Consider the following 144179-nt stretch of genomic DNA (forward strand, 5'->3'; position numbering starts at 1 on the left):
TATGCAGTGTGAAGAAAATGGCAATATATAACGCGCTGAAGACGTTACATTTTACTTTAAAAGCTGTAACATTGCAGTTTTAGCCTCTATAGTGATTTAGTACAAAAGTGTATACTATAGTTTGTCAATTTAAAGTGGACTTTCATCCAAAGTGTAAGTGTAAAAACAACCATACATTAGTGAGTTAAAAGTAAAAGCATGGTAAAATGTTGTCAATTATATTGATTCACTTACAGAGATAGTGACATTTTACAAGCTCCAAATAGATATTTCTTATTGATTTGTTGTAAAAAAAAAAAAGCTAAATAAAAATGTTAACCAAAAGTAACTGGAATGAATCCTGTACAGGACCTATGTCTTACAGGATGGCGGTAGTAAGCACCTGGACAAAATGGAAAATTTGCTCCCAGACTTAAAGTGACTTTAAAAAAAATATATGGTCTATCTTAAAATAGCATAAATCCATATGTATATTCATGACAAATTTTATTCAGATCAGACTTCAATACTTAATTAATCCATGACTTCATATAGAAAATGTTACAAACCTGAGTCCATAATATCTGTTAAAATGTTCTTCATCCAGTAATTGCCTGCATTATCGTTAGTGTTGATCGAGCATCAAAGTGCTCGGGTGCTTGAGTAGAACACCTCGGTATGCTTGGGTAGCTCTACAGAGTACCCAAGCACAATGGAAGTCAGTGGGAAAATCCGAGCATTAAACCAGGCACCCTCTGCTCTGAAGAGGGGAGGGTGTCTGGTTCACATGAAAATGTCAGAAAATGATGGAAACACCACTGAAATGGTTCAAAAACAGCATGGGGAGGATGTCTGGAGGCATCTTGGACTCCCAGGTCACTGCTGGGAACAATGTTGTCCGAGTAGTACACCAATTTTAAAGACTGACAATAATACGCACAAAACCAAAGATAAAATTGATTTTAGAGGAAAAATTGTTAGGAAACATTCTTTCCTGTATATTTACTTAAGTGCTGTCAAAAATTACAAGGAAGAGAAACTTCGATACATCCTGTATATCACATAAAGGAGGGCCTCATTCACATTGTGGTAAAATTGTTCAGGTAGTGGGACTCCTACACTCATAAAGCTTAAGTACTAAGTGAAAGGGCTGCCAAAAATTACAAGGAACCAGAACTTTAATACACCCTTTATTACACATAAAGAAGGGCATCCTACACACCCTTGAAAAATTATGATTGATGGCCTGCTGGTAAAAACTCACACAAAAAAGTAGCCTAAACGGGTGGAAATGCTTCAAACCCAGACACTGTAGCGCGTCTATAACCGGGTGAGCAATTCCTCCACGTGCGGTCCGCAGACAACAGCAATCCCTAGCAAAAAGTGCGTACAATGGAGGATGCCGGTGCGGACCGCATGCACCACAAGGACATCTTACACAAAATGATACATTGTGCAGATAAAAAAAATATATATACACACAAATCGCTGCAGAAAATGCACCAAAATGATACGCAACTGACAATACTAGCTAATTCTTTAAGCCGATGTTAAAAGCTGAGAACTTTGCCAATGTCTTCCAGTCAGGAACATATCAGAGCCCCTCATGCACCACGCCACGGTGTCTCAGCACGCATGGGGTCCTACCACTAAAACGCCTGTGGTGTGTGAACAGGGTCTGAACAATGCTAGAAATTAACTCATAGCCAGGCTCTCACATGCCTCCATAGTGATATCACCGAAGCATTGTAAGGTAAAATAAAGCTGTGAGCCGCACCCACAACAGACCATGTGACACAGAAGCTACCAGGAACAAAAGAATGTTACCAACAAAATGAAGTGGCACATTCCATATACAGTACAGACCAAAAGTTTGGACACACCTTCTCATTCAAAGAGTTTTCTTTATTTTCATGACTATGAAAATTGTAGATTCACACTGAAGGCATCAAAACTATGAATTAACACGTGAAATTATATACATAACAAAAAAGTGTGAAACAACTGAAAATATGTCATATTCTAGGTTCTTCAAAGTAGCCACCTTTTGCTTTGATTACTGCTTTGCTCACTCTTGGCATTCTCTTGATGAGCTTCAAGAGGTAGTCACCTGAAATGGTTTTCACTTTACAGGTGTGCCATGTCAGGTTTAATAAGTGGGATTTCTTGCCTTATAAATGGGGTTGGGACCATCAGTTCCGTTGTGGAGAAGTCAGGTGGATACACAGCTGATAGTCCTGCTGAATAGACTGTTAGAATTTGTATTATGGCAAGAAAAGAAAAACGAGTGGCCATCATTACTTTAAGAAATGAAGGTCAGTCAGTCCGAAAAATTGGGAAAACTTTGAAAGTGTCCCCAAGTGCAGTCACAAAAACCATCAAGCGCTAAGAAGAAACTGGCTCACATGCGGACCGCCCCAGGAAAGGAAGACCAAGAGTCACCTCTGCTGCGGAGGATAAGTTCATCCGAGTCACCAGCCTCAGAAATTGCAGGTTAACAGCAGCTCAGATTAGAGACCAGGTCAATGCCACACAGAGTTCTAGCAGCAGACACATCTCTAGAACAACTGTTAAGAGGAGACTGTGTAAATCAGGCCTTCATGGTAGAATATCTGCTAGGAAACCACTGCTAAGGACAGGCAACAAGCAGAAGAGACTTGTTTGGGCTAAAGAACACAAGGAATGGACATTAGACCAGTGGAAATCTGTGCTTTGGTCTGATGAGTCCAAATTTGAGATCTTTGGTTCCAACCACCGTGTCTTTGTGCGACACAGAAAAGGTGAACGGATGGACTCTACATGCCTGGTTCCCACTGTGAAGCATGGAGGAGGAGGTGTGATGGTGTGGGGGTTCTTTGCTGGTGACACTGTTGGGGATTTATTCAAAATTGAAGGCATACTGAACCAGCATGGCTACCACAGCATCTTGCAGCGGCATGCTATTCCATCCGGTTTGCGTTTAGTTGGACCAGCATTTATTTTTCAACAGGACAATGACCCCAAACACACCTCCAGGCTTTGTAAGGGCTATTTGACCATGAAGGAGAGTGATGGGGTGCTGCGCCAGATGACCTGGTCTCCACAGTCACCGGACCTGAACCCAATCAAGATGGTTTGGGGTGATCTGGACCGCAGAGTGAAGGCAAAAGGGCCAACAAGTGCTAAGCATCTCTGGGAACTCCTTCAAGACTGTTGGAAGACCATTTCAGGTGACTACCTCTTGAAGCTCATCAAGAGAATGCCAAGAGTGTGCAAAGCAGTAATCAAAGCAAAAGGTGGCTACTTTGAAGAACCTAGAATATGACATATTTTCAGTTGTTTCACTTTTTTTTGTTATTTATATAATTCCACATGTGTTAATTCATAGTTTTGATGCCCTCAGTGTGAATCTACAATTTTTATAGTCATGAAAATAAAGAAAACTCTTTGAATGAGAAGGTGTGTCCAAACTTTTGGTCTGTACTGTACATAAAGACAAAAACTCACATGCCTGCTGGTAAACCTCAAAAACATTAGTAGCAAGGGCCTGCTGGTGACCCTCTAAAATAGGGATGCTCAACCTCCAACTGTTGTAAAACTACAACTCCCACCATGCCCTGCTGTAGGCTGATAGCTGTAGGCTGTTCAGGCATGCTGGGAGTTGTAGCTTTGCAACAGCTGGAGGGCCGCAGGTTAAGCATGCCTGCTCTAAAACATTAGGGGCGAGTTCCTGCTGCAGATCTGACCATCTAAAACATTATGGGTGAGGGTCTGCTGCTGAGCTGACTCTCTAAAACATTAGGGTTGAGTGCCTGCTGCTGAGCTGACCATAAAAAATGAAGGTTGAGGGCCTGCTGCTGAGCTGACCATCAAATAAATTTTGGTTGAGGGTCTGCTGGTTAGCTGACTCTAAAACATTAGTGGTGAAGGCCTGCTGCTGATCTGACCATGGAAAAAATTATGGGCGAGGGCCTGCTGCTGAGCTGACCGTCAAAAAAAATTTGGTTGAGGGTCTGCTGGTTAGCTGACTCTAAAACATTAGTGGTGAGTGCCTGCTGCTGATCTGACCATGGAAAAAATTATGGGCGAGGGCCTGCTGCTGAGCTGACCATCGAAAAAATTATGGTTGAGGGCCTGCTGCTGAACTGACCCTCTAAAACATTAAGAGTGAGGGCAGCCTAATAAACATTTTGATATGATGGAGGAGAAGGACGAGAAAAGGAAGATTGAACCATATACCCTATTTTGCGATGGAAGGGATGCATGGGACTACAGTGTATTCAATACACCATAAAAGCCACATTTAGAGTGCCTTTATGTTCAGCCGCTTTCCTCTGGTGGAGTAGAGAAGTCAGGGGCAATCCAGGCGTTGGTTGAGCATGCCTGCTCTAAAACATTAGGGGCGAGTGCCTGCTGCTGATCTGACCATCTAAAACATTATGGGCGACGGCCTGCTGCTGAGCTGACCATCCTAAAACATTAGGGGGTACGGGTCTGCTGCTGAGCTGACTCTCTAAAACATTAGGGTCGAGTGCCTGCTGCTGAGCTGACCATAAAAAAAATTATGGTTGAGGGCCTGCTGCTGAGCTGACCATCAAAAAAATTTTGGTTGAGGGTCTGCTGGTTAGCTGACTCTAAAATATTAGGGGTGAGTGCCTGCTGCTGATCTGACCATGGAAAAAATTATGGGCGAGGGCCTGCTGCTGAGCTGACCATCGAAAAAATTATGGTTGAGGGCCTGCTGCTGAACTGACCCTCTAAAACATTAAGAGTGAGGGCAGCCTAATAAACATTTTGATATGATGGAGGAGAAGGACGAGAAAAGGAAGATTGAACCATATACCCTATTTTGCGATGGAAGGGATGCATGGGACTACAGTGTATTCAATACACCATAAAAGCCACATTTAGAGTGCCTTTATGTTCAGCCGCTTTCCTCTGGTGGAGTAGAGAAGTCAGGGGCAATCCAGGCGTTGGTTGAGCATGCCTGCTCTAAAACATTAGGGGCGAGTGCCTGCTGCTGATCTGACCATCTAAAACATTATGGGCGACGGCCTGCTGCTGAGCTGACCATCCTAAAACATTAGGGGGTGCGGGTCTGCTGCTGAGCTGACTCTCTAAAACATTAGGGTCGAGTGCCTGCTGCTGAGCTGACCATAAAAAAAATTATGGTTGAGGGCCTGCTGCTGAGCTGACCATCAAAAAAATTTTGGTTGAGGGTCTGCTGGTTAGCTGACTCTAAAATATTAGGGGTGAGTGCCTGCTGCTGATCTGACCATGGAAAAAATTATGGGCGAGGGCCTGCTGCTGAGCTGACCATCGAAAAAATTATGGTTGAGGGCCTGCTGCTGAACTGACCCTCTTAAACATTAGGAGTGAGGGCAGCCTAATAAGCATCTTGATATGATGGAGGAGAAAGACGAGAAAAGGAAGATTGAACCATATACCCTATTTTGCAATAGAAGGGATGCATGGGAATACAGTGTATTCAATACACCATAAAAGCCACATTTAGAGTGCCTTTATGTTCAGCCGCTTGCCTCTGGTGGAGTAGAGAAGTCAGGGGCAATCCAGACCTTGTTCATTTTGATAAGAGTCAACCGGTCAGCATTTTCAGTTGACAGGCGGATGCACTTATAAGTTATTAATCCCCTAGCAGCACTAAATACAAGCTCTGACAAAACGCTGGTGGCGGGGCAGGCCAGAACCTCCAAGGTGGAGAATGCCAGTTCGAGCGACGTGTGCAGCTTGGATACCAAATAGTTGTAGCTCCCCTCATCTCCCCTCCTCAGTTGGCCAATGAACTATGTACTCTGCAGCCAGCGTTGTCAGATGGAAATTTTTGAAGCAATTTTTCCACAAGGACCTTCTGGTATTACACCATTTTGCTTGTCCTCTCCACTACAGGAATGAGAGATGAGAAGTTCTCTTTGTAGCGTGGGTCGAGAAGGGTGAACAACCAGTAATCGGTGTTGGTCAAAATGTGTACAACGCGAGGGTCACATAAAAGGAAGCCTCACATAAAGTCAGCCATGTGTGCCAGAGTCCCAACAGACAAGACTTCGCTGTCCTCATCAGGAGGATGACTCTCAATCTCCTCATCCTCTTCCTCCTCTTTGACCCATCCACACTGAACAGATTAAATAAAATTTCCATGGGTACTACCCTCTGTAGCGGAGGCAACCGTCTCCTGCTCCTTCTCCTCCTCATCATCATCCAATTTGTGCTGAGAAGAGGAACTGAGGGTGGTCTGGCTATCACCATGTGTACTGTCTTCTCCCATTTCCACCTCTTCCACATGCAAAGCATCCGCCTTAATTGTGAGCAGTGGGCATTGAGTAGACACAGAAGTGGGATGGTTAAGGTGATAATAGCGTTATCGCCGCTCCCCCTTTATGTTGCTTCCTCAAAGTTGCGTAAAACCTCACAGAAGTCAGATATCAATGCCCACATGTCGCTTGTGAAGAGCGGAAGCTGACTGGAAAGGCGATGACCAGGTTGCAGCTCGAATTCCACTACTGCCCTCTGCTGCTCACAAAGTCTGGCCAACATGTGTAACGTGGAGATCAAGCATGTGCTCACATCGCACAGTAGTCGGTGAGCTGGCAATAGCAAGCGCTGCTGCAGCGTTGCCATACCGGCAGAAGCTGTCGATGACTTGTGGAAATGGGCACACACGGCGCACCTTCACCATTAGCTGAGACAAATTGTGGTAGGTTTTGTGAGCTTGATGAGCTCCAAAGCCGCCACCAAGTTATAGCCATTATCAGACACAACCATGCCTGGTTGTAGGTTAAGATGTAAGAGGAGAACGGGGGGTTGCAGCCACTAACGTAGGTGGCGTTGGAAACCCTGATGGAAGTAGGGCCCGCAATCCTTGGCGTAGTAAGCACCTGTGCCATTCCAGGGTATGACGCTCCCCTGGCCTCCACAATGTTCACCCAGTGTGCCATCAGGGAAATGTAGCATCCCTCGCCAAAAGCACTTGTCCATGTGTCAGTCGTTAAGTGGACCTTCCCAATAAATGCGTTGGTCAGGGCACGGGTGATGTAACGGGACACATGCTGGTGTAAGGCTGAGACTGTACACTGTGAAAAATATTGGCGGCTGGGGACAGAGTACTGCAGGACAGCCGCCGCCATCAGGCTGTGGAAAGCCTCAGTGTCCACAAGCATAAATGGCAACATTTCCAGGGCCAGCGATTTGGAAATGTGCGCATTTAGTGCTATGGTCTGTGGGTGGGTTGCTGGGTATTTGTGCTTTCATTCAAAGGCCTGGGGTATAGACATCTGCACTCTGCGCTGGGACACAGAAGTGGATGTGCTAGCTGATGGTGCTTGCGAAGGTCCAGGTACATGGTGGGAGGCATACAGGCCTGAGGATTGGCCAGCAGGTAACACAGGGGAAGAGGAGGAAATGGTGTGACCCGCAGACACTGGTTATGGACCCAGGCGTTTAGCTCACATATTAGGGTGCTTTGATGCCATGTGGCAGATCATGCTGGTGGTGGTGAGGTTGCTAGTGTTCATTCCCCCTGCTCATTTTGGTACGGCACGGGTTGCAAATGACAATTATTTTATCGTCCGCACTTTCATCAAAAAAGCACCAGACTGCAGAACACCTACTCTTTGGCAAGGGAGATTGCCGCAAGGGGGTGCTCAGGGGAACAGTTTCAGGTATGTTTGGTGTGGCCCGCCTTCTCCCTTTTGCCACCCCACTGCCTCTTCCAGCCTGTTGCAGTGCTGCGGATCCCTCCCCCTCTGTATTGCTGTCCTTGCTCGGCTTGCCACCTTCCCAGGTTGGGTCAGTGACTTCATCATCCAGCACCTCCTCTTCCATGTCGTTACTCTGGTCATCCTCCTGACTTGTTTACCTAACAACAACCTCAGTTATTGACAACTGTGTCTCATTATCATCATGAACCTCTTGAGACACTAATTGCGGTGACTTATTGGCAACTCTGTCTCATCATCATCATCATTCACCTCATACAACACTAATCGCCATTCCCCACCGTCATTTTCTGAATGTGGATGCTCCAGAGTTTGGGAATCAGGGTACAAGATCTCCTCATGTCCCTCTTCAAGCGGGTTTGGCGAGATTCACAAATTAAGGAATGGTGATGAAAACAGCTCCTTGGAATATCCGAATGTGTGATCACTTGTTTTCCAAGATTCTCCATGGTGGGTGGAAGAAGTATCAGGGTGAGGATTCTGTTAACCAGACTCTTGGCTACCTAGACTGGACTTTATGAAAGACAGGGTGGTGCTTAACTGACTGGAAGCATTATCTGCTGCAATCCAACTGACCACCTGGTCGCACTGGTTTGACCTCGAGAGTGGTGTCCTGCACCACGCAGCAAACTGGGACATGAAGCCAGGTATCGTGATGAGTGTGTTTCTCGTGCTTTGGCTTTGTGTGTTGGACAAATCTAAAATCCTCTCAAGCAAATTGAGGGGAATAGAGAATGGAAGAGAAAGGGGCGCACAATAGGATAGTACGCATATACAGATAAAATGATATGGTGAGGATTATGAAGGCTCACCTTTTGAGGTTGTGCTAAAATAGGCACAACCCTATTGAAGGTTTGTATTGATGAGACTTATCTACCGGAAACACAGCCGCAGACTATACAGGTCCTTCTAAAAAAATTAGCATATTGTGATAAAGTTCATTATTTTCTGTAATGTACTGATAAACATTAGACTTTCATATATTTTTGATTCATTACACACCAACTGAAGTAGTTCAAGCCTTTTATTGTTTTAATATTGATGATTTTGGCATACAGCTCATGAAAACCCAAAATTCCTATCTCAAAAAATTAGCATATCATGAAAAGGTTCTCTAAACGAGCTATTAACCTAATCATCTGAATCAACTAATTAACTCTAAACACCTGCAAAAGATTACTGAGTTTTTTAAAAACTCCCAGCCTGGTTCATTACTCAAAACCGCAATCATGGGTAAGACTGCCGACCTGACTGCTGTCCAGAAGGCCATCATTGACACCCTCAAGCAAGAGGGTAAGACACAGAAAGAAATTTCTGAACAAATAGGCTGTTCCCAGAGGTTTGTATCAAGGCACCTCAGTGGGAAGTCTGTGGGAAGGAAAAAATGTGGCAGAAAACGCTGCACAACGAGAAGAGGTGACCGGATCCTGAGGAAGATTGTGGAGAAGGACCGATTCCAGACCTTGGGGGACCTGCGGAAGCAGTGGACTGAGTCTGGAGTAGAAACATCCAGAGCCACCGTGAACAGGCGTGTGCAGGAAATGGGCTACAGGTGCCGCATTTCCCAGGTCAAGCCACTTTTGAACCAGAAACAGCGGCAGAAGCGCCTGACCTGGGCTACAGAGAAGCAGCACTGGACTGTTGCATGTCATTCGGAAATCAAGGTGCCAGAATCTGGAGGAAGACTGGGGAGAGGCAAATGCCAAAATGCCTGAAGTCCAGTGTCAAGTACCCACAGTCAGTGATGGTCTGGGGTGCCATGTCAGCTGCTGGTGTTGGTCCACTGTGTTTTATCAAGGGCAGGGTCAATGCAGCTAGCTATCAGGAGATTTTGGAGCACTTCATGCTTCCATCTGCTGAAAAGCTTTATGGAGATGAAGATTTCATTTTTCAGCACGACCTGGCACCTGCTCACAGTGCCAAAACCACTGGTAAATGGTTTACTGACCATGGTATTACTGTGCTCAATTGGCCTGCCAACTCTCCTGACCTGAACCCCATAGAGAATCTGTGGGATATTGGGAAGAGAAAGTTGAGAGACGCAAGACCCAACACTCTGGATGAGCTTAAGGCCGCTATCGAAGCATCCTGGGCCTCCATAACACCTCAGCAGTGCCACAGGCTGATTGCCTCCATGCCACGCCGCATTGAAGCAGTCATTTCTGCAAAAGGATTCCCGACCAAGTATTGAGTGCATAACTGAATATAATTATTTGAAGGTTGACTTTTTTTGTATTAAAAACACTTTTCTTTTATTGGTCGGATGAAATATGCTAATTTTTTGAGATAGGAAATTTGGGTTTTCATGAGCTGTATGCCAAAATCATCAATTTTAAAACAATAAAAGGCTTGAACTACTTCAGTTGGTGTGTAATGAATCTAAAATATATGAAAGTCTAATGTTTATCAGTACATTACAGAAAATAATGAACTTTATCACAATATGCTAATTTTTTTAGAAGGACCTGTATATTCTCTTGGATGGGATGTCTAGTCCCCAAAAAGGAAAAGTTGCAATAAAAGAAAGTAGGTTCTGCTTCTGCTGCGTCTCAATGGAATTGATTCTTCCTCTTTAATGGAAACAACGCGTTTCGGGGATTAGAACTTCCCTTTCATCAGGTTTCATAATGTTACCTCGTGCTCTGGCAGCAGGCACAGTGTAACCGCACCTAGGGCCTTGGCCTCTGTGTGCACCATCAGCAGCACGGCCACTTCCCTGTCACTTACTGCTCACCTTGCGCATATTAAATGGTATAAATGCTTGCAAGTACGTCAAACATACAGTAGCGTAGGTTTTGTAACTGTATGTGCAAATAAAGTACACAGAATGTCACAGATATTTTTAGGATGCACACACGTTAAACAGGATGTACAGTCGTGGCCAAAAGTTTTGAGAATGACACAAATATTAGTTTTCACAAAGTTTGCTGCTAAACTGCTTTTAGATCTTTGTTCCAGTTGTTTCTGTGATGTAGTGAAATATAATTACACGCACTTCATACGTTTCAAAGGCTTTTATCGACAATTACATGCCATTTATGCAAAGAGTCAGTATTTGCAGTGTTGGCCCTTCTTTTTCAGGACCTCTGCAATTCGACTGGGCATGCTCTCAATCAACTTCTGGGCCAATTCCTGACTGATAGCAACCCATTATTTCATAATCACTTCTTGGAGTTTGTCAGAATTAGTGGGTTTTTGTTTGTCCACCCACCTCTTGAGGATTGACCACAAGTTCTCAATGGGATTAAGATCTGGGGAGTCATGGACCCAAAATGTCAACGTTTTGGTCCCCGAGCCACTTAGTTATCACTTTTGCCTTATGGCACAGTGCTCCACCGTGCTGGAAAATGCATTGTTCTTCACCAAACTGTTGTTTGATTGTTGGAAGAAGTTGCTGTTGGAGGGTGTTTTGGTACCATTCTTTATTCATGGCTGTGTTTTTGGGCAAAATTGTGAGTCAGCCCACTCCCTTGGATGAGAAGCAACCCCACACATGAATGGTCTCAGGATGCTTTACTGTTGGCATGACACAGGACTGATGGTAGCGCTCACCTTTTCTTCTCGGGACAAGCCTTTTTCCTGATGCCCCAAACAATTGGAAAGAGGCTTAATTGAAGAATATGACTTTGCCCCAGTCCTCAGCAGTCCATTCACCATATTTTCTGCAGAAGATCAATCTGTCCCTGATGTTTTTTTTGGAGAGAAGTGGCTTTTTTGCTGCCCTTCTTGACACCAGGCCATCTTCCAAAAGTCTTCGCCTCACTGTGCGTGCAGATGCGCTCACACCTGCCTGCTGCCATTCCTAAGCAAGCTCTGCACTGGTGGCACTCCGATCCCGCAGCTGAATCCTCTTTAGGAAACGATCCTGGCGCTTGCTGGTCTTTCTTGGACGCCCTGAAGCCTTCATAACAAGAATTGAACCTCTTACCTTGAAGTTCTTGATGATCCTATAAATTGTTGATTGAGGTGCAATCTTAGTAGCCACAATATCCTTGCCTGTGAAGCCATTTTTATGCAACACAATGATGGCTGCACGCGTTTCTTTGCAGGTCACCATGGTTAACAATGGAAGAACAATGATTTCAAGCATCACCCTCCTTTTAACAGGTCAAGTCTGCCATTTTAACCCAATCAGCCTGACATAATGATCTCCAGTCTTGTGTGATCTCAGCAGGTCCTTTAATGACAGCAATGAAATGCAGTGGAAAGTTTTTTGGGGGATTAAGTTAATTTTCATGGCAAAGAAGGACTATGCAATTCATTTGATCACTCTTCATAACATTCTGGAGTATATGCAAATTGCTATCATAAAAACTTAAGCAGCAACTTTTCCAATTTCCAATATTTATGTAATTCTCAAAACTTTTGGCCACGACTGTATAGCGCAAGTAATGTCGCTGTCACCACCGCCTAATAAAAAATTACACTGAATGAATGTCACTGATATATAGGATGTGCACACGTTAAACAGGAGGTATAGCGCAAGTAAGGTCGCTGTCACCACTGACTAATATAAAATTGCACTGAATAAATGTCACTGATATTTAGGATGCACAAACGTTATACAGGAGGTATAGTGCAAGTAATGTCGATTTCACCACCGCCTAATAAAAAATTACACTGAATGAATGTCACTGATATTTAGGATGCGCACACATTAATAAGGAGGTACCGTATGGTGCAAGTAATGTCGCTGTCACCACTGCCTAATAATAAATTACACTGAATTAATGTCACTGATATTTAGGATGCACAAACATTATACAGGAGGTATAGCGCAAGTAATGTCGCTGTCACCATCGCCTAATAAAACATCACACTGATTGAATGTCACTGATATTTAGGATGTGCACACGTTAAACAGGAGATGTAGCGCAGGTAATGTCGCTGCCACCAGCAGCAAAAAAATTTGACTGAATGTCACTGATATTTCGGATATGCAAACATTATACAGGAGATGTAGCGCAGGTAATGTAACTCTCCAAGCGGACACCGTCTACAGAAAAAGTACACTAGATGTCACAGATATTTTTAGGCTGCACACACATTACACAAGAGATGTAGAGATGTCACGAACATAAAATTTTCCGTTTCTCGAACGGCGAACGCGAATTTTCGCAAATGTTCGCGAACGGGCGAACCGGATGAACCGCCATTGACTTCAATGGGCAGGTGAATATTAAAACCCACAGGGACTCTTTCTGGCCACAATAGTGATGGAAAAGTTATTTCAAGAGGACTAACACCTGGACTGTGGCATGCCGGAGGGGGATCCATGGCAAAATTCACATGGAAAATTATGTAGTTGATGCAGAGTTGGGTTTTAATCCATAAAGGGCATAAATCACCTAACATTCCTAAATTGTTTGGAATAACGTGCTTTAAAACAACAGGTATGATGTTGTATCGATCAGGTAGTGTAACGGTTACGCCCGCTTCACAGTGACAGACCAAACTCCAGCACCGCAAACAACCGCAAACAGTCCATTTGCACAACCGCAAACTTCCCATTTGCACAAGGTTGGATACCAAGCTAGCCATGTCCCGTTCCTTGTCCTCACTGATGTCATTGAAGGTCTCTTCCTCCACCCAGCCACGTACAACACCAAGGGTCCCCGAAAGGTGACAACAAGCCCCCTGGGACACCTGCTGTGTTTGGTCTTCCACCTCCTCAAAGCTACCTTCCTCCTCTGACTCCTTTTCTTCAGACTCCTCTCTCTGCGTTGCCTCTCTCTGCGTTATTATATGGTGTGTTAAGTAGTACTATTCCTATCAGTTTAATCCCTGTTATGTCCCCTATCAGGGAACGTGTATGGAATCGATTTTAGGAACCGGGAGATGGAAAAAGATGCTTGGTCGGTCCTCCTACTTCCAATTTGGGGCACTGCGTGTGAAATCGAATGTGCCACCAGATATGAGTGGTGTGTTAAGTAGTACTATTTCTATCAGTTTAATCCCTGTTACGTCCCCTATCAGGGGACGTGTAGATGGAATCGATTTTAGGAACCGGGAGATGGAATAAGATGCTTTAATTAGTTTAATCCCTGTTATGTTCACTATTATTATTATTATTATTATTATTATTATAAGGTGTGTTAATTAGTACTATTCCTATCAGGTTAATCCCTGTTACGTTCCCTATCAGGGGACGTGTATGGAATAGATTTTAGACAACCGCAAAGAGTTGTCAATAGTTGACACACTCATGACATAAATTTTATTCCTCTATGCGTCAATCTTGGTGTAGTGATGACTGTGCTCGTGCGCACGTTTGGCAGATTGCAGGCGATGTTTTTTTTTCAAAGCCTATGGTTGTGCTGAGGTAGTTCAGTGACAGTTAAGTGACCCAGAAAACAATGATTCTGCAGTGTGGGCCCATTGTTGGCATAGTAGGCTTTAATGATCACCTTAGATGATCACAAAGAAAATTTGTGTTTTTTCTACGCAAAATTATCCAGCCTATCGCTTTTGGTCTGTTCACAATGAAGGAACGACCTTATCATCTGGGGTGTGCCAACATTGCCAACACACTCATAGAAGTGGTCGCTTCATTGTGATATGCAAGCCCCTTCACCACAACAAGGTAACGATCACGAAGGGGAATTGACACATGTATGTGCCTTTTTTTTGTTTGGTTTTTGAAGCCACAGCGCAGCCCCAGAGGCCAGAAATATTAGGCATGTACACATGCCTGAAAAACTAGGTATTGTTGCAGCCGCTGCTGTAGCAGCGGCCAGAAAAATGTATGTTTCCCAGGCAGAAAGTGCACTAAAACATAGCGGCTTGAACCCTAGTTGGTGGCGGATAAGTCACGCAAGTCATCCGACATTCAGAGATAACATACAGCAGCATGTAGACCATTTTTAGCCCAAGGCAGCTCATCTCAGTCATCAGGCCTATTTTAGTTGAATGTATCGCCCACTGTCAGTCCCTTCGGGATCCATCCCTCATTCATCTTAATAAAGGTGAGGTAATCTAGACTTTTTTGACCTAGGCGACTTCTCTTCTCAGTGACAATACCTCCTGCTGCACTGAAGGTCCTTTCTGACAGGACACTTGAAGGGGGGCAGGCCAGAAGTTCTATCGCAAATTGGGATAGCTCAGGACACAGGTCAAGCCTGCACACCCAGTAGTCAAGGGGTTCATCGCTCCTCAGAGTGTCGATATCTGCAGTTAAGGTGAGGTAGTCTTCTACCTGTCGGTCAAGTCTTTCTTTGAGGGTGGACCTCGAAGGGCTGTTGCGATGCGTAGGACTTAAAAAGCTCTCCATGTCCTCCATCAACAACACATCTGTAAAGCGTCCTGTCCTTGCCGCCGTGGTCGTGGTAGGAGGAGGATTACTTTCACCTCTTCCCCTGTTAGACTCCCATTGTGCTGTGTCATTACCCTTATACGCTGTTTAAAGCATAATTTAAAATTTATTTTGGTACTGCTGCATCCTTTCCGACTTCCGGTAATTCGGTAACATTTCAGGCGCTTTCTGCTTATACCGGGGGTCTAGTAGCATGGCCACCCAGTACAGGTTGTTCTCCTTCAGCCTTTTTATACGAGGGTCCCTCAACAGGCACGACAGCATGAAAGACCCCATTTGCACAAGGTTGGATGCCGAGCTCCTCATGTCCCGTTGCTCATACTCATTGATCTCACTGAAGGTATGTTTTTCCCCCCAGCCACGTACGACACCATGGGTACCAGATAGGTGACAACAACGAGCACCATGGGATGCCTGCTGTGGTTGGTCTTCCTCCTCCTCAAAGCCACATTCCTCCTCTGACTCCTCTTCCTCAGACTCCTCTTCCAGCATTGCCGCAGGTCCAGCAAGCGATGCTGATAAGGCTGTTTCTGGTGGTGATAATGGTGACCACAACTCTTCCTCTTCACGCCCATCTACGGCCTGTTTCAGCACTCTTCGCAGGGCACGCTCCAGGAAGAAAACAAATGGGATGATGTTGCTGATGGTGCGACTGACTAGGTTTGTCACTTCCTCAAAAGGATGCATGAGCCTACAGGCATTGCGCATGAGCGTCCAGTAACGTGGCAAAAAAAATGCCCAGCTCCGCAGAGGCTGGCCTAGCACCCCTGTCATACAAATACTCGATGATGGCTTTTTCTTGTTGGAGCAGGCGGTCGAACATTAGGAGTGTTGAATTCCAACGTGTCGGGCTGTGGCAAATCAAGCACCTCACTAGCATGTTGTTTCGGCGCTGAATGTCTGAAAAGTGTGCCATGGCCATGTAGGAACGGCTGAAATAGCCACACACCTTCCTGGCATGCTTGAGGACGTCCTATAAGCCTACTTATGCACAAAACGTTGTACGATCAGATTACACACATGTGCCATTCATGGCACATGTGTCAACTTGCCCAAATTCAATGCCGCCAACAAATTGCTTCCGTTGTCACGCACCCCTTTGCCGATCTCCAGTTGGTGCGGAGTCAGCCACTGATCCACCTGTGCGTTCAGGGCGGACAGGAGTGCTGGTCCGGTGTGACTCTCTGCTTTCAGGCAAGCCACCCCCAAGACGGCGTGACACTGTCGTATCCAGGATGTGGAATAGCCCCTGGGGAGCTGGGGGGGTGCCCTTGATGTGGAGCAAGATGCAGCAGCAAAAGAGGACTCAGCCGAGGAGGTTATGGAAGAGGATGAAGTAGGAGGAGTAGAGGAGGTGGCAGCAGGCCTGCCTGGAAGTCATGGCGGTGTCACCAACTCCTCTGCAGAGCCACGCATTCCATGCTTGGCAGCCGTGAGCAGGTTTACCCATTGTGCAGTGTAGGTGATATACCTGCCCTGACCGTGCTTTGCAGACCAGGTATCAGTGGTCAGATGGACCCTTGCCCCAACACTGTGTGCCAGACATGCCATGACTTCCTTTTGCACAATCGAGCACAGGTTGGAAATTGCCTTTTGTGCACATAAATTTCGTCCGGGTACCTTCCACTGCGGTGTCCCAAAAGCTACAAATTTTTTTAAGGCCTCAGACTCCACCAGCTTGTATAGTAAAAGCTGGCGGACTAAGAGTTCAGACAAGCCAGCTGTCAGACGCCGGGCAAGGGGGTTACTTTGTGATATTGGCTTCTTACGCTCAAACATGTCCTTGACAGACACCTGACTGTGGGCAGATGAGCAGGAACTGCTCAAGGTGAGAGGCGGAGTGGCGGGGGGTTGAGAGGGGGCAAGGAGGACAGCAGTGGTTGACGTGGCTGAAGATGATGGATCAGGAGGAGGATGGTGGCTTTGAGTTTGTGTGCTGCTTTTACTTATGTGTTGATCCCATAGGCGTTTGTGATGTGAGATCATGTGCCTTCGCAAAGCAGTTGTACCTAGGTGGGTGTTGGACTTCCCACGACTCAGTTTCTTTTGGCACAGGTTGCAAATGGCATCGATGTTATCAGAGGCAGACACACACAAAAAATGCCACACTGCTGAGCTTTGCAATGACGACACTCTGGTGGTTGCAACAGCATGCGTTGATTGGCGTGCTGACTGGCTGACCCCGGGTGCCGATACATGCTGTTTGACTGTGTCACTAGCTACTTGCGACGACCTCCCCCTGCTTCCAACTCGTTTCCTCCTCCTCTCTGTCTCCCCATCTGAACTTTCCCCCTGTTCTTTGTCTCTTCGAGCAGGCACCCACGCGACATCCACAGACACATCGTCATCAACCGCTTCACTTGTATCTGACAACTCAGCAAAGGAAGCAGCAGCGGGTACAACATCATCATCATCACACCGTACGTCCATGTGTGTAATGCTGCCTGACTGAGACATATCCCTGTTATCTACATCCGCTGGCAATAATGGTTGCGCATCACTCATTTCTTCCAACTGATGTGTAAATAACTCCTCTGACAGGTGAAGCGGCTGTGGTGGTAGTGTTGATGGCGGAGGCTGCTAGTGTTGGTGGTGGCGGCAGGCGGGCGAGTAGTAACTTGAGAGGTGACCGAAGCTAAGTTGGAAGAGGATGGTGCGTCAAGGTTCTGAGCAGAAGCTGTAGAAGATTGGGTGTCCTGTGTTAGCCAGTCAACTATGTCCTCAAAACTTTTCGAGTTCAGGGTACGTGGCCTCTGAACAATGGGCATTAGTCTGGGGCCAAAGGGAATCACAGCACCACGACCACGACGGCCCCTGCGGGGTGGCCTGCCTCTGCCTGTCATATTTTTTAGATTAGTTAAGTTGTACTATGCATGCAAGCTACTGTGACACAAGATATGAGTTGCGCTGAAGTGACACTATGCACTGCACTGGGCCTTAAACACACAAACACGTGTGCAACTGACTGCTATTTATTCAGTCAAAATAGTTTTTTTTCTTTAAATGGAATCGAATGTGACACCAGATATGAATGGCGCTGAAGTGACATTATGCACTGCACTGAGCCTTAAACACACAAACACGTGTGCAACTGACTGCTATTTATTCAGTCAAATATTATTATTTTTTCTTTAAATGGAATCGAATGTTACAAAAGATATGAATGGCGCTGAAGTGACACTATGCACTGCACTGGGCCTTAAACACACAAACACTGACTGCTATTTATTCAGTCAAAATTTTTTTTTTTCTTTAAATGGAATCGAATGTGACACCAGATATGAATGGTGCTGAAATGACACTATGCGCTGCATTGGGCCTTAAACACACAAACACGTGTGCAACTGACTGCTATTTATTCAGTCAAAATAGTTTTTTTTCTTTAAATGGAATCGAATGTGACACCAGATATGAATGGCGCTGAAGTGACACTATGCACTGCATTGGGCCTTAAACACACAACCACGTGTGCAACTGACAAGAGATGTAGCGCAGATAATGTCTCTGTCTGCAGCAGCCAAACAATTGCAAGCTATTTATCGCAGGTTGCGCTAAAAATATACATTGCTGCCAGATAAAACTATAGTCCTTAAAAGGACTTTTGGGTCTCTAACAAGTTTTAGCAATTTAGTGCAGGTTGCTTTTAAAATATATATTACTGCCACACACAATAGTCCTTAAAACACTTTTGTGTCTATAAAAAGTATAAAAACTTAAATATTCCTATTTCACTCCCTACACTATCTCTCCCTTCTGCTATCCAGCTCTCCCTGACTAAGACTGAGCAAAACACATGTCATCGGGTGCTATATAGCACCCAATGTCGCATTATGGCCAGCCAATCACTGTAATGCCAATAGCCAACATGGCTATGGCATTACAGTGAATGGCAGTACTTACCTGCACGTTTATTGGATGCATGCTCGCCCAACACTACTGGCAACTAGAGATGTCGCGAACATAAAATTTTCCATTCGCGAACGCCGAACGCAAATTTCTACAAATGTTCGCGAAAGGGCGAACCGGGCGAACCGCCATTGACTTCTATAGGCAGGCGAATTTTAAAACCCACAGGGACTCTTTCTGGCCACAATAGTGATGGAAAAGTTGTTTCAAGGGGACTAACACCTGGACTGTGGCATGCCGGAGGGGGATCCATGGCAAAACTCCCATGGAAAATTCCATAGTTGACGCAGAGTTGGATTTTAATCCATAAAGGGCATAAATCACCTAACAATCCAATTTTTTTTTGAACAACGTGGTTTAAAACATCCAGTGTGTATATACGATCAGGTATGATGTTGTATCGATCAGGTAGTGTAAGGGTTACGCCCGCTTTACAGACATTGACAGACCAAACTCCTCTTTTAATGCTCCGCAAACAACCGCAAACAGTCCATTTGCCCATCCGCAAACTTCCCATTTGCACAAGGTTGGATACCAAGCTAGCCATGTCCCGTTGATGTCATTATAGGTTTCTTCCTCCACCCAGCCACGTACAACACCAAGGGTCCCCGAAAGGTGAATTGAATTGATTTTTCGAATGGTGAAATGGTAAAAAAAAACGCTGGCTCCCTCCCCTTTGTTTGAATCCACGGTCACTGCGTCTGTGCCGTGCAATTTACTGTCCCACCCGATATCAGTGCTATTTTCTATAGTTCTCTCTTCTCATCAGTTTAATCCCTGTTATGTCCCCAATCTGGGGTCCATTTATTAAATGGATTTTTCGAACGGGGAGATGGTTAAAAAAACGCTGGCTCCCTCCCCTTTGTTTGAATCCACGCCACGGTCACTGCGTCTGTGCCGTGCAATTTACTGTCCCACCCGATATGAGTGGTATTTCCTGTAGTTCTCTCTTCTCATCAGTTTAATCCCTGTTACGTCCCCAATCTGGGGTCCATTTATTAAATGGATTTCTTCGAACGGGGAGATGGTTAAAAATTTGCTGGCTCCCTCCCCTTTGTTTGAATCCACGCCATGGTCACTGTGTCTGCGCCGTGCAATTTACTGTCACACCCGATATGAGTGGCTCTTTGTTTTAAACGGTTAGCCAGCAAGCGGCCTGCTTTGTTATCTTGAGAGTAAAAAGCAGCCTCTGTCCTTTTTTAAGCGTAATTCGTGCCTATAAAGGAGGCTGGCATATAACTGTGATCTAAGTGATTTTAGGTTCTCTGAATGGATTTCCCTTAGTAGCCTATCTATCTTCTCTCTACGTTCCCTCTGGAGTCTGCTACCTATTTTTATAAAGACGCCTCTAATATACGCCTTGTGGGCACACCACAGGGTGGAGGGATTGGAGACAGAGCCATCATTTATGCTGAAGAACTCCGTCAATGCAGATTTGAGTTCTTTGGAAAGTTCGGGATGATCAATTACATAAATGTTGTTTCGCCAGGGAGAATAGGGTTTAGTTAAATGAGATTCTTTGAGTGTCAGAGTGATCGGGGCGTGGTCTGACCATGTGATCGTGTGGATGGACGATGAGATCGTATTATATATATCACTGACCTACCAGTCATGAAACATGTCTATTCTAGAATATGATTGACCTGCCGCTGAGAAGAAAGAGTAATCTCTTTCAGACCCATGCTGGATTCTCCAAACATCATATAGGTCTTCTTGTAGAAATAGGGAATTAATAGCTCCAGGAGTATCTCTGGAGGGGGTCCTGGTATCAACATTTGGGTCTAAAATGGAGTTAAAATCCCCTCCCCAGATCACATGGCCAGACCGCAGCCGACGCACCCTCGATGCTAGGCGGCAGAGGAAGGATACCTGATGCCTGTTTGGGGCCTATACAAAAACTAGAGTGTAATCCACATTGTTAATAGAGCATATTAGGATAATAAATCTGCCGCTAGGGTCCAGAACCGAGGATTTTAAGGAGAAGGCATTACTTATGGCCACTAGGACTCCTCTCTGCTTTTTGACATAATGGGACTGGTAAATGTGCGGGAACTTAGGATGATAGATCCTGTGACCATCAGATTTAAGCAGGTGAGTTTCAGTGGCACAGAAAATGTCACATTTCAGTTCACTAATTTCCCTCCATAGCATAGATCTCTTGAAGGGGCTGTTCAGCCCTTTAACATTCAGAGTGGCAATCTTGAGAACCATGATGAAGGAGGGAAAGGTAGATCTTTAAAGTAAAACTTACAAATAGCGAGGAGGTGTGGAACCGGCCCCGAAACACATAATCTCGGCTCTGGACCCTGCGGTTCCCTGTCTATTGGTACTTGAGGAGGATAAAAAAGGAAATTATTAAGGTAACAGAAACATGGCATGGGGAGTAAGAACAAGAAAAGGGGTAAAACTATAATCATAAAAAGACGCCTGATATCCATCAGGCACTATGGTGTGGGCTTGTGAGGCGGTTTCTACCCGATTAACGGCACCGAGCACAAACAATGAGAGACAACCTTAAAAACAAGTTGGCAGGTCACCAGTCAGCCGTGTGGCTTACGCCTGGATTAGACTGTCTGCCAGTCCATTGCGACAGGTCCTGGGCCTTTTGATTGAAGGTCAGGGGGTTCTTTCATGGAGATGTTCCAATCCGCCAGGAGTTTACGTCCTAGATCCAGGGAATGCACCGCGTGCAGCGTGCCCTGATGCTGGATTAGAACCTTGGTGGGGAAACCCCAGCGATAGGGTATGTTATGATCCCGTAAAGCAGCAGTGAAGGGGGCCAAGGTTCTTCTTTGTTGAAGAGTAGGGGCAGATAAGTCGGCAAAAATTTTAACTCCTTCATATTGGGCTGACAGGGAGCAGTTCTTTAACGTGAAAGAAGTGGACCCGAGCTAAGACGTCTCTGGGGACGGAATCCGGAAGGTGTTTCGGCCGGGCCACTCTGTGGGCCCTGTCCAAAGTAAGATTTTTGTCGCCTACGTTTGGCAGGAGAGATCTCATTAGGTCCAGAATGTAGGCTTCCAGCTCCTTTGGTGGTATATCCTCTGGTAAACCTCTAAGTTTAATATTATTGCGGCGGGACCTGTCTTCTAGGTCCACCACCTTATTCTTAAGTCTTTCTACTTCAGAGGTCAGCTCCTCGTGCGCATCCACCAGGTGATTGTGTGATGTCGCGAAGTCCCCCATTTTAGATTCAACGTGTGTGAGCCGCTTGTCTGCCTCTGTTATGGAGGCCTGCAGGCAGCAAGGCCGCAAGTTCACTGTGCATGGAGCGGCTGAAGACCACCAGCATTTCTTTGATCATACTGCCGGTAGCTAAATCATCGGTGGTAGGGAAGTCTATTAGAGACGGGGCATCCCGTTCACTCACCCCTGCTGGTCTCAGCGTGTCTCCGTGGAGCCGCGGCTTTTGTTTTGGTGGGCTCTGGCAGGGGGAGTCGTCTTCCCGGTCCCGGGAGCTGGAAGGGTTGTGTAGGTTAGGTGAGCACGTCTCAGGTTGGATCAGAGGGGACTTGACTGGAGGAGATAAACGTGTCGGGGAGGACTGGGAGGCAAATGGGCTTCTTTGCTGGGGTGGAGTGATCGCTGGTGAAACTTGGTCCACAGAGCCCGAGGAGCACGTGGAAGCTGGCGAGCCTGCGCCATCTTGATCCCTTAGTCTCTCCACAAAGAAGTCCAGCTTCCCATGCTTCTTGACCGATCTCTTCCCTCTCGTCATCATGGGGGCAAGGAGGGAGGCTTGTGCTCCAGAAATCAGCGATCTGAGGCAGGTGCCAACTCGCTTTAGCTATGCAGTCGGTATGTAGGGCTCGGGAGCTCACAGCTCAGACAGCCATCTCTCTCGGCTGGCAAACCACGCCCCTCTCCTTCATCCTTTTTATACGAGGGTCCCTCAACAGACATGACAGCATGAAAGACCCCATTTGCACAAGGTTGGATGCCGAGCTACTCATTTCCTGTTCCTCCTCCTCACTGATGTCATTGACGGTCTGTTCTTCCCCCCAGCCACGTACAAGACCACGGGTCCCAGATAGGTGACAACAACGAGCAACCTGGGATGCCTGCTGTGGTTGGTCTTCCTCCTCCTCAAAGCCACATTCCTCCTCTGACTCCTCTTCCTCATACTCCTCTTGCTGCGTTGCCTCAGGTCCGGCAAGCGATGATGACAAGGCTGTTTCTGGTGGTGATGGTGACCACAACTCTTCCTCTTCACGCTCATCTACAGCCTGATCCAGCACTCTTCGCAGGGCACGCTCCAGGAAGAAAACAAATGGGATGAGGTCGCTGATGGTGCCTTTGGTGCGACTGACTAGGTTTGTCCCCTTCTCAAAAGGACGGATGAGCCTACAGGCATTGCGCATAAGCGTCCAGTAACGTGGCAAAAAAATGCCCAGCTCCGCAGAGGCTGTCCTAGCACCCCGGTCATACAAATACTCGTTGACGGCTTTTTCTTGTTGGAGCAGGCGGTCGAACATTTGGAGTGTTGAATTCCAACGTGTCGGGCTGTCGCAAATCAAGCGCCTCACTGGCATGTTGTTTCGGCGCTGAATGTCTGAAAAGTGCGCCATGGCCGTGTAGGAACGGCTGAAATGGCCACACACCTTCCTGGCCTGCTTGAGGACGTCCTGTAAGCCTGGGTACTTAGACACAAAGCATTGTACAATGAGATTCAACACATGTGCCATGCACGGCACATGTGAGAACTTGCCCAAATTCAATGCCGCCAACAAATTGCTTCCATTGTCACACACCACTTTGCCGATCTCCAGTTGGTGCGTGGTCAGCCACTGATCCATCTGTGAATTCAGGGCGGACAGGAGTGCTGGTCCGGTGTGGCTCTCTGCTTTCAGGCAAGTCAACCCCAAGACAGCGTGACACTGTTGTATCTGGGATGTGGAATAGCCCCTGGGAAGCTGGAGGGATTCAATTGATGTGCAGCCAGACGCCGCAGCAGAAGAGGACTCAGCCGAGGAGGTTATGGAAGAGGATGGAGTAGGAGAAGTAGAGTAGGTGGCAGTAGGCCTGCCTGCAAGTCGTGGCGGTGTCACCAACTCCGCTGCAGAGCCACGCATTCCATGCTTAGCAGCCTTCAGCAGGTTGACCCAATGCGCAGTGTAGGTGATATAACTGCCCTGACCGTGCTTTGCAGACCAGGTATCAGTGGTAAGATGGACCCTTGCCCCAACACTGTATGCCAGAGATGCCATGACCTCCTTTTTAATCATTGAGTAGAGGTTTGGGATTGCCTTATTAGAAAAAAAAAATTGTCCGGGTACCTTCCACTGTGGTGTCCCAATAGCGACAATTTTTTTTAAGGCCTCAGACTCCACCAGATGGTATGGTAAAAGCTGGCGGGCTAAGAGTTCCGTCAAGCCAGCTGTCAGACGCCGGGCAAGGGGGTGACTGTGACATTGGCTTCTTACGCTCAAACATTTCCTTTACAGACACCTGAATGTGGGCAGATGAGATGGAACTGCTGAAGGTGAGAGGCGGAGTGGCGGGTGGTTGAGAGGGGGCATGGAGGACTGCAGTGGTTGACGTGGCTGAAGATGCTGGACCAAGAGGAGGATGGTGGCTTTGAGCTTGTGTGCTGCTTCTACTAGTCATCATGTGTTGATCCCATAGGCGTTTGTGATGTGCAATCATGTGCCTTCGCAAAGCAGTTGTACCTAGGTGGGTGTTGGATTTCCCACAATTCAGTTTCTTTTGGCACAGGTTGCAAATGGCATCGCTGTTGTCAGAGGCAGACACACAAAAAAAATGCCATACTGCTGAGCTTTGCAATGACGGCATTTTGGTGGTGGCAACAGCATGCGTTGATTGGCGTGCTGTCTGGCTGACCCCGTGTGCCGATACATGCTGTCTGACTGTGCCACTTGCTCCTTGCGACGACCTCCCCCTGCTTCCAACTCGTCTCCTCTCTCTCTCTGTCTCCCCTTCTGAACTTTCCCCCTCTTCTTCTTCTCTTCGAACAGGCACCCACGTGGCATCCACGGACTCATCGTCATCATCAACCACTTCACTTGTATCTGACACCTGAGCAAAGGAAGCAGCAGCGGGTACAACATGTGTGTAATGCTGCCTGACTGAGACATATCCCTGTTACCTACATCCCCTGTCAATAATGGTTGCGCATCACTAATTTCATCCAATATGTAAATAACTCCTCTGAGGGATCAAGTGAGGCTACTTTCACACTAGCGTTCAGAGCGGATCCGTCTGAGACGCATCCGCTCATATAATGCAGACGGTGGCTCCGTTCAGAACGGATCCGTCTGCATTATATTGTAAAAAAAATTCTAAGTGTGAAAGTAGCCTGAACGGATCTGTCCAGACTTTTACATTGAAAGTCAATGGGGGACGGATCCGTTTGAAGATTGAGCCATAGTGTGTCATCTTCAAACGGATCCGTCCCCATTGACTTACATTGTAAGTCTGGACGGATCCGCACGCCTCCGCACGGCCAGGCGGACACCCGAACGCTGCAAGCAGCGTTAGGGTGTCCGCCTGCTGAGCGGAGCGGAGGCTGAACGCTGCCAGACTGATGCATTCTGAGCGGATCCGCGTCCACTCAGAATGCATTAGTGCTGGACGGATGCGTTCAAGGCCGCTTGTAAGACCCTTCAAACGGAGCTCACAAGCGGACACCCGAACACTAGTGTGAAAGCAGCCTGAAGCGGCTGTGGTGGCTGTGGTGGTAGTGGTGGTGGTGGGGGCGGGCGGGAGAGTGGTAACTTGAGAGCAGGTGACCAAAGCTGAGCAGGAGGAGGATGGTGCGTCAAGGTTCCTAGCGGAAGCTGTTGAATATTGGGTGTCCTGTGTAAGCCAGTCAACTATTTTCTCCACATTTTTTGGGTTTGGGATCAGGGTACGTGGCCTCTGAACACTGGGCATTATTCCAGGGCCAGTGGAAATCACAGCACCTCGAACATGATGGCCCCTGCGGCGTGGCCTGCCTCTGCCTGTCATTTTTTTTAGATAAGTTTTACTATGCGTGCAAGGTACTGTGCCACCCTATATAAGTGGTGGGCAGAGGGCACAGTATAGTCTGTGTGGGCCTGACCCTGTAATGGTATGAGTGCAGGCCTAGCCAGCCACTAGCCAGTGGCCACAATACAGTATGTGTGGGGGCCTGACACACACGGGCTTGCAAATGTGATTAGATCATAGTTACATTTTAAATATATTTTTTTTTTTCTGCAAGGTATTTGAGTGAATGACACTCTGTAACGGTATGAGTGCAGGCCAAGCCAGCCACTAGCCAGTGGCCACAATACAGTATGTGTGGGCGCCTGACACACACAGGGTTGCAAATGTGATTAGATCACAGTTAAATTTTAAAGATTTTTTTTTTTCTGCAAGGTATTTGAGTGAATGACACCCTGTAACGGTATGAGTGCAGGCCTAGCCAGCCACTAGCCAGGGGACACAATACAGTATATGTGGGGGCCTGACACAAACGGGCTTGCAAATGTGATTAGATCACAGTTACATTTTAAATAGAATTTTTCTTTCTGCAAGGTATTTGAGTGAATGACACCCTGTAACGGTATGAGTGCAGGCCTAGCCAGCCATATGAGTGCAGGCCTAGCCAGCCACTAGCCAGTGGCCACAATACAGTATGTGTGGGGGCCTGACACACACGGGCTTGCAAATGTGATTAGATCACAGTTAAATTTTAAATATAATTTTTTTTTTCTGCAAGGTATTTGAGTGAATGACACCCTGTAACGGTATGAGTGCAGGCCTAGCCAGCCACTAGTCAGTGGCCACAATACAGTATGTGTGGGCGCCTGACACACACGGGCTTGCAAATGTGATTAGATCCCCCAAAAAATGTAAATATTTTTTTTTTCTTCTGCTAGGTATTTGAGTGAATGACAGCCTGTAACGGTATGAGTGCAGGCCTAGCCAGCCACTAGCCAGTGGCCACAATACAGTATGAGTGGACGCCTGACACACACGGGCTTGCAAATGTGATTAGATCACAGTTAAATTTTAAATATAATTTTTTTTCTGCAAGGTATTTGAGTGAATGACACCCTGTAATGGTATGAGTGCAGGCCTAGCCAGCCACTAGCCAGTGGCCACAATACAGTATGTGTGGGCGCCTGACACACACGGGCTTGCAAATGTGATTAGATCACAGTTAAATTTTAAATAGAATTTTTTTTTCTGCAAGGTATTTGAGTGAATGACACCCTGTAACGGTATGAGTGCAGGCCTTGCCAGCCACTAGCCAGTGGCCACAATACAGTTTGTGTGGGCGCCTGACACACGGGCTTGCAAATGTGATTAGATCACAGAAAAATAATAAATAGAATTTTTTTTTATCTGCAAGGTATTTTCTGTCACACCTGTATGAATGGTGTACACTGTGCACACAGTGCTGTCTATGACTGAGCCTGCAGCCTCTCACACACGGGCAGCCAGGCAACTGCAATATATATATATATATGAAAAAGAAAAAAAAAAGCACACTGATGTACCAGCCCTGAAAAGGGCTTTTTGGGGTGCTGTCAGGATGCTGTCCTCATAGCAGATGAGTCTGTGGACACAGAACAATGTCCTAGCTAACGCTTTCCTTATTGATTCAGCAGCAGCAGTACTGTCCCTCCTCTCTCTGTGAATGCAGTTTCCGAATGAATCTAAAATAGATGCTGTCCAGGAGGTGGGAGGGTCTGGGAGGGAGGGTCTGCTGCTGATTGGCTGGAATGTGTCTGCTGACTGTGAGGTAGAGAGGGTCAAAGTTTACTCAATGATGATGTATAGGGGGCGGACCGAACATCGCATATGTTCGCCGGGAACTATTCACTGGCGAACTATTCAGGACATCACTACTGGCAACCCTACAAGTGAGAAGCGAACGATACTGGCAGCATTGACCACTGTTTAACCACATGCCTACACTAATGTTGTGCCTATGCTTGCACAACACAAAAAGGTAAGCATAACTTATTTTTTCTGTCAACCATTTACCCCAAAAACTATTACCCTGTGAGTGCCTTTCTCCTTTCTGCCACAATTCCTGTTTTAGATAAGGTCAATAATGCAACCAAAGGAGGCACACTAGAGTGTACAATACTAGTAGTTCACAAAAACTAATAGTGATAAAGACAAAGAGAAGATAGACTACATAACAATGTCAGAGATTGCACATCGTTTATCTAACCGAGCGAGTTTCAACACTGAGAAGCGTTGACAATTTGGAAAAGCATTTGCTCCTCACTGAGCAAGCACTCTATGCGGTAAATGAGGAGGAGGGTGGTAGCATGGAGGCTCAGGAAAGTGAGGTAGGTAGCTGGATAACCGTTAGAAAGTGGGGTAGGGGGAAGAGTGACAGGGAGGCTAACCCTGATCTGACATACCCCAACAAGTTTGCAAGGTTGGCAGATGAGGAGGATGTCAGTACAGGAAGAGCAGTGCTGCAGCCGGATACTTCCTCTGCCAGTCAGAGGAATGTCAGCTCCAGTAAGCAGGAGACCAGGAGAGCAGGGCAGGCCAGACATGTGCTGCTAGTGGGAGACTCAATTATTAGGGTTACAGATAGGGCAATCTTTCACAAAGACCAGGATCGTCGAACAGTGTGTTGTCTTCCTGGCGCTTGAGTTCAACACATCGTGGATCGGGTTGACAGAGTCCTGGGAGGGGCTGGAAAAGATCCAGCAGTCATGGTCCATATGGGAACCAATGACAAAGTTAGAGGTAGTTGGAGCGTACTTAAAAATGATTATAGGGATTTAGGTTACCAGCTTAGGGCAAGAACCTCAAAGGTGTACCCCGAGCCACACAAGAAAGGCAGCGGGAGATTAGGGAGGTTAACAAATGGCTCAAGAACTGATGCAGGAATGAGGAGTTTGGGTTCCTGGAGAACAGGGCTGACTTATCTGTCAGCTACAGGCTCTATTGTAGGGATGGGCTGCACTTCAATGGTGAAGGGGAAGCTGTTTTGGGGGAGAAGATGGCTAGAAGGTTGGAGGAGTGTTTAAACTAGAGACTGGGGGGGAGGGACATTACAATATAGTGTGGTAATGTGAACAGTTCTGGAAGTGTGTTGTCCCACTTCAGGTATCTCAGATATGTGAGACAGATAAAATCCAGAGAGTGGCAGTAGTCTCAGCAAAGCATAGTTTGCTGAGACATTTTTGTATACATTTTCTGGGCTGGATTTTACTTGGACTGGTGGCTAGGCTTGGTAAAGGGAGTTCCCAGTCCACACCCTTCCAGTATGGGTTTTCCTTTCTACCTGAGGTGATCGCAGATGAGGCCTGCTGTAATCAGGCTTGCATAAAGCGCCTCAGAGTAGGTCAGTCTGAGAAGGGAGAGCGAGACTGTTTTGTGAAGCAGAGGCTCTGTGTGTGGTCTCAGTCAGGAGGACTAAGGGGCCACAAGGCTTTGAATAGCCTGAGGTTTGGAGGACCTAGCGACACCTAGAGAACGAGGGTTGCATGCCCAGCGTCTGGAGGACTACTGGGCCACACTCTCTAAAAAGGTACTGGAGTTGCCACAGCCTTGAGGCTGCAGTATTGATGTTGGCTGAGGAAAGCCGAATATGTTGTCCATGTGTGAACTGAGCTCTATGAGAGAGGAAGGGACGTATTGTGTTTAGGTAGCGCCTAGACGGGCAGGAGTTTATTTGTGTTTTAAGTGTTGGCGGTGCGGGAACCTCACCCCACTCCGTGATGTATAACTGGACTATCCTTTATAAGAAGACTGTCAAAATAAATGCACAGTTTGGACATGAAAATCCGTTGTCTGGTGAGATATCTGTGAGTGTGACCCCCTGAAAAGAGACGATCCCTTACAATAGGAAAGGAATATAGTGCAGATAGAGAACTGAGGCAAGGTAATGGAACTGGGGGAAGAAGGGAAGGAGCGACTAGAACAGTTCAGAACGAAAGGTCTAGGGTGAAAAAATATACATAAACGTCTTAATTGTATGCACCTTAGTTAGTGATGGAAGAATATTGACCGGGACGTTTCGCCAACGCATTCGCAATCAAATGTTGGCGAACCACGCGTTCGTGGCAGGCCCCATTCAATTTAATAGAAGGCGATCCTGAAAAACTTTCAGGTCATATTTGCAGCCACCAAATACTTACTAGAAGTGTACAAATAGTCCCACAAACATGGACAGTGACATACCAGAGGGTGATCAATGGCAAAAATTCCCACAAAAAATATGTATTTTAAATAGGGGCCATTTTTCTGCATCTTAAAGGGAAACTGTCAATTATGTGGCCTGTTGGAGCCTAGAAAAAAAAATATTTTAGGCCATGGGAGTGTGGGCCCCAAACATTAGGCACTTACCTAACAGAAAAGAACAAGTGATTATGTGGCTGGAGGTATATTAAACGGTAAGTGCATAGCAATTTTACTGTAGGCCAGAGGAGTACAGGTCCCAAAAATTATGCATTCACCTGACAGAAAATAACAAGTGATTATGTGGCTGGAGGTATATTAGACGGTCAGTTTTACTGTGGAGTACAGGCCCCAAAAATTATGCATTCCCCAGACAGAAAAGAACAAGTGATTATGTGGCTGGAGGTATATTAGGCAGTCAGTGGATAACAATTTTATTGCAGGCCAGTGGAGTATAGTTCCCAAAAATTAGGCATTCACCGGACAGAAAAGATCGAGTGATAATGTGGCTGGAGATATATAAGACGGTCAGTGGATAACAATTTTACTGCAGGCCAGTGGAATTTAGGCCCCAAACATTAGGCATTCACCTGACAGAAAATAACAAGTGATTATGTGGCTGAAGGTACATTAGGCGTTCTGTGGATAACAATATTACTGTAGGCCAGTGGAGTACAGGCCCCAAACATTAGGCATTCACCTGACAAAAAATAACTAGTGATTATGTGGCTGGAGGTACATTAGGCGGTCAGTGAATACAATTTTACTAAAGGCCAGTGGAGTATAGGCTCCAAAAATTATGCATTCATCTGACAGAAAAGAACAAGTGATTATGTGGCTGGAGGTATATTAGACAGTTAGTGGATAACAATTTTACTGTAGGCCAGTGGAGTATAGGTCCCAAAAATTATGCATTCACCTGACAGAAAAGAACAAGTGATTATGTGGCTGAGGTATATTAGACGGTCAGTGGATAACAATTTTACTGTAGGCCAGTGGAGTACAGGCCAAAAAAATATGCATTCACCTGACAGAAAAGAACAAGTGATTAAGTGGCTGGAGGTACATTAGGCGGTCAGTGGATAACAATTTTACTGTAGGCCAGTGGAGTATAGGCCCCACAAATTGTGCATTCACCTGACAGAAAAGAACAAGTGATTATGTGGCTGGAGGTTTATTAGACTGTCAGTGGATAACAATTTTACTGTAGGCCAGTGGAGAACAGGCCCAAAACATTAGGCACTCACTGGACAGAAAAGAACAAGTGATTATGTGGCTGGAGGTATATTAGACGGTCAGAGGATAACAATTTTACTGTAGGCCAGTACAGGCCCCCAAAAATTTGACATTCACTTGACAGAAAAGAAACAAGTTATTATGTGGCTAGAGGTACATTAGGCGGTCACTGAATAACAATTTTACTGTAGGCCAGGGGAGTACAGGCCCCAAAAATTAGGCATTCACTGGACAGAAAAAGGCAAGTGATTATGTGGCTGAAGGTATATGGACGGTCAGTGGATAACAATTTTACTGTAGGCGAGGGGAATACAGGCCTGAAACATTAGGCATTAATTTGACAGAAAAGAACAAGTAACTATGTGGCTGAAGGTATATTAGACAGTCAGTGGATAACAATTTTACTGTAGGCCAGTACAGGCCCCCAAAAATTAGGCATTCACTTGACAGAAAAGTACAAGTTATTATGTGGCTGGAGGTACATTAGGCGGTCACTGAATAACAATTTTACTGTAGGCCAGTGGAATATGCGCTCCAAAAATTATGCATTCACTAGATAGAAAACTAAAAGTGTGTATGTGACTGGAGGTATATTAGGCGGTCAGTGGATAACAATTTTACTGCAGGCCAGTGGAGTATAGGACCCAAAAAATGTGCATTCACCTGACAGAAAAGAACAAGTGATATTGTACCTGGAAGTATATTAGGCGGTCAGTGTATAACAATTTTACTTCAAGCCAGTGGACTATAGGCCCCAAACATTAGGCATTCACCGGACAGAATAGAACAAGTGATTATGTGACTGGAGGTATATTAGGCAATCAGTGGATAACAATTTTAATGTAGACCAGTGGAGTACAGGGCCAAAAAAATATGCATTCACCTGACATAAAAGAACAAGTGATTATGTGGCTGGAGGTACATTAGCCAGTCACTGATAACAATTTTATTGTAGGCCAGTTGAGTTCAGGCCTCAAAAATTGTGCATTAACCTGACAGAAAAGAACAAGTGATTATGTGACAGGAGGTATATTAGACAGTCGGTGGATAACAATTTTACTGCAGGCCAGTGGAGTACAGGCCCAAAACATTAGGCATTCACTGGACAGAAAAGAACAAGTGATTATGTGGCTGGAGGTATATTAGACGGTCAGTGGATAGCAATTTTACTGTAGGCCAGTACAGTTCCCAAAAATTAGACATTCACCTGACAGAAAAGAATAAGTGATTATGAGGCTGGAGGTACATTAGCCAGTCACTGATAACAATTTTAATGTAGGCCAGTGGAGTATAGGCCTCAAAAATTGTGCATTCACCTGACAGAAAAGAACAAGTGATTATGTGGCTGAAGGTATATTAGACAGTCAGTGGATAACAATTTTACTGCAGGCCAGTGGAGTACAGGCCCAAAACATTAGGCATTCACTTGACAGAAAAGAACAAGTGATTATATGGCTGGAGGTATATTAGACGGTCAGTGGATAACAATATAAAATTAGGCATTCACCTGACAGAAAAGAACTAGTGAATATGTGTCTGTAGGTACATTAGGCGGTCACTGGATAACATTTTTTTTTTTACTGTAGGCCACTGGAGTAGAGGCCCCAAAAGTTAGGCATTCACCTGACAGAAAAGGCCTTTTATACCGCTGTATATTCATAAGACATGGACCATTCTTTGTTCTGGATGGTGGCGGATATGTGTGGGCTGGCATGAGGAAATTCAATTACATGTGGTCGTCACAGGTGTTTAATTCCTCCGAGATCCATGCTTCATTCATTTTTAGAAATATGAGGTAGTCCACACTGTCGTGAGCTAGGTGAGTGCGCTTATCGGTCACGATCCCCCCTGCTGTGCTTAGCATCCTTTTGGACAGGACACTAGACGAGGGGCAAGCCAAGAGTTCCATGGCAAATCGTGCCAGCTATGGCCACAGGTCAAGCCTGCGCACCCAGTAGTCCAGGAGTTACTCTCTTCCCGGAGCATCCACATCGGCCTTTAATCTGATGAAGTTTGACACCTGTTGGTCTTTGCGTTCCCTGAGGCTGGATCCGGTGGGTGGCTCCTGATGGGTTGGCTGCAAGAATGATCTCATATCTGAAGTGACCAACACATCTTCAAACTGCCCTCTTCTTACAGGCGCGGTAGGATTGGTACCCTAACTGTTTCACTGTGGGTCAAAATTTCTCTGTCAGAGCCTGCAACAGCATAATGCAGAATCTATTGCAGCAAGCCATGGAAATGCTGCATTCTGACAGGCCTCTGTCATGCTGGTAACATTTCCGCCATTTTGTTTTTGTATTGTGGATCTAAGTACGTTGCCACGCAGAACTGGTCCTTGCCGTTTATGCTTTTTATTCGAGGCTCCCTCATGAAACACTGGAGCACGAAGGCCCTTTATTTGCACTAAAACGGAAGCGGTGGCGATCCCTGGCTCTTGCTCATCGACCAGGAGAATATCGTCCTTGGTCTCCCCCCCTGCCATGGACAACACCAGGGATCCCCAAAAAGATTTAAGTCCCCCTCAAAGCCTGCCACCATCCTCCTCTGACTCCTCTTCAGACTCCTGCTGACTTGTCTCAGATGGAGTAGCCCCCCTGGGAATTCATTCAGCATTGCAACTACCTTATCTTCCAGCTCCTGCTCCTCGACAGCTTGATCAATGACACGGCACAATGCACGCTCCAGAAAGAAGGTGTAAGATACAATGTTGCTGATGGTGCCCTGGATGCGACTGACCAGTTTAGTGATCTCATCAAATGGCTGCAGAAGTCTGCATGTGTCGCGCATGAGCAGCCACTGGCGCGGTGAAAGGAAACCAAGCTCCCCAGAGCCTGCTGCAGAGTTCGTACAGGTAGTTGTTAATGGCACGTTGCTGCTGGACCAGCCTATCAAGCATATACAAGGTGGAGTTCCAGCGCCACGGACTGTCACAAATCAGATGTCCGCAGAGCTGAAATGAGTGCAGGACCTGGCATGTCGAATAGGTTCTGGGGAGCTGGGGGGGGGGGTGCAGCGGAAGAGGCGGTAGCAGTGGAAAAGGAGGAGTTAGCCAAGGAGGAGACAGAGGATGGAGTTGGAGGAGGAGAAGAAGAGGCAGGCCTGCATGCAATCTGTGGCGGTAACACCAAATCCACACGGGTGCCTCGGGTTGCATGCTTGAAAGCCGTCAGAAGGTTCACCCAGTGGGAAGTAAAAGTTATGTACCTTCCCTTGCCGTTTTTGCTAGACCACGTGTCTGTGGACACATGTATCTTGGAACCGACACTGTGTGCCAGAGATACATTCACTTGCCGCTGAACATGGCCATAGAGCTCTGGGATGCCCTTCTGGGAGAAATATTTCCTTCCAGGGACCTTCCATTGCGGTGTGCCAATAGCCAAAAATTTTCTAAAGGCCTCCGAGTCCACCAATTTATATGGCAGTAGTTGGCGGGCTAGCAGTTCCGATAAACGGCGGTCACCCGTTGGGCAAGAGGGTTATCCAGCGTCACCAACTTTTTACATTTGAACATTTGGGCAACTAAAGCATTTATTTTGCCAGAAGAACGCGATGACGGCACAGTGGAATGTGGAGTGGAGGACAAATGGGAGGAGAGAGGAGAAGGAGAAGAGGCAAGATGTGGAGCGCCGGGAGTGTGGCTTTGTGGGTTCTAATGGCATTGCTCCCACTGGGCTCAGGTGTGTTCTTAAGGTGGTCGTCCCTAGGTAAGTGTTCTTTACTACGACTTATGCGATGACAGCACAGGCTGCAGATGGCAATACTATTGTCAGCAGCTGACACTTAAAAAAAAACTCACATTGTGGAGCCATGTGCCGGCGTTCTGGGAGGGCCAGATGTGACCGTGCATGGTGGATGGCTCGTTCCAGATACATTTTCAATCTGCTTTTTGCCTTCTGTGCACTGCGAGTTCTGCCTGCTTCTCCTCCTTTTCTTCCCTATCTGCTGCTCTATCTCTCCCTGTGAACTTCCCTCCTATTTCTCTCTTGTGGGCACCCACATGATGTCAATCAACACGTCATCATCGTCACCTACACAATCTCGGATTAGGTAGCAACAGCGGGGACCACCCTCCGTGGGCTGATCTGGGTACTGTTGTCAGACCGCTGGGTGGCGGCCGTTGCTACCTCCTCTTCCTCATCCGATGCCTAGAATGGCTGCGCATTGGTAAGGTCAGGGAATGGATGGCAAAATAATTCCTCTAACTCGAGTGGAGGGGCTAAGGTGGTGGTGGTGTTGTCTTTGGGGGTGCACAAAGCAGAGAGTGAGGAGGGTGTTGATACAGAGGATGAGGAGGCTGCAGAAGCGGAAGGCTGAGTAAGCCACTCAACCAACTCTGGTGCGTCCTTTGAAGTAATCGGACGCACCTTCTCCAACTTTCTACTTAGGCTCCGGCCTGGTGCACCTGCCCGACCCCTACCACCCCTGTGGAATGGCCTGCCTCTTTCTCTGCCTGTGATCAAAATGACCCTGTGCCTAAGTCCCTATAGAAGAGCAGTACTTGTGGAAGCAAGTCTATAGAACCCCTAAATGAGTATTTGCTGGATACAGGTATATCAAACCCCTTAATCAGTTTTATTTGAGGGTAACTGGTATATAACAACAGTTGCAATTAATTGTTCCAATAGAGTTAGTCCCTATTTATAGCTACGGTATCTAAGCAGAAATGCACACAAATGCTGCACAATACAAATGTACTATATAGAAATTATATTATAGGTATATCACACCCCTGCCTCAATCAGTTTTTTTGGGGGGGCAACTGGTATATCAAACCAGTTGCAGTTAGTTGTTCCAATAGCATTTGTCCCTCTGCATAGCTACGTAATCTCAGCAGAAACACACATAAATGCTATACAATACAAATGCACTATATAGAAATTATATTATAGGTATTTCACACCCCTTCCTCAATCAGTTTTTTGAGGGTGCAACTGGTATATCACACCAGTTGCAATTAGTCGTTCCACTAGCGTTTGTCCCTCTTTATAACTGTGGTATCTCAGCAGAACCACACACAAATGTTGCACAATACAAATGCACTATATAGAAATTATATTATAGGTATATCACACCCCTGCCTCAATCATTTTTTGGGGGGGCAACTGGTATATCACACCAGCTGCATTTAGTTGTTCCAATAGCGTTTGTCCCTCTGTATAGCTGCGGTATCTCAGGAGAACCACACACAATTGCTGCACAATACAAATGCACTAAATATAAATTATATTATAGGTATATCACACCTCTGCCTCAATCTGTTTTTTGGGGGGCAACTGGTATATCACTTCAGTTGCAATTAGTTGTTCCAATGCCGTTTGTCCCTCTGTATAGCTGCAGTATGGAAGCAGAACCGCATACAACTGCTGCACAATACAAATGCACTATAATATACTTTCTATGTTAGAAAGTATATTATAAATATATCACACTCCTCAGTATGTCACACCTATTGATAGCACACCTATACCAGTCCTTAAAAGGACTTTTGTGGCCCTGTTATCTAACGTTTGGTGTCTCTAACAGTCTGTCCCTGCTCCACACAGCAAACTCTCCCTACACTGGCAAAAGACTAAGGCCACTTTCACACTAGCGGCAGGATGGATCCAACAGGCTGTTCACCCTTTCAGATCTGTCCTTCTGCTATTTTGACTATAATGGGGATGGGGCGAAGCTCCAGGCGCAGAACGGCAGTGGGCTGTGAGAGGCCGTCGGACTAAAAAGTCGGACATGCAGTACTTTTAGGCTGGAAACCTGCCTGTCCCGTGCCTGCTGCCTTTACCCTCCATCATGTCTTATAGAATGCCCTAAATTTTCTATCAGGTGCCTACAGATGAGCTCTTTCATCTTACAATAAGGTTTGGTGCGTGTGGTCTCACTTATGTGAGAACTCCACATATATTGCTTTTAATCCTTTCACTTGTGCATTACTAGGACTTAGTGTTTGAGACTCATCTGACGGCTATGCACTAGAGTGATGATCACAGTTATAACATTTGAACAGTCATAATTGTGTGCCATTTTTTCTGTGAATCACCCTACTGCATAATATTGACATACCTAACATGTGTTACATCTATTGGCGGGTAGCAGAGACACTGGCCAGTGGATTCTGATCCAGGGACTTGGTGCTCTATTTAAATCCCTTCCTGGCCATATACGAGTGTCTTGTTTGGGCTCACAAACTAGGTTCCTGGTTTTTGCATTCTTTTGGATTTGCTTGTGCTTTTGACCTTGGCTTGTCTTTTGACCACTCTCTGTCTCACATAATTTGTACCGTGCATCCCGTCTGGTATTTTATCTCAGCTTGTATTTTGACTACTGTCTGTCTTTTGTTTTTGTACTGTGTTTCCGGCTGGTTCTGACCTATTCACGTATGCCTATTCCTTTGTGTTGTTTTTTTCTGTTGCTTTTATCCGTCTCTGCACCTTGGTAGTGTAGGGACCTTAGACTAGTTGAGGTCTTGCTACCTAGGGCTCGAACTGCAATTAGGTAAGGAAAGTGGATTAGGTTCCACGTTGGGTTCCAAGAAAAAGACGGAGATTCCCCCATTAAAACAATGGATCACTAGATGTCACCAATTGTACCTCCTGGAGCAGATAGCTCACTGGGAGGCCCGAACACCACACAGATTTGAAGCGATATGGAAACCTTGGAAAGACTATAGAGGTTTTTCGATCTGACTTGTACAGCTTTAGGGATCTCGCAAACATCAACGGTAGCATAACAACAAGTATTTGGTAATAGTCCAACCTTATGGCAACATGGGGAATTTTCTCTCCCCCCCCATCCTTTCCTCCCCTCAGACCTTCCTATGTTATTGTCTCCCTCTTTTTGTTTGTTATTATGTGATTTGCACTTTATCATACGACTGTACTACTTCAGATGCATTCTTGTATTTGCGCCTATGAAGGCAAACAAAGATTGTACGTCCTGCTGTTGTAAAACCAATAAAAACAATTTTAAAACAAACACGTTGGGTTCCAAGATATGACAGAAACTAATCCAAATACTTTTTAGCCACTGTGTATTATTTTCAATTTATATTTTATGTTTGATTATTTATATAGTTTACTTTTATTCCTACTATAAAATCATAATAAAATACATTTTTAATATATCATCCATAGCAACATCTTCTAAACATGTGAATTAAGCAAATCTTCCACAATATTAATTTTCATTATTTCAGGTTGTTACTCTTTATGATTTAGATTTCAGATTTCATACAGAGTTTGATGCTCACTTTATTTTAATGGAGCTGTAATTTCTCAAAAAATATTTTCTCTCCTAATAACTTCAAATTTATAATATGCTGAGAGGTTCTGAAAGTAATTGTACATCCCATAAACTCTAACAACCTTATGAACAATCAATTATCAAAAGTATTTTAATCAGCACTCTTGAGACAAAACAAGCATTCAGCAAGTAAGATCCTGATTCTGGAACAAAGTATATGCAGAATTGTTCAAATAGCTTAAAATGTAAATCTTCCTCTCACTGTCTAAATGCATTACTGAGTGCAGGAGGACATGCATGAGGCCATTTATTTGCTGTTATCTAACAATCACATTATTAATGTTGTGTATTAAAAGGCTTGAGTATACTCATCCTATACTCACCAGTTGATACCCAACTGTTTCCAGTACGACTGCTCTATTCTTCACCTCAGTGTTTACAGTGAGTTTCAGTGGTCTCATATCATATACTGCTGAGCCAAGTGATTTGCTGCAGTGGTGTTGTGGGCTATATGGCTATATTCTCACTGCAGCCCTCTATAAAAATACAGATGTGGAAAAGACTGTGGCACACTTTATGGAATAGGGCAGGGTGGACATACCCCCTGTGCAGCAGCTTCGGCTGCACAGGGGCCCAGTGCTGGAGGGGGCCTGTGAAAGGTTTAGCGGCAGGGAGAGATGTGGAAGCACTCATCTCTATATTCATTTGTATTGCCGTCCTCAGGACTGCGATACAGATGGATGCTGCGGAGGGGCAGGGGAGAGGCGTTTCCCTTACCCGTTCCTCTGATAGGCGCGGTGTAGGCGCGCAATGACATCACCTGAGCCGTACAGCGCGGGACACAGGCCGGAAGAGGCCTGCATCATTTCACTGAGAGTGTCATGGAGATAAGTATGTGAGTTTATTTATTTTTATTAACACCATGCTTTTGCCCAGAATGGGGAAGGGGGAAAGGAACACTATGGATGCATCTAGTAGGAGGTTTTACACTGGCATACATAGTGGGAGAGGAGCACTATGGGGGCATCTACTAGGGGGCATTATACTGGCACACACGGGGGGAGAGGAGCACTATGGGGGAATATTCTAGGGGGCATTAAACTGTCTCACATGGGGTGAGGGGAGCACAATTGGGGCATATACTAGGGGGCATTATACTGGCACACATGGGGGAAGAGGAGCACTATGGAGGCATCTACTAGAGGGCATTATACGGCACACATGGGGAGAGCAGCACTATGGAGGCATCTACTAGGGGAAATTATTTAATGGCACACATGGGGGAGAGGAGCACTATGGGGGCATCTACTGGGAGCCCTATACATTCAGGTCCATAAATATTGGGACATCGACACAATTCTAAAATTTTTGTCTCTATACATCACCACAATAGATTTGAAATGAAACAAACAAGATGTGCTTTAACTGCAGACTGTCAGCTTTAATTTGAGGGTATTTACATCCAAATCAGGTGAACGGTGTAGGAATTACAACAGTTTGCATATGTGCCTCCCACTTGTTAAGGGGCCAAAAGTAATGGGACAATTGGCTTCTCAGCTGTTCCATGGCCAGGTGTGTCTTATTCCCTCATTATCCTAATTGCAATGAGCAGATAAAAGGTCCGGAGTTCATTTTAAGTTTGCTATTTGCATTTGGAATCTGTTGCTGTCAACTCTCAAGATGAGATCCGAAGAGCTGTCACTATCAGTAAAGCAAGCCATCATTAGGCTAAAAAAATAAAATAAAAATCATGAGATATAGCAGAAACATTAGGTGTTGCCAAAACAACTGTTTTGAACATTCTTAAAAAGAAGGAACACACTGGTGAGCTCAGCAAGACCAAAAGACCCAGAAGACCACGGAAAACAACTGTGGTGGATGACCAAATAATTATTTCCCTGGTGAAGAAAACACCCTTTGCAACAGTGTCAAAGTCAACAATCGAGGGAAGACTTCACCAGAGTGAATACAGAGGGTTCACCACAAGATGTAAACCATTGGTGAGCCTCAAAAACAGGAAGGCCAGATTAGAGTTTGCCAAACGACATCTAAAAAAGCCTTCACAGTTCTGGAACAACATCCTATGGACAGATGAGACCAAGATCAACTTGTATCAGAGTGATGAGAAGAGAAGAATATGGAGAAGGAAAGGAACTGCTCATGATCCTAAACATACCTACCTCATCAGTGAAGCATGGTGGTGGTATTGTCATGGCGTGGGCATATATGGCTGCCAATGGAACTGGTTCTCTTGTATTTATTGATCATGTGACTGCTGACAAAAGCAGCAGGATGAATTCTGAAGTGTCTCAGCCAATATTATCTGCTCATATTCAGCCAAATGCTTCAGAACTCATTGGACAGCGCTTCACAGTGCAGATGGACAATGACCCAGAGCATACTGCAAAAGCAACCAAAGAGTTTTTTAAGGGAAAGAAGTGGAATGTTATGCAATGGCCGAGTCAATCACCTGACCTGAATCCAAATGAGCATGCATTTCACTTGCTGAAGACAAAACTGAAGGGAAAATGCCCCAAGAACAAGCAGGAACTGAAGACAGTTGCAGTAGAGGCCTGGCACAGCATCATCAGGGATGAAACCCAGCATCTGGTGATGTCTATGTGTTCCAGACTTCAGGCTGTAATTGACTGCAAAGGATTTGCAACCAAGTATTAAAAAGTGAAAGTTTGATTTATGATTATTATTATGTCCCATTAGTTTTGGTCCCTTAACAAGTGGAAGGCACATATGCAAACTGTTGTAATTCCTACACCGTTCACCTGATTTGAATGTAAATACCCTCAAATTAAAGCTGACAGTCTGCAATGAAAGCACATCTTGTTCGTTTCATTTCAAATCCATTGTGGTGGTGTATAGAGCCAAAAATGTTAGAATTGTGTCGATGTCCCAATATTTATATAGAATTATACTGGCACTATGGGGGGAGAGAATTCTTATGAGGGCATCTACTGGGGGCCCTATATATTGGCATTATATACTGCCACACATGGGTGGCACTATGGAAAAGTAAGGGAAAGGAACACTATGGGGGCATTTGCTGGGGGCATTATATACAGTAGAGGCATTTTATATTGGCGCAAACTATATGTGCAATATGGGGGTGGGGATGAGTACTATAGTGGCATTTTATACTGGCATACATTATGGGGGCACTATCGGGAAGGGGGGAGAGGAGCATTATCAGGGCATCTACTTGCGGAACTCTATAGGGGCATTTTATACTGGCACATTATTTCAGGCACCATGGGATGGGGGAGGAGTACTATGGGGGCATCTACTGGGGGCACTATATAGGAGTATTTTATACTGGTGTAAATCATGGGATCCTATGGGGACCTTAGCTCAACTGGGGGCACTACGAGGGTTTTTTGGGGCACATAGTAGGGGGCATTGGCACACAGTATGAGGGGACTATAGGGACATTGGCTCTACTAGGGGCACTAAGATAAGGTATTTTTTACTGCCACACAACAGGGCATTTTTTTGTATCATTATTTTTGGGGGACATTATGTTTACACTATTAGTTTCGGGGACACTGTTTCCTGGGCGCAGTTATTTTTTAGGGCACTGTGTGCCAATAATTATTGCAGGGGCACTATCTGGTACTAGGGTTTATCTGTTTCTGCAGTATCATATTGGGGAGCACGGGCACGGTATTAAAGGTGGCAGGATGGCATGTTCAGAAGGTTGGAGGATGTTGGAAAAGTAGGAAACTACTTGAGATGTCTGTCTGTCTGTCAAGGAGGTGGGGTATGGCTAATGAGCAGCAGTACTTCTATACAATCTCCATTGCCACAACCCCACAGTCTGTCCTGTCCCTCTTCTCTGTGCTTCATGTCTCCTCATGGGCTCCATTTCTACAGAGATTCAACTGAAGATTTATCGGCTGTGTTCGGAATCGTGGTCCCTGGCCGGTGGAGCGGGGAGGAGGGTGGGGCAGCTCTTTGGCTCAGTGTTCTGAGGTGGCTTGTCCTGCTGGGTGATTTGGGCGGGTTTTGTGTGCGCAGGTGGGAGGGTGGCCATTTTGTTTTTTCTGGTGATTGCTCCCTGGACAAAGCGGGCCATAGTGACTGATGAAGGGTATTTGGGAATATAATTATGAGGGAGTGATATTTCAGTATTTTAATTTTCTTAGTTCTCTGAGAACCCCTTTAAGTTCTTACACTGCTGTGGTAAAATGAAAAAAATAAAATAAAATATGTCTGTCTGTCAAACTCTGCAAAGAGAAGAAATGACTGAAAGAATTCATAACGGTGCTCTGGTCTGAAAGGAGAAGATGAGGAAAGAGAAGGTCTACATATAAAAAGATGTCACTGGATGTACAAGGAATGTGCCGCTTTATTACGCTACTTTCACATCAGCGTTTGGGATTCCGGCAGGCTGTTCCAGCAGAGAACAGCCTGTCGGAATTCACTGGATCCGTCACTGTTGGATGCAGACAGAATGCCCGCCGGCCCATTAAGTATAATGGGGTATGGCAGAGACCAGGCAACAATCTGGTAAAAATGCAGAGAATCAGCGGGACACAAACTGCTGCATGCTGTGGTTTGTGTCCGGGTGGATCATAGTGCAGCAGGTGTGAAAGTAGCCTTACCATGTATGTTTTGTATTACTGTATGTAATATTTGGAGGGAATAGGTTAGGTTGAGAATTTGGCATGGGGGTTGGGGGGGCCCAGGCACATTCTTTGCACAGGGGCCCTCTGCTGTCTGTGTCCACCCCTAGCATAGAGGAACTGTTTAAATAATTGAACAACCTCATTATGGATTTGGCAGGTATACTCAATGGCAATTTTTACCATGTCATGTTCTGTAAAAAAAAGGAAATAATGATTTAATTGGCGAATGTCATACCATACTCATCTCTGACCGCTAGGTTGGGCTTCCTCACCTTCTTAGGCAGGGTGAGCTATTAAAACAGGTTCAATAAAATAACCAGTGCTAGGCTCTGTTCCTCATTGCATTTCCTGTTTAAGTTTGCAAGATTCCCCAAATACTGTATATATAGTCTATATATAAATCTATATCTATCTATCTCTCTGTATATCTACTGTATATCCTTTGTATTAAAAATATTTGATGTAGAATCTGAATTTGTAAATCATTGTTTACATAGTAATATAGAAATTTATAGGTCAGGTGTATATACAACAGTTTTGAAGAAGTCTTGTTTGAAGTAGTGTAGACTGCTGTCCATATACAATGCAGCTCGATAGAAGGATCCGTATGTGCCTCACCGCTAATTGCCGGGCTGCACCTATTATCAAATAGAATGAGCAGGGTTTTAATAAATTCACTTAGGTCCCGTTCACATGCTGGTTTTTGACAACAGACTTTGGCAGATGAAATGCCAAAAAGCCTCCTGCAGCTGCCTGTAATGCTGGTTTACGTTATTTATTCTTCATTGAACTACATGAGGACAGATTAAAAAGGGAAGGTTTCCGTTAGGTTTCCGGTATATCAATTCCATTAATTTCCATTGTAAGCATGTTATAACGGAAAGCTAGAACGGAATTGGAAACGTGTATGTGAACCCCCATTAGTCACACTTCAGTGAATCACCAATGTGTGCTGTCTGTGGAATGTTTTTTCACGCATCTTTGTTTTGCCCATGGGTCAGAGGAACAACAACGGAGACATGTATTAATTTGGTCCATTTTGCTGACCAAACATGTCCATCTATAGGTTTGTGAAAACCATGGACAGAGCATGGATGCAGACACAAACAATGTGTAAGCCATGAACATGGTGAAATATCACAGAGACACATCTTGGATTGAACCCTTGTGGATGCAAAATGTGCATGCAACAGAGTCTGAGTTCATCAGCAAAACAGATATACTGTAAGTGTGTCAATGAGACCTTAGGCCTTCCATCAATACTACTAGTAATTGGTGGCAGGTACATCACTATTCCTTCTGTCACAAATACTGGGACCCCAACAAAACTCTGAGAAACTCTTTAGAAGTCTGTCGGGTTGTAATAATTCAATTAAGAATTATTAATTATGGTCATAAAAATAATTAACCATAAAAAAATAAAATTTATAAAATTTGTCATAAATTCTTAAAATCATGACCTGGTGAATTGTAGACAACCTAATTGATACAATTCACATCTGAGTCCGACTATTTCCTCAGATAAATAAGTTCTTTTTGACGTGAGATGACGTTAATGATAAAACATGTAGTTCTACATTACACAATAATACAAAGGTATTATAAAAATATGCAGATTTATTGGATACAAGGTTATAAACATATATAAGTAAATAAACACAATGATACATGCAAATGGATATATATAGCGTTAATATAAAGCATTACAAGCTTAACAATACATGTGAGTGGAAATAACTTGTCACATTATAACAAAGCTATTATTAGGTTACCCGACAAGTCTATTGTAGCATCAGAAATGATTGGTATCCATTCGAAAATGGCCTTAGCAAAGGCTTCATTGTACTGTATATAGAAGTCATGAGCTGTTGGGAACAGAGCATAGGACTACTGTGGGCAGATGTGTTATGCCTAGTACAGTGCCTGGAGGAGGACGGTGCATGAAACTTACAATATAGAGAAAGCAGGAATGACAGAGCCACAACTGTGAAGTATACGTAAAGTGTATTTTACAGCTGGTTAGAATATTATAGGAAACACCTGTGAAATGCCTGGTTTTTGCTTAACTTATGCAGATGCCCTAAGTTTAGAAAATTAAATTATATTTTTTGGGGTTTTCTCTCATCCTGCAGCAATACTTGCCAGGTGCATATGGCAAATTCTTCTGCTATGTTTGCTGAAAGATAAGAAACATAGCTCAGTTACCTGAACGCATAATAGTGTTGGATTACTTCAGAAAATTATTCAGAATTTCATATTTACAATGTAAACACTACACTGAGTGCCGGAGCCTCGGAAGGGTAGAATTTGATTTCTCTTCATGCACAGCAAATATCCATTAATATATCTGTACTTACAATTCCCTTATTCATCACAAACACAATAAATTTACTCTGACCACATGCATAAAAACAGCTAATAAGCTTGAAACTCGTCCATGATCCTTTTTCGCCTAAAATGACTTTAGAAATGAATATTTCACGAACTTATTTTCCATTTGTCTGTGATAAAATGCTTTCATAAAAACAAAACATTGCCTGCAATAGATTAAACATGAACACTTAATAATCACTTAATAAAAATGTTCCTAAATCATTGATCAAACAGTGATATGTGCTATCTACCACAATGCATAATAATAATAGTAATGATAATAATACTGTATTTGTATGGATGCCTAATAACAATTTGGCACTAAGGTCTTTCTTTATATCAGTTGTTTTCAGTAATGTTCCAGGGCTATAATATCTGAATATTTAGATTGGTGTCACACAAAGTATATACTTGCTTATTATTATTATTTTTGGCTTTTTTTCCACAGCATTTTATTGTGCATTTTAATTTTTCCAAATACATTGTTGGCAGCAATTACTTTAAAAGGAATCTATCATCAGGTACAGTACCTCCCTATCAAATGATTTGCTTAGACAGAAAAGTGCTGAATAGTGTTTTTCTGTTCTGTGCTTTCATTCTGTAGACATCAGTCTTGTGCATGAACTTATCGACATATATCAGTTGTGTCGTGCTCCACAAAAAAGAAAATAGAATGGTGGGACACAATAGGTGTATGTGCACCCAGCCTAAGTCAGCTTATCACAAGATGACTGTAAGTACTTTTTTAGGCTACTTTCACACTTGCGTTTTGGGAGGATCCATCATTTGTATTATCTGTAACATAGCCAAGATGGATCCATCATGAACTCTATTAAAAGTCAAAGGGAGACGGATCCATTTTCTATTGTGCTAAAAATAAGTGGTTGCCGAGAACCAGCATTATAATCATTGCAGCCCAGGCCTTGAGAAGAGTCAAATCTACTTGAGAAGAATCATGGTTATTCCTAATCTCCTGCTCTCACCCATCTGCTGATGATTGGCAGTTCTCTCCTAGAGAGAAAGGAAGAAAACTAGGTAGAAGACATCAGTCATCAGCAGGTGGGCAGGGAGAGCAGGAATTTATGAATAACCATGACTCTTCTCAGGTGGCCATGACTCTTTTCCAGGCCCAGTCTGCAACGATTGTGATGTTGGTTCTTGGCAACCACTTACTTTTAACTTTTAAATCACAGACCGCTGAAATCAACTCACCTGTCTCTACCTTATTCTGCCGTTAGTATGGGCAGCATAAAGTTGATGACAGGTTCCCTTTAAACAACATTATATGGATAAGTCAGAGTTAATACATTGATTTAACCCTTTTAAGTTATCAGGAGATGGACCTGGGCCCGCCCCCAGTTACTCATCCATTATAGAGAGTGTGCTTAGCTGAGGAAGAGAGATAACCTACCTGTATTTACTCCTCAGAGATAGGCTTGAGCTCAGAAAACCTGCTACAGCTAAAGCTACTTCATGCACTGCATGGCCCTAGGGGTTACCGTGTTAAGATTTCCACTGTAATCCGCGTGCTCAATTATCTTTGCCAGGGCCACGTCTACTCTTATCCTCCGATCTGCTCTTTTGGAGATGCTGTCATCCACTCATTTAGCCATTACAATTAGAACCGATGGTTAAAGTCATTCAGTTCTTTAACCTATCCCAAGTTTACTGTTAATCAGACATCAACTTCAGGAACTGACTGTATACTTGTATAGTATAAACCTACCCTATGACATGTGCCACGAGACACTACAGGGGTCCACTGGATAACAGGAGTCCAATGGATATTAAGAAAGGAATGGGGTGGCAAACAAACATGAAACATGTCAAAGCATAAACTTTTTCATTATTTTGGAGTTTTAAAACGTATATTAAGAAGAAAATTACTTGTAGGGCAAGCGATAAACAATTATATGCAACCAGTTAGAAACAATGATTCAGTTGTCAAAGGTTGAGATCACAATCAATGGAAATGATTTAAACTACTGCAACTGAATTGCATCTGCAAAGGTGATGAACATTTCTCTACCAGAAGACTTTTAATCTGTTGCTGTATAGTGATTAGCTGGCCAATGTGGCGGTGAATGGCATTATTTACTTCACCCTATCACTGACAGGCATTCACTTGAGATACACATTCCACACAGTTGCACATACATTTATCCCATCTTCTTCACCTATTAATATGTGTTTGAAGTTACAAATTGATTACACTTAGCAACTACTTTTTTTAAAATAAACATTTAAAAATACAATGCTGGCCACTTATACAGCTGTGTAAGAAAAGTCAAGTGTGTTGTTTTACCCTTGTACATGGTTAAATGCATTTGAGATCTCATAATATGTGGGGCTGACCATTACTGATACATAAATGTATACTTGCTTTATAAATGTGGATTTACATATTAATTGTACAGTATCTCTTCTTATTCTTCTTTGGAGGTAAATGAAAATAGACTTTAATTATACATAAATAAAAAGATGATAAAATGTACAGATAAGGAAATGAAATCATAATAAATCATATGCTGTGGTGCCATATTTTATTTCTGTTGCCGTCACATTATACACTATAAATCAATAAGGTCATATGCATCTGAACGGTTTAAATATAAATTAATATAGAATTTCATTCCACTGCATCATTTTTCATAAATTATGTCATAGAAACGTGTTTTTTTTTTTTTTTAAAGGGGAATGGAAACATTGGGAGAAATTTACTATTGTAAATGAACCAGCATACAAGCTTAATTTGTGCCCATAATTTTTTTTACATGCTTTGCTTGCACTTCATTTGTGGTTCAACAGAAAGGGGTGTGGCATAAGATGCATCAACATGCCAAATTCTGGTGCAAATTTGTTGGAGCAAAGTAAGCTAGCTAATAAGTGGCATAAAACTAGACAAAAGCATATAAAGAATGGATGTACCAAATTTACTATTCAACATTACCTAATATGATGCATCTGGTCTAAGGTCATATTGTCTAACTACCAGTATTAGTAAATGTGACCCTTCAAACCCATATTTATTTGACAACCATATTACAAATTGCTTTACACATACTTAAAGGCTATGTACACCTTTGGAGGCATTTTTTTTATTATTGCATTGTACTTATTTTGAGATAAAATTCATTTTTTCAATTGGTCTTTATTAACAATATGGGATCCTTTTTTCTGTACATAGCTGAGATGCTGCAGTAGCAGCCTATGGATTTTTTTGTCTATTCCGTCATCTGGGGAGCTTATCTCTTCTTTCTGACATTATAAACACTCACCAAAGCTCAATATTTATCTTACTGATAAGAATGTGGCTATGGGTAAATAAGTGTTGGCCTCTTAGTAGTTTAGAGATAAGGGTTATTATATGACCACAAAAAGTGAAAGTACCAGTAACACAGTTAGAAAAACAGTTAACCCTTTGTTACAGAATGGTTCAATATTTTTAATAAAAGTTAATTGAAAATACAGTCAGGTCTTAATCATAAATATTGGGACACCGACACAATTCTAACATTTTTGGCTCTATAAACCACAACAATGTATTTAAAATGAAACAAACAAGATGTGCTTTAACTGAAGACTGTCTGCTTTAATTTGAGGGTATTTACATCCAAATCAGGTGAACGGTGTAGGAATTACAACAGTTTGCATATGTGCCTCCCACTTGTTAAGGAACCAAAAGTAATGGGACAGAATAATAATCATAAATTAAACTTTCACTTTTTAATACTTGGTTGCAAATCCTTTGCAGTCAATTACAGCCTGAAGTCTGGAACGCATAGACATCACCAGACGCTGGGTTTAATCCCTGGTGATGCTCTGCCAGGCCTCTACTGCAACTGTCTTCAGTTCCTGCTTGTTCTTGGGGTATTTTCCCTTCAGTTTTGTCTTCAGCAAGTGAAATGCATGCTCTATTAGATTTAGGTCAGGTTATTGACTTGGCCATTACATAACATTCCACTTCTTTCCCTTAAAAAACTCTTTGGTTGCTTTTGCAGTATGCTTTGGGTCATTGACCATGTGCACTGTGAAGCGCCATTCAATGAGTTCTTAAGAATTTGGCTGAATATGAGCAGATAATATTGCCCAAAACATTTCACAATTCATCCTGCTGCTTTTGTCAGCAGTCCCATCATCAATAAATACAAAAGAACCAGTTTTATTGGCGGCCATACATGCCCAGGCCATGACACTACCACCACCATGCTTCACTGATGAGGTGGTATGCTTAGGATCATGAGCAGTTCCTTTCCTTCTCTGTACTCTTCTCTTCCCATCACTCTGGTACAAGTTGATCTTGGTCTCATCTGTCCATAGGATGTTGTTCCAGAACTGTGAAGGCCTTTTTAGATGTCGTTTGGCAAACTCTAATTTGGCCTTCCTGTTTTTTGAGGCTCCCCAATGGTTTACATCTTGTGGCGAACCCTCTGTATTCACTCTGGTGAAGTATTCTGTTAATTGTTGACTTTGACACACATACACCTTCCTCCTGGAGAGTGTTATTGATCTGGCCAACTGTTGTGAAGGGTGCTTTCTTCACCAGGAAAATAATTCTTCGGTCATCCACCACAGTTGTTTTCCGTGGTCTTCCGGGTTTTTTGGTGTTGCTGAATTCACGGGTGCATTCCTTCTTTTTAACTTCTTAAGGACACAGCCATATATCACCTTAAGGACCAGGCCATTTTTTGCAAATCTGACCAGTATCACTTTATGTGGTGATAACTTTAAAACGCTTTGACTTATCCAAGCCATTCTGAGATAGCTTTTTTGTCACATATTGTACTTCATGACACTGTTAAAATTGAGTAATTTTGTCTGAGCGTGTATTTAGTGCTGCTGGTGGCATTATAACAGATAAGCGTATCTGCTTGTACACTAGCAATGCTGACAAGTTGACTCAGATAAAAATGAACAAGGCCTGGATTGCCCCTGACTTCTCAACTCCACCAGAGGAGAGCTGAGCTGATGATGAACATAAAGGCAATTTCAATCTATCATTTTTAATGTACTCAATCAACTGTAGTGTATTCCAATGCACCTTTTCCACCACAAAAAAAGAGTATATGGTTGAATATTGTTTTCTCGTCCTCCTCCTCCTCATCCAGATTGTCTATATTCCCTCCACTAATTTTTTTAATAGGGTCAGCTCAACTGCAGGCCGTTGCCCATAATGTTTTAGAGGGTCAGCTTAGCAGAGGCCATCACCAATAATGTTTTAGACGGTCAGCTCATCAGCAGGCTCTCACCCATAATGTTTTAGAGGGTCAGTTAAGCAGCATGCCCTCACCCATAAAGTTTTAGAGGGTCAGCTCAGCAGCAGGCCCTCGCCCCTAATATTTTAGAGGGTCAGCTCAGCAGCAGGCCCTCACCTCTATTGTTTTAGAGGGTCAGCTCAGCAGCAGGCCCTCGCCTATAATGTTTTAGAGGGTCATTTCAGCAGCAGGCCCTTGCCCATAAAGTTTTAGAGGGTCAGCTCAGCAGCAGGCCATCGCATGTAATGTTTTAGAGCGTCAGCTCAGCAGAAGGCCATCGCCCCTAATGTTTTAGAGGGTCAGCTCAGCAGCAGGCCCTCGCCCATAATGTTTTAGAAGGTTAGCTCAGCAGCAGGCCCTCGCCCATAATGTTTTAGAGGGTCAGTCCAGCAGCAGGCCATCGCATATAATGTTTTAGAGCGTCAGCTCAGCAGCAGGCCCTCGCCTCTAATGTTTTAGAGGGTCAGCTCAGCAGCAGGCCCTCGCCAATATTGTTTTAGAGGGTCAGCTCAGCAGCAGGCCATCACATATAATGTTTTAGAGCGTCAGCTCAGCAGCAGGCCCTCGCCCCTAATGTTTTAGCGGGTCAGCTCAGCAGCAGGCCCTCTCCAATAATGTTTTAGAGGGTTAGTTCAGCAGCAGTACCTCTCTCATAATGTTTTAGAGGTTCAGCTCAGCAGCAGGCCATCGCATATAATGTTTTAGAGGGTCAGCTCAGCAGGCCTTGCCAATATTGTTTTAGAGGGTCAGCTCAGCAGCAGGCCCTCGCCATTAATGTTTTAGAGGGTCAGTTCAGCAGCAGGCCCTTGCCCATAATCTTTTTGAGGGTCAGCTCAGCAGCAGGCCATCGCATATAATGTTTCACAGGGTCAGTTCAGCAGTAGGCCCTCGCCCCTAATGTTTTAGAGAGTCAGCTCAGCAGCAGGCCTGCACCTAAAATCTTTTACTTGGACAGCTCACCTGCAGGCCCGCAACTCAATGTAAATGAGGCCCTCCTTTATGTGATATACAGGTTGTATCAGAATGCCTCTTCTTTGTAATTTTTGGCAGGACGTGCGTGGCCCACAAACCTTAATTAGATTGTGGGCCTGGTGATCAATTTAAGGCCTATTAAGCAGCATCAGCAGGAGCAGCATGGTGATAAAAATTAGTGGCAAGGTGACATGGTGTAGAGATGGCAGCATGAGGAGGCCACATAGTGGCACAATGACTAAGTCTGGATAAAAGACTAAGGCCACAGATTTCTTAAAAAGATGCAGATGGAAACAATATGTAGAGCTGTATCACTGCCACTTGCAGATTAATGCAGCCATCAAATTCAAGTTGGGTTTGTCGGTTCCTCGGTACCTCAGCTCACCAGCAGGCCCGCACCTAAAATCTTTTACTGATTCAGCTCACATGCAGGCCTGTGACTTAAGTCTTTTATATGGTCAGCTCAAATGCAATTACCAGGATGCTCTACCAGACACTGGCCTCCTAATCTATGGACACCATCTATGGCCCCTCAACCCTGTCTTAGGGAACGCAAGTACCGCCTACTCTAACAGCATTATCTGACTGTTATCATGCAGCACTATATATTGATATCCTCTGTTTTATTATTTATATAGGTATTTCTTGCGGAACTGGCCAAATACTATTAATTTCTGTGCCATAGGTAATAGCCGTATCTTTATTATACCATTCTTCAGACCCTATAGACACAGTCATTCTTTGGAGTCCTGATAGTGAACCAACCTTTATTTGTCTATGCGGGATACACATGTGTATATATAAATTGTTGAACCATAATTCAGCCATATCTTGGATTATGAGACATAGGGGTCACTCCTGATTGGATTACATTTATTTGACCCTTATCTCTCAATCCATAACTGGCCTGATAGGAATCCCTTGGATCAAACAACCAGTTATTGAGCTGATAGGTATAACTATGTTCATCAGAACCAGTGGTTCTCTCTCATGATTTTATCAAGAATCAAAAATAATAAAAAATAAATGAACTTAATTGTATATAATATTACCTTAAGTACTCTGGTGTCGGGTATTCCATGATCAATTTTGTCCCCTGATGAGCCTGACAATAACCAGGCGAAACGCGTAGGGACGGTATTGAACATCTTTACTATTCTATATTTCAACTTATTTTCACTAGGATATTCACTGTCACTTACTTTTTGGGTACTTTATTGTTCTATTTATTATTTTTTGTACTTTAGTATAGGTCTTCAATCAGAGTAACCAATCTCTGTTCATCCTCCCTTGCTAGGGTCCTTTTCAGGGTCACTAGGAGGCACGAGAAACGGGATTGCACTTATCAGGGCGGCCATTCCGTATTTAGGTAGGAATTTCTACATCAGGGCCAGAATCAGGGCCATCCTTCCCTATAGGCCCAACTAACCTACTCTGTCCCTTACACAATAGCCTCAGAAGGGCTCTACAACCAGACCTAGATTTTCATCATTTTTTGTATTTATAAGGGTGTATTGACTTTTATATAATAATATTAAAGGTTATATTTTAGAATGGTGGTATTTTTGCGAATCAGCTCAAATGCAAGCCCACAACTCATGCTGACTTGCTTTGAAGTAGTAGTCATAGCAGTTTATCAGGCTCCCTCTCTGAAATCGAACTATGATTCCCAGTTATCGGTGATCACCATGCTAGGCGCATAAAAAAACATCAAAAGTTGATAGGGAAGATATCCAAATAGATCGTGGACATCACGGGGACGTGCGATCAGGCAAAACGTATCTAGAGTCAACAAAGCGGCAGTAGGGCCTCTCCTGTATAACGTTTCCTCATCCAAAATACAGCAGTGACATTCCCTGTAATTTTTTATTACTCATTCCAATAACAGGACATCTTAAGAGTCCTGTATTGTTATTTATCGCCACTATCTCCCCGAGTCAGGAGTAGCTAATTGCCACGTGCCTCCTGTGTTCCTTCAATTTTTCTGCTTTAATAACTTGACCCACCATCTCCACCCAATCAGATTTCAGCCATTGACCTCCCTTGGATGTGGTATCCCTTTCTCAAGCTCCCTATCCAGCATCAAGCCCTGATTCCCCATTACCCGTGATCACCATGGTAGGCGCAGAAAAGAACTCGAAAGTTGATAGGGCAGAGATCTGAATTGATTGTCGCCGTCATGGGGACCTGCAATCGCCCAGAGGTTTTCTAGATTCACCAATGCGGCAGCAGGCCCTCGCCCCTAAGATTTTAGATGGTCAGATCAGCAGGCCCTTGATCCAAATGTTTTTGAGGATCACCAGCAGGCCATCAAACATAATTTTTCAAGGGTGTATATCAGGGCTGGCCAACCTGAGGCTCTCCAGCTGTTGCAAAACTACAATTCCCAGCATGCCCACACTGCCTACAGCTATCAGCCTACAGCAGGGCATGGTGGGAGTTGTAGTTTTGCAACAGCTGGAGAGCCGCAGGTTGGCCAGCCCTGGTGTATATGATGCCCTCCTTTATGTGTAACAAAGGGTGTTTTGGAGTACCGGTTACTTGTAATTTTTTGGCAGCCCTTTCACTTACTGCATAGGCTTTATCAGTGTAGGAGTCCCACTACTTGAACAATTGTACACAAAGTGAATGAGGCCCTCCTTTATGTGATATACAGGCTGTTTCAGAGTGCTTCTTGCTTGTAATTTTATTGCAGCACTTGCACTTTATATACAATTGAATACAGGAAAGAATGTTTCCTAACAATTTTTTCGGTTTTGTGCGTATTTTTGTCAGTCTCTAAAAGTGGCATACAACTCGGACAACATGATTCCCAGCAGCGACCTGGGAGTCCAAGATGCTTCCAGGCATTGTCCCCATGATGTTCTCGATCCATTTCGGTGGTGTTTCTGTCACTTTCTGACCTTTTCCAATGGATCAGGCACCCTCCCCTCTTCAGAGCAAGGGGTGCCTGGTGGTCTCCCAATGACTTCCATTGTACTCGGGTGCTCGGCCGAGCACACGAATATAGCAATGTGTTCGGCCCAACACCTGAATACTTTGGTGCTCGATCATCACTAGTATTGTGGTATTGAGCATAAAGATCCATCTTGACTCCTTTAGTTTTAGGAGTCTGTCAAGATCACAGCCTTTGATGGATACTTTAATTGTTTCAATCATAGAAAAGCATGCTGATTAAGTGCTACCAGCTTGGCAGGATAACAAGTGTCTCGACAATGGTTTATCCTGCTTATTGCAGATGTCACCTATATGTTTCAAGATCCTTTTCTTGAATGCTCTACATGTCTTCCCCACATATTTAAGTATAAGTACAATATAAGTCACTTATATTGGGCTAAATACACAACCCAGCTGGTGTTACAATTGGCAAAGCTCCAAGTTGTATAGGTTTTATTTTCTGAGCTATTTGTGAAAGTATTGCCTGTGGAGATATATGAGCATGCTTTACATTTACCACACCTGAAAGTTCCCAATTTCCTATTACTTAACCAAGTCTTTTTCTAGGTGATCTCAAGGTGACTGTGCACCAAGGCATCTCCTATGGTACATCCCCATCTGAAAGTAATAGATGGATGTTCTAGTAGTAATTTACCCAGGCCAATAACGTCCCAAGATTTTACGGATCTGTTGTGATTCGGGGTCAAACGTGCCTATGACCCTAATCATTTGTTGGGAATAGATTTTCTTCTTAGGTTGATGTAAAGTTGATCGATCAACCGAGTTGGCAATACTCCATGCTTCATAGAGGCAAGAGTCAGGATAAACTCTTTGTTTGAAACCATGAAACAGCTGAGATACTTCATGTGCAAAGTCACTCTGGTCGGAACAGTTTCTCTGAACTCTGACAAACTGTCCTTTTGGTATGCCCTCTTAAGAGGTATAGGATGAAAACTATCCCATCTTAAGAGGCTGTTAGTCACAGTCCTTTTTCAATACAAAGTTGTATTATGGAGTTTTTTTTTTCACTTCTTATGATGTAGCTGTCTGAGAAAGCTACAGAGTTATGTTGGAGTTCAAAGGTAAAGTGCAGGCCTATATGATTAGAGTTTAGTTTACCCAAAAATTGTTTAAATTCAGTCTCCGTGTCTGACCACAAAAGATGAATGTCTTCAATAAAAGGTAACCACAACGTGATGTCTCTAGTAGTGTTGGGCGTGAATATTCGAATAGCGAATATAAATTCGCGAATATCGGCACTTCGAGAATTCGCGAATATTTAGAATATAGTGATATACAGTGGATATCAAAAGTCTACACAGCCATGTTAAAATGTCAGGTTTCAGGGATGTAAAAAATGAGACAAAAATAAATCATTGCAAAACTTTTTCCACCTTTAAAGGGAACCTGTCACCTGGATTTTGGGTATAGAGCTGAGGACATGGGCTGCTAGATCGCCGCTAGCACATCCGCAACATCCATTCCCCATAGGTCTCTGTGCTTTTATTGTGTAATTTTATTATTTATAGATATGTAAATTAACCTCAGATGAGTCCTGTCTCCTCCATGCTTGAGAGATGAGTCCAGAGTTCTCTGACTCTAATCCCAGCCATGCCCAGCTCCACCCCACATCCTCCCAATCTCCTCCTTGCTCCCTGATGTCATAAAGCTAGAGAGCCGTAATCTTGCAATGCATGAGCTAGCGCATGCACAGTTTGTGCCCTGAGGCTGGTGCCAGCACATGGAAGGAATCGCAAGATTACGGCGCTCTAGCTTTCTGACGTCGGGCAGCAAGGGGGAGATTCGGAGGATGCGGGGCAGTGCTGGGCTCCTTCACAGTGGGCGTGGCTGGGCTCCGGAAACATTAGTAGGCTCATATATAATCGTTTTTTTGACACAATAAAAGCAAAGAGAGCTATGGGGAATAGATATTGCGGACGTGCTAGCGGCGATCTAGCACCCCATGTCCTCAAGCTCTATAACCAAAATCCAGGTGACAGGTTTAATGTGACCTATAAACTATACAACTCAATTGAAAAACAAACTGAAATGTTTTAGGTAAAGGGAAGAAAAAATATAAAAATGCAAAATAATATGATTGCATAAGTGTGCACACCTTTAAACTAATACTTTGTTGAAGCACCTTTGATTTTATTACAGCACTCAGTCTTTTTTGGTATGAGTCTATCAGCATGGCACATTTTGACTTGGCAAGATTTGCCCACTTTTCTTTGCAAAAACACTCCAAATCTGTCAGATTGCGAGGGCATCTCCTGTGCACAGCCCTCTTTAGATCACCCCACATATTTTCAATCGGATTCAGGTCTGGGCTCTGGCTGGGCCATTCCAAAACTTTAATCGTCTTCTGGTGAAGCCATTCCTTTGTTGATTTAGATGTATTCTTTGGGTCGTTGTCATACTGAAAGATGAAGTTACTCTTCATGTTCAGCTTTCTACCCGAAGCCTAATGGTGTTGTGGTCAATATTGACTGGTACATTCCTGATCAGACCACTTGAAAAATGGCCAAAAAAAATCATATTTTGCATGGCTGGATCTTAACAAGGTTCCAAGTAGAGCTTCAAAATGCAACAAGAAGAAATGGGAGTGAGACCAAACATTTTTTGAGCATTCAATTTAATGAAAATAACGATTAAACTGAAACAGGCAGTTTTTCAGCTGATCAAAATTTTAGGACCACATGCCTTTAAAAGCATAATCAGGGTCTCTCACAGCACACCATTGCTGCTGAGGTGGGACACAGTAAGACAGTCATTTGGAATTTCTTAAATGATCCTGAGGGTTATGGAACAAAAAAGTCAAGTGGAACACCCAAAAAAAGTCCTCAGCACTGAGCCGGAGGATCCAATTGGCTGTCCGTCAAGACACTGGACGATCCTCGACCCAAATTAAGGCCCTTACTGGTGCTGACTGCAGCCCCATAACCATCAGATGGCATCTGAGACTGAAGGTTATCAAAAACAAAAAAGTCTTCAAAGACCTCGTCTTCTTGAACGCCACAGAACTGCTCGTTTGGACTTTGCAAGAGAGCACCAAACATGGGACATTCAAAGGTGGAAGAAAGTTTTATTCTCTGATGAGAAAAAATTTAACCTTGATGGTCCTGATGGTTTCCAACGTTACTGGCATGACAAGCAGATCCCACCTGAGATGTTTTCTACACGCCACAGTTGTCTGGGTTGCTTTTTCATTCAGTGGAACAATGGAGCTTCAGGAAGTGCAGGGGTGTCAAACGGCCGCTAGCTATGTCCAGATGTTGCAGAGAGCATTCCTCATGACTGAGGGCCCTCGTCTGTGTGGTAACGACTGGGTTTTTCAACCCAGTCGTTAAAACGCTACAGCACACAATGCCTGCAGGACAAGGGACTTCTTCCAGGAGAATAACATCACTCTTTTGGCCCATCCTGCGTGTTCCCCTGATCTAAATTTTATTGAGAACCTTTGGGGATGGATGGCAAGGGAAGTTTACAAAAATGGACAACAGTTCCAGACAGTAAATGGCCTTCGTGCGGCCATCTTCACCACTTGGAGAAATGTTCCCACTCACCTCATGGAAACGCTTGCATCAAGCATGCCGAAACAAATTTTGTAAGTGATAAACAATAACGGTGGAGCTACTCATTACTGAGTTCATGTTTGAAAGTTGGATTTCTGTTTTTGGGGGGTTTAGTTTTTTTGGGGGAGTTATGGTCCTAAACTTTTGATCAGCTGAAAAAACAGCCTGTTTCAGTTTATTTGTTGTTTTAATTAAATTGAATGCTCAAAAAATGTTTTGTCTCACTCCCATTTCTTCTTGTTGCATGTTGAAGCTCTACTTAGAACCTTGTTAGGATCCAGCCATGCAAAATTATTTTTTGGCATTTTTCAAGTGGTCTTAAACTTTTGATCAAGACTGTATTTGGAACTGTTCATAATTACCTCTAGCTTAACTAAGGCCCCAGTTCTAGCTGAAGAAAAACAGCCCCAAAGCATGATGCTGCCACCACCATGCTTCACTGTGGGTATGATGTTCTTTTGGTGATGTGCAGTGTCATTTGTGCGCCAAAGATATCTTTTGGAATCATGGCCAAAAAGTTCAACCTTGGTTTCATCAGACCATAACACCTTTTCCCGTATGCTTTTGGGAGGCTTCAGATGTGTTTTTGCAAAATGTAGCCTGGCTTGGATGTTTTTCTTCGTAAGAAAATGCTTTCTACCGCATAGCCCAGACATATCAAGAATACGGGAGATTGTTGTCACATGTACCACACAGCATGTACTTGCCAGATATTCCTGTAGCTCCTTTAATGTTGCTATAGGCCTCTTGGTAGCCTCCCAGACCAGTTTTTTTTTCTCGTCTTTTCATAAATTTTGGAGGGACGTCCAGTTCTTGATAATATCACTGTTGTGCCATATTTTCTCCACTTGATGACTTGATGATGACTGTCTTCACTGTGTTCCATGGTATATCTAATGCCTTGGAAATTCTTTTGTACCCTTCTCCTGACTGATACCTATTAACAATGAGATCCCTCTGATGCTTTGGAAGTTCTCTGTGGACCATAGCTTTTGCTGTGGGATGCGACTAAGAAAATTTCAAGAAAGACCAACTAGAAAAGCTGAACTTTATTTGGGGTTAATCAGAGGCACTTTAAATGATGACAGGTATATGCTGACTCCTTTTTAACATGATTTTGAATGTGATTGCTTAATTCTGAACACAGCAACATCCCCAGTTATAAGAGTGTGTGCACACTTATGCAACCACATTATTTTAGTTTGTTTTTGTTTTCTTCCCTTCGCCTAAAAGCTTTCAGTTTGTTTTTCAATTGAGTGGTACAGTTTATAGGTCACATTAAAGGTGGAGAAATTTCTGAAATGATTTATCTTTGTCTCATTTTTTTTTACAGCACAGAAACCTGACATTTTAACAGGGGTGTGTAGACTTTTTATATCCACTGTATATTTATAATTTTGAATATTCTAGATTTTTTTTTTTCTTCAGTAACCTCTCTTCTTGCTTGTGGCCAATGAGAAGTCTGTAATGTTTTTGTCTGAGCTTAGCAACATCCCTAGCAACCAATAGGAAAGTTGCCTACCCCTTTAGTATATAAGAACCTCCCCAGCAGCCCTTGTATGCAGTATTTTGCAGATACGAGAGAGACAGCAGTGTTATTGCTGTGCTCTCTGCTTTCCTGTGTCATTACATTAGAAAGTTAGTTAGCTTACATATATAACACAGATAGTTAGTGGAAAATAGTCAGTGTAGGTTAAATAGTGATATAGTGTAGCTGATAGGTTCTGCTGTCCATACATACATGCTACATACATAGTGCTGTATGTATGTATGTATGCTACATACATGCTGTGATGTCACAAGTTCACAACAATACTTAGTGCACCAATCACTATTAAGTAGTCAGACCTTTTAAAATGTGAAGTTGCACGTATTGCGCCAAAATATTCACATAATTAGTGCAGATTTCGCAATCGCAAATATATTGGAGCACTCTATCTGCATATAAGGCTATTGTAATGTTCTGCTATTCCAACCATTTTCTCCAGTCTCAGGAAACTTCTAGCAGCTTGAAAAATGTAGCCTGTATTTTGCGAGCATTACGTGAATATTACATTGGCGATTTTTCGTGATCAAAAAAATAGTCTTGAATTCGCGAATATATGATGAATATTCTACCAAATATTTGTGAAATATCGCAAATTCGAATATTGCCTCTGGCACTCATCACTAGTCGCTAGTCCATTCAGATAAAGATTCAGAGAAGACTGCCGTGTTTTCACACCAGACCAGGAGCAGGCTAGTTAAAGTTGGTGCACAAGGGCTACCCATCGCCGTGCCCATTGGCTGGTGGTAAAATCATTTTTCTAAGACAAAGTAGTTGTGGGTAAGTATGAAATTAAGTTAGTAGATCACAAAGTGATTATCTTTGGCCACATCACCTTCTTTTATCTCCACATTTATGGGCACGCAAGTAGACTTTTGAGACCTCTTAATATCATTAGAATGTATAAACATATGAGGGGGACACCATCTCCCATCTTGTCTACTGTGCTCATATCTATTTTATTTTTCACTTTCATATGTTGGTTAGCCATTACATTTCAGGGTTTCATAATTTTCCCTGTTTTGTTATCAATATAGTTGTGGCTTTGTAGCATTATCCGATTCTACTATTGGTGCGTCCTCTTTGTACCTATAGGAACGGTGATAGTTAAACATTTTTCATCAATTTATTTAGTCTTTTACCACTATAGATCTTACTATAAGCATATTAATGTTGTCAACGCCAGCTCTCTGAGAAGGTCTGGCAGACGTTCCTCTGTACCTCTTGCATGATTCTTTGTTTTGGTTTCACTTTGTCATCTCCTTTCCTTCTCCCAGCTGTCACCTATTTATACTAATTGCCTCCCTTTATATTCCCTCCCATACTGCCTCACTTTGCGGTTTATACTGCTTCCTGGATTGAAGTGATCACTGCTGGAGACTTCTGTTACTACTTGTTCAGATAAATCCTTTCATGTATTGTGTTTCCTTGCTGGCTTGATTCTAGATGACCCTGACTCCATCCGTATTAAGTGCAGGGAGCCGGTGGTCATGTCCCCTCACTATTATAGGGTTTCCAGGTGTCACACAGTCTAGGTACGAGGGCATGCAATCGTCTACCTCTGAGACCCTTGTATGTGCTTAGCAGTCAGGGTGAGCTCTTAGGGTTTTACAGGGGTCACCTTTATGCTCCTTAGTTTGGGATCAAGCCAGTCAGATGTTTAGCCATAACTTCCAACTATCTGCAACATCATCCGTGACAAATGTCCCCTGATGAGCTCTGACACTCTAAGGGGCGTTGGGACAGGGACACGTTTAGTATGGGATATATGACACCCCTATATATATTTATATATACCTAATTCTCTATATCAGGGTCTGTTTTATGTTCTCTTCTCAATACATTTTCATTTTCATATAGTTGTACGCTACCTTCTTAATAAAAAAAATTTTTTGGGCATATTTTTTATTTTATCTTTTTTCTTTTTTTCAGTGTTAATTACTGTGTAAAGTAATTAACACTGAAGAGGACAGTATACTATTACAGAGCGATCTGGATAGATTGGAGGCTTGGGCAGATAAGTGGCAGATGAGGTTTAACACTGACAAATGTAAAGTTATGTACATGGGAAGGAATAATGCAAGTCACCCGTACTTATTAAATGGTAAAACACTCGGTAACACTGACATGGAAAAAGATCTAGGAATTTTAATAAACAGCAAACTAAGCTGCAAAAAACTGTGTCAGGCAGCTGTTGCCAAGGCCAATAAGATAATGGGTTGCATCAAAAGGGGCATAGATGCCCGTGATGAGAACATAGTCCTACCACTTTACAAATCATTAGTCAGACCACACATGGAGTACGGTGTACAGTTCTGGGCTCCAGTGAACAAAGCAGACATAGCAGAGCAGGAGAGGGTCCAGAGGAGGGCAACTAAAGTAATAACTGGAATGGGGCAACTACAGTACCCTGAAAGATTATCAAAATTAGGGTTATTCACTTTAGAAAAAAGACGACTGAGAGGAGATCTAATTAATATGTATAAATATATCAGGGGTCAGTACAGAGATCTATCCCATCATCTATTCATTCCCAGGACGGTGACTGTGACGAGGGGACATCCTCTTCGTCTGGAGGAAAGAAGGTTTGTACACAAACATAGAAGAGGATTCTTTACGGTAAGAGCAGTGAGACTATGGAACTCTCTGCCTGAGGAGGTGGTGATGGTGAGTACAATAAAGGAATTCAAGAGGGGCCTGGATGTATTTCTGGAGCGTAATAATATTACAGGCTATAGCTACTAGAGCAGGGGTGTCAAACTCAAATTCATCGGGGGCCGCATCAGCAGTTTGGTCACCGTCAAAGGGCCGGTTGTATCGGACTTATGGGGGATCTGTGGTGACACTTATGGGGGATCTGTGGGTGACACTTATGGGGGATCTGTGGGTGACACTTATGGGGGATCTGTGGGTGACACTTATGGGGGATCTGTGGTGACACTTATGGGGGATCTGTGGTGACACTTATGGGGGATCTGTGGTGACACTTATGGGGGATCTGTGGTGACACTTATGGGGGATCTGTGGTGACACTTATGGGGGATCTGTGGGTACTTACAACTACAAGCGCTCGCCGCTCGGTAGGCAGGAGGGAGGAGGCAGGCCGGGAGGACAGGCGCTGGCAGCATGAGTCATATGCCATGCGCCCACGCCGCCTGCTTCATTCATAAAGTGGGCGGCGCAGGTGCGTGACGTATGACTCACACTGCCAGCGCCCAGCCTGCCTCCTCCCTCCTCTCAGTCTCGGCGAGCGCTTGTAGTTTTATTATTACTTCCTGCAGGGGCCGCCTGCAGGAAGTGATAATAAAAGGTGAAGGCTGGTGGCCGGCGGCGGGCCACATGACAAGGTCTGGCGGGCCGGATTCGGCCCGCGGGCCTTGTGTTTGACACCCGTGTACTAGAGAGAGATCGTTGATCCAGGGATTTATTCTGATTGCCTGATTGGAGTCAGGAAGGAATTTTTATTCCCCTAAAGTGAGGAAAATTGGCTACTACCTCACAGTTTTTTTTTGCCTTCCTCTGGATCAACTTGCAGGATGACAGGCCGAACTGGATGGACAAATGTCTTTTTTCGGCCTTATGTACTATGCTATGTTACTATGTTATATTTTTGTAACTGATATATAGCATTAACTTCCTATAGTTAGTATTTTCATCCCTTGATCAGTGCCATTCTAGGGGATACAGGAGGTGCCTGACACGGGATCACCCCTATCGGGCGGCTATTCTATTTTTAGGCAGGGCATTGAGTAATAGGGCGAGCTTTATGGTTAGAAATCCTCCCCATTTGCCGTCCATTTCACTGGCCTATTTGTGTGGGTAATTTTGTAACATTATTATTTTTTTTGCTTTCTTTCTGATCACATTTTGGTGATAATTAGATTTTTAATAGTAGCATTGGCTAAGGCTATGTTTTAAATGGTGGTAGTCTGTAATACACTGAAATATACAGATAGGAACGTCTGCATGGGAACTGAGCGCCATGAGCATGTGAGTGGATAGCTTTCTTTAGACACAAATGTAAAAGTTTCCTAAAGAGGTTATAACACTTTTAAGATTAAATCACAAAGCCGTATTATGGACAGCTTTTGGATCAGTATTAATGAGCCAAATAAATGGGAGTGTAACTGACCAGGCGAAAGCATGATGACAAGGTTTGTACTTCTCCTGTTTTTTAGCACCCACTTTGGTGTATCTTTATAAAACCTATAGGTTTCCATAGGCACACATCTGCAGCAAGCATTTGGGTATTCTGTTTCAACACCAACAAGGCCTGATGGATCATACTCAGTATAATGGGTTCCGCTGCGTTTCCGACTTGAATGCTGGCATTCTGCTGGGCCAGTAACTGGTGCATACAGTCAGGGACAGATTAAGTGCATGATAGGCCCCGGCTGACTACCCAACTTGGGCCCTCCCTCCGTTTAATGATTTTTTTTTCTGTATGAAGAGGCTGCAATGCTTCATGAACACCATAGTCTCTTCCTAGGCCATAGAACATCACATTCATCGTTCACATGGTCTAGGTGAAGCTCAGTCCCATTTGAGTCATTGGGTCTGATCTTCAATTCCAAGCAGAGTGCTCTCAAATGGACAGCGCTGTGCTTGGTAAGGAGCAAAGAGGCTGCAGCGCTCACTAGAACATCACAGTATCCCCAAACAGCTGATTGGCGGGGGTGCCAGGAGTCAGACCCTCACTGTCTCATAACACTCTGAGTACAGATGTCATAGATATTACCTGCAGTCCTATGTAACACCCCACATAACATAGTGAATTATTGTGCTATGTGGGTTGTTACATAGGATTGCAGGGAACATCTACTACATTATCTGCGCACAGAACGTTATCACTGTTATATAGGCTGCTACATAGGACTGCAGGTGACATCTACAAATTAAAACTTTAGTTGCCAAATTCAAAATACATATGATTATGATAAAAAAGATTTGGAGAAGATGATCAGACGCAGGTCACAGTAGTGAGCCAGCTCTACATATAGGAGAATACAGCACCATATACCTCTTACTTCCAGTGACATCTCCAGTAGATCTTCTTTCTTCTTCTCCTCCGTTTGACCCAGACCGCCATGACAAATTCTTTCAGCCGCATCTCGTCTCTACGTAGTTGGTTACACAGACACGTTGGTTTCTCATAATTGGGGTCATTTATCAAACTTATATAAAGTAAAACTGTCTCAGTTGCCCATAGCAACCAATCAGATTCCACCTTTCATTTTCCAGAGAGGCTGTCAAAAATGAAAGGTGGAATCTGATTGGTTGCTATGGGCTATTAAGCCAGTTCTACTTTACACCAGTTTGATAAATTATCCCAAAGGTCCCTATAGTGTCTACAGCAATTATAATTCCCCCTAGAGAGTCACCAGTAATAATAATAACACCCTATATTGTGCTGCAGGTAATAATGCTTGTATAGTGTCCCCAAAAATAATGTCCCCCTAATATGTCCCTGTAATAAAAATGCCCCTACAGTGCTTCTCCAAAAGCAATGCTCCCACAATGCCCCATATAGTAATTTCCCCCACACTGCCCCATATAGTAATTTCCCCACACTGCCCCATATAGTAATTTCCCCACACTGCCCCATATAGTAATTTCCCCACACTGCCCCCATGAAGTAATTTGCCCCACACTGCCCCCTTGAAGTAGTTTGACCCATGATTAATTTGCCCCCACACTGCCCCATGAAGTAATTTGCCCCCATACTGCCCCATGAAGTAATTTGCCCCCACACTGCCCCATGAAGTAATTTGCCCACAGTGCCCCCCATGAAGTAACTTGCCCACACTGCCCCCCTGAAGTGATTTGGCCCATGTAATAATCTGTCACCACACTGCCCCCTGAAGTTATTTGCCCCCACACCGCACCCATATCCTCTTCTGCCACCCAAAGTTGGCCCACACAGAAAATTAAAATAAAAAACAACTAAGAGCTAATACTTACCTGTGTCCGGGATGGTGAGACAGGCCGCAGGCGTGCATACTTCATTGTCCTGCATCCTGGAACAGGCACGAGATGATGTCATCACGCATACCTGCACCAGGATTATACTACCACATAGGCCTCAGGCCTACTAGGCCTGAAGCCTATGGCAATCGGTAGAAGGGCAGGGAACTATGTGCTCCCGTGCCCCGCCGCAGTATGTGGGCATTCGGGTTGGCATCAGGCCCCTCAGCGATGCCGGGCCCTGGGCTATCGACCTGAACGCCCCATGTTAATCCGTTATTGCAAACAGTGGCATATTGTCTGGCAGAATGCTGGATGATGACTGCCTATGTCGGATACATAGCAACATAGTAACATAGTATGTGAGGCCGAAAAAAATGACATTTGTCCATCCAGTTAGGCCTGTTATCCTGCAAGTTGATCTAGCAAATGCAAAAAAAAAAAAAAAAACTCTGTGAGGTAGAAGCCAATTTTCCCCACTAAAGGGGAAATATAAATTCCTTCCCGACTCCAATCAGGCAATCAGAATAACTCCCTGGATCAACGACCCCTCTCTAGTAGCTATAGCCTGTAATATTATTACACTCCAGAAATACATCCAGGCCCCTCTTGAACTCTTTTAGTGAACTCACCATCACCACCTCCTCAGGAAGAGAGTTCCATAGTCTCACTGCAGAAGATTTCCCCTTGTCACAGTCACAGTCCTGGGGATAAATAGATGATGGGAGAGATCTCTGTACTGACCCCCGATATATGTATACATAGTAATTAGATCTCCCCTCAGTCGTATTTTTTCTAACATGAATAATCCTAATGCTGATAATCTTTAAGGATACTGTAGTCCCCCCATTCCAGTTATTACTTTAGTTGCCCTCCTCTGGACCCTCTCCAGCTCTGCTATGTCAGCCTTGTTCACAGGAGCCCAGAACTGTACACAGTACTCCATGTGTGGTCAAATTAGTGATTTATAAAGTGGTAAGACTATGTTCTCATCACGGGCATCTATGCCCCTTTTGATGCAACCCATTATCTTATTGGCCTTGGCAGCAGCTGCCTGACACTGGTTTTTACAGCTTAGATTGCTGTTAATTAAAATTCCTAGGTTATTTTCCATGTCAGTGTTACCCAGTGTTTTACCATTTAGTATGTACTGGTGACTTGTATTCTTCCTTAATTTTACATTGGTCAGTGTTAAACCTCAACTGCCACTTATCTGCCCAAGCCTCTAATCTATCCAGATCCACTTGTAGCAGTATATTGTCCTCTTCCATGTTAATTACTTTACACAGTTTAGTGTCATCTGCAGAAAATTATATTTTACTGTGCAAGCCTTCTACAAGATCATTAATAAATATATTGAAGAGAATAGGGCCCAATACTGACCCCTGAGGTACTCCACTAGTGACAGTGACCCAATCTGAGTGTGTACCATTAATAACCATCCTCTGTTTTCTATCATTGAGCCAGTTACTTACCCACATACAGATATTTTCTCCCAGTCCGAGCATTCTCATTTTATATACTTACCTTTTATGTGGCATAATGTCAAATGCTTTGGAGAAGTCCAGATATACGACATCCATTAATTCACCCTTTGTCAAGTCTAGAACTTAACTGCTCGTAGAAACTGATTAAATTAGTTTGACATGACCGATCCCTCATGAAGCCATGCTGATATAGCGTTATTTGCTTATTTCCACTGAGGTACTCCAAGATAGCATCTCTTAGAAAACCTTCAAACTGTTTACTCACAACAGATGTTAAACTTACCAGCCTATAGTTTCCCGGCTCTGTTTTTTGCACCCTTTTTGAATATTGGCACCACATTGGCTATGCGCCAATCCTGTGGAACACTCCCTGTCAGTATAGAGTCTGCAAATATCAGAAATAAGGGTCTGGCTGTGACATTACTTAGGATACGGGGCGTATGTCATCTGGTCCTTGTCTATTTTAATCTTTTTAAGTCACTGTTGTACTTTTTCCTGGGTCAGACAGGGCACTTTTAATGGGGAATGTACTTTTACATTCTGCATTTCATCTGACAGTTTTTATTTTCCTCAGTGAATACATTGGAGAAATAAAAAATGAATAGCTTTGTTTTCTCCTCGTCGCTCTCTGCAGCTTCCCCCTCATTGCTCTGTAGAGGGCTAACACCTTCAGATTTATACTTTTTACCATTTATATAATTGAAGAACATTTTAGGGTTAGTTTTGCTCTCTTTGGCAATTCATCTCTTGGTCTCTAGTTTGGCTGCTTTTATTTGTTTTTAACATGTTCTATTTTTTTCCTTATAGTTTTTCAGTGCTTCCTCGCACCCCTCCTGTTTTAGTGATTTAAATGCTTTCTTTTTGTCATTTATTGCTTTCTTTAGAGTTCTATGTCTCCACATTGGTTTCTTCTTGTTCCTTAACCTTTTGTTCCCATAAGGTATGTACCTCTCACAATTAGATTTTAGCATGCTGCATATGTTGACCAAGCCTGATTTTGTGCAGACATTGTGCAGCAATTTGCCACATTAAAGGGGTTGTCCCACGAAAAATATTCTACAGTATTCAAGCTAGTACCTGGATCTGAATATTTTTGTAATTGCATGTAATTAAAATTGTAGCATAGCCACTGAGTTATTCAATAAAATGTTTAAGAATAGCGGCACCTGTACAGTAGTTTGTTCTTTTTCTTATTTATTTGTACTGCTCACTGAGGCCGCACACGCTCAATTTAATCTCTCAACTGTCTACTGAGCTGTGATAGGGATAGCCTGCCCCCCCCCCCCCCCCCGAGCTGTTCTTTCTAGAGTCCTGCACACATTGGGTATCGCTGTCAGTGACAACACAGTTGTCTATTGTGCGTTCTCTCTCTGAACTCACTACTACAAAATGGACTCCTGCATCCTGTTTATATAGACTCTTACAGGTTGCCTTGGAAACCAAAAAGTCTTACTGTAATTACTTTGAATTTAAATGGCTGTGTGTGTCAGCAAAACCTCACAGCGCTGTGCTATATTGTTTACTATATTAATACACCACAATCATCACAATACCTTTTGTAAAGCTCAGTTCTTTTTTTTTTATATAGCTACAAATGGCATAACAGTTTCTAGCAATTGTTTAGTTAAAGAAAGGAATAAAGTTCTGTATTTTGTAGAATATTGAAGGAAGCCCACTGTGCTGGCTCCTTTACAGTGTATGACACATTCAGACTACTGTTTGCAATAGGAGAAAAGAAAAAGGAAAGTAGCCCACTAATTAGTTATCGGGTCTCTTCATTCTTCTTAAAGGAAAATCATTGATTTTTGCCATCAAATTGTTATTTGCAGTGATATGTGCCAGCTTGAGTTTGGAAACCTGTAGCTGCTGACATTCTGATTCCTAAGAGGGAAAATCTATCTAATGTCTTTGAGTTATTTAGATTTAAAAAGGAAAATGAACAGTTACCTGCATTGTGATGTTTTTTTCTAATATGGGTGATATGGAGTTGTATTTTGCTGTGGATTCTGAAAATCCAGTGTAAAAACATTTGAAAGCTTGATAGCTTTGATAGCTATGTTGATACAATATTGCTTTTGTATGCACAGACACTTGATCACTGGCATTCTGAAATGGAGAAATATCCATAGGAAATACAAATTTGCCATCATTATTGAACAATGCTGAACTGGCATTTGAATGGATAGATGTTGTGAAAGTAAATTTTGTAGCTATTATGTATAAGTGGAAGAAAAATAGAATTATTGTATATACCCAGCAAAACTACCAGTGAGCTCCTTACATTCAATCAAATCCACACTGAGCTTTGGATTTAGTTAGGTTTTCTGTTATCTTGGATCCAAACTATTATTATTTTGCTCCTCTAATTTAGGACTTATTTTAGGACACATTTTTAAAATTATGTTTTAAAATTTCTTCCTCCTTGTGTTAGTTATCAATTAGTGGTATAGGCCTGCATTTCCTATTATTTGTGGCAGTTTGTCATGGTCTGTTGCTCCCCTCTTGGCCACCGTAATTAGGGATGAGCGAATGGACTTCGATTGAAACATCCAAAGTTAATTTTTATAAAACTTCATTCTAACACTGTATGAAGCAGGAGCAGGATCAATAACTTCATAAATTAATTTGTACTTGAAAAAAAACATTTCCCGAAATTGGGTTCCGGTCCAAGTGGTACCTTGGAACCAAACCCGAGTTCGGGAAAGGGTTTTTACAGTACAAATTAATTTATGAAGTAATTGCGCAAAGTCTTGCGAGACATCGCAAAGCAATTACTTTGCCTCAGCAGAGCCAATACATTCTATTACTGTATGGAGCTCCTGCTACGTACAGTATTAGAGGAAAGCTTTATGCGAATCGACTTCGGATGTTTCAACCAAAGTCGATTCGCTCATCCCTAACTGTAATCATTGGCAAGTTCTCCATTGTAGCCCACTGCATCTGAGCCTCCGTGCCCAGTGTCCTGCTCTGCAGTGCACCCTTCTTTCTCAGAGCTACCATGCTTGGCATTAAGGATGAGCAAATTATTATGGAAATTTTGTTCGTAGGCAAACCTCAAGCTTTTCAGGTTCACTTCAGCACAATTCTACTGTACATGTCAGGAATATGAAGGATGCTCACTTTTGATGCTCAAATGGGGGAAGGGCTTGCACTGGTTGTTTCACAGACCGACAGACAGCCTGGATGAGCCAATCAGTGCTATGGCAGGCAGGGAAGTCCCTATGCAGAATGACTAGAATGCCATTCTGTGTTGGGCTATGAATGAAGGTGGATGGGTAAAGCAGTGTCTGACAGAAAATGATTTTACAAATACACGCAGTCATTGTTTGGTCAATGATTTCCATCAATGACTTTGAGCCCAAACCAGAAACATAGAACAAGTTCAGATCTTTCCAGTATATCTTTTCTCTGTGTAGGCTCTAGTCCTGGTGTTGGCTCACAATAACTAATGGAAATCACTGACCAAACACTGACTTGTAAATAAGATATTAAGGAGAGTGTACAGTCATAATCGTGCTTCTATTCTAGTGTGATGGACAATTTGGAGAAAGGCTAGAAAGAAGAGTTGTGTAGAATATGGAAAGGCAGGAAAAGCTTTCAGCCAGGAAGTGAGAAGAGCTGAGGCTGATGCTGCTGCAGAACCTCAAAAACATCTACCTGCAAAAATATTTATTTTTTGCCATTTGAACAGAAATAAAGCTTTTTTTTTTTCTTAAGTGTTGGTGTGGGGGGAATATTCTCACTACAACTGTATAAAACACGTTTACTGCCCAGAAGATAGCATTTTAAATCTCAGTGAAGACATCTGAAATAATAGTCTTAAATCTGGGACAGAGCATCTCCAGACAGTTCAAGGAATTTTTGGTTTTATAAAAAATAGCAATACAAGTGTGCCTGGTGTGTTTTACAATACAGAGGGTAGCATGTTAAATCTCAATAAAAACATGTGAAACAATAGTCTGAAATCTCTGTCAGGATATGTCAAGACTAGGGATGAGCTAACCCGTGGAACCATGTGGTGAGCGTGGCGTCATTGCAGGTTCTTTTGCAGGACCTGAGTAAAGTAGAGGATACCGGCTGCGCGATCAAGTGGATGAGGTGTTTTTTTGTTTGTTTTTTAACCCTTAAATTGCCATTTTATTTAGCATTCTGTCTTAAGAATGCTATTATTTTCAGTTATAACCATGTTATAATGGAAAATAATAAAAGCACCCCAACACCGAACCCGAACTTCAGTGAAAATGTCTGGGTTTGGGTCCGGGTACCCGAACTCGCAAAGTTTGGTACGAACTTTGCAGTTCGGGTTCGCTCAACCCTTGTCAACACAGTTCAAGTTGTTGTTTTTTTTTCAAAATAGCAATACATATTTTACAACTTTACAATCCAGAGGGTAATGATTAAATCTCTGAGTGAAAACACATGAAATACTAATCCCAAATCTGTGCCATGGCATTTCCCAACACTAAAAGTTTTTTTTTGGTTTTGCGAAATATAGCAATATAAGTGTGCAATGTGTGTTTTACAATACAGAGGTAGAGTGAAAACACGTGACATACTGGTCTTAAATCTGTGAGTGTTTCCAGACAGTGTAACACTGGTTTTACAATTCTAAAATCCAGGAGATTGCTTTTTAAATCACAGTGAAAACAACATAAATAGTAGGCCAAACTATTTAAAGGGAAAGTGTCATCAGAAAATGATCTGCTGTTTAAATCACTTTTTTATGTTTAACATTTTTAAAATAATTTTTGATCATTTTTAAAATTTTCCATATCACTTTTTATACATAAACTGAAACCAAAAATCCTGCAGTTTTTGCACTGGCCACTATGTCTAATAATTGGCGCCACTTTTTGTTTTGTACAGATCACTTTACTGCAGTTAATTAATTGTAATCCTGCCTAGAATGATATCATCTATGTGGATAGATAAGACAGGATCCATTATTCACAATAGGTGATTGTCAAATTGTATCTATTCTTTCCTTGTACAATGACCTCTGCACAGGTCACAGAACATGTCTAGAAAACTCTCCCACAGAAGTCAATAGGGTCCCCTCCTGACCATTGTGTATATGGCCCATGGGGCTGCCATAAAGCTATTTTTTAATGCTGCATGAATGCTGTTAAGAACAACTCATGCAAGATGGCCGCCCCATAATCATGTTCAGTAAATTTAAAAAAAAATCTACAATCAGAAAATAAAGATTAGAAAAATGGGATACGTGTTACTATCTGGTTTTAACTGCATATACAATTTATGGTGACAAATTTCCTTTAACAGGGCATCTCCAGATTTATTTTTTAGTTTTTTGTGGGGGGATGACAATACAAGTCTTAAATGCATATTTACTATACAGAGGGTAGCATTTGAAATCTGAAAATTCTTGAAACACTACTCCAAATTCTGTGTCAGGGCATCTCCAGACAATTCAAGTGTTGGTGTGGTCCGGGAATAATTACCTAGGTTGAAAACTTGTATTTTACACTAGAAAAAGCTATTTGTCTGAATCAGCATATTTGAATATACATAAGAAATTAGACCCAAATATGATAGTATAGAAAATATTAGTTAAATATTAGATGTATGTGTGATCAATTTGCAGCAGGATCCTAAAAAGGAGTAGTCCCAGTCCTCCGTTTATAAACAATAAATCACTGATGGATCTGCGCAATATAATACCGATGGTTAGAAATGTTGTATGATGAGACTGATCTCCAATGTTTCTTTTCTTATAACTCACAAATCCGTGTGATGTTTGTAGCCCATGGGCCGTAACTTTTCCACTACTGAGTCTACATACTTCTGTGCTGTGTACACGTGTTTCAAGACAGAACTTAATTTGTTACTCCAGCTTGCAAAACCTCAATAAAACATATGCACATAGTGCTCACCGTTTCAAAGTATAACAGAAATACTTTATTGCTCATACAAGATAAAAGTCTTGATTATTTCACATAAAAATCCTTACCCGACCCGGGTTTCGCTTCCGCTTCTTTTAGGGCGTGCCATAATTTGCTTCACGATCGGGTGCTATTTAACCCTCCTTCAAAACGTCACATCTGCATATTTAAATCTTAATAGTACGATATCATTTAAATATAAATAATTAAATAAATACAAATACACATGCAAAATATAAATTATCCTCATTAATATCATCTTAATATTAAAACATATATTAAAATATATTCCTTGTCTAACGGTGATTGTATAATATGCACATTTCTACCTACAGCCTCTCTCCCTACCCTAAAGTCCCTAGTAGCTGAATATAAGTGTGATCCTTATCTACATATAGGAAACTCTTCTCTAATAATAATATAATATGTTAGCAACTTTCATAGGTGCCGCTGCGGTACCGTCACCATATGTGAATACTGTGGAGTGGGTTAATACATAGATACCGCCTTCACATCCCACTAAATATTCGCCATAGCAACCATAGCAGTGGCTATGGGGCCCTACGCCACTGGGGGCCCGCCCGTCCGGACCACATAATTATTATTTTTTTTAATACATTACAGCACTCACAGGCAGCCAGCAGCCAGGGCCGACCGCCCGCCCAGTGTAGTGGGCGGGGCGCGAGCGGTCCGTGGCTCGATCTGGAGAACATGAGGTAGGCCGGCGGATGCGGTGGAGGGGGCCGGAACGGGGGCGTAGCGGAGGAGGAGCCAGGCTGGTACCAGCGCCGCCCGCAGACCGCAGTGCAGGAAAGGAATGAATTTCCCCACCCCCTCCACCGCCTGAGTCCTCCTCCTGAGTCCTCCCACCCAGTCCCTCTAGTTAGTAGGAGGCGGACTCAGGTGGTGGAGGGGGCGGGGCCAGGCCGGGGGGGGGGGGTTGTTACCTGTCCTGCTGTGGTGAGGAGGGACTGGGAGTGGGTCTATGGAGGGAGACTGGTCCCGCCCAAAACCAGTCTGAACTAGTCTGAGGGCGGCGGGCTAGAGAGGAACCGGCTCATAATCAGTGACTCACTAGTCACTACTACTGCTGTCACTGGATGGCACAGAGGGGTGATTGCACCTACTTCTCCAGGCTGCCTGTGAGGACCAGACATCAGCTGTCTACAGGAAAGGTAAGTGTCTGTCTGTAGAAATAGTGTCTGTCTGTAGAAATAGGTGTATAACTACTTGTAAGTTCATGTGTATGTAATGTGTGTGTGTATATATATATATATATATATATATATATGTCCATATATGTGGTGAGTGCGTATGTGAGTCTGTCTATGTATGTGGTGAGTGCCTGTATGAGTGCGTCCATATATGTGGTGAGTGCCTGTATGAGTGCATCCATGTATGTAGTGAGTGCCTGTATGAGTTCGTCCATATATGTGATGAGTGCCTGTATGAGTGCGTCCATGTATGTAGTGAGTGCCTGTATGAGTGCGTCCATGTATGTAGTGAGTGCCTGTATTAGTGCGTCCATGTATGTAGTGAGTGCCTGTATTAGTGCGTCCATGTATGTGGTGAATGCGTGTATGAGTGCGTCCATGTATATGGTGAGTGCCTGTATGAGTGCGTCGATGTATATGGTGAGTACGTGTATGAGTGCGTCCATGTATGTAGTGAGTGCGTGTATGAGTGCGTCCATGTATATGGTGAGTGCCTGTATGAGTGCGTCCATGTATATGGTGAGTACGTGTATGAGTGCGTCCATGTATGTGGTGAATGCGTGTATGAGTGCGTCCATGTATGTGGTGAATGCGTGTATGAGTGCGTCCATGTATGTGGTGAATGCGTGTATGAGTGCGTCCATGTATGTAGTGAATGCGTGTATGAGTGCGTCCATGTATATGGTGAGTGCCTGTATGAGTGCGTCCATATATATGGTGAGTATGTGTATGAGTGCATCCATGTATGTGGTGAATGCGTGTATGAGTGCGTCCATGTATGTAGTGAGTGCGTGTATGAGTGCGTCCATGTATGTGGTGAGTGCGTCCATGTATGTTGTGAATGCGTGTATGAGTGCGTCCATGTATGTGGCGAGTGCGTGTATGAGTGCGTCCATGTATGTGGCGAGTGTGTGTATGAGTGCGTCCATTAAGTTTGGGAGGGGCCCAGTACAAAAATTTGCTATGGGGCCCAGTCAGTTCTAGCTACGCCCCTGGGTTGCAGAGTGCACATTCTGTATATCCACTCCACCTCCTTCTTATTAATATACTCCACCAAATCCCTCCTCCCCTACACCATCTATTACGTACAGGCTCAACACCCATAAACTTCAAGCCTGCTGGATTCCGCTGGCGATAATTTTTAAAATGAGCTGACACGCTATGGCTTTCTAATCCTTTTTTTATATCACGAATATGTTCCCCAGCTCTCACTTTTAATTTTCTCAAAGTCCTTCCCACATATTGTAATTAGCATGAACATTCTAAAACATATATAACCCCTGCACTTTCACAGGAAATAGGTCCTTTTATTTTAAATTCTTTCTCTCCAACAAAAGATTTAACTATTTATTTTCTCTGATATTTCTTTTCATCTTTGAGCAGAATTTTATATGCTATGCATGGGTGTGGAAGAGATAAATCGATGATTGCATCTTTCTGTGGAGGGGAAAAGAAGAAGATCTGGGGGACTTTATAAATTCTATTAACGGTAATGATTGGAATCTTAAATTTACTGTCAATACCAGTAGAACAACAGTTACATTTTTAGACTTAGAAATCAAGGTTGAGGACGGATCTTTGTATACAAAGACCAATTTTAAGCCCGCTGATAGAAACGGCTATATACAAACCGGATTCCAAAAAAGTTGGGACACTATACAAATCGTGAATAAAAACTGAATGCAATGATGTGGAGGTGCCAACTTCTAATATTTTATTCAGAATAGAACATAAATCACGGAACAAAAGTTTAAACTGAGAAAATGTACCATTTTAAGGGAAAAATATGTTGAATCAGAATTTCATGGTGTCAACAAATCCCCAAAAAGTTGGGACAAGGCCATTTTCACCACTGTGTGGCATCTCCTCTTCTTCTTACAACACTCAACAGACGTCTGGGGACCGAGGAGACCAGTTTCTCAAGTTTAGAAATAGGAATGCTCTCCCATTCTTGTCTAATACAGGCCTCTAACTGTTCAATCGTCTTGGGCCTTCTTTGTTGCACCTTCCTCTTTATGATGCGCCAAATGTTCTCTATAGGTGAAAGATCTGGACTGCAGACTGGCCATTTCAGTACCCGGATCCTTCTACACAGCCATGATGTTGTGATTGATGCAGAATGTGGTCTGGCATTATCTTGTTGAAAAATGCAGGGTCTTCCCTGAAAGAGATGACGTCTGGATGGGAGCATATGTTGTTCTAGAACCTGAATATATTTTTATGCATTGATGGTGCCTTTCCAGACATGCAAGCTGCCCATGCCACACGCACTCATGCAACCCCATACCATCAGAGATGCAGGCTTCTGAACTGAGCGTTGATAACAACTTGGGTTGTCCTTGTCCTCTTTGGTCCGGATGACATGGCGTCCCAGATTTCCAAAAAGAACTTTGAATCGTGACTCGTCTGACCACAGAACAGTCTCCCATTTTGCCACACTCCATTTTAAATGATCCCTGGCCCAGTGAAAACGCCTGAGCTTGTGGATCTTGCTTAGAAATGGCTTCTTCTTTGCACTGTAGAGTTTCAGCTGGCAATGGTGGATGGCACGGTGGATTGTGTTCACGGACAATGGTTTCTGGAAGTATTCCTGAGCCCATTCTGTGATTTCCTTTACAGTAGCATTCCTGTTTGTGGTGCAGTGTCGTTTAAGGGCCCGGAGATCACGGGCATCCAGTATGGTTTTACGGCCTTGACCCTTACGCACAGAGATTGTTTCAGATTCTCAGAATCTTCGGATGATGTTATGCACAGTTGATAATGATAGATGCAAAGTCTTTGCAATTTTTCGCCGGGTAACACCTTTCTGATATTGCTCCACTATCTTTCTGTGCAACATTGTGGGAATTGGTGATCCTCTACCCATCTTGGCTTCTGAGAGACACTGCCACTCTGAGAAGCTCTTTTTATACCCAATCATGTTGCCAATTGACCTAATTAGTGTTAATTGGACTTCAAGCTCTTTGTTATGCTCAAATTTACTTTTTCCAGCCTCTTATTGCTACTTGTCCCAACTTTTTGGGGATTTGTTGACACTTACTCAGATTAAACGTTTGATCTGTCATCTACGTTCTATTACAAATAAAATATTGACATTTGCCATCTCCACATCATTGCATTCAGTTTTTATTCACAATTTGTTTAGTGTCCCAACTTTTTGGGAATCCGGTTTGTAGATAAGAGTAGTTGTGATCATAGACCATGGGTGGATAATATATCCAAAGGTCAGTTTTGGAGTATCAAAAGGAACTGTACAAGACTGAAGGATTATAAAGAACAGAGTGGAAAGATTTAGTATTGTTTTAAGGAAAAGGCATATAAAGAAAGTATATTAAAGAAAGAAAGGGAAGAAGTAGCTTTTATATACACAGATATAGAACCACAAGTTAGGGAAGGGAATAGAGAATATGTTGCCAACAACAGGGAGAAAGATAGGTACAAAATGTCTTTCTCCACGTGATATTACACCCTCTGTCCATCAATAAAATGTATTATTCCAGAATATTGGAAAATACTGCCTAACAATCCAGTAATATGCAAAGTACTCCCAACAAACCCAGAATTTATTTTTAAAAAAGCTCCCACCATTAGGGACAAAATGGTGCAGTTGCCTGCGTAAAGAACCAGATCTACCATCTGGAGCATTCACATGGTACAGATTTTGTACCGCTTGTAAAAATCGGCTCAAGAAAATAAATATAATAGAAAAGAAATTGTTAAATCTAATGTTGGAGAGAAAGGATTTAAAATAAAAGTATCTATTAGCTCAGGGGTAATATATGTTTTAGAATGTCCATGCCACTTACAATATGTGGGCAGGACTTTAAGAAAATTAAAAGTAAGAGTTGGGGAGCATATTCGTAATATAAAAAAAGGATTAGAAACCCATCAGCTCATTTTAAAAATTATCACCAGCGGAAACCAGCAGGTTTGAAGTTTATGGGCATTGAGCTTGTACGTAATAGATGGTGGGGGGGGGGGAGGGGATCTGGTGGAGCATATTAATAAGAAGGAGGTGGAGTGGATATACAAAATGTGCAATCTGCAACCCACTGGTATGAATATTGAGTGGGATGTGAAGGCAGTGTCTATGTATTAACCCACTCCACAGTATTCACATATGGTGACGGTACCAGAGAGGCACCTGTGATAGCAAACATATCATATTATTATTATTATTAGAGAAGAGTTTCCTATATGTAGATAGGGATGCCACTTATATTCAGCTACCAGGGACTTTAGGGTAGGGAGAAATGTGCATATTATACAATCACTGTTAGACAAGGATTATATTTCAATATATTTTTTAATATTGAGATGATATTATGAGGATAATTTATCTTTTGGAAGTGTATTTGTATTTATTTATATTTAAATTATATTGTAGTATTAAGATTTAAATATGCTGATATGACGTTTTGAAGGAGGGTTAAATAGCACCCGATTGGGAAACAAATTATGGCATGCCTTAGAAGAAGCAGAAGCGAAACCCGGGTCGGGCAAGGATTTTTATGTAAAATAATCAAGACTTTTATCTTGTAAGTGCAATAAAGTATTTCTGTTATACTTTGATATGGTGAACACTATACGCATATGTTTTATATTAAGGTTTTGCAAGATGGAGTAACGAGTGAAGTTCTGTCTTGGAACATGTGTACACAGCACAGAAGTGTGTAGACTCAGTAGTGGAAAGGTTACAGCCCATGGGATAAAGACATCACACGGATTTGTGAGTTATATGAAAAGAGACATTGGAGATCAGTCTCATCATACAACATTTCCAACCAAATATGATAGTGACTCTGATACAGATATTTTCCAAAGTAAATTCTGAGAAGCAGTGTCTTCAATGTGTTTGTGATGCAAGGGTAGAAGCAGCTGGACTATTTGAGTCTCACTGGATGATAGCTTGCAGACTCAAAACACTACTGTCTGTATTTCAAATGGAAAAAGTGTTATTGAGTACCCAGGACCCTTTTATCAAGTCTGATTGAAGTTATTTGTGTCTTGGATTGCATGCCATTTGCTATTGCTGCTGGGCAGAGCTTGTACAGTGCACATGGTCATATATACAGTATGATAAAAGTGTCATGAAGGGTGAAGACTTTGATGATGATTGTGTGTTGGACAGGACCAGGGAGCCAGATCGGGTTGCTGAGGAGGAGGAAGTAATATCAGAGGAGGATGGCAGCCGAGGTAATAAAAAGCAGAGGCAATGTACCTCCCAAAGAACTCCTGCATAAGCTTAATACCAGTTCCATTGCCTGAACAATAGGTTCTTCTAGGTTCTGTTACTTTGCTGAGATGTTCTCATGACTTGATATCCTAATGTTGACCTGACTAGTCCCTTACAAGTCTACCATTTGCCACTAGTGATGAGCAGCAAGGGCAATATTTTAATTTGCCATATTTTGCAAATATTGGGTAGAATATTCATCATATATTCATGAATTCGGGATTCTTTTCTTGATCTCTAAAAATCAGCAATGTAATATCCACGTAATGTGCATGAAATACAGGCGTGGGTCCCTATAGCTACATTTTTGTCCTGAGACAGGAGAAAATGGTTGGCAAGGCAGAACATTACAATAGCTTTATATGCAGAAAGAGTGCTCCAATATATTCACGACTGTGAAATCGGCACTAATGATGCGAATATTTTGGCGCAATACGTGCAACTTCACATTTTAACGGGTCTGACTACTTATTAGTGATTGGTGCACTAAGTATTGTTGTGAACTTGTGACATCACAGCACTATGTATGTATGTAGCATACATACAGGGAAGAGTAAACAGATGGCTCACTCTGAGTGATCACGCTAGGTGCTCTGGACGAAAAGAGCCACCCCTTGCTCTGGTTGGGTAAATTGATAGGTGTTTTGGACCGGCACTCAAAACACCCAGAGGAATGTGGATCCAAACAAATTTATTGAGATACAATGAAATAAAATGAATCGAATATATATAACAGGAATGCAATATTATCGATGGATATCAATTATAAAAAATCAACTACAATGGATCGATCTAATAAAATCGAGAAGGTAAAATACATGCATAAAATTCAACTAAAAAGCAACTAAAAAACAATATCCTTAATCGATAATTACTCGATTTTTCTGGAGACCTAGATGTTTCTCACAATTAAAGTTCCAGTGTAATAAGCCCATATCATATGGGTGAGTCCCAGTGGAGATGATTAAAGCTGTGTCCCAGTAGGAGTGATCAGAATTGTATCCTCAAAGCTCTATATAGAGAACGGGGTTTTGCCTATTCAGGCTAGCATAGATAGTAAATGCAACCAGCTTTCACAATTCAACGTATAGAATTTTTGTTACTCACAACTTTTAGTGCTGATCAAGAGGTTCTTTGTATAGGTATTGTTTCAGGTGGCATCCCACCATTCACATCCAAGTCCAATAGTGCGGGTTTCCCTCTGCAGCAATTCTCAGGATTTCGTCCCAGAATATCACAGGACTTGCTCCGTCTGTAGGTTTTCGTGAGTAAGATAGAAACTTTTCCTTACGTGATTGATTTCAATACATGGCCATGTAAAATAGCAGTCGAGTTTACACACAGATACTCTGCCCAGACGCTTTTCGAGATAGCTTATCTCTTCCTCAGACCCACTTGGGTCTCACCCCATCCGTGCACTCTCAAAACTGTTGATGCAGGTGAGCTGGACTTTTACTATTATTTGTTGGATTGAGTTTTTCACCGTGTCTCCCTGCCTGGAACAAATGTGCTAGACTATCACAAACCAGCGGTGACAATAGATTCCTCTTATATCAAGCCCCAAACACAATTTGTTGCATATGGCGTTTGCTATAAGGCCAGACCACTTAACTAAAGCGGAGCAGGTATTTTCAAGAAACAACCAATTTGTCCAAAACCCATACAATATGGAAAGCATCTTTCTACAACTGGAAAACCTGCAAACTCAAGAATTAAGACTCTGGTGGGACCATACCACTCTGAACAAATATCTGGAAAAAGACATGATACCCAGAGGTCTAAGAATCAAAAAGATCCCAACTACTGTATATTCAAATGCTTTTGTACAAACATGGAATAACATACTCACGGACTGTTCGTTCAAACTTATGAAATTGATAGTGGAGTATGAAGCGGAAAAGCTGGTTTTGACACAACCTGAAAAAACCGCACAAAAACCGCAACTGTCAGTTTTGACTCATCAGACTATGAGGGCTTTGAGACCAGTATAGAGATACAGTATGGAGATACAATCAAGCGAAAAAGTGGACACAAAAAATAATACTACAAGAGCTCAGTCCTCATATTACAAGAAATCAAAAATGAAGTCCAAAAATCAATCAAAAAACGAGTCAGAAGAGGAGGAAGAAAGCACAACAAGAAAAGCACACAAAGAAAACAGTGACTCAAACACATGAAGTGATTAATTTATCAGATGCCATTTTAACTAGAGCACAATTAGAATTGTTGAGTTTGGGTTTGAATTTTGTCCCTGCCATTGACTTTGACCTGTTTTCAACCTTACTGGATATAAATAAATTCATTAGATTACTTACGGTTAAAAAACATTTCAGTGAGGTTGGGAACAGTTCAGACTCAGTGGCAGACACGAAGGTTGAAAAACATCAAAATCTTTATACAGGTTTTTCTTTCCGTGAACAGGTTACATTGTTGCAATTGCATAATTTGCAGGAATTTTCAGATGACATGTGTGAACAAAATAAAGTGAATTTTCAGGCGAAAAATCCCAATTTCTATCCCCTTAAGTCACGGAGCAGTGGAATGGATACATTCCAAGAAATAATAGAGAAAGAACTGATGCAAATCCATGCTGACACTGTCAGCAACAAAAATAATTATAAAAATAATAACCTTACTAAACTACAAAAAATAGCTATGGGGGAATTGAGAGATAGGGAAGATATTGTCATCAAAATAGCGGACAAAGGCGGCGCGGTGGTGGTTCTAGACAAAATAGTATACCAGCAACAAATGTTGGAAATTTTGGGGGATACAACTACATATTGCAAGTTGGACTCCAATCCTTTGGAGTGCTACCGCAAGGAGTTAACGGACATTCTACAGGAAGGTAGAGATTTGGGAATTTTTTCCAATGGTGATTTTCAATATTTAAATGTACAATGTCCGATTACTCCTATTATACACGCCTTACCCAAGGTTCATAAAGGTCTCTGCCCACCACCGCTCCGCCCTATAGTCTCGGGAATTGGTTCTCTGACAGAGAAATTAGGCCAATGGCTAGATACAATCTTACAGCCTTTAGTCAAAAGAACACCGGGATATATAAAGGACACAGGAGATATATTGAGAGGGTTCTATGATAAAAAATGGTCCCACAATTATACATGGTTGACAACAGATGTAGTCAGCCTCTATCCTTCCATCCCCCATCATATAGCGCTCCTAGCGTTAGAATACCACTTACATCGCTACAGTGTGCATGGTGACGTTTTCATTGACTATGTACTAAAGATAACAAATTTTTTACTCACACATAATTATTTTAGTTTTGACAACAAGTTTTATTTACAAATACAGGGTGTGAGTATGGGAGCAAAATTTTCCCCGTCACTTGCAAACGTCACCATGGCGTACTGGGAGGAGCGCTATATATATGACACCGATAATCCCTTTGGTGATTGTATACAGTGGTATGGCAGATACATCGATGACCTGTTATTCATTTGGTCTGCGGATGTGTCTGCCATACCCTCTTTCCTGCAATATCTCAATAGTAATCTTTATGGCTTGCGGTTTGTTGGAGCACATGATGGCTGCAAAATTAATTTTCTGGATGTAACTCTGACGGGTATTCCGGGACAGACAATATGCACCCGAACATACCGTAAACCCATAGCGGGAAACACAGTATTGCGAGCTGACAGCCATCATCCTCTCCACACAATAAAAGCCATTCCAGTAGGGGAGATGATCAGAGCCAGGCGCAATTGCAGCAGGGACTCTGACTTCTATGAGGCGATACAAATAATTACCAACAGACTACAGGATAGAGGATATCCATTGTGGATGACCGAAAGGGCATCTAATATAGCCAAAGGAAAAAAACGGCAAAATTTGTTGTTTGGAACTCCCTTAAATCACAAAAAATCTAACAGAAAGGAATGTAATAGAGAAAAAACTGCTGAAAATAGAAAGGAGAGAGAAAACGGAATCAAATCAGATCATGTGGATAAATCCACCAATATCCCAATACTTGTACTAACTTTCAGCAACCAATTCTCTATAATAGAAAAAGCGGTCTCAAAGTGCATTCCCATCTTGTATGAGGATCCACAATTATATAAAATACTAAGGGGAGGACACAGAGTAGTATCCAAGAGACCTGCGTCTTTGGCTGCCTCACTGTCTCCTTCTTGTTTCAGTTTAAAATCAGTGGGAAAATCACGGACATGCTGGTTGCGATATACAGGCTTTTCACGATGTGGCAGCTCCCCATGCAGAGCTTGCAATTATGTTACCCCAAAAAAACAATTCCAAGATTCTGAAGGTACCAATAAATATTATATTAAAACTTACATTAACTGTAATACATCAGGGATTATGTACATTATTGAATGTGAGGAATGCCGGCTAATATATGTGGGGTGTTCAACCAGAAAATTTAAAGTGAGGCTGTTGGAGCATATTAATTATATATTAAATCCTGCATATGTTAATATCTCAAGTGCGGCAAAACACTTTATCACGGCTCATAATAGAAGTCTATCTTCATTTACAGCCTATGCTATAGAAAGAGTGTTTTTGCCCACAAGAGGCGGAGATTTCAAAAAGCTTGTATATCAAAGAGAAGCTTTCTGGATTTTAAAATTAAATTCCAGAAGCCCTGCTGGACTAAACCAGAGAAAGGACCTTATGTATATTTACTAATAGCATTAACAACTACACCATGTTGCAACTTTGAAGGACATTATTGTATAGCCTAATTGAACTGGAATGGATTGCACCCAGCAGATGTAGAGGAGTGTTCAGATGGAGCGTTTTCAGATTTTTTCATATATTTATTCATTTTTTATATCTCGTGACTGCACTTTTATTTCTCTCCTCCCTACCTGCTGGTTGTAATAATATTATAGAATGTTTGTTCATAATGGCTCATTTTGGATTTTAATTTTTAATTTTGAATGTGTTTTTGTGCACTTAAATTTCTGTTAGCACTTTTAATTACAACACCTGAGATGACCAGCACCGCCCTGTTAGTTTAATGGGGGAGGGATTTCTGTGTTCCCCTCTCTATATATACACTGTGTTGGAAATTTACTGTGGAGGTCATGATTAAGAACCATTTGGTTCGAAACATGTAGACCGTACTGGGGCTTATTTTTGGAGGTTTCTATCACCGCTGTACATTTGGTTTGTGGAATAAACGCCAAGCAAGAAAAACAAAGTGCTGGATCTTTCTTCTTTTCCGTTCAAGTTTATATGCTTGGGTCTCACCCCATCCGTGCACTCTCAAAACTATTGATGCAGGTGAGCTGGACTTTTACTATTATTTGTTGGATTGAGCACAGCAATGACACTGCTGTCTCTCTCAGATCTAAAAAAAATACTGCATACAAGGGCTGCTGAGGAGGTTCTTATATATAAGCCTGCACTTTACCTTGGAACTCCAACATAACGCTGTAGCTTTCTTAGACACCTACATCATGAGAGGTGAAAATATAGGTGTTTGATATACCTGCATCCACAAAATACTGATTATGGGGTTGTTATACCTGCTTCCACAAAATACAGATTGAGGGGTACAATATACCTGCTTCCACCAAATATTGATTCAGGTGTTCTATATACCTGTTTCCACAAAATACTGATTGAGGGATGCAATATACCTGCTTCTACGAAATACTGATTAAGTGGTTCTATATACCTGCTTACACAAAATACTGATTGAGGGGTTTGATATACCTGCTTCTACGAAATACTGATTAAGTGGTTCTATATACCTGCTTCCAGAAAATACTGATTGACGGGTGCGATATACCTGTTTCCACCAAATATTGATTCAGGTGTTCTATATACACAATGTAGCAGGGGTAACACACACACTCTTAACTCGAATTTCTTAACTCATCACACCATCTTGAAACAAAAGCCATTGAAAAGCAATCGCTTAACGCATTTAGTTGCATTTAGTTTAGATTAAATGTCTCTTAAAGCATGTGTGTTAACCCTGCTACATCCATATTATGCAATCCACAGATAGCCATCCCATGTGATGTCACAACCCAATAAAAACCTCATCCCATGCGGTCGGTCTCTGCCATTTCACTCTGAGTTGAGCTTTTGGAGAGATGTGACAAGTACTCATGCACTAAGGATAGTGTTGCTGAAAATTATTTAAAATGGATATTGGAGAGAGAGTGCAGAGACAGTGCAGGGAGATCGTTGTGAGATTTTTTTGAAACTTTAGGGAGAGCAGGTTGAGCTGCAGGTTAAGTATAATCGCCATGTGCATCCTCTTCAACTGCTGCAACATTCATAGTCAATCTGTTATTTCATACATAGACTTACTGTGCGTCCATATTAAAGAGTGGTCTAATATATTGCCAAATACAAATGCAAATATTAATCTGCTTGAGGATGCTCACCAACTAGTCTGGAGCCCGGCCTACTGATCACCCCTCAGTTATCTGAATACTTTAAATAGGAATAAAAATAAATATGGCTGGCTCTCAGCAGTTCATTTTGCGTCTTTTATTAAAGCAATTCATATAAATACATATAAAAAAAGACTTGATTAATCACCATATATATGATGGCTATATATATGCAAATGGCCCTATTCTAGTACCCTAATGGTGCAATTCACATAATTATTAAAACCTCATGATTAAAACACATGTGTAAACAGTATATTTACTCGATGACCCAAGTCCCTAATGTGGAGCTCTCACATAAAAAAATAAAAAATAAAAGATAAAAATAAAAGTAAAAATATTGCGGCTATAGAGAATTTACGACATTTAACTGGACAGGTTGTAGACAATGAATTTTGTGTAAATGGTGAAGATTTATATATTTTGTTGCTTGGTTTTCAATTGCAGTAAATGTGTCAAGGGCTATATAATGAACGTAGCTGCATCTATAATCAATGCTTCATATATCAATACGGTTTGTGTCCAATGCACATCCCAGCTATGAAATGTCTGTGTTGTATATCACTAGTATTGCATGCAGCAGTTGACCACATTAGACCTGCAGTCGCTGGAGTGTATACACACTGTGTTGTTACCAGTGTGGGATTGCTCAGTGTTACTCACGGCTGTTCTGGGCTTATTGTAGTTGCAGCTTGTAAATATGGTTGCCGGCTGCGGTCTTTAAGCTGAACTCCTGCAGGTCTTAGCTCTGTATACTTTCACCTAATGCCTTCAAGTTCATGCGCTCAGGGTCTCTCCAGCACGCTAGATGTTAGTCCAAGATTTGCTCATATAATCTTCATATGTAAGTCAATGTCCGTAATGTCCACTTACTGGATGCTTATGTATCCCTTGGGCTATAATTATAGATGCAGCTATGTTCATCATATAGCCCTTGAGACATTTACTGCAATTGAAAACAAAGCAACAAAAGATAAAACTCTTCACCATTTACATAAAATTCATTGTCTACAATCTGTCTAGTTAAATGTTCTAAATTCTCTATAGCCGCAATAATTTTACTTTTATTTTTTATCTTTATGTGAGAGCTCCACATTAGGGACTTGGGTAATCTAGTAAATATATTGTTTGCACATGTGCTTTAATCATGAGGTTTTAATAACTATATGACTTGCACCATTATGGTACTAGAATAGGGCAATTTGCTATATACAGTTGCAGGAAAAATTATGTGAACCCGTTGGAATGATATGGATTTCTGCACAAATTGGTCATAAAATGTGATCTGATCTTCATCTAAGTCACAACAATAGACAATCACAGTCTGCTTAAACTAATAACACACAAAGAATTAAATGCTACCATGTTTTTATTGACCACGCCATGTAAACATTCACAGTGAAGGTGTAAAAAGTATGTGAACCCTTGGATTTAATAACTGGTTGAACCTCCTTTGGCAGCAATAACTTCAACCAAACATTTCCTGTAGTTGCAGATCAGACGTGCACAATGGTCAGGAGTAATTCTTGACCATTCCTCTGTACAGAACTGTTTCAGTTCAACAATATTCTTGGGATGTCTGGTGTAAATCATTTTCTTGAGGTCATGCCACAGCATCTCAATCGGGTTGAGGTCAGGACTCTGACTGAGCCTCTCCAGAAGGTGTATTTTCTTCTGTTAAAGCAATTCTATTGTTGATCTACTTCTAGGCTTTGGGTCATTGTCCTGTTGCAAAACCCATCTTCTGTTTAGCTTCAGCTGGTGGACATATGGCCTTAAGTTCTCCTGCAAAATGTCTTGACAGACTTGGGAATTCATTTTTTCTTTGATGATAGAAATCCATCCAGGCCCTGACGCAGCAAAGCAGCCCCAAACCATGATGCCGCCACCACCATACTTTACAGTTGGGATTAGGTTTTGATGTTAGTGTGTTGTGCCTCTTTTTCTCCACACATAGTGTTGTGGATTTCCTCCAAACAACTCAACTTTAGTTTCATCTTTCCACAGAATATTTTGCCAGTACTGCTGTGGAACATCCAGGTGCTCTTGTGCAGCAATGTTTTTTTTTTACAGCAGTGGCTTCCTCTGTGGTATCCTCCCATGAAATCCATTCTAGTGTTTTGCGTATAGTAGATTCGCTAACAGGGATGTTAGCATATGCCAGAGACTTTTGTAAGTCTTTAGATGACACTCTAGGATTCTTATTCACCTTATTGAGCAGTCTGCGCTGTGCTCTTGCAGTCATCTCTACAGGATGGCCACTCCTAGGGAGAGTAGCAGCAGTGCTGAACTTTCTCCATTTATAGACAATTTGTCTTACCGTGGACTGATGAACAGGAAGGCTTTTGGAGATACATTTATAACCCTTTCCAGCTTTATGCAAGTCAACAATTCTTAATTGTAGGTCTTCTGAGAGCTTTTTTGTGCGAGGCATCATTCACATCAGGCAGTGCTTCTTGTGAAAAGCAAACCCAGAACTGGTGTGTGTTTTATACGGCAGGACAGCTGTAACCAACACCTCCAATCTCATCTCATTGATTGGACTCCAGTTGCCTGACACCTCACTCCAATTAGCTTTTGGAGATGTCATTAGTCCAGGGGTTCACATACTTTTTCCACCTGCACTGTGAATGTTTACATGGTGTGTTCAATAAAAACATGGTAGCATTTAATTCTTTGTTTGTTATTATTTTAAGCAGACTCTGATTGTCTATTGTTGTGACTTAGATGAAGATCAGATCACATTTTATGACCAATTTGTGCAGAAATCCATATCATTCCAACGGGTTCACATACTTTGTCTTGCAACTGTAGATCTACTGCAGGCAGGCCTGGGACTTTCATTAGGCTCTAGACTGCCATGCGAATAAATCAACACCCCATGACAGAGGGAGCTCCTTCCCTCTAAACCAATTACATGCCACGGTCCCTATTGACCATGAGATCTAATGTGTTTAATGGTCCAAAATTACCCTCCTGATGCTATTAGAGCAGGAGCTTGATTAGAGCAGGAGCTATTAAAGCAGGAGCTGAACCCCCACTCTCCACTGCAGATAGCACTTAGACTAGGTTGCTGTACCTAACTCAAGGCTCCTTGCTACAACCTAACTCAAGGCTCCTTAGTGTCATAAAAGGGTGTATTGGTGGTGGTCACTAAGGGGTTAATGGTCATAACTTTTCTATTTGTTGGACTACCAAAGCTTTTTATTAATACATTTTTTGTTTTTATTTTTGGAAAATTGTGCACATTTTTTAAGTTATTTTGTTTTCAAATTATAACTTTATTTTTTGCTAAATATGCATACTGACACCAAAATAAATTATGAAAATTGGTTCTCTTGTTTGGACTGGCTGTTTTGAAATACAATGTATATTGATTCACATGAAAGGAGCAACGGTTTTGAATAGCATGTTTTTTTTTTTTATATATATTTTATACATATATTTTTAATTATTTTTTTTAATTTGTTTTTGGCACATAAAAGGCTTCTATGGGACACTTACACTTTTTGTATAAGAACTTTTTCACTGTAACTGAGGCATCCAAAGGAGCCCCAGTTACAGGATAAACAGCACGCTGTGGGGTATTGTACCGAGGCAGAGCAGATAAGGGTATGTTAAGACCCCGCAGCTCTGCTATACAAATGATGACAGGGTTTAATTGAGGAAGCATCATAGCAGCAGTCACTGGATAGCACTCATTAAGCATTATGCACTGAGAAAATAAGAAAGCAGAATCCAGGGGTCCCCTGCTATAACTGACAGTAGCAAACCTGACCTGCTTCTGCTAGATTGTACTGCTACATGTATGTATCTGTATTGCACTTGATAAATGTGGAGCTCCAGTTATGAAATAATATAAGTAAAAATCCATAAAAGGCTTTTTAACTAGATGAGAAATGACAGCCTGTTCTGAATATATAAAGTCTTGGACTTTCTTCATTTAAACTGAACACTTGCTATGACAGAGGTCTGAGCAAGAAAATTATTTTGTTTTGGTGAGATAGAAACAATCTTTTAACCCTTTTATGACCTATGACATGCTGTGTACCTCATTATCTGGTGTTAGTTACTGCATCATGACGTACATAGGATGTTATGAAATCAAAGTATGCAAACGTGAGTCACGGACAGCTGAGCTTGACAGGGCACCAACCACAGTGGTCCCTGGTCTGCGATCACTGCAATTGGTCATTCAGATTTTACTGATCAATCGCAGCATGAGCCTGCTTGGCGACAGGTTCAAATCCTACAGCGCAGGTTCGATCTCCTCAACCTGTCACTGAAAGTTGACGAGATCAGGTCTGCACTGTTAGGTACTCCCTGTAGTCCCTGATCCCCCGTATTCAGAAGTCCATGTAACCACGATCACCAGACCCACTGGTTCTTCAAGATCTTTTTCCCATGTTCACACATTTCTAATTGGTTAAAAAAAAAATAATACACTAAACATGTTATGGTATCACGACGTCCGTAACAACCTGATCTATAAAAGGATCATGTTAATTTACCGCACGGTGAATGCAATAAAAATAAAAATTGAGAAATTATGATGGAATTGCAATTTTGCCCTACTCACTTCCCAAAAAATGTATAAAAGTGATCAACAAATTCATATGTACCATAAATAAGTACCAATCAAGTCACCTCATCCCGCAAAAAATGAGCCCCTACATGAGACAATCAAAAAAATATATACAACAATTAAAAAAGTATGGCTTTCAAAAAATGGAGACACAAAAACATGATTTCTTTAATATGTAAACTGGAGCATAAAAAAATAGACATCCAGTACAGACCAAAAGTTTGGACACACCTTCTCATTCAAAGAGTTTTCTTTATTTTCATGACTATGAAAATTGTAGATTCACACTGAAGGCATCAAAACTATGAATTAACACATGTGGAATTATATACATAACATAAAAGTGTGAAGCAACTGAAAATATGTCATATTCTAAGTTCTTCTATTTCTTGCCTTATAAATTGGGTTAGGACCATCAGTTGCGTTGTGGAAAAGTCATGTGGATACACAGCTGATAGTCTTACCGAATAGACTGTTAGAATTTGTATTATGGCAAGAAAAAAGCAGCTAAGTAAAGAAAAACGAGTGGCCATCATTACTTTAAGAAATGAAGGTCAGTCAGTCTGAAAAATTGGGAAAACTTTGAAAGTGTTCCCAAGTGCAGTCACAAAAACCATCAAGCGCCACAAAGAAACTGGCTCACATGCGGACCACCCCAGGAAAGGAAGACCAAGAGTCACCTCTGCTGTGGAGGATAAGTTCATCTGAGTCACCAGCCTCAGAAATCGCAGGTTAACAGCAGCTCAGATTAGAGACCAGGTCAATGCCACACAGAGTTCTAGCAGCAGACACATCTCTAGAACAACTGTTAAGAGGAGACTGTGTGAATCAGGCCTTCATGGTAGAATATCTGCTAGGAAACCACTGCTATGGACAGGCAACAAGCAGAAGAGACTTGTTTGGGCTAAAGAACACAAGGAATGGACATTAGACCAGTGGAAATCTGTGCTTTGGTCTGATGAGTCCAAATTTGAGATTTTTGGTTCCAACCACCGTGTCTTTGTGTGACGCAGAAAAGGTGAACGGATGGACTCTACATGCCTGGTTCCCACCGTGAAGCATGGAGGAGGAGGTGTGATGGTGTGGGGGTGCTTTGCTGGTGACACTGTTGGAGATTTATTCAAAATTGAAGGCATACTGAACCAGCATGGCTACCACGGCATCTTGCAGCGGCATGTTATTCCATCCGGTTTGCGTTTAGTTGGACCATCATTTATTTTACAACAGGACAATGACCCTAAACACACCTCCAGGCTGTGTAAGGGCTATTTTACCATGAAGGAGAGTGATGGGGTGATGCGCCAGATGACCTGGCCTCCTCAGTCACTGGACCTGAACCCAATCAAAATGGTTTGGGGTGAGCTGGACCGCAAAGTGAAGGCAAAAGGGCCAACAAGTGCTAAGCATCTCTGGGAACTCCTTCAAGACTGTTGGAAGACCATTTCAGGTGACTACCTCTTAAAGCTCATCAAGAGAATGCCAAGAGTGTTCAAAGTAGTAATAAAAGCAAAAGGTGGCTACTTTGAAGAACCTAGTATATGACATATTTTCAGTTGTTTCACACTCTTTTGCTATGTATATAATTTCACATGTGTTAATTCATAGTTTTGATGTCTTCAGTGTGAATCTACAATTTTCATAGTCATGAAAATAAAGAAAACTCTTTGAATGAGAAGGTGTGTCCAAACTTTTGGTCTGTTCTGTATTTGGTATTGACATGTCCATAACAACCTGCTCTAAAAAAAATAACACCTGATCCACTTATTGTAGGTTAACATCATAAAAAACATATCATCACTAAAATAGTACCAATAGAACTGTCATTTTATCCCGTGGTTTCCAAATTGGGGTCGCTTTTTGGGAGTTTCTACTGTAGGGGTGCATCAGAGGGGCTACAAGTGGGAAATGGTGCCTAAAATCCAGTCCAGCAAAATCTGTCCTTCAAAACCTGCATGGTGCTTCTTTCTTTCTGACCCCTGCTTTGTGCCCATACAGAAGTTTAAGAACACATATGGGGTGTTTCTGTAAACTCTAGAATTGGGGTAATAAATATTGAATATAGTTTTGTAAACCCAGTTTTGAATAACTTGAGAGGCGTAATTTCTAAAATGAGGTAATTTATGGGTGGTTTCTACTATGTAAGCTCTACAAAGTCACTTTATAACTGAACTAGTCCTTAAAAAAGTGGGTTTTGGAAATTTTCAAAAATAAATAAAAATAATTACTTCTAAAATTCTAAGCCTTCTAATGTCTTTACAAAATAAAATGACATTAACAAAATGATGCCAGTATGATAAAGTAACATATGGATAATATAAAGTAATAACTATTTTGTCAGGTATCACTATATACCTTAAAAGCAGAGAGATTAAAATTTGGAATATTTCTAATTCTTTCCAAGTTTTCTATAAATGTAGGGTGTTTTTATAAATAAAGGTGCTGTATATCAACTTAGGTTAATCACTAACATGAAGTACAACGTGTCATAAGAAAACAATGTCAGAATGGCTTGGATAAGTAAAAGCATTCAACAGTTATTACCACATAAAGTGACCTATGTCAGATTTGCAAAAATCAGCCAGGTCACGAAGTAGCAAAATGGTTATTAACGGGTTAAGTAATCCTTCATAGTAAAACTTTTTTCCCCTCATACTGGTATCATTATCTACACTGTCCATAAAATAAAGATTTAATCCATATTAAAGTTTATTTACTCTTTTTGGGGGGAATGGAAAAAGACAGCAATTTTCCAATGGTTTCTTTATTCTTTAAATTTTGCATACGCATCATGTTTATTTATTTTGCTTATCAGCATGTTTATGGTGATTTTTAAATGTTTTTTTCTGCATTGTAAAATCACTTAAAAAAAATATTAGTATTTTTGTGGCACAAATCCTCAATACCATAACTTTTATATTTTTGTTGTGGATGAAGCTCTAAAATGGCTTTTCTTTTAGGACCTGAACATTTTATAATATGGATTGTTATGAATATGAATGAAATGTCTGCTGGGTATGGAGAAGAGGCCTTTAATGGGAGGCTTCACCGCTATAGGACTTCAAAAAGTATTTCCTTATTCACATGTCAATATTTGGTCAGTGATTTCCTTCAGTAAGTGTGAACAAAAACCAGATGTACGTCAAAAACACAGAAGAGGAGCAACTTTTCCCAATATATATATATTTATATATAAATATATATATATATATATATATATATATATTTATTGGGGATTCTCTCTGGTAGGCAGATTAGCAGACGCAGTACAGAGGCAAAAACGTTGTCGTCTTGGCATTCATTCACGCTATGGCAAGTACACAGAACAAAAAGCATTCACCTTGTCTGTGGTTTAGGCAGTAGCAGTCTCCAACAGGTTTTAGGGCCTGCCAGCAATGCGGCTCTTAGCCCTTTAGTATGGCACACATCATGCAGATCTCAAACCACAGAAACTCCACAGATCCCCTGTAAAATGGAAGATAATCCACACCCAGCCGAGACTGCTGGCTGGGTTTTATATCCCTAACCAAAACTGGGCCTGGAACGTGGGGAACAGCCACCCACCCTACACTTTGGCTGGTCCCAATAAGAGCCGGCCCGGATCGGCTTTACAGCCACACTAAATAACCGATAGTTTCAGTCAGCACTTACTGGCTCTTACCTCCCCGAGGCCAGGAACCTCGGTGACACATATCTTCCGTCAATGACGGCCCCTTGCGCTTTCCTACAATATATATACTAGCAGAAGGACCCAGCTTCGCACGGGTATATTTAATCTATTTCATTTAATATTTCTGTATGTCGTTAAAAGATAACAAAAGTATCCCCCATAACAGTGACCTATACAGCACCCGGCCCCACTGTCTGCTGAGCTATGTATCTAATCCTATCCTGTGTGATAATATCCGCTGAGCTATATATCTAATCATATCCTATGTGATACTATCTGCTAAGCTTTGTATCTAATCCTCTCTTGTGTGATACTGTCTGCTATGTATCTAATCTTATGTTGTGTGATACTGTCTGCTGAGCTGTGTATCTAATCCTATCCTATGTGATACTGTATGCTAAGCTATGTATCTAATTCTGTGATGTGTTATACTGTCTGCTGAGCTATGTATCTAATCCTTGCTGAGCTATGTATCTAATCATATTCTGTGTGATACTGTCTGCTAAGCTATGTATCTAATCATATCCTGTGTGATACTGTCTGCTAAGCTATGTATCTAATCGTATCCTTTGTGATACTGTCCTCTGAGCTATGGAACTAATATCCTATCATGTGTAATACTGCCTGCTGAGCTATGTATCTAATCCTGTCATGTGTTATACTGGCTGCTGAGCTATGTATCTAATCCTATCCTGTGTGATAATGTCTGCTCAGCTGTGTATCTAATCCTATCCTGTGTAATACTGTCTTCTGAGCTGTGTATCTAATCATATCCTGTGTGATACTGTCTGATGAGCTATGTTCTAATCCTATCCTGTGTGATACTGTCTGCTGAGCTGTGTATCTAATCCTATCCTGTGTGATACTGTCTGCTGAGCTGTGTATCTAATCCTGTCCTGTGTGATACTGTCTGCTGAGCTATGTATTTAATCCTATCCAGTGTGATACTATCTGCTGAACTATGTATCTAATCCTATCCTATGTAAAACTGTCTGCTGAACTATATATCTAATCCTACACTGTGTGATACTGTCTTCTGAGATATGTATCTAATCCTTGCTAAGATATGCATCTAATCATATCCTATGTGATATTATCTGCTGAGCTATGTATCTAATCCTATCCTCTGTGATACTGTCTGCTAAGCTATGTATATAATCTTATGTTGTGTAATAGTCTGCTGAGCTGTGTATCTAATATACTATCCTGTGTGATACTGTTGCTAAGCTGTGTATCTAATCATGTCATGTGTGATACTGTTTGCTGAGCTACAGTCATGTGAAAAAATTAGGACACCCTTTGAAAGCATGTGGTTTTTTGTAACATTTTTAATAAAAGGTTATTTCATCTCCGTTTCAACAATACAGAGAGATTAAAGTAATCCAACTAAACAAAGAAAACTGAAGAAAAGTCTTTTCAAGATCTTCTGTAAATGTCATTCTACAAAAATGCCTATTCTAACTGAGGAAAAAGATAGGACACCCTTGCCCCTAATAGCGAGTGTTACCTCCTTTGGCTGAAATAACTGCAGTGAGACGGTTCTTGTAGCCATCTACCAGTCTTCGACATCGGTCTGAGGAAATTTTACCCCACTCCTCAATGCAGAACTTTTTCAGCTGTGAGATGTTTGAGGGGTTTCTTGCACGTACAGCCCTTTTCAAGTCACCCCACAGCATCTCAATGGGATTCAAATCTGGACTTTGACTTGGCCATTCCAGGACTCTCCATTTCTTCTTTTTCAGCCAATCTTTGGTTGATTTACTAGTATGTTTTGGGTCATTGTCATGTTGCATGGTCCAGTTCCGCTTCAGCTTTAATTTTCTAACTGATGGTCTCACATGTTCTTCAAGCACCTTCTGATACACAGTAGAATTCATCGTGGATTCTATGATGGTGAGCTGACCAGGTCCTGCTGCAGCAAAGCAGCCCCAAACCATGACACTTCCACCTCCATGCTTCACAGTTGGTATGAGGTTCTTTTCTTGGAATGCTGTGTTTGGTTTACGCCAAACATGTCCTCTGCTGTTGTGTCCAAATAATTCAATTTTGGACTCATCTGTCCAAAGAACATTATTCCAGAAGTCCTGGTCTTTGTCAACTTTATCTCTGGCAAATGTCAGTCTGGCCTCGATGTTTCTCTTGGAAAGCAAAGGTTTCCTCCTTGCACACCTCCCATGCAAGTTAAACTTGTACAGTCTCTTTCTGATTGTAGAGGCATGTACTTCTACATCAACAGTAGCCAGAGCCTGCTGTAGTTCTCGAGATGACACTTTAGGGTTTTTGGAGACCTCTTTTAGCATCTTGCGGTCTGCTCTTGGGGTGAACTTGCTGGGGCGACCAGTCCTGGGCATGTTGGCAGTTGTTTTAAAAGACCTCCACTTGTAGACTATCTTCCGGACAGTGGAATGGCTGATTTCAAAATCTTTTGAGATCTTTTTAAATCCATTCCCAGACTCATAGGCTGCTACAATCTTTTTTCTGAAGTCCTCTGACAGCTCTTTTGCTCTCACCATGGTGCTCACTCTCACTTCAACAGTCAGGAGCACACCAAACTAAATGTCTGAGGTTTAAATAGGGCAAGCCTCATTCAACATGCAGAGTAACGATCTACTAATTATGTGCACCTGGTGTGATATACCTGTGTGAGATCTGAGCCAATTTAAGAGGGAATACATGTGAGGGTGTCCTATCTTTTTCCTCAGTTAGAATAGGCATTTTTGTAGAATGACATTTACAGAAGATCTTGAAAAGACTTTTCTTCAGTTTTCTTTGTTTAGTTGGATTACTTTAATCTCTCTGTATTGTTGAAACGGAGATGAAATAACCTTTTATTAAAAAAGTTACAAAAAACCACATGCTTTCAAAGGGTGTCCTAATTTTTTCACATGACTGTATGTATCTAATCCTATTATGTGTGATACTGTCTGCTGAGCTATATATATATATATATATATATATATATATATATATATATATATATATAATCTTATCCTATGTCATACTGTCTGCTGAGCTATATATCTAATTCTATCCTATGTGATACAGTCTGCTTAGCTATGTATCTAATTCTATCCTATGTGATACAGTCTGCTGAGATATGTATCTAATCCTATCCTGTGTGATACTGTTTGCTGAGCTATGTATCTAATCATTGCTGAGCTGTGTATCTAATAATATCCTGTGTGATACTGTCTGCTGAGCTGTGTATCTAATCCTATCCTGTGTGATACTGCCTGCTAAGCTATGTATCTGCTAAAACCTGCTAAAACCTGTGATCAGTTGCTATGGAAACCTGGAGTAGGACCTACAAACTTCTATTGGCTGATAAGGGACATGTGACCATGTGTATGGCAGTTGGTATATGAAGAGAAACACTTGCTGGCTTGTATTGGCTAATGTAGGAATATGGGGGAATATCTCAGGAATGGTACATCCTAGAGAGCTGAGACCCGGTATAAAACCTTCCTGGACGGGGGCGTGGCCGAGACGCCGAGGAGTATGGCCGCTTGATTCCAGAGCTCCTGCTCCAGACTAGCTTTTTAGCCCAGCAGAACCTTATTTTCACTTTCTATTCTTTCCTTTTGGTGCCGATCGGCATCGGAACCCTCACTGATGATGACCAGGGGGAAAAAAGTATGAAAAACCAGGGGAAATTGGAGTTCTTCTTCAGCCTCGAGCAAGGCAAAGATGGCGCCGGCGCACGAGTCAGACAGACAGGGCCCAGCTCCAGCCCGATATGCATGAATAGTGGAGGATCTCCCCGCGCCTCAGAAGATGGCTGCTCGCAACAACAGAGCCCTCGTGGATTCCCGCAACACCCCCGGTCAGTTAAGAGCCAACATAACAATAAAGGGGACATAACGGAGTGCAGCACGGCATCTCAGGGGACCGCGGCATCACAGCAATCTCCCGGTACAAGTCCGGCTAGTCAAAGACCCAGGTTGCAAGACTCGGGGATGGATGCCCATGAAGCAAGCGGCAGCCATGGCCTGTCAGACGCTGACACCTTGTCAGATGCTCTTTGTAACTTCCCCACGGACGATAAACCGGCGTCCAGCTTGTTGTTGAGGGACATGCTTTTGGCATTCAACCACTTGGTTACCAGCCACATATCACATTTAATTGCGCCTATTCAGGTGTCAATCGCCGACCTTGATATTAGAGTCTAACATGTGGAACAAAAAATGGGCGAATTTGCGGAATCGCATAATAATCTGATATATTCACATGACACTCAATCAGAGGAAATCGCATACCTCCAGGCGAAGGTGGCGGACCTTGAAGATCGGTCCCGTAGAAACAACTTAAAATTGCGTGGGGTGCCGAAATCAGTCTTGGCGGCAGACCTGCAAACCTATATTAAAAATCTGATCAAGCTTCTTCTGCCTGACTGCACTGAGCAAGACCTCATCATTGATCAGGCACACAGGATTGCCAAGCCAAAGCATCTGCCTGATGATACGCTTCGAGATGTGTTAGCCCGTCCTGCATTTCTTCCAGGCCAAGGATGATACCCTTGCAGCGGCAAGAAAGCTAGGCACAGTACTGGACCCATGCCAGTCGGTTAAGCTTTTTGCGGATCTCTTTATAGCTACCCTGCAACTCCGACGCACGCTAGCCCCAATTACCTTAGCCTTGAGATCACACTCCGTTCCATATCGTTGGGGTTACCCCATGAAGTTGCTTGTACAGAGAGATGGAGCTATGACAGTTATTCGTATGGTAGAGGTGGGCAAAGCCGTTCTGGCAACCTGGGGTATCACGGTGTCGGTGGACCCTAATGAGAAGCAACACCAGCATCCTGCGGAAGATGGAGAGTGGCATCAGGTGGAGAGACGGTGCCAGAAAAAACATCGCTGATAGGTTCTTCCAGCTGTACTGCATATAAAAGGAGCAGGAATGTGCTCTTACTTTGAATCCTCATAGTGGTAGGCTAGACTGTCTTCCCCCAACAAAGATCACAAGGGAATATGCGATCTAACCCTTGTGCTATTCCTTTACCGTCCCTTTTCCAGGGCGGTCAGTTTTGGTTTACATTGTTACGGTTCATACTTTTTTGCCTTTATTATTTCTTTGTGCCGTGTCTATACCTTACCATTCATATGACCATAGTGCAATATGCCGACGAGTGTCTCCTCTTGCACAGTTCGAGTGATTTCCCATTTGCAGCCTCTTATATGACAAGATGGTGCTGACGATTAGTTCTTTAAATGTACGAGGCTTGAATAGTCCATTCAAGAGGCAGATGATGTGGAAGGAGGCACTCTCGAATAAATGTGATATATTCTGCGCACAAGAGACACACATAGTGGAGGCTGATGTAGGGAGGCTGAAACACCCTTCCTTTCTGACCTTGATACACTCCCATAGTATAGGTAAAAAGAGCGGGGTTCTCTTAGCAATACAGAGTTCAGTGGCACACACTGAGAAGAAAACGGTTATTGATTCAGGGGGACGTTATGTTATTCATGTGTGCTCTATAAATAATATAGTTTATACCCTAGTGGGAGTGTATGCCCCGAATATACGTCCTGTGTGTTTTCTCAATAAGCTTTTCAATAAAATACAGTCCCTGAAGGAAGGCAGAGTAATTATCTGCGGTAACTTCAATATAGCACCTGACCCATCCCAAGACTCCTCCTCTAGTTCTAGATCTAATGCAACTTCCCTCATTCCATCTTTGCTAGCCAATTCCCTATTTGACGTATGGCGTATTCACCATGCTTCAGAGAGGGATTTCACGTATTTCTCTCCTGCACACAGAACGTACTCCCGCATAGACTTGTCGATAGAACGTCACTGAGTGTTTCTGAAAAATCTTCGATAGGGAAGATTACCTGGTCGGATCATGCCCTGGTGACCTTAGAAATAAGGGAAGAGTTTATGACCCCACCAAACCCGTTATGGAGGGCTAATGATTTCATATTAGCTAACACCAAATATCAATCTGAAATATCTGCAGCATTACAGGAATATTTCAAATTCAACACAGCCTCTGTATCAGATCCTACTATAGTATGGACAGCTCACAAAGCGTTTATCAGGGGAATCCTATTGAAACTAAGCCATAGACACAAAAAAATAAGGGAAAAACATAAAAATGACCTTATACTGCAAATACAGACTATAGAAGCACAAAATAAGACCTCCCCTTCTTTGGAACTTTCGAAAAAGCTGAAAGTTCTTAGGTCCCAACTCAGAGAAAGTTTTCTGCACACATATGAGTTATCACTCAAGAAGACTAAAGCTACATATTATTCACAAGCTAATAGAGCAGGGAGGTTGTTGGCAAGTCGGGTAAAATCAAGAGCTGTGAAATCGAAAATAGCGTTTCTTTGGGATTCTTCCAAGACTCACAAGTTATTTGATCCAAAAGCTATAGCTAATCGGTTTAGATCTTATTACTCCCAACTATACAATTTACAGGAAGAATCTGGCTTTGTCCCTGTTTCCCCTGGGGTCATAGAGGACTTCCTGGGATCCCTAATGATACCCTCTATAGATAAATGCCAAAGTAAATCCCTTAGTGCTCTTTCACTCAAGCCGAAATCTCTAAGGTAATAAAAGGTTTGCCATATCATAAAAGTCCTGGTCCAGACAGGCTTCCAAATTCTTATTACAAGACTTTCTCTGATCATTTGTTACAACACCTCCACGCATCTCTGTATCGTGCCATGGAAACGGGTAATATGCCTAATGAAATGTTGGAAGCGGTCATCGTGACTTTGCCCAAGCCTGGTAAGGATCCTTCTACTCCTCAAAATTTCCGCCCCATTTCCTTACTTAATACAGATCTTAAAATTTATGCGAAAATTTTAGCATCCCATCTAGCGAACATCATTCCATCTCTAGTGGCCCCTGATCGGGTGGGCTTTGTTCAAGGGCACCAAATCACAGACAACTCAAGGAGGGTACTGAACCTGGTCGACTTTGTAAATCGTGACCGTATCCTGACGGTTATGGTTACCCTGGATGCAGAGAAGGCTTTCGACCGAGTTAACTGGTCGTTTGTCTTCTCTGTACTCCGTAGGATGTCTACTATACAAGCCATACGGGTCCTACATTCTAATCCTTCAGCCCGTGTCTTAACAAATGGAGTACTGTCTGACCTGTTTACACTATCTAATGGCACGAGACAGGGATGTCCTCTATCTCCCTTAATATTTATCTTATCATTAGAACCATTGGCACAGGCGATCCGTCAGGCGTCCGACGTGACAGAAGTACAAATTGGAAATAGGCAACATTGCATATTGATGTATGCAGACGACATTATTTTGTCCCTAACGAACCCCAGGAAATCCTTGAGGGCGGTGATGGATATAATTTGTTCTTATGGGGCCGTATCATATTATAAGATTAATGAAAGCAAATCTCAGGCTCTATCGTTGGGGATCCCAGGGACAATCTTGTCTCGGTTGAAAGCAGAATTCTCCTTAGATTGGCAGAAATCTATGGTCCAGTACCTAGGTTTTAAAGTGACAGTTACCCCCCCCCCAGGAACTATATAAAGCTAATTCCACCCCCCCCCCCCTGCTTTCACTTCAACCGAAATTGGATAGTATGGTCAAATCAGAGCTATCTTGGTTAGGACGTATTGCTGCATTCCAATAATATATATTGCCAAAATTATTATATTTATTCCGCACTATCCGTATTCCAGTTCCAATATCCTTTTTTAACCTAGCTAACAGAATGCTAAGCGCCTTCATTTGGAATAAAGCTAAACCAAGAATAACGAGAAGCATCATGTGCAGACATAAAAAATGTGGGGGCCTAGGTATGCCTAACTTGTACGATTATTATCTAGCCTCTAGGATAAACCAACTTAAAGATTGGTGGAAAGGAGAAGTAGGGAAACACTGGGTGCACATCAAACAATCACAAATCCCAGGTTGAAATCTACGAGCTCTTCTCATGGATGCATTGCATGATGACTATTCGGGCCTCCACCCCACTTTTTATGTCTCTACATCATTGGCTTTGTGGAAAAAATACCATGATTTGAGTCGAGCAGCCCCAGCATCAGTGGCACACTTGACCCCTATAGATTCTCTCCAATATCTGGTTCCGGATTTAAACGTTAAAGTGTGGAAAAATAGTGGACTTTCCACCGTGGCAGACCTGTTGTCAGGCTCGGTTTTAAAAACCTTGAACGATATTGAGCAATCTTACAATATCCCTCAACAGGAGGTGTTTTCGTATATCAAAATAAGAAATACATTGTCGGGTAACCCCTCTTTTATCCTCAAGAATCATACTCAATTGCTGGTCTAATGGTCCATACAAGGCTCAGCTCAAAAGGGGATTAAGCCTTTATATATGTTTTTAGGGGATAAGGATCGGTTTCTAAAAACTACCCCATTCCTAGCATGGGAGAATGAGCTTAAAACATCCTTCTCCACAGCTCAATGGTCAGCAGGAAATAAGCTTGCTATCTCCACTCTTAAATGCTCTGCACATCTAGAAGCTTTTCTCAAAACGACGTTGAGATGGTACTACACTCCAGTTAGGTTACATACGTTTTTTTCAAATACTAGCATAAACTGCTGGAGGGGTTGTGGACATAAAGGTACACTATTGCACATACTTTGGTACTGTCCTGGAATTTGCTCTCTCTGGTCTCAAGTGTTTACTAAGATATCTGGGGTTGATGGATGTCGGATCCCCCCGGATCCAGCTCTAGCCCTGCTACTGATAGACCTGGATAAAATCCCATGCAAGTCTAGGACTGTAGTATTACACACAAATTACGGCACAAATTACTGTATGATTATTGTTTGACTATAAGTTTATTTGTTATGCTTTGCATGACATAATCTTGCTATGAAAATTTATACTTCTTTGTACATCTTCATTTTGTACTTAAACAAAAATTAGGAGTACTGTGCTCAGTAACTCATATTACTGCCAGTATTTTATATGATGCTTCATTTTTGGCATGAGTCAATACTCTGACAATAAAAAACTATTGAAAGTAAAACCTTCCTGGACACCTGATGTACCTGTGTGCCAAATTTGGTGAAGATCTGTACAGTCTTTTGGTCACGCATGAAGACCCGACAGACAGACATACGTCCAAACAACCCAGCCATTTTTCTTCACTGCTGTAGGTCAGCTTTAGGCTAGGGCTACAGGACAACAATAAGTCGCATGACACAAAGGTTTTTTGCAACTGTCGTGTCACAGTCACTGCATGTCGCAGTGCGACACAATAGCCTATCATTATAAAAATTGTTGATACAAAATGTTGTGCTACACATGTCGTCGTTTAGCATTAGCATTAAAGGGGCAGGGTGCTGTGGAGATCACTGTTAAATGGGAGGGCACTGTGGAGGTCACTGTTAAAGGAACGGGCACTGTGGAGGTCACTGCTAAAGAGGTGGGCGCTGTGGGGGTCACTGTTAAAGCGGCAGTGCACTGTGGATGTCACTTTTAAAGGGGCTGTCACTGTGGAGGTCACTGTTAAAGGGGCAGGAAACTGTGGAGGTCACTATTAAAGAGGCAGGCACTGTGGAGGTCACTGCTAAAGGTGTGTACACTGTTTAGGTCACTGTTAAAGGGGCAGGCACTGTGGAGGTCACTGTTAAAGGGGTGGTCACTGTTAAGATCACTTTTAAAGTGGCGGGCACTGTGGAGGTCACTGTTAGAGAGGTAGGTACTGTGTGGGTCACTGTTTCGTGGCAGGGGCCCCTACTAAAGAGTCAACTGCTGTGGAGGTCATTGTTAAGGCAGCAGGGTACTTTGAGGTCACTGTTAAGGCAGCGGGGTACTGTGGAGGTCACTGTTTAGGGGGCGGACCCCTAAAGAGGTCACTGTCAAGGGAGTATGGTGCTATGAAACTTGCTGTTAAAGGGGCCGGCTGCTGTGAAGGTCAAAGTTAAGGGGATGGGCTGCTCTGAAGGTCCCATTTTAAAGTAGCGGGGCACTGTGGGGGGTCAGTGTTAAGGGGTGGGGAACTGTGGAGTTCACTGTTTAAAGGGGTGGGGTGCTGTAGGGGTCACTGTTATGGAGGATATTGTTGATATCTTTTAACGACACATGCGAACATTAAATAAAATAGATGAAATATACCCGTGCGAAGCTGGGTCCTCCAGCTTTTATATATATGAATTTCTTTCTGCCTGTTCTTTATGCACGGCCAAATTACTAAACCAATCTGCACCAGATTTGGTACATAGGTACATTAGATGTATGGGGAGTTTTTAGACTGAGATATTCCCAAAAAGATATATTAGCCAATAGGAGCTCACAGCTTTGCTCACATCCTAACTGAAATTAGGGTGATATGATCCTTATTATCCAGTAGAAACTCGAAGATTTGTTAGTCTAGACATACATAGTTATACCAGGTTTTCAGGGGGTTAAGGGGAAGGGTGCTGTGGAATTCTTATATTAAGGGGACATGGTGATGTGGAGGTCTTATATTAAGTGGACGTGGTGCAGTGGGGGGCACTGTTAAAGGGAAGGGGTCCTGTGCAGGTTAATGTTAAGGGGGCGAGCCACTGTGCAGAGCATTGTAGGGGTCACTGTTAATGGGGCAGACCACAGTGGTGGTCACTGTTAAGATGGCAGGGCCCTGTGGAGGTCACTGTTGAGGGTTTGATCGCTGTGAGGGTGACTCTAAAGTGTGCAGGCCACTGTGGAGGTCACTTTTAAGGGAGTGGGGGTACTGTGGAGGTCAATGTTAAGGGGCAAGGTGCTGTAGAGGTCAATGTTAAGGGTATGGGCTCTGTAAAAGTCAGTGTTAAAGGGGTGGGCCACTGTGTAGGTCATTTGTTAAGGGGGTATCCCACTGTACAGGCCACTGTTAAGGGGGCAGGGTGGTGGAGAGGCTACTTTTAAGGGGGCTGGGCATCATGAGGCGTCTGTTAAGAGGGTGGGACAGTATTGAAGTCACTTTTAATAGGCGGGCCATTGTGCAGGTCAGTGTAAAGGGGGCAGGGAATTGTGGAGGTCACAGTTATTGGGGTGGGGTTCTGAGGAGAACACTGTTAAGGGGGCGGACTGCTGTAGATGTCATTGTTAAGGGGGAACACTGTTAAGGGGTGGGCTGCTATGGAGGTCAAAGTTAATGGGCAGGGTGCTATGGAGGGTTAGTGTTAAGGGGAGGAGTGACTGTTTGAGAACACTGGTATGGGGGCGGAGGGCTGTGAAGGTCTCAGTTAACAGGGTGGAGCAAGGCAGAGATCACAGTTAGAGGGGTGGGCCGCTGTGGAGGTCACTATTAAGGGGGGTGGGTGCAGTAAAGGTCACTGTTATGGGGAACACTGTGGATAACCTTTATCCTCACACACAAACACTTAATGAAATATTGGAAATATACCCGTGCAAAGCTGGGTCATCCTGCTGTAATATATATATATATATATGTGTGTGTATATATATATATATATATATATATATCTATATATATAAACAAAAAATCCAATAAAGTATTTTTTGCATTTTTACCTTCTGGAGTGCTGGCCATTTTTTATTTTTTCTATATATATATATATATATATATATATATACAGTACAGTCCAAAAGTTTGGACACACCTTCTCTTTGAAAGAGTTTTCATTATTTTCATGACTATGAAAATTGTAGATTCACACTGAAGGCATCAAAACTATGAATTAACACATGTGGAATTATATACATAACAAAAAAGTGTGAAACAACTGAAAACATGTCATATTCTAAGTTCTTCAAAGTAGCCACCTTTTGCTTTGATTACTGCTTTGCACACTCTTGGCATTCTCTTGGTGAGCTTCAAGAGGTAGTCACCTGAAATGGTTTTCACTTCACAGGTGTGCCCTGTCAGGTTTAATAAGTGGGATTTCTTGCCTTATAAATGGGGTTGGGACCATCAGTTGCATTGTGGAGAAGTCAGGTGGATACACAGCTGATAGTCATACTGAATAGACTGTTAGAATTGTATTATGGCAAGAAAAAAGCAGCTAAGTAAAGAAAAACGAGTGGCCATCATTACTTTAAGAAATGAAGGTCAGTCATTTTGAAAAATTGGGAAAACTCAAGCACTACAAAGAAACTGGCTCACATGCGAACCGCCCCAGGAAAGGAAGACCAAGAGTCACCTCTGCTGCGGAGGATAAGTTCATCCGAGTCACCAGCCTCAGAAATCGCAGGTTAATAGCAGCTCAGATTAGAGACCAGGTCAATGCCACACAGAGTTCTAGCAGCAGACACATCTCTAGAACAACTATTAAAAGGAGACTGTGTGAATCAGGCCTTCATGGTAGAAAATCTGCTAGGAAACCACTGCTAAGGACAGGCAACAAGCAGAAGAGACTTGTTTGGGCTAAAGAACATAAGGAATAGACATTAGACCAGTGGAAATCTGTGCTTTGGTCTGATGAGTCCAAATTTGAGATCTTTGGTTCCAACCACCGTGTCTTTGTGTGACACAGAAAAGGTGAACGGATGGACTCTACATGCCTGGTTCCCACCGTGAAGCATGGAGGAGGAGCTGTGATGGTGCTTTTCTGGTGACACTGTTGGGGATTTATTCAAAATTGAAGGCATACTGGCTTCAAGGCTACCACAGCATCTTCCAGCGGCATGCTATTCCATCGGGTTTGCGTTTAGTTGGACCGTAATTTATTTTTCAACAGGACAATGACCCCAAACACACCTCCAGGCTGTGTAAGGGCTATTTGACCATGAAGGAGAGTGATGGGGTGCTGCGCCAGGTGACCTGGCCTCCACAGTCACCGGACCTGAACCCAATCGAGATGGCTTGGGGTGAGCTGGACCGCAGAGTGAAGGCAAAAGGGCCAACAAGTGCTAAGCATCTCTGGGAACTCCTTCAAGACTGTTGGAAGACCATTTCAGGTGACTACCTTTTAAAGCTCATCAAGAGAATGCCAAGAGTGTGCAAAGCAGTAATCAAAGCAAAAGGTGGCTACTTTGAAGAACCTAGAATATGACATATTTTCAGTTGTTTCACACTTTTTTTGTTATGTATATAATTCCACATGTGTTAATTCATAGTTTTGATGCCTTCAGTGTGAATCTACAATTTTCATAAAGAAAACTCTTTGAATGAGAAGGTGTGTCCAAACTTTTGGTCTGTACTGTATGTATATATATATATATATATATATATATATATATCTATAGCTATATCTATATATATATATATATATATATATAATAGATATATATATATATATATATATATATATATATATATATATATATATATATATAGTTAGCAGATGGGTAAACTCCTATTTTTTGTTGTTTAATTTGGTTTTACACTTCAAAGTATGTTAACCCCTTAAGGACCCTATTTCACCTTAAGGACTTTGCAATTATTTGCAAATCTGACCAGTGTCACTTTAAGTGCTCATAACTTTAAAACACTTTGACTTATCCAGGCCATTCTGAGACAGTTTTTTCGTCACATATTTTACTTCACGACACTGGTAAAATGAAGTCAAAAAAATTCATTTTTTTGCATAAAAAAATACCTAATTTACCAAAAATTTGGAAAAATTAGCAAATTTCAAAGTTTCAGTTTCTCTACTTCTGTAATACATAGTAATACCCCCCAAAATTGTGATGACTTTACATTCCCCATATGTTTACTTCATGTTTGAATTATTTTGGGAATTATATTTTATTTTTTGGGGATGTTACAAGGCTTAGAAGTTTAGAAACAAATCTTGAAATTTTTCAGAAATTTACAAAAACCCAATTTTTAGGGACCACTACAGGTCTGAAGTCACTTAGCGAGGCTTACATAATAGAAACTGCCCAAAAATGACCCCATTCTATAAACTACACCCCTCAAGGTATTCAAAACTGATTTTACAAACTTTGTTAACCCTTCCACTAACAAAGCAAGGGTTAACAGCCAAACAAGACTGTATCTTTATTCTCCTTACTCTGCCGTTTACAGAAACACCCCATATGTGTCCGTAAACTACTGTACGGCCACACAGCGGGGAGTAGAGTGAAAGGTGGGCCGTATGGTTTTTGGAAGCCAGATTCTGCTGGACTGGTTTTTTTGACACCATGTCCCATTTGAAGCCCCCTGATGCACCCCTAGAGTAGAAACTCCATAAAAGTGACCCCATCTAAGAAACTATACCCCTCAAGGTATTCAAAACTGATTTTACAAACTTTGTTAACCCTTTAGGTGTTGCACAAGATTTAATGGAAAATAGAGATATAATTTCAAAATTTCACTTTTTGGGCAGATTTTCCATTTTTATATTTTTTTTCCAGTTACAAAGCAAGGGTTAACAGCGAAACAAAACTCATTATTTATGGCCCTAATTCTGTAGTTTACAGAAACACCCCATATGTGGTCGTAAACTGCTGTACGGGCACACGGCAGGGTGCAGAAGGAAAGGAATGCCATACGGTTTTTGGAAGGCAGATTTTGCTGGACTGTTTTTTTTTACACCATGCCCCATTTGAAGCCCCCCTGATGCACCCCTAGAGTAGAAACTCCAAAAAAGTGACCCCATTTTATAAACTATGGGATAGGGTGGCAGTTTTTTTGGTACTAGTTTAGGGTACATATGATTTTCGGTTGCTCTATATTACACTTTTAGTGCGGCAAGGTAACAAGAAATAGCTTTTTTGGCACTTTTTTTTGTTGTTATTTGCAACATTCATCTGACAGTTTAGATCATGTGGCAATTTTATAGAGCAGGTGGTCACAGACGCGGTGATACCTAATATGTATACAATTTTTTTTATTTATGTAAGTTTTATACAATGACTTCATTTTTAAAACCCCAAAAATGTTTTAGTGTCTCCATAGTCTAAGAGCCATAGTTTTTTTCAGTTTTGGGTGATTTTCTTAAGTAGGGTCTCATTTATATGCGGGATGAGATGACGGTTTTAATGGCACTATTTTGGGGTGCATATGACTTTTTGATCACTTGCTATTACACTTTTTGTGACGTAAGATGACAAAAATGGCTTTTCTTACACCGTTTTTATTTTTGTTTTTTTACGGTGGTCACCTGAGAGGTTAGCTCATGTGATATTTTTATAGAGCCGGTCGATACAGACGCGGTGATACCTAATATGCATGCTTTATTTTTATTTATGTAAGTTTTACACAATGATTTCATTTTTGAAACAAAAAAAAACATGTTTTAGTGTTTCCATAGACTAAGAGCCATAGTTTTTTCAGTTTTTCGGCGATTATCTTAGGGTAGGGTATGATTTTTGCGGGATGAGATGACGGTTTGATTGGTACTATTTTGGCGTACATGCAACTTTTTTATCACTTTTATTACCTTTTTTGGGAAGTAAGGTGGGCAAAATTTCAATTTATGGCGTTCACCGTGCGGGGAAAGTAACATAACCGTTTTATAGATCAGGTCGTTACAGACGCAGCGATACCTAATATGTGTAGTGTATTTAATTTTTTTAATTTTTATTCAGTGATAAATGTTTTTTTTTTTTCTTAACTTTTTTCCCTTTTTTTAAACTTTTTTTTGACCCAGACCCACTTGGTTCTTGAAGATACAGTGGGTCTGATGTCTGTATAATACATTACAGAACACTATATAGGGTTCTGTACTGTATTTTACTTACACTGAACAGATCTATGCCTTTAGCATAGATCTGTTCAGCACCATGGACAGCAGGACGTCCTGTTGCCATGGGAACCTTCCCCGTCTGCCACAACTTCGCAGATGGGGAAGGGTGAGCATGGGGCTACGGGTGGTTGTCGGGGGGTTCTCTCCCTCTCCATCGGAGGGCTGCAAAGGCACAGCAGCGCCCCGATGGGAGAGGGAGGGAGCTCCCTGACCGATGACAGTTAACCTTTTCCATACCGCGGTCCATACGGACCGCGTTTTGGAAAGGGTTAAACGGCTGACATCTGCACATGGCTGACATCTGCAATGTGCTGACACCCTGGTATAACCACTAGAAGCCTGCCAAGGGAGGCGGGCGGGGGGTCGCGATTCTATTCAAGGGTGGCAGATACGCTGAGTTCTTGATGTAGCCCCACATAAAAAAGTCTGATGATCACGGAGGCCAGAACAATATTGATAAATTGTTTATTCTGACATGACTGATTCAACGTTCCGGTAGAATGTCATTCTGGTATCTGAGAACATCTAACCGGGAATAAGGAGGAGCACAAGCCTGCTGATAGACTATGTTTGGCAGATCTTCCTCTGTAGCATAAGCCACTCTCTTAACATTTTCAGATAGGAGTGGCCAATGACAGTTTCCTTGGCAAAAAGGATGGGACCATAGACTTGAAAAGAGCATGTTTATTTTGTTTGAGTCCCTCATATGCTTGATAAGGGTACGTGGGTTTTCTGAGCCTCAGATTCTAACGTTGTGGCCATTGACCTTCCCAATTAGATCAAACATCTCTGAACACTAGCCTGTCATCTAATTCATCCTCTTATCAGCTCTGTAAGTCAGTGCAAAAGTCATGACATTTCGGTTTATTATTCGATCTCAGCTCCTGAAGAATTTGTAATCTGTATAGCTCACAACACAGATGTCTTGTAAGATACCCCTTACCATGGTTTGTGGCACTTGTTCACTGTCTCTTCCGAAGTTTTTGGGCGACCCAGACTTTTTCCATTCATATAAACAGCCAGTGGTTTGAATTGTTCCACCCAATGCAAAATGCAGTTTCTATGCATAGCACATTTACCAAATTTCTTCAGAAAATGTTGCCATCTTAAACCTACCCCTTTGTATACAGGTTTAAACTAAGGACAAGTTCACACCAGTTATTTAGTCAGTTATTAACATCAGTCAACATCAGTTACACAGAACTGGTGCGAATCTTTCCATTATGCCTGATCTCTGAGTAGGCTTCACTGATGGTTTTTACTCACAATAACTGATGGAAATAACTGACCAAATATATCAAGTGTGAACTCAGTCTTACCTATACATAAAGGGGCACATTTTTGAAAGCTGCTTAAAAAAATGACAACACAGCTTTCATTTTTCAAGAGCAGATTTTCTTTAATACAGGCCTTTACTGTTGCACTTAATTGAAACAATTCTATAGCAAGATCATAAAGTTTATTTCTGCTCTATATTAGGAACTTTAGAAACCAAAGCCTGGCAAAGAATTAATCAAAGCTCTGTTTTTCATCCAAATTAACATAAATATAGAGAATTTTTATTATATTGTAATGATTTGATGCAGAATCATAAAAACTTGCATGATATGCCAAAAAGGTATATCTGCCTAAAGGAGTTGTCCAAAATAAGAAAAATTGCTTCTTTCTTCCAAAAACAGTTCTACAGCAGTTCACAGGTTTAGTCTGACATTGCAACTTAGCCTCATTTATGTCAATGAAGCTAAGCTGCAATACCACACACAACCTGTGGACAGGTGTAGCACTGTTCTTTTTTTTTGTATGAAAGCAGCCATGTTTTTCTAATCCTTTACTATCCCTTTAAGTTTTATGTCTTTAACTGCCTTCCATAATTTAAGGGTAATCTGTAAGATCAAAACAACCCTAAAACATGAGAAAGCAGTGTATAGTGTAAGTGACACCAAGTTCAGTTATGTCATTTTTATCGTCATACTCACTTGCATTCCGATGCCTTGTTCTGACGAACCATCAGTAAAATGCACTAGGAGGAGTCATCTCCATTATGTGCATGAGCAAGAGACTCCTCTCAATGCATTAACTGCTGGTTCCTCAGAGCACAGCATCGAAATGCAAGAGAGTAGGAGTGAGATAAAAAGTGAGATAAAGATTACATAAGCAAGCTTTGTGTCACACTGTACACTACTTACTCTAGTTTGAGCTGTGTTTTGGACCTGACAGGTGCCTTTTGAACACTAGCTGCTACAGGAGTCTACATCCAATATAGTTGTTTATTAGGGATCTTTTTGCTATGTAACAATTACAGTAGATAAATCCCATGGGCAATTGTGAGACCTGGTCTAATTTAAGGCCATCAACTAATTCAGCAAAAACTCCTCCACTCTTATTGTGTCTCCTGTCTTTATCTGGATACTACTAGCATGGGCATTTAATAAATTATAAGAAACTAACAGATGGGACCCGTCTTCACACGGGCATATTTCATTAAATGTTTGTGTAGAGATGGCCTTGCAGTTCGAACTTTGTGCGATCACGATTCACCGAACATGAGAACATATGGCGATATTCAAAGCGCCATATTTTTTTTTGCATAGCGCCAAACTTTGACCCATGACACGTCCATCAGGTGGGACAGGACAGCCAATTGAGATGTTTTAGCACATGGGCACACCCCAAACCCTATAACAGAACCCGATCTGGCAGCCATTTTACATTATGTGTTTTGCTAGTGTAGGAAGAGGTTGCATTTTGGAGCAGGGACAGTTAGGGACACTAAACGCTATCTATTAGGGCCACAAAAGTTCTTTTAAGGACTGGTATAGCTGTGCTATCGATAGGTGTGATATAAAGGGGTGTGATAAACTTATAATATACTTTCTAACATAGAAATTATATTATAGTGTATTTGTATTCTGCAGCAGTTGTGTGCGGTTCTGCTGCAATACCGCAGCTAGATAGAGGGACCACCGCTATTGGAGTAACTAATTGCAATGGGTGTGATATACAAAAAAATTGCTTGAGGACTACGATATAACTTTTACCACAAAATCCTGATTGAGGGGTGCTATATGCCTGTTTCCACCAAATACTGATTAAGGGGTGCTATATACCAGTTTCTGCCAAATACTGATTGTGGGGTGCTATATACCTGTTTCCGACAAATACTGATTGAGGGGTCCCATATACCTTCTTCTGCAAAATACTGATAGAGGGCTGCAATATAACTGCTTCCACAAAATACTGATTGAGGGGTTCCATATACCTGCTTCCGCATAATACTAATTTGGGGGTGCTATATACCTGTTTCCGCCACATACTGATTGAGGGGTGCCATATACCTTCTTCCACAAAATACAGATTGAGGGGTGCTATTGCTATATAACTTCTTCCACCAAATACTGATTGAGGGCTGCGATACACCTGCTTCCACAAAATACTGATTCAGGGGTCCCATATAACTGTTTCCGCCAGATATTGATCGAGGGGTGCTATATACCAGTTTATGCCAAATACTGATTATGAGGTGCTATATACCTGTTTCTGCCAAATCCTGATTGAGGGCTGCAATACAACTGCTTCCACAAAATACTGATTGAGGGGTGCCATATACCTGTTTCCGCCAAATACTAATTTGGGGGTGCTATATATCTGTTTCTGCCATATACTGATTGAGGGGTGCCATATACCTTCTTCCACAAAATACTGATTGAGGGTTGCTATTGCTATATACCTTCTTCCACCAAATACTGATTGAGGGCTGCGATACACCTGCTTCCACAAAATACTGATTCAGGGGTTCCATATAATTGTTTCCGCCAAATACTGATTTAGGGGTGCTATATACCAGTTTCCGCCAAATACTGATTGTGGGGTGCCTATATACCTGTTTCCGCCAAATACTGATTGAGGGGTGCCATATACCTTCTTCCACTAAATACTGATTGAGTGGTGCTATTGATATATACCTACTTCCACCAAATACTGATTGAGGACTGCGATACACCTGCTTCCACAAATTACTTATTGAGGGGTGCCATATACCTGTTTCTGACAAATACTGATTGAGAGGTGCTATATATCTGTTTTCACCAAATACTGATTGAGGGGTTCTACTTACCTGTTTACGCCAAATACTGATTGATGTGTGCCATATAACTTCTTTCACTAAATACTGATTGAGGGGTGCAGTTGCTATATACCTTCATCCACCAAATACTGATTAAGGTCTGTGATACACCTGCTTCCACAAAATACTGATTGAGGGGTGCCATATAGCTGTTTCCACCAAATACTGATTGTGTGGTGCTATATACCTGTTTCCGCCAAATACTGATTGAGGGGTGCCATATACCTTCTTCCATAAAATACTGATTGAGGGGTGCTGTTGCTATATACCTTCTTCCACAATATACTGATTAAGGGCTGTGATACACCTGCTTCCACAAAATACTGATTGAGGGGAGCCATATACCTGTTTCCGCCAAATACTGATTGTGGGGTGCTATATACCTGTTTCCGACAAATACTGATTGAGGGGTGCTGTTGCTATATACCTTCTTCCACCAAATACTGATTAAGGGCTGCGATACACCTGCTTCTACAAAATACTGATTGAGGGGTGCCATATACCTGTTTCTGCCAAATACTGATTGAGAGGTGACATATACCTTTTTCCACAAAATACTGATTGAGGGGTGCTATTGCTATATACATTCTTCCACCAAATACTGATTGAGGGCTGCAATACACCTGCTTCCACAAAATACTGATTGAGGAGTGCCATATACCTGTTTCTGTCAAATACTGATTGTGGGGTGCTATATACCTGTTTCCGCCAAACACTGATTGAGTGGTGCCATATACCTTCTTCCACAAAATACTGATTGAGGGGTGCTATTGTTATATACCTTCTTCCACCAAATACTGATTGAGGGCTGCGATATACCTGCTTTCACAAAATACTGATTGAGGGGTGCCATATACCTGTTTCCGCCAAATACTTATTTGGAGGTGTTATATACCTGTTTCCGCCATATACTGATTGAGGGGTGCCATATACCTTTGTCCACTAAATGCTGATTGAGTGGTGCTATTGCTATAAACCTTCTTCCACCAAATAATCATTGAGGGCTGCGTTACACCTGCTTCCACAAAATACTGATTGAGCGGTGTGATATACCTGTTTCCGACAAATACTGATTGAGGGGTTCTATATACCCGTTTCCGCCATATACTGATTGAGGGGTGCCATATACCTTCCACAAAGTAACGATTGAGGGGTGCTATTGCTATATACCTTCTTCCACCAAATACTGATTAAGAGCTACGATACACCTGCTTCCACAAAATACTGTTTGAGGGGTGCTATATACCTGTTTCTGCCAAATACTGATTGTGGGGTACTATATACCTGTTTCCACCAAATACTGATTGAGGGGTGCCATATACCTTCTTCCACAAAAAAACGATTGAGGAGTGCTGTTGCTATATACCTTCTTCCAGCAAATACTGATTGAGGGCTGTGATACACCTGCTTCCACAAAATACTGATTGAGGTGTGCTATATACCTGTTTCTGCCAAATACTGATTGAGGGGTGCCATATACCTTCTTCCACAAAATACTGATTGAGGGGTGCTATTGCTATATACCTTCTTCCACAAAATACTGATTGAGGGGTGCTATATACCTGTTTTCGCCAAATACTGATTGAGAGGTTCTATATACCTGTTTCCGCCATATACTGATTGAGGGGTGGCACATGCCTTCTTCTACAAAGTAATGATTGCAGGGGTGCTATTCCTATATACCTTCTTCCACCAAATACTGATTAAGGGCTGCGATACACCTGCTTCCACAAAATACTGTTTGAGGGGTGCTATATACCTGTTTTCACCAAATACTGATTGTGGGGTGCTATATATCTGTTTCCGCCAAATACTGATTGAGGGGTGCCATATACCTTCTTCCACAAAAAATGCTGACTCCTATTTAACATGATTTTGAATGTGATTGTTTAATTCTGAACCCAGCTACATCCACATCCGGCAGTGTGTTTGGTGACGTCAACGGCTCTGATGGGTGGGCTTTAGCACTGCCCTAGCTGTTTTACTGGCTAGGGCAGCGCTAAATACCGCCCATCAGTGCCGATGACGTCACCGGGCTTCCTGGCAGCCCCATGGAGAACCCCGGTACATCACCGGATCTCCAAAAAATCCCTTTGCTCTGCACGATTTAGCGCAGGGCAAACGAGAGCATCAGAGCATGAACTGCTCTGATGCTCAAATCAGGGGGGCTGGCAGGGTGAAAATGGAGATATGTCCGGGTTCAGCTCTGAACCTGGACAACCCTTTTAAGTAATCATTTTTAAAGGGATAAAATACGGATGTGGTAGAGTTAACACACAGTGCTTTAGGTGATGTGTTATGTAAACTAAATGCAATAAATGTGTTAAGCAATTTTTTTTTGAATGGCTTTTGTTTCAAGATACTGCAATGAGTTAAGAAGTTTGAGTTAAGAGGTTTTGTGTTAACCCTACTACATCTGTACGGATTAATAGCCTACAATTAGACCTAATGGGATCACACCTCCATCATGAAAGAAAACTTTAAAAAATTGGTGTGCATACCCAACAAATTAGCACATGAGTCCAACAACGTAGCAAAATGTAATTTATTAGATATCACTTAAAAAAATATATAGCAAGGGGAGTAAACATGAACCAGTGTAGTAGCAAGAATATGAGGAGGGCAGATGGGAAGGGGATAGTAATAATCATATGCAAGTGCAGAGAGTCATATGTGGTAATACTGAATGGAGGCTGGAACGTGCCTGGTCCACTGAACACCACCGGTATGAGGAAAATGTGCAGTGATCAAGCAATGTGCTAATTTGTTGGGTATGCACACCAATATTTTTAGGTTTTGTTATCTGTACGGATTAGCAGCATAACTGAATATATACATTACAGAGTGTAGTAGAGAGAGAGAGAGATACAAAAGCCATGTAAGCAGTGTACCTTGGCATAATCTTTCACTCATCTCTTTGACCCGAATATAGTGGAATCTCTTCAGAAAGCACAATTTTTTCTGGATGGTGTCCTTTTTGTGCCAGATCCCAAATTTTTGGGACAATTTCAAGCGGAGAGCCCTGATGATGGCCTGCTTCACCTCTCTTTTATTTGTCCGGTCAAAGCCCCGCACCAACATTTGCTGCAAGAAAAAGCAAACATATAATCCCAATTTTTTTTAAATCCACCTTTTCAAAATAATATCCTCAACAAAACAGCAAAAAATAGTTACGTCTTTGAAGGGGAAATATTAGATTCAATGTTTATAAAAACAGATTGTATTGCGATTGTATGTGTGTGGAGTCTGAGCAATCAGATATTGGCCAGCTAAGCAGAGATGTACCTGTCTAGTTAAGTGATGGTACGGTATGGGGTGTACTGCTGGTTCGCCTCCCCGTGGTGCACCCTGGGTAACGCTAAATGAACCAGCAAATACGGTTAGACAAAGAAAGCTCATGGACATCAAATATAATATATATATATTGTGTGTGTGTATGGTATATAGTGTGTGGTATATATTGAGTGGCAGGAAAATGAATATGCTATGTGCATGTGAGAGATATTTATCTGTTGTCTGTTTTATCCATATAGCTAATATTCGTATGTATGAATATTTTGTAAGACTCGATCTACATATAACAATTGCTCTGCCATGCATGCAATATGTAAAAAAATAAATAAATAAAAAGTGCTGTAATATAATATTACTTACAGTTAACAAGATTTCTTTCTCTGCTTTCTAAAAGTAGTTTCGAACCAATTTTTCTAATCGGATAGGACAGACTTTAAACAGTATCGCAGGATGTAAATTAAGTCATGCGCTCGCGCACGCCCTCGGATTTTTGAGTAAAAATCAGGATGTCGAATATAAAGAATAATCAAATTCACGAATATAACACAAATATTCTAAAAAATATTTGTGATATATTGCAAATTTGAATATAGCCCCTTTGGCTCATCACTAGTGCCCACAGGAGAGGAAGAGAAGGGGAGTTAAGAAGGAGAGACGGAGCAACAGATAGAAACAGAAAGGAGAAGGAGGAGGAGGCAGAACTCGCAGTGCGCAGGAAGGCAAACAGCAGACTGCAAATGTATCTGGAGCGAGCCATCCACCATGCACGGTCATATCTTGCGCTCCCAGGATGCCGGCACATGGCAGCTGCTGATAATAGTGTTGCCAGCTGCAGCCTGTGCTGTCAACACATTGCGTTAAAAAAATTATGACGCTGGATAATCCTTTTGCCCAACAGCTGACCGCTGGCTTGTTGGAACTGCTAGCCCGCCAACTGCTGCCATATAAATTGGTGGACTCGGAGGCCTTTAGAAAATTTGTGGCCATTGACACACCGCAATGGAAGGTCCCTGGAAGGAAATATATCTCCCAGAAGGACATCCCTGAACTATATGGCCACGTTCAGCGGTAAGTTACTATATCTCTGGCACACAATGTCAGTGCCAAGATACATCTGATCACAGATATGTGGTCTAGCAAACACGGGCAGGAAAGGTACATAACTTTTACTGCCCACTGGGTGAACCTTCTGACCGCCATCAAGCATGTAACCTGTGGCACCCGTGTGGATTTGGTGTTACTGCCACGGATTGCATGCAGGGCTGCCTCGTCTTCTCCTCCTCCTATTCCATCCTCCATCTTTTCCTCGGCTGACTCCTCCTTTTCCACTGCTACTGCCTCTTCCGCTGCACCCTTCAAGCTCCCCAAGGACGTTCAGCGCAGCAGGGGGGATCGTGACCAATAAGAGCACTCACCTAGCTCATGACAGTGTGGACTAACTCACATTTTTAAAAATGAATGAGGCATGGATCTCAGAGGAATTCAACATCTGTGATGACCACGTGTAATTGAATTTCCTCATGCCAGCCCACACATATCCGCCACCACCCAGAATAAAGAATCGTCCTTGCCTGATGTATATACAGTGGCATAAAAGGCCTTTTATGTCAGGTGAATGCCTCATTTTTGTGGCCCGTACTGGCCGACAGTTACATATTTATATTGTGACAGTCTAATGTACCTCCAGCCACAGAATCCAAAGTTCTGTGCTGTCAGGTGAATGTCTATTGGCTAATTTTTGGGACCTGTACTGGCCGACAGTTATATAGTTATCCTGTGACCGCCTAAAGTACCTCCAGCCACAAAATCCAAAGTTCTTTGCTGTCAGGTAAATGATTATTGGCTAATTTTTGGGGCCTGTACTGGCCGACAGTTACATATTTATGGCGTGACCGCCTAATGTACGTCCAGCCACAGAATCTAAAGTTCTTTGCTGTCAGGTGAATGCTTTTTGCCTAATTTTTGGGGCCTGTACTGGCTGACAGTTACATTTTTATCCTGTGACCGCCTAATGTACCTCCAGCCAAAGATTCCAAAGTTCTTTGCTGTCAGGTTGTAATGGTGCAGAACCCCAAACAACCAGACAGAGTTTAAACAATGGTGGATTTATTAAATGATGGCAGTACAGTCCAGACCAGAAATCATATGCAGGTAATCACACCTGCTAGCCATTCACAGAGTGCTATGTGTCTATTCCTCATAGGCCATATGATTATCCTAATCCCTGACACTTGTGCGGCCTTGGCTGGTCATTGATCACTTAACCCATGCCTAACCTCTAATCTTCCTGAGTTTATGTACAGGTACATTCCTTGTCAGCGGCCGGCATAGCGAATAAGATGTGCGTACGTTCAGCCGAGTATCCCTTTGCGAACCTACTCTAAAGCATGCACGCGGACGCTCAAGCGGCCCATCATGGATACGCGATTACGTTGGCATGGACGCCGGAACCGTGTCCACCCGCATAGGAATCGGAACCGAAGTTTCCGCTGGCACATGCGTGTCCTGTCCCGCTACTCCAATGAGGTCCCCCACAGGCCGAGCCCCACGAGAATTCCTGGGGACCCCAGTGGACTGTGAAACAGGAGAGTGTCTTACATTACCGCTCCTCGAGGAGGCAGCTCAGAAGATTCCAAACGGGCCTTCCTCGGATTCTCATGGTGGAAAGCTGCCACTAATTCATCGGCATGAACCTGGCAGGCAGGTACCCAACATCTGTACTCTGGACAAAATCCTTTCAAGTCCACTAAATACTGAAGGGACCACAGGACAAAACGGGAGCCTAAAATCTTATTAACCTCAAATTCAGGCTCCCCTTGAACCTCCACCAGAGATGGAGTTTGAATGAAGGGAGCTGACTCGGCTGCCGATTTGAGCAGTGAAACATGAAAGGTGTTCACGCCTTGAATTGATGGAGGAAGAGCAACCTTGTAAGTCACCCGATTGATCTTCTGTGTCACTGGATATGGACCAATGAATCTAGGCCCCAGTTTGACAGACAGTTTGCACAATGGAATGTTCCAGGTGGGGACCCACACTGGATCTCCTACTTTAAACTCTTGCTCCACAGTACGATGACGATCAGCAAATCATTTCTGTATCGCAATCGCGCTACGAAGATTCTGCCGCACCAGCAACCAAATGGTTTGCCTATCCTGAAACCATTGGTCCGCTATCAGTGGAGGCCCCTACCAGAGAGGAGAGTTTTGGATACCTGCCCTGCACGCACCTGAACTAAGGCATCTTGGTAGAGGCATGTTCATAGTTGTTATAAGCCACCTCCGCAAAGGAGAGGTGATCTGCCCATTCCTCCTGGCAGTCTGACACAAAACACCGGAGATATTGTTCCAGAGTCTGGTTCGTTCTCTTCGTCTGCCCTTTGGTCTTTGGGTGAAAACCAAATGAAAATGACAGCCTAATCCCCAACCAAGAGCAGAAAGAATGCCAAAAATGGGAGATAAACTGGACTCCTCTATCTGAAACAATATCCTCTGGCGCCCCATGTAATTGGAAGACATGTTTGACAAACAGATCTGCCAGCTCTCCAGCCGAGGGCAATCCATGGAGTGGTATAAAATGGGCCATCTTACTAAAATCGTCCACCACTACCCAAATTACCGAACAACTGGAAGACCTAGGCAGAGACGTGGGTACATGGGCCGAAGGAAAAGGCAGCGGAAGCAAAGTATCAGAGGGAGCAGACCGAGCCGGTTTACATGAAGCACAAATACTACATGCCTGAATGTAGGCTTTGATGTAAAAAAACATCTTAGGCCACCAGCCATGACGTTTACAAAGGGACATGGTCTCTTTTATCCCCAGATGCCTGGCCGACATAGAATCATGTAACTGTTGTATGACTCTGATCTTGAAGTTTACAGGCACAAACAGCTGACCTCTTTTAAGAGGAGGCAGCAGAGCACCTAGTGGGTTGTCCTTGATTCCCACTAGGCTTTGTCATCTCCCGACAGGAGTAATGGGTATCTCTTTAGCTGGTGACAAACTTCTCCACAATATAGGCAAAAACCCTCATTTTGGTGACGAGCCCTCTCAGTAGGGGTAAGACGAGAGGACCCCAGTTCCATGGGTTGCTCAGCTGATTTACTAGGTTTTGGAGATGGACTGGATGAGGCTGGGTGAGAAGCTCGCTCCAGATAACGTTCCCGAATTTGACGAACAGCGTCGATTGCCTGCTGGAATGCCACATCTAGTGATGGTGGGGATGGTAGAGATAATAACAAGCCTCTGACAGGGTCAGATAGTCCCAACCGGAACCAATGCCGGAGAGCGTTATCTCCCAAGTTGGTAAAAGTGGTCCAGCGACGTAACTCTGCAGCAAATTCTTCCGCTGGGCGTCGTCCTTGCTGGAGATGTTCCAGCTGGGTCTCAGCAGTACGAGTGCGGTCTGGATCATCATATAATACACTCTTGGCATGAAAGAAGGTCTCTACTGAGCCAAATGCAGGATCTCCCGCCGGGAGATTAAAGGCCCAACGTTGCGTATCCTTCCTCAATAGGGACATAACAATGCCGATTTTCTGTTTGGTATTCATTGAAGATGCAGGATGTAATTCAAAATATAAATAGCAGAAATGCAGAGAAAGTTGAGAAACTCCTGGTATCTTGGGTTCCACTCGGAGTTCTGCTGGAGTCAGGTCGGGCAAACCCTGAACTCCCTGAAGGAGGAGTTTAAGCTCGTCCCCGACTGTTGCCAGTTGTGCATGGATCTTGTTGAGATTTATAGCAGAGATGTTCATCCTCTGTTGGACCAAAAGATTGGCTTCTCTTGTCAATTCCACTAATTGCTGTTGGATACGATCCATGATAACTGGAGGTTGGGGCCCACTGTTCTGTAATGGTGCAGAATCCCAAACAACCAGACAGAGTTTTAAACAATGGATTGAGGAAGTCAGAGGTCATGCACAGGTTGTCTGGAAGAATGAGAACAGCAACATACAGCCAGGTTGTCAAAACAACAGTGGGCACTGACCAGCCAGGTTCACATCCTATTTTTGCCATCCATTTAATGCATACCAAAAATGCTTGCGTTAACAGATGCCTCAGACTGATGCCGTACAGTGGCGTCCGTTCACCATACAGTTCCATGGTAGAAATAAAAATTTAAGTCAAAGTATGCATTTTTTATGGGCTCTGCAGGATACAAAAACGTGGATTGCTGCACATTTTTGAGAGTTTCAAAATGGCCCCTGATTAAAATACATATTTTTGTGGGAATTTTTGCCAATGATTCCCCTCTGGTATATCACTGTCCATGTTGTGGGACTATTTGTGTACTTCTAGTAAGTGTTTGCTGGCTACAAATATGACCTGAAGGTTTTTCAGGTTCGCCTGCCATTAAAGTGAATGGGGCCTGCTGCGAAAGCGCGTTCGCGAATAGTCCCAGCCAATGTACTTCCATCACTATTTGTGTGTGTCATTAAAAGATATCGACATATCCACTATAACAGTGAAATCTACACCACCTTTATCAGTGACCTCCACAGTGGCCTGCCTCCTTAACAGTTACATCCACAGCGCCATAGCAGACCATCCCCTTAACTGTGATCTCCACTGTTCCCTGCTCCCTTAACAGAGGCCTCCACAGTACCCGTCCCTTTAACAGTGACCTCCACAGCATCCCGACCTCTTAACAGTGACCTCCACAGCAGCCCACCCCTTTAACATCGACCTACACAGAGGTCGCCCATTTATTAGTGATATCCACAAAAACCCATCTCCTTAACAGTGATTTTCACAACACACCGTCCCCTTAACTGTGGGCTCTACAGCAATCTGCCCCTTAACACTGACCTCCATAGTGGACCATCCTCTTAACTGTAACATCCACAGAAGCCTGTCCCTAGTGTGGCAAGAGGTCCGGTTTTAGGCCAGACAGTCTGGCTTTCAGATATCCCTGTCCTCTGTGTGGCACAGGGCCTGGACGGACACAGGGATGTCCTTTTGAACAGCTCACTCTCAGACAGCAGCACTGTGTTGTCCGAGTGTGAACTTCAGGGAGAAATTTATCCTCCCTTCCACCCCTGCAGCTGACAGAAGTAGATTTTTACCTTCATTTGTTAAATCCCCTTCAGCTACGGAGTGGGAGGGGTGTGGCTTAGTGGGACCTGGGGGCAGAGTTTTTAAGTCTGTCTTTTGAGGGTGGACTGTGACCTCCACAGCATTCTGCTCTCTTAACAGTATCATCCACAGTGTCATGTCCCTTTAAACCTGACCTACAGCAGTGAAGAAAAATTGCTGGGTTCTTATGGAAACCTGGTGTGAAACTGTGTGTATGTGGAGACTAAGGGCCTGTGAGCTTCTATTGGCTGATAAGGGTCATGTGACCAGGCTTCTTTTGGCTAATGCTTTTTGGGGGAATATCTCAGGAACGGTACGTGCTAGAAAGCTGAGACCTGGTCTAAAACTTTCCCCGACACCCGATGACCTGAGTGCCAAATTTTAAATTCTAAATGCGAATGTGCTGATTCCTTTAGCGGACATACATACATACACACATACACTAAGCTTTATATATTAGATGTGCCTACATTTACAGTGGTGTTGGGGAAACAGTTTCCAATTTCCAATCTATTTTCCTAATATAATATCATTCTCTGTACTAAAGGAAGTAAATTGTTTACCCACAGAAGGCTAAAATTGTACAATATACAAAAGATATATATATATATATATATATATATATATATATACCATTGGTAAATCTGTTCTTTACTACACTCTACCTCTAAATCTTAAATTGCACCTCCATTCAGTAGTTTGGATACGACTGTTAATCAGTATCACTATTTAATATACAGTACCATTATTTTTTTCTATAATTTTTGTCCCTTAGCCAATTACCTAAATAAACAAACTGTCCAAACTGTTTTGAATTTCAATGATAAAATTGCTGCTGACATCCCTGAAAGACATAACGATGTTGTAGTCAGGTTGCTGATCCATATGCTTATGTGAATTCTTGATATAGCTCACATCAATCTTAAAACTGCTGCTGTGGTCTTGAGCAATGTAAATGTCTATTTAATTAATGAGGAGCTTAACCATGACATTGAACTTCAAGTTCAGTCCCCCATGCACTGGCAATAAAAAACTGGACAATGTGATGTTCTCTAATTAACAAAAAAAAGCTGTGTGTACAAGTATTTGCTACATATTTCATAGACTTATTATGAATCAAAACACATCTTAAAGGGATATTCTATATTAGTCACAGGATATGCCATACATGTCAAAACTAGTGATGAGCAGCAGGGGTCGATTTTGTGATATTTCACGAATATTTTATGGAATACTCATCATATATTTGCAAATTCGTTATATTCTACATTCTTTTATTTTTCTGTGAAAATAGGCATGGTAATGATCGCGTAATATGCAAATATTGCGCACTCAATACAGGCGTGGGTCAAAAATGAATATATAGCATTATAGAATATAGTGCTATATATTCATTTTTAGAATATTCGTCATTTTTACCATCTGAACACATGATTCCTCCCTGCTTCTTGCTTGTGGGTCAATGAGTCATTGGCCCACAAGCAACTTAAGCAGGGAGAAATCATGGCTTCAGATGGAAAAAAATGACGAATATTCTAAAAAACGAATATATTTCACTATATTCAATATAGTGCTATATATTCGTTTTTTAGAATATTCATAATTTTTTTTCCATCTGAAGTGAACACGTGATTCCTTCCTGCTTCTTGCTGGTGGGCCAATGACATCATTGGCCCACAAGCAAGAAGCATGGAGGAATCATGTGTTCAGATAAAAAAAAATTACAAATATTCGCAATTACGAATATACTGCACCATATTCTAAATATTTCCAAATTCTCTAAGTGCCGATATTCGCGATTAAAACTTGCCATGCAAATATTTGCGCTCAACACTAGTCAGAACATGACTCCTTGATTCCTCATGCCTGGTGTAATGGCCTCTATGAATTGAGAGTGGTTGCATAGGGATGTTTCCATCCACTTATTTCTATGGGAGTAGACATTTAGGGCATATTAAGTAGATATTTTATAATTATCTAAGATGGGAATTTTATGAAATCAGATAAGATCTTATTCCTGTGTGAGATATGATGCACATGACTAACACTTTTCAGAAGTAAATGCATGCAGATGCTCATTAGTGATGTCCCGAACTATTCGCCGGCGAATAGTTCCCGGTGAACATAGCTTGTTCGCGTTCGCCGCTGCGGGCGAACATATGCGATGTTCAGTCCGCCCCCTATACATCATCATTGAGTAAACGTTGACCCTCTACCTCACAGTCAGCAGACACATTCCAGCCAATCAACAGCAGACCCTCCCTCCCAGACCCTCCCACCTCCAGGACAGCATCCATTTTAGATTCATTCGGAATCTGCTTTCACAGAGAGAGGAGGGAGAGTGTAGTGAAATAGGGAAAGCGTTAGCTAGGGCATTGTTCTGTGTCCACAGACTCATCTGCTGTAAGGACAGCATCCAGACAGCACCCCAAAAAGCCCTTTTCAGGGCTGGTACATCAGTCTGCTTTTTTTTTTTTTTGTCTCATATATATATATATATATATATATAGCAGTTGCCTGGCTGCCCGTGTGCACAGTGCACACCATTCATACAGGGTGTGACAGTAAATACCTTGCAGATAAAAAAAATTATATTTAATATTTTTCTGTGATCTAATCACATTTGCAAGCCCGTGTGTGTCAGGCACCCACACATACTGTATTGTGTCCACTGGCAGTGGCTGGCTAGGCCTGCACTCATACCGTTACAGGGTGTCATTCAGTCAAATACCTTGCAGAAAAAAAAATTATATTTAAAATGTAACTGTGATCTAATCACATTAGCAAGCCCGTGTGTGTCAGGCACCCACACATACTGTATTGTGTCCACTGGCTAGTGGCTTGTTCGGCCTGCACTCATACCGTTACAGGGTGTCATTCGCCCAAATACCTTTCAGAAAAAAAAATTCTATTTAAAATGTAACTGTGATCTAATCACATTTGCCTAATAATAGCACGCACTCTGCACCGCTCACACCAGCGCGCCGACCAATCAGGACACGGTGCTCCACATGCCGCCTGCACAGCCCACACCTGCGTGTCGGCAAGCAGGTCAGAGTGCCACCATTTCTGTTCATCAGTCCCAGCCGCCATTTCTGTTCATCAGTCACAGCAATATCAGCCATATAGAGAGGAGCCCCTGTCAGCAGTCTGACCCACCAGCCGCTAACAGCAGTCTCAGCACCAGCAGTCAGTGCCAGTCATACAGCCACAGCCACCAGTCACAATGCCAGCAGTGTCAGCCACCAGTCAATGCCAGCCATCCCAACAATCAGTCAGTGCCACCAGCCACAGCCACCAGTCTCAGCCACCAGTCAGAGCCAGCAGTCTCAGCTACTGCCAGCACTCAGTGCCAGAAGTCTCAGCCACAGCCAGCACTCAGTGCCAGCAGTCTCAGCCACAAGCCGCAGCCAGCAGTCTCAGCCACTCAAGTTTCAGATTATTGAAAAGGTACAACGCCTACGATGAGGTGGAAACCATGCACGACTACTAAAAGAACACAAAGCATATTGGATGTACATGGTACAGAGCTTACATCCCAAAGGCCTTAACCAGGAATTTAATCGATACATCTATCATATTTTTTGCCCTATAAGACGCACCGGCCCATAAGATGCACCTAGGTTTTAGAGGGTGAAAATAGGACAAAAATATTTTGAACAAAAGGTGTTTTAAAATGATTACATTATCAGGAGTGAGGTCCCTTTTATTAGGACTGGGGTCTCTTTATTAGGAGTGAAATCACTTTATTAGTAGTGGGTTCACTTTATTAGGAGTGGGTCACTGTATCAGGAGTGGGGTCACTTTTATTAGGAGTGAGGTCACTTTATTAGGAGTGGGGTCACTTTATTAGAAAATAGGTCATTAGGGGTACCTTAGGGATGACTTTAAGACAGGGAAAAGCTCTCACAGCAGTCACAGTGCACGTAGTCAGGAGTAGGCACATGTGAAAACTGAGATGCGGAAGTCTGCTCCGCCCCTCGTCTGCCTGCTCCTGCGCTCTCATGAACTTTCCTCCATAACAGTGCATCTTCGGGCCGGCCTGTCTCTACCACCCAGCACTTGCTGTGGCTGGCCGGTCCCTACCACAGACAACCCGCAGAGGCGATCAGCCCCTGCATCCCACCATCTGCAGCAGGGGGCGGTCCCTGCGCCCGGCACCCACAGCGCGGCAGTGGTGGTGCAGACTCATGATGGAATGGAAACATGAGTGCCCTCTGATCCAGCATTTACCGTATATACCAGAGCGAAAGTCAAACTCGGAGCGGGTAATAGTGTTGAACGCGAATATTCGAATAGAGAATTTTAATCGCGAATATCGGCACTTCGGAATATTTTGAATATAGTGCTACAGTCATGTGAAAAAATTAGGACACCCTTTGAAAGCATGTGGTTTTTTGTAACATTTTTAATAAAAGGTTATTTCATCTCCGTTTCAACAATACAGAGAGATTAAAGTAATCCAACTAAACAAAGAAAACTGAAGAAAAGTCTTTTCAAGATCTTCTGTAAATGTCATTCTTCAAAAATGCCTATTCTAACTGAGGAAAAAGATAGGACACCCTCACATGTATTCCCTCTTAAATTGGCTCAGATCTCACACAGGTATATCACACCAGGTGCACATAATTAGTAGATCGTTACTCTGCATGTTGAATGAGGCTTGCCCTATTTAAACCTCAGACATTTAGTTTGGTGTGCTCCTGACTGTTGAAGTGAGAGTGAGCACCATGGTGAGAGCAAAAGAGCTGTCAGAGGACTTCAGAAAAAAGATTGTAGCAGCCTATGAGTCTGGGAAGGGATTTAAAAAGATCTCAAAAGATTTTGAAATCAGCCATTCCACTGTCCGGAAGATAGTCTACAAGTGGAGGGCTTTCAAAACAACTGCCAACATGCCCAGGACTGGTCGCCCCAGCAAGTTCACCCCAAGAGCAGACCGCAAGATGCTAAAAGAGGTCTCCAAAAACCCTAAAGTGTCATCTCGAGAACTACAGCAGGCTCTGGCTACTGTTGATGTAGAAGTACATGCCTCTACAATCAGAAAGAGACTGTACAAGTTTAACTTGCATGGGAGGTGTGCAAGGAGGAAACCTTTGCTTTCCAAGAGAAACATCGAGGCCAGACTGACATTTGCCAGAGATAAAGTTGACAAAGACCAGGACTTCTGGAATAATGTTCTTTGGACAGATGAGTCCAAAATTGAATTATTTGGACACAACAGCAGAGGACATGTTTGGCGTAAACCAAACACAGCATTCCAAGAAAAGAACCTCATACCAACTGTGAAGCATGGAGGTGGAAGTGTCATGGTTTGGGGCTGCTTTGCTGCAGCAGGACCTGGTCAGCTCACCATCATAGAATCCACGATGAATTCTACTGTGTATCAGAAGGTGCTTGAAGAACATGTGAGACCATCAGTTAGAAAATTAAAGCTGAAGCGGAACTGGACCATGCAACATGACAATGACCCAAAACATACTAGTAAATCAACCAAAGATTGGCTGAAAAAGAAGAAATGGAGAGTCCTGGAATGGCCAAGTCAAAGTCCAGATTTGAATCCCATTGAGATGCTGTGGGGTGACTTGAAAAGGGCTGTACGTGCAAGAAACCCCTCAAACATCTCACAGCTGAAAAAGTTCTGCATTGAGGAGTGGGGTAAAATTTCCTCAGACCGATGTCGAAGACTGGTAGATGGCTACAAGAACCGTCTCACTGCAGTTATTTCAGCCAAAGGAGGTAACACTCGCTATTAGGGGCAAGGGTGTCCTATCTTTTTCCTCAGTTAGAATAGGCATTTTTGTAGAATGACATTTACAGAAGATCTTGAAAAGACTTTTCTTCAGTTTTCTTTGTTTAGTCGGATTACTTTAATCTCTCTGTATTGTTGAAACGGAGATGAAATAACCTTTTATTAAAAATGTTACAAAAAACCACATGCTTTCAAAGGGTGTCCTAATTTTTTCACATGACTGTATATATTCGTAATGACAAAATATTTGTCATTTTTTTCCATCTGAACACATGATTCCTCCATGCTTCTTACTTGTGGGCCAATGAGGTCATTGGCCCACAAGCAAGAAGCAGGGAGGAATCATGTGTTCACTTCAGATTGATTTTTTTTTTTGAATATTCTTCAAAAAACTAATATACAGTATAGCACTATATTGAATATAGTGCTATATATTAGTTTTTTTAGAATAGTTGTCATTTTTTTCTTCCATCTGAAGTCATGACTCCTCCCTGCTTAAGTTTTCTTGTGGGCCAATGACTCACTGGCCCACAAGCAAGAGGCAGGAAGGAATCATGTGTTCAGATGGAAAAAATGACGAATATTCTAAAAACAAATATATAGCACTATATTCTATAGTGCTATATATTCGTTTTTGACCCACGCCTGTATTGAGTGCCCAATATTCGCATATTACGCAATCATTACCTTGCCAAATTTTGCGTAAAAAAAAGAAAAGAATGGAGAATATAATGATTATACGAATTTGCGAATATAAGACGAATATGCTACAAAATATTTGCAAAAATATCACAAATTCGAATATGACCCCTGCTGCTCATCAGGCAGTGTTTATGCGCTCTAGTTGCCAGAAGTGCCCTCTGCTTCCAGCTCTGACTTTGACTTTCGCTCTGGTATATACCAGTAAATGCGGGATCAGACGGCACTCATGTTTCCATCCTGAGCCTGCTTCACCACCACCGCAATGTGGCCCTTTTATCCCAGCACTGCAGCGGCACCCAGGTAGTGCTAGACATTTTTCCCCCCCTTAATTCACCCCATAAGACACACTAACTTCCCCCCCCCTCCATTTTGGGGGGAAAAAAGTGTGTTTTATAGGGTGAAAAATATGGTCAACATGTTTTACTTTCCAGACCCATTGATCCTTCGTTGGACCCCAGAGGTAGTATGCACCCCAGTCCAGCTTTCTTCTCTTCTATTTCCCCTAGTCCCCGCTCACCCACATTCCACACAACACACTCTTATTTCTTCAATTTCATTATTTTATCTGAGTTCAATTTTCTTTTTCTTTTTTATTTTAATTTTAGTTTTATTTTTACTCTTTATTTCTATTTTCCTTTGTTCCTCCTTTATCTATACTTCTGCCCTTTTCCCACACCCTTCTTCTCACTTAGTCCTTCACTCACATGTTTTCATACACACCCTTCTTCAACACTATTTCCCCCTTTTTTCTCCTTTTTCCTTTCCCCTATTTTCCCTTTACCCCTTTCCCTGTTCCCCACACACACACCACTACATTTGCCAACATGTTCCCTTTGTTCGCATCCTCACTCACACACCGCCCACTAGTTTCACACTATCACCACATTCAATACTGCAACTTCCACTTTTCCTCTATTCTTTCCCACACCTAACATGGCTGCGCCAGTTTCAGTGAGTCCCCACCTAGTCTCACAAAATCCTGCACCCTACTCTGGGTAAGCTCCTCTGCCAGCACTGTCGTTGCCCCCAGCAACATACTGTTACCATTAATCAATTATTTGTCTGCATTACTCTGTGCTACTATTTATCTGTGCTACATGACAACACACCACTGTGATATCTGTTACATAACAATAATAATACTACTGTTCTACATGACAACTTCTGTGCTAATCTATGCTACATGACAACATGCTACTGTGCTATTCGGTGCTACATGACAATATACTTCTGTACTAATATTTGCTACATGACAACATATTACTGTACTAACCTGTACTACATGACAACATATTATTGTGCTACATGACAACATACTACTTCCCTACAATAAGATGACTCCATTTTCTATATTGATTTTTTATCCTTGACTTGCCCATACCCTTTGGGGACACGTACTATACTGTTTATACATCTTATTTACATTGTCTCGGGGCATCTTTCTTGATATACTTTGATATAATTTTATATCATTAGCATACCATACACCCCAACAATTTCTGCTTTCCCAGCTTTGGTTATACTTTGTAGCCCTCCTTTTAACAGTCACTCATTGACGCATTTATATAGGCTTTGACTAGTGTTGGTCGAGCACCAAAGTGCTCGGGTGCTCGAGTAGAACACCTCGGGATGCTCGGGTACTCTACAGTGCACCTGAGCACAATGGAGGTCAATGGGAGAACCAGAGCATTAAGCCAGGCACCCCCTTCTCTGAAGAGGGGAGGGTGTCTGGTTCACAGGAAAAGGTCAGAAATTGATGGAAACACCACTGAAATAGTTCGGGAACAGCATGGGGAGGATGTCTGGATGCATCTTGGACTCCCAGGTCGCTGCTGGGAATGAGTAGTATGCCACTTAACAAAATTACAATAATACGCACAAAACCAAAGATTTTTTAGGAAAAAATTGTTAGGAAACATTCTTTTCTGTATATTTACTTGCATATAAAGTGCAAGTGCTGCCGAAAATTACAAGGAAGAGACACTCCGATACGACCTGTATATCACATAAAGGAGGGCCTCATTCACATTGTGGTACAATTGTTCAGGTAGAGGGACTCCTACACTAATAAAGCCTATGCACTAAGTGAAAGGGCTGCCAAAAATTACAAGGGACCGGCACAACAATACACCCTTTATTACACATAAAGGAGGGCATCCTACACACTCTTGAAAAATTATGATTGAAGGCCTGCTGGTGACCCTCAAAAACTATTGGAGCAAGAGCCTGCTGATCTGACCATCTAAAACATTAGGGTCGAGGGCCTGCTATGTACTCCTTCACCATCTTCCAAAATGTTTCTCTCCTTGCGACACTAGGCCGCGCATCAGGTTAAGGGTGCTGGTGGGGTGTCATAAAACTTTCCCAGGCCTTGGAGAGTGTTGCCTTGCCTCTGTTGGAACTGCTGTGTGTTCCCCTCATGCCCCCTCCTTGGTTGGCCAAGGAACTAAGTACTTTGCAGCCAGCGTTGTCATCTGGAATTTTTTGGAGCAATTTTTTCACAAGGACCTTCTGGTATTGCACCATTTGGTTTGTCCTCTCCACTAGTGATGTACGAAAATTGTCCGAGACATGCATGTTCGCGGCGGGCCCGCTGGATTTTAATGGCAGTCGAACCTGAAAAACCTTCAGGTCATATTTGCAGCCATCAAAAACTTACTAGAAGTGTGCAAATAGTCCCACACCATGGACAGTGACATACCAAAGGGGGATCATTGGCAAACATTCCCACAAAAAATATGTATTTTAATCAGGGGCCATATTTATGCGTCTTAAAGAGAAGCTCTGCTGGAGCCTAGAAATGTTTTATTTTAGGCCAGAGTAGCACAGGCCCCACAAATTAGGCATTCAATTGACAAAAAAGAATTCGTGATGATGTGGCTGGAGGTACATTAGGCAGTAACTGGATAAAAATTATACTGTAGGCCACTGTAGTACAAGCCCCAAAAATTAGGCATTCACCTGACAGAAAAGAACTTGTGATGATGTAGCTGGAGGTACTTTAGGCAGTCACTGGATAAAACTTTTACTGTAGGCCACTGAAGTACAGGCACCAAAATGTAGGCGTTCACCTGACAGAAAAGAACTCATGATGATGTGGCTGGAGGTACACATCCGTACATTAGGCGGTCACTGTAGCTGGCCAGCTAAGACCTAGGTTGCTAATACAGCTTATATGTTTATACAGCTCTTCCTGTCAATAACCTTAATACAGTTCCTATGTTTGTGAGTTAAAGACAAAAGCATAGTTATTTACAGTGACTTCATGTTTGGATGTAGTATAACTGTTCTATAATTTGTGTTCACAGAAGCAGAAAAGATAATATGCCTTTAAGATTCATTATATGGATGTAAGGTAAGCTCAATGACACAGCAGGAGTTTGGACCAATCACATCCAGCCTCACACACAGCCTGTGTGGGAAATTCTCCTAGCAGGAGCTGCTGGAATCATTATTCACTAGAGAGAGAAGCTGATGAGACATTCACTCCACTAAGGGCTGTGTTTTATGGAAGCAGAGAGGCCAAATTAGGTATTTAAAACAGTTATAAAATGTTCCTGCTAATAATATACTGATTATAATTGTATACTGAACCAGTTATGTGTGTGTTTACTTACAGTTCCACCAATTGCAAATTACAAATACCATAAAAACAATTCCAATTATTCAAATTCCATATTGCAATCCAAATTGCATACTACCATACCAGTATCAACCAATCTGCAAATAGTTGCTGCTAACTGCATATTGCAAATTGCGACCAAATTCAGCAAGTATTAATTAGACCTCAGATATACCTCTCAGACATATCATAAAGAGTTTAAATAACTTAAAGTGAGAGTACAGATACTCAAGAGAGAAATATATCCACCATTTTGTGTGGAATAACAAGATTGAACAGTTGAATACTTATGCATACTGCCATTTTGTGATATCTTTTAAACACGTGTTATGTACATGGACTATCTGCTGCGGAGGCGGCAGTGTTATATATGAGGAAAAGTTGAAGTTAAAAAAGAAGTTATTTCAAGAATTTAATGTGCTCTTTAAACCTACTGTTTCCATAGGATGGCGCTAGAGGAATTACAGAGTAACAGTCTGGTTAGACTAAAAGTCAGAGATATCAAAATTCTTCTAATTTCACAGCGCAAAAGGCACTTCATAGTGATGCGCCTGCCACAGTCACTGGATACAAATTATACTGTAGGCAACAGGAGTACAGGCCCCAAAAATTAGGCATTCACCTGGCAGAAAAGAACTTGTGATGATCTGGCTGGAGGTGCATTTGGAGGTCACTGGATGCAAATTTCATTGTAGGCCAGTACAGGCCCCCAAAATTAGGCATTCACTAATGTTAATCGAGCATGCTCGGCCGAATACCGCATGTGGTCGAGCACAAAGCTCGAGTCTCCTCCCTGCACGTTTGTTGGCCGCTAGTTAGCCAATAAACATGCAGGTAGGTACTGCCCTTCACTGAAATGCTGAAGCCATGTAGAATATTGGCATTACAGTGATTGGCTGGCCAGAACATGTCATCGGGTGCTATATAGCACCAGATGACACGTGTTCAGCTCAGTGTTAGTCAGGGAGCGCTGTGCTGAAAAAGGGAAAGATGTAGGGAGTGAATTTTCTTTTTTTTTTGTAAGTTTAAAAACTTGTCAGAGACCTAAAAGTCCTTTTTAAGGACTATTGCTGTGTGTGGCAGCAGCAATATATATTTTTAGCGCAACCTGCGCTAAATTGCTAAAACTTTACAGAACCAAAAGTCCTTTTAAGGACTGTAGTGTGTGGCGGTAATATCTATTTTTAGCGCATCCTGCACTAAATAGCGTGCAATAGTTAGGCTGCTGCAGACAGGGACATTAGTCACTGGTGACATCAGCAACATTATTTGCAGTATTTCTCCTGTGTAACATTTCCACATTCAAAATACCTGTCACATTCCCTGTAATTTTATATTAGCCACTGCTGACATCAGCGACATTATCTGCGGTATTTCTCCTGTGTAACGTTTCCACATCCCAAATACATGTGACATTCCCTGTAATTTTATATTAGCCGCTGCTGACATCAGCGACATCATCTGTGGTATTTCTCCTGTGTAATGTTTTCACATCCCAAATACCTGTGACATTCCCTGTAATTTTTTATTAGCTGCTGGGGACATCAGCGACATTATATGCGGTATTTCTCCTGTGTAACATTTCCACATCCCAAATACCTGTGACATTCCCTATAATTTTTTATTAGCCGCTGGTGGCATCAGCAACATTATCTGCGGTATAGCTTCTGTGTGACATTTCCACATCGCAAATACCTTTTTAATTTTTGTTGCGCATACGCTTACAAATCCTACGCTACTGTACATGTGACATACTTTCAAGCATATATAACATTTAATATGAAGATGGCGAGCAGTAAGGGACAGGGATGTGGCCCTGATGCTGATGGTGCGAGCAGAGGCCGTGGCCCTGGGAGTGTTGAAACTGTGCCTGCTGCCAGAGCACACGAAAAACAATCATCCACAATACCTAGCTTCATGTCCCAGTTTGCAGGGCGGCGCAGGACAACGCTCTCGAAATCAGACCAGTGCAACCAGGTGGTCGGTTGGATTGCAGCAGATAATGCTTTTAGTGGGTTAAGCACCACCCTGTTTTCAGGCCCGTCTTTAATATTGATTGGACCCTGGGCAAAAATTTACTTGGGCCCCCTGGATCCCGCCTTCCCACACCTTAGCAGGCAATCACGCCCTCCACCACAACACACACACAAAATATCCATCATACAGCCCCCCAAACTATACACGATACAGCCCCCCACACTATACAGTACAGCAGTATAGCACTCCACACTATACCGCACCCACAGTATACAGACCCCCACAGTATACAGTACAGCAGTATAGAACTCCACAATATACAGCCCCCCACCCTATACAGGCCCCCCCCACACTATACAGGCCCCCCCACACTATACAGCCCCCCCCCACAGTATACAGCCCCCCACAGTATACAGCCCCCCACACAGTATACAGCCCACCACACAGTATACAGCCCACCACACAGTATAAGTTCCCTCCACAGTATACAGGCCCCCACACAGTATACATCCCACCACACAGTATACAGCCAACCACACAGTATACAGGCCCCCACACAGTATACAGGCCCCCACACAGTATACAGCCCACCACACAGTATAAGGCCCCCCACAGTATACAGGCCCCCACACAGTATACAACCCACCACACAGTATACAGCCCACCACACAGTATACAGACCACCACACAGTATACAGCCCCCCACACAGTATACAGCCCCACCACAGTATACAGGCCCCCACACAGTATACAGGCCCCCACACAGTATACATCCCCCCACACAGTATATAGCCCCCCACACAGTATACAGCCCACCACACAGTATACAGCCCACCACACAGTATAAGGTCCCCCATAGTATAAAGGCCCCCACACAGTACACAGCCCACCACACAGTATACAGCCCCCCACACAGTATACAGCCCCCCCACACAGTATACACCCCCCCCTCACAGTATACAGCCCACCACACAGTATAAGGTCCCCCCACAGTATACAGGCCCCCACACAGTAAACAGCCCACCGCACAGTATACAGCCCCCACAATATACAGGCCCCCCACAGTATACAGCCCCACACAGTATACAGCCCACCACACAGTATACAGTCCCACACAATATACAGCCCCCCACAGTATACAGGCCCCCACACAATATACAGCACCCCACTATACAGTAGTTTACAGTATATTAACATAACAGCCCCTGTCACCTTTTTCTGATGTAATCTTCACACAAAAAAGCTCCACAGTTAACTTCTGCAACACTCCTGCTAGGACCTGTGATGACCTCATACCCATGTGACCAGTAATTTCTAGGTTACTGGTCACATGGTGATGATGTCATCTAAGGTCCTAGATCACAACGTTAAAGTACACAGACAACTTGACACCCGGGGCAGTAGCTAGCAGGGCTCAAGAGGCAGCTGCCTTGGGCCCCCCAGGAGCAACTGGGCCCGGGGCAGCTGCCCCTTTTGCCCCTTGGTAAAGACGGCCCTGCCTTTTTTCCACCAAGTCCAGTCTCAGAGCCTGGTCAACACAATCCTCACCCTGATACTCCTTCCTCCCACCATGGAGAGTCTTGCCAAATAAGTGATTCCATACTCGGATATTCTGAGGAGCTCTTTTCAGCATCATTCCTTCATTTGGGCCTCTCAACAAGCCCGCTTGAAGAGGGACATGAGATCTTGTGAAAAATACAATGCAGCATCACTCTGCAAACCAAATAAATTACAAAAAAAGTATTCTTATGCTAATGTTATGCTCATTTTGTAAATTAGAGATGCTTGGCGTATACATTTTGCACAAAATTATTTGGGCCCGTCTGCCACACGTCAAGGCTATCCAAGACTTCCAGAGAGTGAGGGAGAGCAGGCTAAGCTTTATAATCACACTTAAATCAGCCTATGGGGCAGACAGGGCGGTCAGGAGTGCACGACTTCCAGTACAAACTGCAAAGAAAACAAGAGGGTCAATCAGCACATCCCAATGCGCAGGTGCACTGTGTTATGGCTGAAAACACAAAGTAAAAAATACAATGCAACAGCACTCTGCAAACCAAATAAAATACAAAAAAAGAATTCTAATGCTAATGCTATGCTTATTTTGTATATTAGAGATGCTTGGCAAATACATTTTTTTTCTTTACATTAAATCTTCTGCAATGATTCTCAAACTCTTGAGCATCCACAGTCACAAGAAGATGACTGTGGGGAATGACAATTAGTGTTTCATGAGGTGGATGATGATGATGAGACACAGTTGACAATAAGTCAATGGCAATTAGTGTCTCAAGATGTTAATGATGAGGAAGAGACACTGTTGGCAATAACTGAGGTTGTTGTTAGGTCAACAAGTCAGGAGGATGAGCAGAGTGAGGAAGTAGAAGAGCAGGTGGTGGACGAAGAAGTCACTGACCCAACCTGGGTAGGTAGCAAGCCGAGCGAGGACAGCAGTAAAGAGGGGGAGGGATCCGAGGCAGTGGGGTGGCAAATGGGAGAAGGCGGGCACACCAAACAGGCCCAAAACTGTTCCCCGGAGCACACCCTTGCGGAAATCTCCCTTGCCAATGGGTAGGTGTTCCGCAGTCTAGCGCTTTTTTGAGAAAAGTGCGGAGGACAAAAGAATATTAATTTGCAACCTGTGCCATAAAAAAATGAGCAGGAGCGTGAATACTAGCAATCTCACCACCAACAAAATGATCCACCGCATGGCTCCAAAGCACCGTAATAGGTGGTCTGAACGCCTGGGTCCACAATCAATGTCTGCTGGTTACACCACTGCCTCTTCTTCCCCTGTGTTACGTGCTGGCCAATCCCCTGTTGAAGGCGCAGGCCTGGATGCATCCCACCCTGCACCTGGACCTTTGCAAGCACCATCAGCGACCACATCCACTTTTGTGTCCCAGCGCAGAGTACAAATGTCCTTACCCCAGGCATTTGAGCGCTCACCAGCAGGCCCTCAACCATAATGTTTTACAGGGTCGGCTCACCAGCAGGCCCTCACCTACAATCTTTTAGAGGGTCAGCTCACCTGCAGGCGCTCGCATTTGATGTTTTTGAGAGTCAGCTCACCAAACAGGACCTCAACCATAATGTTTTCATGGTCAGCTCACCAGCAGGCACTCCCCCAAAAATTTTTCAGTGGTTACATAAGCAGCAGGCACTAGCATTTGATGTTTTTGAGAGTCAGCTCACCAAACAGGACCTCAACCATAATTTTTTCAATGGTCAGTTCAGCAGCAGGCACTCGCCCATAATTTTTTTGATGCTTAGATCAGCAGCAGGCACTCACCCCTAATGTTTTAGATGGTCACGAGCAGACCCTTACTCCTAATGTTTTTGAGGGTCACCAGCATGCCATAAATCATAATTTTTCAAGGGTGTATGATGTCCTCCTTTATGTGTAATAAAGGGTGTATTGGAGTGCCAGTTCCTTGGAAGCCCTTTCACTTAGTGCATAGGTTTTATATGTGTAGGAGTCCCACTACCTGAACAATTGTACCACAATGTGAATAAGGCCCTTCATTATGTGATATACAGGTTGTATTGAAGTGCCTCTTCCCTGTAATTTTTGGCAGCATTTGCACTTTATACACAATTAAATATACAGGAAAGAATGTTTCCTAACAATTTTTCCTCTGAAATTGATTTTATCTTCGGTTTTGTGCGTATTATTGTGAGTCTGCAAAAGTGGCGTACTACTCGGACAACATCATTTCCAGCAGCGACCTAGGAGTCCAAGATGCATCCAGGCATCCTCCCCATGCTGTTCCCAAACCGATTTGGTGTTGTTTCCATCAATTTCTGACCTTTTCCTATCAACCAGACACCCTTCCCTCTTCAGAGCAGGGGGTGCCTGGTTTAATGCTCGGGTTCTCCTATTGACTTCCATTGTGCTCGGGTACTCGGTAGAGAACCCGATTTAGTCGGACACCTGCCAGTCTAGGCGTTTCCTGAGGCTGGATCCGGAGGCTGTCAATTAGTTGGCTGAAAGAACAATCTCATATCTGAAGTGACCAACGCAACTTCAAACCACCCTCTTCTTGCAGGCGTGGTAGGATTGGTAACCACACCTGTTTCACTGTGGGTGGAAATTCCTCTGCCAGCGCCCCCAACAGAAGTATGCAGCATTTCTTTCAGCGAGGCCTGCAAATGCTGCATTTTGCCAGCCCTCTGAGATGCTGGTAACATGTCCGCCATTTTGTGTTTGTACCGGGGGTCTAAGTACGTTGCCACCCAGTACTGGACCTTGCTCTTTATAATTTTTATATGGGGGTCCCTCTTCAAACACTGGAGCATTTGCCCCAATTACACTAAATTGGAAGCGATGTAGCACCCTGGCTACTGCTCATCGCCCAGGAGAATTTAATCCACGGTCTCCTCCCCCCAGCCACGGACAACACCAGGGATCCTCGAAAAGTTCAAAGTCACCATCAAAGCCTGCTCTCCTTGCTCCTCCTCCCCCTCCTCCCCCCAGCCACCATCCTTCTCTTACTCCTCTTCAGACTCCTGCTGATTTGTCTCAAATGGAGTAGTTCCCCCTGGGAATTCATTCAGCATTGTGACTTCCTCATCTTCCTGCTCCATGACGGCTTGATCAATGACACAACACAATGCACACTCCAGAAAGAAGGCATAAGGTATGATATCAATGATGGAACCCTGGCTGCGACTGACCAGTTTGGTGATCTCATCAAATGGCCACAGAAGTCTGCATGTGTCGTGCATGAGCAGTCACTGGTGCGGTGAAAAAAAAAGCAAGCTCTCCAGAACCTTTCCTGCTGCAGAGTTCGTACATGTAGTCATTAATGGCACGTTGTTGCTGGAGCAGCCTATCAAGCATATACAAGGTGGAGTTCCAGAGCGTCAGGCTGTCACAAATCAGATGTCTAATGGGCAGGTGGTGTCGCTGCTGAACGTCAGCAAGGCGAGCCATGGCCATGTAAGATCTTCAAAAATGGCCAGAGATTTTTCTGGCCTGCCACAAGACGTCCTGGATTCCGGGGTATTTGGCAATGGATCGCTGCATGACTAAGTTCAGGACGTGTACCATGCAGGGCACGTGTGTCATTTTGACCTGTTTCAGCGCGCTCAGCAGATTAGCCACGTTGTCGCACACAACTTTACCAAATGTCAAATTGAGCAGGGTTAGCCACTGATCGGCCTGTAACCGCAGAGCTGAAATCAGTGCAGGACCGGTGTGGCTCTTGGCTTCCATGCACAACAGTCGCAGTACAGCATGGAAACATCTCACATAGCTTGTCGAATAGGTTCTGGGAACTTGGGGGGTTCAGCGGAAGAGGAGGAGTCAGACGAGGAGGAGACCGAGAATGGAGTAGGAGGAGGAGAAGAAGAGGCAGGCCTGCATGCATATAACACCAAATCCACATGGGAGCCACGGGTTAAAAAGTTATGTACCTTCCCTGCCCGTGTTTGCTAGACCACGTGTCTGAGGTCAGATGTAGTGAAGAGCGTCAGGGGCAATATTCGAATTTGCGATATTTCGCAAATTTTTTGTAGAATATTCGAATATTTGTAAATTTGAATATTCGTTACATTCTACATTCTTTTTTTTTTTTTACTCGAAAATCGTCAAGGTAATGATAGCGCAATATGCCAATATTAAGCGATCAATACAGTCGTGAGTCAAAAAATAGTATATAGCACTATAGAATTTAGTGCTATATATTCGTTTTTAAAATATTCGTAATTTTTTCCATCTGAACACATTATTCCTCTCTGCTTCTTGCTTGTGGGACAATGAGTCATTGGCCCAAAAGCAATTTAAGCTGGGAGGAATCTTGACTTCTGATGGAAAAAAAATTACGAATATTCTAAAAAAACAAATATATTGAATATAGTGCTATATATTTCTCTTTTTAGAATATTTGTCATTTTTTCCATCTGAAGTGAACACTGAACACTGTTCACTTCATATGGTAAAAAATAAAGAATACTCAAAAAAGCTAATATATAGCACTATATTCAATATAGTGCTATATATTTGTTTTTTAGAATATTCGTAATTTATTTCCATCTGAAGTCATGATTCCTCCCTGCTTAAGTTTCTTGTGGGCCAATGACTCATTAGGCCAACAATCAAGAAGCAGGGAGGAATTATGTGTTCAGATGGAAAAAATGACAAATATTAGAAAAACAGATATATAGTACTATATTCTAAATATTCATGGATTCTCGAAGTTGCAATATTCAAGATAAAAATTTTGCTTTTTGAATATTCGTGCTCAACACTAGTCAGATATATCTTGGCACCGATACTGTGTGCCAGAAATATATTCACTTGCTGCTGATCATGGCCATATAGCTCTGGGATGCCCTTCTGGGAGAAATATTTCCTTCCGGGGACCTTCCATTGCTTTGTGCTAATGGCCACAAATTTTCTAAAGGACTCCCAGTCTACTGTTTTATATGGCAGTAGTTGGCGGGCTAGCAGTTCCAACAAGCCAGCGGTCAGCCATTGGGCAAGAGTGTTATCCGGCGTCATCAACTTTTTACACTTGAACACTTGGGCCACGGCAGCCTGCCTTCTGCCAGATGAACATGACGACGGCACAGTGAAAGTTGGAGTGGAGGACAAATGGGAGGAAAGAGGAGTAGGAGAAGAGACAGGAAGTGGAGTGCAAGGGAGTTTGGCTTTGACGGCATTGCTCCCACTGGGCTCGTTGATGGGAGGCCAGGTGCCTTCTTAAGGCAGTCGTCCCTATGTGAGTGTTGGGCTTGCCGTGATTTATGCGTTGACAGCACAGGCTGCAGATGGCAACACTTGGCAACACTATTGTCAGCAGCTGACACGTTAAAAATAGGCCCACACTGCGGACCCATGTGCCGGCTTTCTGGGAGCGCCAGAAGTGACCGTGCATGGTGGATGGCTCGCTCCAGATACATTTGCAGTCTGATTTTTAACTCCTGTGCCATGCGAGCTCTGCCTGCTTCTCCTCCTTCTCCTCCTTCTCCTCATTCTCTGCTGCTCAGTCTCTCCCTCTGAACTCCTCTCCTTTTCCTTTCTTGTGGGCAACCACGTGACGTCCATCAACATGTCATCATCGTCACCTTCACCACCATTGACAATTGAGATCTCGGAGTAGGCAGAAACAGCGGACACCTCCCTCCTTGGGACAATCTGGGTACTGTCATCAGACCGCTGGGTGGCTGCCGTTGCTACCTCCTCTTCCTTATCCGATGTCGGTAAGGTCTGGGAATGGATTAAAAAATAATTCCTCTGACTCGAGTGGAGGGGCTTTGGTGGTGGTGGTAGTGCCTTTGCAGGTGTACACAGCAGAGAGTGAGGAGGGTGCAGATACAGAGGATGAGGAGGGCACAGAAGCGGAAGGCTGAATAAGCCACTCAACCAACTCTGGTGTGTCCTTTGAAGTAATCTCCAACTTCCGACTTAGGCTCCAGCCTGGTGGATCTGCCTTAATCAGTATTTTGTGGAAGCAGGTATATCACAGGCCTCAATCAATATTTTGTCGAAGCAGGATATCAAACCCCTTAATCAGTATTTTGTGGAAGCAGGTATATCGCAGACCTAAATCAATATTTGGTGAAAGCAGAATATCAATCCCCTTAATCTGTATTTTCTGGAAGCAGATATATAGCAGCCCTCAATCAGTATTTTGTGGAAACAGGATATCAAACCCCTTAATCAGTATTTTGTGGAAGCAGGTATCTCGCAGGTCTCAATCAATATTTGGTGGAAGCAGATATATCAAATCTCTTAATCAGAATTTTGTGAAAGCAGGTATATCACAGCCCTCAATCAGTATTTTGTGGAAGCAGTATATTAATCCCCTTATTCAGTATTTTGTGGAAGCAGGTATATCACAGGACTCAATCAATATTTTGTGGAAGCAGGTATATCAAACCCCTTAATCAGTATTTTGTGGAATCAGTTATCTCGCAGGCCTCAATCAATATTTGGTGGAAGCAGGATATCAAACCCCTTAATCAGTATTTTGTCGAAAGAAGGTATCTCAGAGGTCTCAATCAATATTTGGTGGAAGCAGGTATATCAAACCCCTTAATCAGTATTTTGTGGAAGAAGGCATGTCGCAGGACTCAATTAATATTTGGTGGAAGCAGGATATCAATCCCCTTAATCAGTATCTTGTGGAAGCTGGTATATCGTAGGCCTCAATTAATATTTGGTGGAAGAAGGTATATCAAACTCCTTAATCAGTATTTTGTAGAAGCAGGTGTATCGCAGGCCTCAATCATTATTTTGTGGAAGCAGGTATATCAAACCACTTAATCAGTATGCCTCAATCAATATGTGGTGGAAGCAGGTATATCAATCCACTTAATCAGTATTTTCTGGATACAGGTATATCGTAGGCCTCAGTCCATATTTGGTGGAAGCAGTTATATCAATCTCCTTAATCAGTATTTTGTGGAAGCAGGTTTCTCCTAGGCTTCAATCAATATTTTGTGGAAGTGTTAAATATGCTACAACTATAACATTTGCTTCTGCTGCTCCAAATTAATAGCTTAATTCTAGGATAGTTGTGTGCAAAGAAGAAACGACTTGACACCAGCATGGTCAATTCAATTCTCAGCTTTATTACACAGCACATTCCTATCCCAACCTCTTGTACATTAGAGGCAAGGACCTTAGCCACTCAGCTATAAAGCTGAATGCTAAACTGTGTCAGATAAAGATAGAAGTTTCTGATGTAGTGAGTATTCCTATTCAGCAGAAGACTTATTTTTATATTTCTGTGCAGGCTAATATGAAGCTTTTAGTGTTGTGGCTAACATCCTTGT

The sequence above is a fragment of the Bufo gargarizans genome, chromosome 5, assembly GCF_014858855.1.
Source record: "Bufo gargarizans isolate SCDJY-AF-19 chromosome 5, ASM1485885v1, whole genome shotgun sequence".
Taxonomy (NCBI): domain Eukaryota; kingdom Metazoa; phylum Chordata; class Amphibia; order Anura; family Bufonidae; genus Bufo; species Bufo gargarizans.